General features: G+C 25.4%; 4 protein-coding genes across 12 annotated transcripts in view; 2 read left to right on the top strand and 2 right to left on the bottom strand.

Moving 5' to 3' along the window:
- Positions 1 to 43,766, top strand: part of LOC122504837 (serine/arginine repetitive matrix protein 1-like) — a 51,276-nt gene extending 7,510 nt beyond the window's left edge. Inside the window, exons 2-8 of one of the 2 annotated variants that reach the window (XM_043616115.1) lie at positions 10,753 to 10,989; positions 11,783 to 11,906; positions 19,921 to 21,952; positions 39,735 to 39,793; positions 40,187 to 40,255; positions 42,873 to 42,991; positions 43,352 to 43,766. In XM_043616115.1, coding sequence (XP_043472050.1) covers positions 10,753 to 10,989; positions 11,783 to 11,906; positions 19,921 to 21,952; positions 39,735 to 39,793; positions 40,187 to 40,255; positions 42,873 to 42,991; positions 43,352 to 43,372 — 2,661 coding nt within the window. In that variant the 3' untranslated portion in view covers positions 43,373 to 43,766. Of the gene's footprint in view, positions 1 to 10,752; positions 10,990 to 11,782; positions 11,907 to 19,920; positions 21,953 to 39,734; positions 39,794 to 40,186; positions 40,256 to 42,872; positions 43,205 to 43,351 lie in introns of those variants that run through there. The other variant, XM_043616114.1, reaches the window with a different exon arrangement.
- Positions 43,767 to 59,263: 15,497 nt separating this feature from the next.
- Positions 59,264 to 81,092, bottom strand: LOC122504807 (RNA-splicing ligase RtcB homolog). 2 transcript variants are annotated; one of them, XM_043616066.1, is made up of 11 exons: positions 80,895 to 81,092; positions 75,737 to 75,837; positions 75,431 to 75,626; positions 75,139 to 75,269; positions 74,936 to 75,062; positions 68,746 to 68,852; positions 67,352 to 67,511; positions 64,378 to 64,553; positions 62,734 to 62,868; positions 59,923 to 60,087; positions 59,264 to 59,506 (listed from the first exon to the last, which is right to left on the bottom strand). In XM_043616066.1, the coding sequence occupies exons 2-11, from the start codon at positions 75,830 to 75,832 to the stop codon at positions 59,279 to 59,281; spliced, it is 1,521 nt and encodes a 506-aa protein (XP_043472001.1). In that variant the 5' UTR covers positions 75,833 to 75,837; positions 80,895 to 81,092; the 3' UTR covers positions 59,264 to 59,278. The 2 variants fall into 2 exon arrangements, with proteins under 2 accessions (XP_043472001.1, XP_043472000.1); XM_043616065.1 differs by lacking the exon at positions 80,895 to 81,092 and adding an exon at positions 79,546 to 79,702.
- A 122-nt stretch (positions 81,093 to 81,214) lies between these two features.
- Positions 81,215 to 89,046, top strand: LOC122504808 (replication factor C subunit 2). Its single transcript, XM_043616067.1, has 6 exons — positions 81,215 to 81,412; positions 83,769 to 84,036; positions 88,019 to 88,267; positions 88,360 to 88,569; positions 88,649 to 88,762; positions 88,869 to 89,046. The coding sequence occupies exons 1-6, from the start codon at positions 81,303 to 81,305 to the stop codon at positions 88,968 to 88,970; spliced, it is 1,053 nt and encodes a 350-aa protein (XP_043472002.1). The 5' UTR covers positions 81,215 to 81,302; the 3' UTR covers positions 88,971 to 89,046.
- Positions 89,047 to 97,307: 8,261 nt separating this feature from the next.
- Positions 97,308 to 143,765, bottom strand: LOC122504815. 7 transcript variants are annotated; one of them, XM_043616078.1, is made up of 11 exons: positions 143,734 to 143,765; positions 122,813 to 122,939; positions 120,330 to 120,423; positions 118,952 to 119,032; positions 118,653 to 118,816; positions 118,013 to 118,198; positions 113,444 to 113,599; positions 111,667 to 111,819; positions 98,354 to 98,615; positions 97,892 to 98,290; positions 97,308 to 97,813 (listed from the first exon to the last, which is right to left on the bottom strand). In XM_043616078.1, the coding sequence occupies exons 2-11, from the start codon at positions 122,890 to 122,892 to the stop codon at positions 97,415 to 97,417; spliced, it is 1,974 nt and encodes a 657-aa protein (XP_043472013.1). In that variant the 5' UTR covers positions 122,893 to 122,939; positions 143,734 to 143,765; the 3' UTR covers positions 97,308 to 97,414. The 7 variants fall into 7 exon arrangements, with proteins under 7 accessions (XP_043472013.1, XP_043472012.1, XP_043472011.1 ...); XM_043616077.1 differs by lacking the exon at positions 143,734 to 143,765 and adding an exon at positions 134,943 to 135,421; XM_043616076.1 differs by lacking the exon at positions 143,734 to 143,765 and adding an exon at positions 134,959 to 135,421.
- Positions 143,766 to 144,179: the final 414 nt, after the last annotated feature.

Below are 144,179 nucleotides of genomic sequence, written 5' to 3'. Positions count from 1 at the left end.
TATGCTTTAGCGCCATTTTTTCTACAGAACGTCACAAAAAATGAATTCCACCCCCCCCCCTCTAAGGCGGCAGGGCTCGAACTAGGTCCGTAAATCCCGTAAAAGTCCGTAACTTGGCTTGAAGTCCGTAAAAGTCCGTTTTTTTGAAAAAAGGTCCGTAAAGTCCGTAATTTAATTGAAAAAGATCCGTAAAGTACGTAAATTATACGATATAATTTGGATAATTTTAGAGAAATTACAAATGATTGAAGGAATTCAATTATTTTCAAAAGTAATAAAATTCTTCGCAAAAATTCAATTATGTTCAAAATTTTTTAAAAATTCTCGTCAAAATTTCAATTATCTTTAGAAGTAATTAAATTCTTCTCCAAAATATCAATTATTTTCAAAAATTTTAATAAAATTCTTGGAAAAATTTCAACTATTTTCAAAATTTTTCCTCAATTCAATGATTTTCAATATCGACTATTTTCATAAAATTTTCCAAAAGAATTCAATTGTTTAAAAAAAATTAATAAAATTCTACACAAACTTTTAATTATTTTCAAAAAATAATAAAAATTTTACAGGAAATTCATTATTTACAAATTTTTTTATAAATTTTTTCGCAATATTCAATTATTTTCATAAATAATAAAATTTTTACAGGTATTTTATTTTTTTGGCAAATAATAAAATTCTTATTAGGAATTCAATTATTTTGATAAATAATAAAGCTACATACTTGCAGAATTTCAATTATTTTTAATACAATTTTAATCGAATTCCTCGAAAAATGTAATTATTCTTAAAAATTTTATTAAAATTTATCAAAGAAATTTAATTATTTTAATAACCTCTGCTACAATTTACTTATTAGAATTTAAATATTATTTTTAATAAATTTTTAATTAAATTTCTTTAAAGAATAAAATTATTGCATTCAAAATTTTTAATGCAATTCTTTGCGTAAATTATGAATTATCTTTATAAATAATAAAATTCTTCTCTAAAATTGAATTATTTTTAAAAAATTTAATAAATTTCTTGGCAAAATTTCAATTATTTTCAAAAATTTTCCCTAATTTAATTATTTTTAATATCTATTTTAATAAAATTTTGCAAAAGAATTCAAATTATTTTAAAATTGATTGATACAATTCTTTAAAAGAATTCAATTTTAAGAAACATATGTAATTATTCAATAAATTTTCAATAAATTGTTTTTTTTTGTATTTAAATAATGAAATTCTCGTAGAATTTTCTCATAAAAATTGATTTAAAAATGGATTTCAGTTAAAATTTTAGATTATAATTGAATATTAAAAGTATTAGAGCGTAAAGTTTTAGAAATAATTAAATTTTGAAAAGGTTTCAGATTCAAATCTTTGAAAATTTGAATTTTTCATATTTTTAACTAAGTAACAATTCTGTGGAATTAATTTTTTTGAGAAATTTTAATTGCGAATTTTTTTTTATATTATTTGAAGTTTTTATTTTCTAATAAATATTTAATTGAAGAATTTACAAATAATTGAAATTTCGTAAAATTGAATATTGTAAAGAAATGGATTTGAAAATTGTCAAATAACTTTTTCGAAAATTTTTAAAAAATAATCGATTTTAAGAAGAATTTTAGTTAAAAATTCTTGAAAATAATAATTGAATTGATAATAATTTTATCACTCTATCTTTAATTATTATAAAACATGAAGTAATTGATCGCTTATCGATATCTTCATGTTTTTTAGTTATGAAAAAATCTAATTTATAGTTTTAAGTAAAATGTTTTCTTATATATTTTTGCCAGTAAATGGTCCGTAATTTTTCATTTTTGGTCCGTAAAGTCCGTATTTTTAAATACTTTCACTGGTTCGAGCCCTGAAGGCGTGACGTAGTTTATGGACGGCCCCTTGATAAAAAAATGAAATTTTATTTTTTTATTGCATTTTTCAAGGTCAAAAAAATTTTCTTTTTAATTGTTTATACCATTAGAAAGTGCATAAAAACAATTAAAAAATGCAAAATAGAAACCATCTTTTCCTTTTGTTTTAAAGAAACTATAGATTTTTCAAATATTATCCATATAAAGTAAAGATTTCCTTCTTTCTTGTGGCCACAAGAAAGAAGGAAATTTTTACTTTATACTTGGCTTAAAATGAAAAAGGAGTTATATACACTCCATATACTTATTATCCATATAAGACAAAAAGTTTAAACTTTGACTTTAGTTTTTACATTTGTTTAAATAAATTGACAATATTTGGTATTTTTAATTGTATTTATTTTGTACAAGCACATACATACATATCACATATTTGTGCAAACTTTAAATCGATTGTAAGCATTTCAAATTTGTACTTATTGTAATTTAAAATCACTGTTTGCTAAATATTTTAGTTGAAATGAAGACTTAAAGATCAATGATTTATATTGACAACTATCAATGTAAACCTCTTTTTGGTTTTTATTTCTAAAATTGCAAACATAACATATAATTTTTTGCTTCTAAGGTCCCTTTCTTCAGGTCGCGTCACACCTTTATTTTTTTCGGGATCTTGTCAATTCGGTAAAAATGCATTCGGTACAATGGTTTTCGGGAAAACGAGCTTGCGGTAAAATGGTTGAGGCGGTCTTTTCTTTTTGGATAACAGGAGAAATTTAAATTAAATAATTCACGTTGATCTCCTTCTATATAATTATGTACGTTGGGAAGATATTATTTAGGGACGTCTCATGTGATCGTCGAGTTGGTGGGGAAGACGTTGGTTTTTGGGAAGACGGCCGTCGATTCTGGAGAATTTGCGTATGACCAATTACTTGGTGATCGTAACTCCAGATCGACGTACGGATCCGCGCCACGCTTCTGAGTGCCGGCCGAGGACACTGAGAGGTAGGAATTTTGTTGATTATTTCTTTTTTTTAAATTAACGGTCGTTGTTTCTTTTTGAATTTAATTTGGTTTTTATAATTGTGATCTTTTTTATAATAAGTAAAATCGTTGTTTAGTATGGCGATTTGAAGTGGACGGGTTTTAAAACAAAATAAGGACGGAAGTCTCATTCTGGGAATTGGAATTTCATTAATTGATTTAAAGGAGGAGATCAACGTTAATGTGATTGATAATCAATTGATAGTTAAGGAGGAATCGGGAGTTACATTTCATCCGAGTTTCTCATCGAGGATCAATCAGCCTCACAATTTCTTACCATATTGATCTCCCGCCAAATTGAAGAGACCGACGCCTCAATTTTTCCCAGATAAGTATGGTGAACAAATTGAATGATCTGGAGTGAAAATGCCAAGCCTTACATAATTTTGTTACTTTTGTATGTCGATATCAAATTTAATTAATCAAGTAACGTTTCTTTTTAATAGAGATTATATGACAATTATGATTTTATTGTAATTAAATGATTCGATCCTGATTTATATTTTAATTTGTAAATTTGTTTGACATTATAATTGACGCTTTTGTTGTATCGCAGTTTTTCTTTATGTTACATTTTTATTTGTTTGTATGAATGTGTTGATTTTGTGTGTATGTGATTCATATTGTATTTTTAAGTGGTACCACTAATCTAGGAATTATTAATTATTAAAATAAATCTCGAGAAATTATATTCACACTAGCCAAACTATCCGCGCGCAAGCGCGCGGGAATGTTGTATGGGGCTGCTTATTTTAAACAATTTAAAAAAATTTAAAGAAATAATTATTATAACCTAACAAAGAGATTTAACTAACTAAAATTCAAATAATTTCACTCAATGGTCTCAATTTAAATAGAATTTACATTACTAGACTTAAACTATGGCTAGAACAATTACAATTAGTATCTGGGTCATCTTTTGCATTGCTTATTTTATAAAGCCATTTTAAATTAAATACTTTTTAAAGAAATAATAATTATTACACACTGAAAAAAGTTTTACTTGAAATAGCGATAAGTTTCTCTAGAATAACGAAAGTATTAATTGAAGCACTGAATAATTTCGCTACTAAAGTGAAATCTGTAGTTCATCCAGCTAAATATTTTTTGCCGTGCATAACGAAAAAAAAATTAAATTAACATCAGATTTTCTACATTCAAAAAAACGAATTCAAATAGAAATTAATCATTTTAAAACTTAACCAAATTACCCCCAGAAATCACAGAATTCGATAATTTAGAAGAAAGTCAGACAAAAGCAGGGTTCCTACAGAATCTGGAAATCATGGAAATAATATGGAATTTTTAAAAGTTTTTAAATTTTTTCAGTTTTCCATTTTTTCTCTTGAATAAAAATTCAAATAATAATAAAGCTAAATAGTAAAAAAGAGAAAAAAAATGTTGAATTTTAAGAAATTCAATTTTTCGGATTTTTGATAATTTTTTATTTTTTTCCAAAGAGTCGAGACAATTTAATAAGTAAAGTATTTTCCAAAAGCACAAAAATAATGAAGCTAAATCCCGTAAAAAAGAAGAAAAAATGTTGAATTTTAAGAAAAACGGATTTTTGAAATTTTTCGAATTTTTGATAATTTTAGATTTTTTACCAAAGAGTCGAGACTATTAAATATGTAAAGTATTTTCCAAAAGCACAAAAATAATGAAGCTAAATCCCATAAAAGAGAAGAAAAAATGTTCAATTTTAAGAAAATCGGATTTTTGAATTTTTTCGAATTTTTGATAATTTTAGATTTGTTACTAAAGAGTCGAGACAATTTAATGAGTAAAGTATTTTCCAAAAGCACAAAAATAATGAAGCTAAATCCCATAAAAAAGAAGAAAAAATGTTGAATTTTAAGAAAAACGGATTTTTGAAATTTTTCGAATTTTTGATAATTTTAGATTTTTTACCAAAGAGTCGAGACAATTTAATAAGTAAAGTTTTTTTCAAAAGCACAAAAATAATGAAGCTAAATCCCATAAAAGAGAAGAAAAAATGTTGAATTATAAGAAAAACGGATTTTTGAAATTTTTCGAATTTTTGATAATTTTAGATTTTTTACCAAAGAGTCGAGACAATTTAATAAGTAAAGTATTTTCCAAAAGCACAAAAATAATGAAGCTAAATCCCATAAAAAAGAAGAAAAAATGTTGAATTTTAAGAAAAACAAATTTTTGAATTTTTTCGAATTTTTGATAATTTTAGATTTTTTACCAAAGAGTCGATACTATTAAATATGTAAAGTATTTTTCAAAAGCACAAAAATAATGAAGCTAAATCCCATAAAAGAGAAGAAAAAATGTTTAATTTTAAGAAAATCAAATTTTTGAATTTTTTCGAATTTTTAATAATTTTAGATTTTTTACCAAAGAGTCGATACTATTAAATATGTAAAGTATTTTCTAAAAGCACAAAAATAATGAAGCTAAATCCCATAAAAGAGAAGAAAAAATGTTGAATTTTAAGAAAAACGGATTTTTGAAATTTTTCGAATTTTTGATAATTTTAGATTTTTTACCAAAGAGTCGAGACAATTTAATAAGTAAAGTATTTTCCAAAAGCACAAAAATAATGAAGCTAAATCCCGTAAAAAAGAAGAAAAAATGTTGAATTTTAAGAAAAACGGATTTTTGAAATTTTTCGAATTTTTGATAATTTTAGATTTTTTACCAAAGAGTCGAGACAATTTAATGAGTAAAGTATTTTCCAAAAGCACAAAAATAATGAAGCTATATCCAATAAAAGAGAAGAAAAAATGTTGAATTTTAAGAAAATCGGATTTTTGAATTTTTTCGAATTTTTGATAATTTTAGATTTTTTACCAAAGAGTCGAGACTATTAAATATGTAAAGTATTTTTCAAAAGCACAAAAATAATGAAGCTAAATCCCATAAAAGAGAAGAAAAAATGTTGAATTATAAGAAAAACGGATTTTTGAAATTTTTCGAATTTTTGATAATTTTAGATTTTTTACCAAAGAGTCGAGACTATTAAATATGTAAAGTATTTTTCAAAAGCACAAAAATAATGAAGCTAAATCCCATAAAAGAGAAGAAAAAATGTTGAATTATAAGAAAAACGGATTTTTGAATTTTTTCGAATTTTTGATAATTTTAGATTTTTTACCAAAGAGTCGATACTATTAAATATGTAAAGTATTTTTCAAAAGCACAAAAATAATGAAGCTAAATCCCATAAAAGAGAAGAAAAAATGTTTAATTTTAAGAAAATCAAATTTTTGAATTTTTTCGAATTTTTAATAATTTTAGATTTTTTACCAAAGAGTCGATACTATTAAATATGTAAAGTATTTTCTAAAAGCACAAAAATAATGAAGCTAAATCCCATAAAAGAGAAGAAAAAATGTTGAATTTTAAGAAAAACGGATTTTTGAAATTTTTCGAATTTTTGATAATTTTAGATTTTTTACCAAAGAGTCGAGACAATTTAATAAGTAAAGTATTTTCCAAAAGCACAAAAATAATGAAGCTAAATCCCGTAAAAAAGAAGAAAAAATGTTGAATTTTAAGAAAAACGGATTTTTGAAATTTTTCGAATTTTTGATAATTTTAGATTTTTTACCAAAGAGTCGAGACAATTTAATGAGTAAAGTATTTTCCAAAAGCACAAAAATAATGAAGCTATATCCAATAAAAGAGAAGAAAAAATGTTGAATTTTAAGAAAATCGGATTTTTGAATTTTTTCGAATTTTTGATAATTTTAGATTTTTTACCAAAGAGTCGAGACTATTAAATATGTAAAGTATTTTTCAAAAGCACAAAAATAATGAAGCTAAATCCCATAAAAGAGAAGAAAAAATGTTGAATTATAAGAAAAACGGATTTTTGAAATTTTTCGAATTTTTGATAATTTTAGATTTTTTACCAAAGAGTCGATACTATTAAATATGTAAAGTATTTTTCAAAAGCACAAAAATAATGAAGCTAAATCCCATAAAAGAGAAGAAAAAATGTTTAATTTTAAGAAAATCAAATTTTTGAATTTTTTCGAATTTTTAATAATTTTAGATTTTTTACCAAAGAGTCGAGACAATTTAATAAGTAAAGTATTTTCCAAAAGCACAAAAATAATGAAGCTAAATCCCATAAAAGAGAAGAAAATAGTATATTGTGCAACAAGTACAGAAAGAAGCTGTTTTCCGACGAGTGCAAAGTTTGCTGTCCCGAGCGAAGCGAGGGCAGCAATTTGCACGAAGTTGGAAAATCTTCTTTCGTACGTGTTGCACACAGTACTTTGTGCAACACCTTTTGGTTTTGATAAAAAAGCTGTTTGGAAACGCTAGTTGACGCCAACATACGTACTGTTTAGCAGGGTTTGGAACGTATGTTACCGCACGTAATATTCGTGGTTTTTTACGCGTATATTACTGTAAAAAACAGGTATTCTACAAATAGAAAACAAATACCTATGTATATCACCAAAAAAACCCAAAAGTTTAAGAACTTTGCCGCACTAGTGCAGCAAAAAAGCACTTTGCCGCACTAGTGCAGCAAAATAAGCACTTTGCCGCACTAGTGCAGCAAAGTACTGTTTTGCGCCTACTTTACAGGCATGCAAAGTATTACTTTCCTTACAGGTGTTGCACAAAATGTTTAATTTTAAGAAAATCAAATTTTTGAATTTTTTCGAATTTTTAATAATTTTAGATTTTTTACCAAAGAGTCGATACTATTAAATATGTAAAGTATTTTCTAAAAGCACAAAAATAATGAAGCTAAATCCCATAAAAGAGAAGAAAAAATGTTGAATTTTAAGAAAAACGGATTTTTGAAATTTTTCGAATTTTTGATAATTTTAGATTTTTTACCAAAGAGTCGAGACAAGTTAATAAGTAAAGTATTTTCCAAAAGCAAGAAAATTATGAAGCTAAATCCCATAAAAAAGAAGAAAAAATGTTGAATTTTAAGAAAAACGGATTTTTGAAATTTTTCGAATTTTTGATAATTTTAGATTTTTTACCAAAGAGTCGAGACAATTTAATAAGTAAAGTATTTTCCAAAAGCACAAAAATAATGAAGCGAAATCCCATAAAAGAGAAGAAAAAATGTTTAATTTTAAGAAAATCAAATTTTTGAATTTTTTCGAATTTTTAATAATTTTAGATTTTTTACCAAAGAGTCGAGACAATTTAATAAGTAAAGTATTTTCCAAAAGCACAAAAATAATGAAGCTAAATCCCGTAAAAAAGAAGAAAAAATGTTAAATTTTAAGAAAATCGGATTTTTGAATATTTTCGAATTTTTGATAATTTTAGATTTTTTACCAAAGAGTCGAGACTATTAAATATGTAAAGTATTTTCCAAAAGCACAAAAATAATGAAGCTAAATCCCGTAAAAAAGAAGAAAAAATGTTAAATTTTAAGAAAATCGGATTTTTGAATTTTTTCGAATTTTTGATAATTTTAGATTTTTTACCAAAGAGTCGAGACTATTAAATATGTAAAGTATTTTCCAAAAGCACAAAAATAATGAAGCTAAATCCCGTAAAAAAGAAGAAAAAATGTTAAATTTTAAGAAAATCGGATTTTTGAATATTTTCGAATTTTTGATAATTTTAGATTTTTTACCAAAGAGTCGAGACTATTAAATATGTAAAGTATTTTCCAAAAGCACAAAAATAATGAAGCTAAATCCCGTAAAAAAGAAGAAAAAATGTTAAATTTTAAGAAAATCGGATTTTTGAATTTTTTCGAATTTTTGATAATTTTAGATTTTTTACCAAAGAATCGAGACTATTAAATATGTAAAGTATTTTCCAAAAGCACAAAAATAATGAAGCTAAATCCCATAAAAGAGAAGAAAAAATGTTTAATTTTAAGAAAATCAAATTTTTGAATTTTTTCGAATTTTCGATAATTTTAGATTTGTTACCAAAGAGTCGAAACAATTTAATAAGTAAAGTATTTTCCAAAAGCACAAAAATAATGAAGCTATATCCAATAAAAGAGAAGAAAAAATGTTGAATTTTAAGAAAATCGGATTTTTGAATTTTTTCGAATTTTTGATAATTTTAGATTTTTTACCAAAGAGTCGAGACTATTAAATATGTAAAGTATTTTCCAAAAGCACAAAAATAATGAAGCTAAATCCCGTAAAAAAGAAGAAAAAATGTTAAATTTTAAGAAAATCGGATTTTTGAATTTTTGATAATTTTCGATAATTTTAGATTTGTTACCAAAGAGTCGAAACAATTTAATAAGTAAAGTATTTTCCAAAAGCACAAAAATAATGAAGCTATATCCAATAAAAGAGAAGAAAAAATGTTGAATTTTAAGAAAATCGGATTTTTGAATTTTTTTGAATTTTTGATAATTTTAGATTTTTTACCAAAGAGTCGAGACAATTTAATAAGTAAAGTATTTTCCACATTAAAAAGTTTGACATTAAAAAATATATAAAAAATGCCAATACTTAACCCACAAAATTAAATTTTCAAAACAAACAAATGAATGCAGATAATTTGCTAACGGAAAGGAAACTTACGATTATTATAATGTATGTATATGTATATGTATATGTATATTTCTATTTTTTATCAAAACGTATAAAAAACAAAAGAATAACTATAACTAACTTCAAGTGTGGACAGAGATCCGGAAATCTGGAATCACGACGATTATTATATATAATTATTTGGCATATGATTTTTGTTTGACCTCAAATTATTTTTATTGTGTAGTTTATTTTTTGGAATCGTTTTATTTTTATTTATTTATTGAATATTAAATTTTTTGATCAAGTAAATTGAAAATTATTGAAAATAAAAAACTAAATTTAATTTATGATTTTCTCTTTTAATAAAATAAAAGAGAAAATCATTACATGGTCATTCGGTAAAATGGTCGGCTCTTATATGGAGCCCTTAGACTACCAGAAACCACTGAGACTTTGCTGTTTGTATTTAAGTTCTGTAATATAACTAATGCACTTCCATAACAGTCTATATAATTACACTGCAAGCCCGATCAGCGGTCACCCGATCAGTGGTCGCTTGTTTACGTCGTTTGTAGATGGGGCGGGCGAGGGGCCATGAGGGAGTCGAAAAGTTGTGACAGTTTAGCGTATCTGACAATCCAGTTCGGAGATATAAAAGTTTAAAAAAAGTGTTAGATTGAAACTAAATTGTTTACAAAAAAATAAAGAAATGAATATTTTTAAATAAAGCTTGTTGACTGTTTGTCTTTCTATTAGTACATACTTTATTTTTATAAAGTTTATTATAGAAATTGAAAACCTTGGAAAATCCGATGCCCACTTCACGAATTTTCACCCAACTGCAATTTATTTTAAAATTATGATATGTACAAACCAGAAAAAGTCATAATTTGTTTAATAAAGTTTTATCGTGTAATAAGATTTTATGTCAGATAGACATTTGTCAAAACATTTGAAATAGTGGGAAATGGAATAGCGGTAAATGAAGTTAAAGAGTAAACAGAAAAAAAGAAAAATATGTAAAAGTGAATGACAGAGCAACAACACCGTAAATTTGAGATCTGAATGAGATAAAGAGTTTATATAACCAAAATAAATCGAAACACGTATAATATTTGAAAATCTATAAATTTTGAAAATCTATTTAATAAAAAACTGTTTGTATCTGGAATTTAAGACAATAATATAATATTCATAAAAAAGAAAATATTCATTAAGAAGCATAGACTTCATGAACTAAACTCAAAAAATTTTGTTTTAACTTTTCAGCGGTTCTTTATCTATTTATGAATATTTCATCTAATTTGAAGAATACATCATTTACCATAAAACAAATATCTTATTTATAAAATTGAAATTTAAAAACTTGAAAAAAAATTACAGACAGTATCGGCACCATCCCACAAATGTAAAAATGAAGATGATGAAGATGACTTGGAGGCTCTGAGACTTGCTGCTTTACAAACATTACGCGTTAAAGATACATTGCAGAAGAAACGTCACTCTCCTCATCAAAGTCATGGTGGAGCTTTTCAAGGGACACAGTCACTGCGTTCTTATTATAAACAGGCAAGAGATCATTTTCATCACAGACAACAGAGGCAGAATGGAGTCAGACATGTAAGAGAATATATTTCTTAGTTTTCCTTTTTATACTGATTAAGTAAGATACTGTTTGCTGTAGTTAAGTCTTTATTGAGATTTAAAAAAATATGATCAAAATTATAAATAAAAACAAACGTGTATTAACCCTTTCGTGCTTCCGGGATACATGAATGTCCCACTTAGAAAAATTTATGTTATTCTTACAAAAGTCAACCAATTAATTTGCGGTAAATTTCTTTCTATTCCGAATGACCGCTGCTACAATTAAAAAAATAAGAAATTATGTAGTAAGATTATAATTATTATAAACAATAGGTAAAATATTTATAAAAATAGCGAAATCTAATTTTTCAAAGTTTCATTAAATTTGCTTACGAATCTAAAGTCAGATTTTCAAAATTCAAAATGATATTTTTTTTCAAACCTGCTCCATTTTGAATTTTTAAAATCTGACTTCAGATTCGTTATCAGCGACCCCGAAAACCCCCGAGTAACAAGTTTTATGTAAATTTGAGAAATTTTGAAAAAATGTCCGCCATATTTGATCCGCCATTTTGAATTTTCAAAATTTTGAAAATCTGACTTCAGATTCGTAATAAGTGACCCTAAAAACTCCTTAGTAGCACGTTTCAATAAAATCCAGCAGCTGTGTTTCTCGGCTGCACGAAAGGGTTAAAAAAATGTCAATTTCTTGCATTCTTAAATTTTTTTCAATGAAGAGATCTCAAGAATTCATTGGTAGTTGAATATTTTTTTGTGAAAGGTTTTTCTTTTATAAATGTATAATTTAATTTACATTGAATTTCAGAATTACTTCCCTAAAAATACTTACCGCAATCCGAATTTGATAGAAATTGTTCCACAAGGAGAAGTAAATGCGACATCTGTTTCAAAGGAAAATATTGACACAGGAGTTAATCAAACTTCTTCAGGTAAATTAATATTTTTATATACTTTGTAAACACATTGTTTAACCTGAACCTAAATAAATAGTTGTATTCAATATCAAAGTAAAAATGAAATAGTCCAAATTAATTTTAACAAAATTATAAATTTATTTGCTGCAAAATTGAAAAATGATAAAACTGTAGGTGGGTTAAAATCCTCACACGATTATTGAACAAAGAAACAATTATTATTTTTAAATCTTCTACATTTAAATTCTTTACTTTTAAACTCTACACACTAATTTAATGATGGAAAATTATATTTTTTAAATTCTACACAATTAAATTGCAGTATTTTACGATAATATGCCAGAAAACTGGATTTCAAAATCTTCAATTTTTTCTATTTCTGACAAAAATTTCTTTTTAAACAACTTAAATCTTGAACAACTATCATAAAAAAATTAATTATTTAATGAATAATTTTACTTAAATATTTCAAAGTTAATTCAATTTCAAAAAAGGGTTGCGTTTACAATTTTCATAAACAGTTGAACTTCAAAAGATTTTAATTTGAAATTTGATGAAATTTCAATTTTGAATGAATTTAATAAAACAATTTAAAGAACTTAGATTTTTGAAAAATTTTAATAATTCAAAATCTTCTAAAATTAGTTAAATTTGTCGATATATATTTAATTAATTATTAAAAATCATGGATTTATAGAAGAATTTTAGTTAAAAACACTAAAAAAATGGAATTTTAGAGAAGTTACAAATTTTTCCAGAAATTCAATTATGTTTAAAACTTTTTAAAAATTTTCGTAAATTTGAATTATCTTTAAAAATAATAAAATTCTTCTCCAAAATTCAATACTTTTCAAAAAGATTTTAAATTCTCATCAAAATTTCAATTATTTTTAAAAATAATAAAATTCTTCTCAAAAATTCAATTCTCTTCTAAACATTTTATAAAATTCTAAGCCAAGATTAAATTATTTTCAATAATAATAAAAATTTCACAGGAATTTAACTATTTACCTACAAATTTTTTTATAAATTTCTTTGCAATAATTCAATTATTTTCAGAAATAAAAATTTATTTTACAAAGATTCAATTACTTTTATAAATAATAAAACTCATTATAGAATTTCAATTATTTTTAATACAATTTTAAACCAAATTCCTCAAAAAATGTAATTATTCTTAAAAATTTGATTAAAATACGTCGAAAAAGTTAAATTTTTTCAAAATTTGTTTATAAAATTCTTTATGAGAATTTAATTTTGAGAAACATTTATTCATTCAATAAATTATTTATTTTCGTATTTAAATAATTGAATTCTCGTGAAATTTTCTAATAAAAAAATAGTTGAAATCCTGTGAAGAATTTTATTGTTTATGAAAATAATTATTAAATAAAAAATATTTATTAAAATAAATAATTTATTTATTATTAAAATAAAAAAAATAAAAATAAAATAAAAAAACTTTTGCAACTAATTTTATTACTTTAATTTTAAAAAAATAACTGAAATCCTGTGAAGAATATTATTATTTATGAAAATAATTGAATTCTTGCAACGAATTTTATTAAATTTCTTTTAAATAATTGAATTCTTTTAATAAAGGAGGATGTTAAAAAAGGGTCGATTTTTGCCCCGAACCGAGAAGTAAATTTCAAGTGAATCCTTATACATTTTGAGCCCAGGAATCGAGTAGTAACCTTCATTTCCCCCCATACCCTCGGGAAAGTGGTGAAAATGAGGAAAAACCATGAAAAGTCCAAAAATAAGAATTAAGTTGGAATAAGAGCAAAAGGGATAAAAACATATCATAAAATATTTTTAAATATTTTCTGGTCTACAAATGCTTGGTTACTGTCGGAAAAGTCGGAAAATTTATGAAAATCCCTTGAAAAATGTAACAAATTCTTTTTAAGTGGTCAGAATCGGTTTAGAGTAGAGTAAAGTTAATTTAGATTAATTCCAAAACAATTTTATATCTACAATGATATCTAGTCTTTTCCCTGATGTCTGAAGAATGTGTGAAAATATCGGAAAACTCAGGAAAATTCAAAATAATAAAAATAATCTATTTACGTTGTTTCAGAACTGGCAGAAGTAATTCAAATTCATTTCTAAATTATTTTTTGGACTAGAAATAACTGTTGTAAGTTTTAATATTGACGAAAAAGTCGGAAAATATATGGAAAAATTATGAAAATTGTAACAAATTGAGCTTTAGCAGTCAGAATCAACTTAGAGTTGAATAAAGTTTTCTATTTCAGTTTTTTCTTCAAATTTTTTTCGAAATCATTTCGTGGACTAGAAATAACTGTTGTTGGTTTTTTTACTGACGGGAAAGTCGGAAAATCTCTTGATAAATTAAAACAAAAAAAATTGTTATCAAAAATTGGGCTTTGGTAGTCAAAAACAGTTTAGAGTTGAACAAAGTTAACAGAATTTAGTTCTAAAAAGATTTTAGATCTACCATCACACCTAGATTTTTCTTTAATATCGGAAAATGTGTGAAAATCGCGGAAAACTCAGGAAAAATAAAAATTTTGGATTGAATTGAAACCTACAACAGTTCCGGGACAAAAAATAATTTGGAAATGAATTTGAATAAAATTTGTCATTTCTGAAATAACATCAATACATAATCCGCGATTTTCACACATTTTCCGATATTAAAGAAAAATCTAGATATGATGGTAGATCTAAAATCATTTTAGAACTAAATTCAGTTAACTTTGTTCAACCCTAAACTGTTTTTGACTACCAAAGCCCAATTTTTGATAACAATTTTTTTTGTTTTAATTTATCAAGAGATTTTCCGACTTTCCCGTCAGTAAAAAAACCAACAACAGTTATTTCTAGTCCAAGAAATGATTTCGAAAAAAATTTGAAGAGAAAACTGAAATAGAAAACTTTATTCAACTCTAAGTTGATTCTGACTGCTAAAGCTCAATTTGTTACAATTTTCATAATTTTTCCGACTTTTTCGTCAATATTAAAACTCACAACAGTTATTTCTAGTCCAAAAAATAATTTAGAAATGAATTTGAATTACTTCTGTCAGTTCTGAAACAACGTAAATAGATTATTTTTATTATTTTGAATTTTCCTGAGTTTTCCGATATTTTCACACATTCTTCAGACATCAGGGAAAAGTATAGATAGTGTAAGTGTGGGTATTTCTGCGAATTTTTAGTGTAGGTTAAATTTGCGAAGCTCGTCTAAGTTTACGAAATTTCGTTAATTATTTGTATTTAAAAAAGTTAATTAAAAACTAATTGTCAACACATGTATTATTGTTAACGCGCGAGTATTATTGTGTGACATTTATGAAGGAAATACCAATTATTGTGCGAGTATTATTGCAGAAAATCAGATGTCGTATACCGCGCTGGTTGTCAAAAAAGAGGTTATGTTTAGTATGCGTTGCGCAGTAAACGTATTTAAAAATCGCAATAATACTAACATGCAGGAAAAATTCTGCTACTAATATAGTTTTAAGTATTATTAATTGAAAATCAATGAAAGATAAGTAAATTAATATATTTTTCAAATAATAAAGTATACTTCTTCCATTAGTAACACTGAAACATGTATACTATAGTGAATATTGGAAATATCAACGGTTTTTAATATGCATTCATGACTGACATATTTGATAATTTCACAGAATTCTGTCATAATATATTTCAAATTTAAATAAATAAATTAATAATTGTCGGAATGTACATTTTTATGAGCTATTCTATCAAGTAAGATTCACAATAATTTTTGTAATTATTTTGAAAAAATTAGGCGTATATTTCAAAATGAAAATAATAATTTTTTAAAAATCGCAATAATTGTGTCACTCGCAGGAATACCCACACTTACCCTATCATTGTAGATATAAAATTGTTTTGGAATTAATCTAAATTAACTTTACTCTACTCTAAACCGATTCTGACCACTTAAAAAGAATTTGTTACATTTTTCAAGGGATTTTCATAAATTTTCCGACTTTTTCGACAGTAACGAAGCATGTGGCAGTTATTTGTAGACCAGAAAATATTTAAAAATATTTTATGATATGTTTTTATCCCTTTTGCTCTTATTCCAACTTAATTCTTATTTTTGGACTTTTCATGGTTTTTCCTCATTTTCACCACTTTCCCGAGGGTATGGGGGGAAATGAAGGTTACTACTCGATCCCCGGGCTCAAAATGTATAAGGATTCACTTGAAATTTACTTCTCGGTTCAAGGCAAAAATCGACCTTTTTTTAACATCCCAGTAAAAAAAAAAGTATTCAGAATAGAGAAAAAGTATTGGTGGAGACGTTCGGTGAATGCGTTTTCGCGACAAAACCGTATTGGTGGGTTACGGTGAATACATTTTGCTTACCGTGAATACATTTTTTTTAAACTCTCGTTTTAAAGATTCATAAGCAAAGTTGAGAATATTTATAAAGAGCGTAAGTGACCTGAAGTATAAAAATGACGATTGCGAGAAGAAAATAAGAAATTTTGAGAAAAAATGAAAAATTAAATGTGACAAACCTACAACGTATGATGATGAAAAGGAACATTGACGATACCGACAGAAACTTGAGAAATCCAAGTAAATGTATGTGAAACAGTAAGTTCCGCCGGTAACGTCAAAGTTCCTTTTAATCATCGTACGTTGTAGGCACAGAAAAGCATATGGTAATTGATCAACATTTGACAATCTGTTTGTCACATTTAATTTTTCGTTTTTTCTCAAAATTTCTTATTTCCTTCTCGCAATAGTCATTTTTATACTTCAGGTCACTTACGCTCTTTATAAATATTCTCAACTTTGCTTAGGAATCTTTAAATCGAAAGTTTTAAAAAAAAAGTATTCACGGTAAGCAAAATGTATTCACCGTAACCCTCCAATACGGTTTTGTCGCGAAAACGCATTCACCGAACGTCTCCACCAATACTTTTTCTCTATTCTGAATACTTTTTTTTTACTGGGAACCTCCTTTATTAAAATAGTAGATTTTGAAAATATTTGAATTTCAGCAAAGAATTTCATTATTTGTGAAATGTAATTGAATTCTTACAACGAATTTTATTACATTTTTTATATAATTGAATTGATGTCTAAAATTGTATTACTTGTAAAAATAAGTGAATTCTTGCAGAGGATTTTTTAAAAAATTTTGTAAATAATTTAATTTTGTTTTGAAAAATTTTATATAAATTTAAATTATTACCAGTTTGAATTTTAAAAAGATTTGAATTTGAAAGTCTTATTTTCTGTGAAAAAATAATACTAATTAATTAACTACACGGAAAGAAAAAGTCCGTCAATCATTAATAGACTAGTATATTACTTTGAGACGGGACACAAAATCATTGAATGGATAACATTCTTTGAGTCATCAATGACGAGTTGCTTGCTAAAATTTAGGAAACTGTCATCAATATATATAAAACTCGTTCACTAAAATTTAGAAAACTGTCTATTAAATTTCCTATGACTATCAAAAGCATTCAAAAAATTCAACTTCTTTCAGAATTATCCCTAATTTTAGACACTATTTGGTACAGAATGAACACATTTTTTTCGTTGCACAGTTCCGACATTTTATTTACACTCTTAGACGCTTTAGACCAACACATTTTCGCATTTTAACGCAAGTAACCTACAACCCGAGACTTACATATATATTCGCATACTTAATAACTACACGTAGAAACGCACACTTATAACACTTTACGTTTAGAAGCGAACTGTTCTTATATACCAAATAACAAAATTTTTCACAACTTGTGAGAAATGATTTTGCACTAATAACTACTTTTTAATTAGCGAGAAATATAAAAGAGTGATCGATTTCTTCATGTTTTCTAATAAATTAAAGATGACCGAGAGATAAAATCATTATTTTACATTATAAATTACATTATACATTATAAAATTTTTTATAATTGAATTCCTTTGAAAAATTTTAGTAGATATTATAAAAATCATTGAATTGAGGAAAATTTTTCAAAATTATTGAAATTTTTGCCGAGAATTTTTTCAAAATTTTTTAAAATAATTGAATTAATTCGAAGAATTTTATCAAACTTTTTTAAAATAATTGAATTTCTGCAACGAATTTTATTAAAATTTTCAAAAATAATTGAATTCTTATGAAGAACTTTTATTAATTTTTTTGTTAAATAATTTTTTGAATTATTGCGAAAAAATTTATAAAACATTTGCAAATGATTGAATTCTTGCAAAGAATTTTATCAAAAAATTTGATAATAATTGAATTTCTTCGAAGAATTTTATTGTTTATGAAAATAATTGAATTTAGGAAGAATTTTATTAAAATTTTACATAATCTTAATTAAATTCGTTTGAAGAATTTCTTTGAGTTTCTTTAAAATAATGGACTTTCTTTAATCATTTTAATTACAAGTTTTCAAAGTAATTGAATTCTATATGAATAATTTATTTCAAGTTTTTATAATAATCCTCTTTCTTATTAATTGAAATTAAGCATTTAATTCTTCAATTTTATTAAAAAATTTTGGAAAATAATTGAATTTTTTTGAAAAATTTCTTTAATTTATTGAATACAATCGAATTTTTTAATAATTGTATTGAAAATAATTGAATACCTGAGAAGAATTTTATTATTTATGAAAAATACTTTAATTCTTGCGATGAATTTTAATAATATATTTCTTTTTAAATAATTGAATTCTTTTGTGAATTTTTATTGAAATAGTAGATATTAAAAATAATTTAATTTTGATATTATTGAAATTAATTTAATTCTACAAAGAATTTAATTGAAATTATTTTGAAAAAAAATTCTAATTCTTAAAAATTATTTCATTAAAATCTTTGAAAATTAATTTTAATAAAAATTTTAAGAATAATTACATTTTTCGAGAAATTCCATTAACATTGTACCAAAAATAATTGAAATTCTGTGATGATTTTTATTATTTATGAAAATAATTGAATTCCTGGTTAAAAAAATGTTATTCTTCATGAAAATAATTGAATTATTGCGAAGAAATTTATAAAAAATTTGTAAATAATAGAATTCCTCTGAAATTTTTATTATTTAATTCATTCATTCAAAATTGTCATTTTCTAAAATTTCAAATTGGAATTTTTTTTTAAATAATTGAATTCGTTTTAGGAAATATTTTATTAAAATCGTAGATATTGATAATCATTAAAATTAGAAAAATTTTTGAAAATAATTGAACTTTGGAGAAGAATTTTGTTATTTATAAAGATAATTGGGATTTTTACGAGAATTTTTTTCAAGTTTTGAACATAGTTGAATTTAATAAGAAGAATTTAATTTTTTTTAAAGAATTTTTGCAATTATTTTGAAATTTTACAAAATTGAATTTTTTTTTTAGTATTTTCAACAAAAATTCAAATTTTCAAATTTTATTATTTTTAAAATTGCTAATTTTATTTAAAAAAGGTAGTAAGAAATTAACCGCTCGATTTTTTGCTAGTTAAATATTTATTCAAAAAAGAAGTTATTGATGTTTCGGATTAATTTTACTATTAAAGAAATTCGTAAATAAATGTAATAGAACATTTCTTTTAGCATCTAATAATTTTTAGAGGAATCAAAATATTCTTTAGGGTCTGGAAAAAAGTTAAAATTAAACCGGAAAAACCGTACTTTCGGCTAGGGAATACAGAAAAATAGTTTTGTCAAATTTTCAAATGGAAATTGCACTCTGTTGAACCGTATATAATCTTATTTAAAAAAAATGAAAATTATTTTAAATCTCAACACAGTTACATTTTGGTGCAAAATTTTAATATATAAAAAGGTGTGCAGAGTCTAATGGTGTCCTATTTAACTGTAAAATTTAACAAAATTAATTTTTTATTAATAACATGTGCTGAACGTTTTTTCTATTCGTTTTTCTTTTGTAATTTTAATTTCTTCTGTATTTTTTTCATACTAGATAAAACTTAATTTTTCTAACTCTTAATTTCATAATTATCCCTCATTCGAATTTGCCACTGATTTTCATTAACAAAATTATTTGCAGATGGATCAAAATTTCAAAGATATGACGATAATGCAAGTGGCTCAGAGGATGACGAAGTGAAGGATATTGATGTTAAAGTAGAAGTGAAAGCAGAAGAAATAGAATCCACTGAAGTTGATGAGAATGTAGCGGATAGGGAAAGTGAAAGTGGTCTTAACGAATGTTTGTCAGAAAGAACTGCCGAGGAAGCAGATGAAGATCGACTTCTCAACGACGATGATGACGATGTTCTTCTTATGGCCGATTTAGAAGAAGAAGACAGTCTCGAGCGTCTAATGGATGAAATGGAGAGGGAAATAAAGGACGACAAAATAGAAATAACGGAGAAGAAAGTGACGAAGAAAGAAAAAGTTGCACTGAAAAAAGTACGAGATGATTCTCGTAAACTTGAAACTAAAGTAAAGTTGAAAGTTGAAGTACCTAAAGTTAAAGAGGAAGTTGTCAAGGAAAAGGTGGACATTCCTGTTGCTCCCAAAGCTGCTAAACCTGAAGTAAAAGAAGTTGTTGCTAAACCCGAACCAAGACCTCTTTCTCCTCGAACAACAAATATTAGGAGACGATCTGTTTCTCCTAAGCCTCGACCTTGGAGAAAAGTATCGCCTCGCAGATCACCGAGAAGATCACCTTTACGATTATTAAAAAAGCCGTTGAGAGAAATTTCCAGGTATAGATCACCGAGAAAATCTCCAACAAGATATTCACCTCGATCTCCAAAAATTTCCCCTCGTCAAAAGTCTCCTAGAAATTCACCTCAGAGATCTCCTGATAGAAGATCTCCGCTAATGTCTAGAGCGATGTCTCCTAGGAATAGGTCTCCAAGACCCACTCGATCACTCTCTCGATCACCGAGAATGTGGTCCAGATCTTCAAGGTCGCGATCAAGAACGCCAAGACGATTATCGCCTAGAAGATTACGATCTCCCAGGTATTCACCTCACAGATACTCTCCGAGACCGAAAATTAGAGTTTCACGATCCAGAAGTCCCCGATCGCCACGAAGAAGAATTTCACGGTCCAGGAGTCCTCGATCTCCCAGGAGAGGATCTCCTCGACTCAGATCACCGAGAATGTCTCCAAGAAGGCTCTCCCCACGTTATCGTTCACCAAGAGGATCTCCACGACGATCTCCTTGGTCCTCCCCGAGAAGATCGCCTCGTTTGTCACCCAAAAGGCTTAAATCCCCTCGATGGTCACCCAAAGACTGCACTCGAAAGTCTAGAGTTAAATCTGCCTCTCCGGAAAAACGTGGCAATTCCCCCCTGAAGAAAAATCTCACCGATGAGAAGAAGACATCCGAACTTGATAAACCGAAACCCAAAAAAGAAACTCTTCCCCAAAAATCTCAACCCGAGGTAAAAGAAGAGCAAATCCTAGATCCTATTCTAGAAGCTCGGAAACGGAAATTCGAGTCCATTACTCCAATTGATCCGATTAATGCCAATAAAACAATTAAATTAAGCAACAAGAAGGAAGAAAGTAAAAAATTAACTCTCAAACAGCCGGAAGTAAAGGAAGTAGATGTTAAGAAAATTATTGTTAAGCGAACGGAACCCACCGAACCTATGGAGGAGTCTGTTGAGAAAAGAAGGAGAAAAGTAATAACTTTAGAACCTAAGGATGAAGAGGAAGATTTATTACCTGAGGAAATATATGATAGTGAAAGTATAGAGGAAGAAACTAATGAAGAGGTGGAGGAGAAAATTCAAAATGTAGAGGAAGTTTGTTTGGAAGTGCATCCGATAAATCAGGAGAAGAAGAAGAAGAAGGATAAAGAAATCTATCAGGTTGGAAAATTGAAAGATCTATCGATTGCAGAACGCATTTCAAAGGAGAAGAAATTGAAGAAGCGAAAAGTTGAGACTGTTATAAGTGGGACAAGTGAAATTGAAACGGATTTAGAAGATGTTACTATTGATGAAGAGGGTGATTTACGTACGGAACTTAGTAGGAGGCGAGCAGAACGGTTAAATAGAGCTGTTCCTATTCAGTCGGCAAGACTCTTGCAATCAGCCTTTAAAGGAGTTGTTAACGAGTGAGTATTTTTATATACTTTTATATTATTTATTTAATTAGCAGGCTTCACAGTCTCTCCCCTATTTCCCTAAAAGTCCCATTTTTTTCATTTTGGCCCCCAAACGTACCCTATTTTCAAAATTTCCCCTATTTTTTTCTTTTAACTTTTAATCATGAATTCACACCAAATTTAGCTTCGTAACTAAACTATGAAACTGACACTAATTCTAATACAAAAGCATCAAAAAATTTTTCTATTTCTGACAAGAATGAATTTTTTAATATTATTTAATTATTACAAAAGTTTTAATGCAATCATCTTGATAAATAACAAAATTCTTCACAGAAATTCAATAATTTTTAGGAATTTTAATAAAATTCTTTACAAAATTCAATTATTTTCATAAATTACAATATTCATCACAAGAATTCAATTATTTTCGAAAGTAATAAAATTCTTCGAAGAAATACAATTATTTTTAAATTTACACGAATATCTCGTCAAGAATTCAATTATCTTTATAAATAGCAAAATTTTTCGCCAAAAATTCAATTATTTTCAAAAATTTATAAAAATCTTTGCAAAAGTTCAATTACTTTCAAAAGTTTATCGCAATTCAACGAATTTCAATATTTACTATTTTCATAAAATTTATCAACAGATTTAATTATAGAAAAAATTTTTTGATACAATTCTACGAAAAGATTCAATTATTATTTTCATAAATAATAAAATTTCATTTACGAATTCAATTATTTTCATCGCAGAATTTCAAATATTTTTAATAAAATGTTTTAAAAATTCCTAGAAAAATGCAGTTATTATTAAAAATTTTATTAAAACGTGAGGAAAGAATTCAATTTTAAAAAACAATGAATTATTCAATAAAACAATAAAATTCGTTGCAATAATTCAAATATTTTCATAAATACCGACAGATTAGCTCAGTCGGATAGATGCCTCGCTTGGCGGTCGTTTAAGGACCAAGGGTATAAGTACCCCTGGTTCGCGCCCATTTGGCTTGGTATTTTTCCGGCACGTGAGACAATCTGAGCGGGAGGTTTGACGTCGAGGTATAATGGTGTGCACCGTCGATTATTGTCCGGTACACACAATTAGAACTCGACTGTCGATAAACCGGTTGTACTCAGGAGAGGTTTTCTACAGTTTCCCTCTTCTCTGGCGAGAAAACCCTTTGACGGGTAGTCCAGGCGAATGCGAGTACTCCTAATTTTCAAGTCGCTCTGCAGGCGCAAAAATTAGGTTAATATATAGAATTTTCATATGTAGAATGGTTATGCTTAATCCAAAAAAGTATTTCTCGGGGACTCTTGTCGAAGTGCGTAAGGCCAATAGGGCAGGAGTATAAACAATAAAAAAAAAAAAAAAATATTTTCATAAATAACATTTCATTCGACGCAGAAAATTAATTATTTTCAAAAATTTTTAAGTAATTTTGCAAAAGAATTCAATAAGTTTGATAAACAAGAAATCGCATAAATTCTTCCCATAAAATCAATTATTCTAAGGAATTTTAATAAAATTCTTTTCCAAAATTCAATTATTTTGATAAATATCAAAATTTATCACAAGAATTCAATTCTTTTGAAAAGTAATTAAATACTTTGCAAAAATTAAATTATTTTCATAATTTTTTAAAAATTCTCGTCAAGAATTAAATTATCTTTATAAATAGATAGGGAAATTCTTCTCAAGAATTAAATTATTGTCAAAATTTTTTTAAAAATTCTTCTCAAGAAGTCAATTATTTTCAAAAATTTTAATAAAATTCTTCTTATGAATTCAATTGTTTTCAAAAATTATTATTTAAATTCTTCTCAGGAATTCAATTATTTTTAAAAAATTTAATAAAATTCTTCAAAAACTTTTCAATTTTTGAAGAATTGATTGCATTGATTTTTTCGACTCAAATGAGAACAAATTTATCAGTGATCTTAGAAATGCCATTTTGTCATTTGATTAAATTTATTTCTTTTACTTCGGCCAGTATTATGATTTATTTCTTTTGTAATTTTCTTTAGATTATAAGATCTCTTTTGTTAAGGACTTTTTTGTCCGTCCAAACTTTAAATAAATAAATAAATAAATTTTTTCAAAAATTTTTTTGAAAAAGTTTAATTGAATAATAATTGATGTTATTAATTTAAAGTAGAATTTTAGTTAAAAATTCTAGAAGTTAATAATTTAATTAAAATGATACAAATAATTTTGAAGAAATTACAGAAACAATTTTCTTATAATAATAAAATAATAATTTTGTCAGTCGGTCATCTTTAATTATTATAAGAAATGGATCACTCCGAGTCGAAGACTTGGAGTAATCCATTTCTTCATGTTTTTTAATAATATTCATTATGAGTTGTTCAATTTGAAAAGGTTTAAATTTGAAATTTTTGAACACCTTAAGGGGTTACACTACTTTGAAATTTTCAGAAAATTGAAAAAATTTTTTTTTGCTTAAAATACTCCTTATGGTCACCAAAATGATATGTCATTAGTTATATATCGATATCTCAAGTAAAAAGACAATTTTCGAACTGTTCAAGCAGGGTCGCGCGCTAACGTTTACATTGTAATGAAAACTTTAAACGCGTTTTTCTCAAAACTGTATTTTAAAAATCGGTGGACACTCTAGCTGCCACAAATTTCAATCGATCCTCTTAGTTCTTTTTTTATTTTATTTGTGATATAATTATCTAACGAAATGCGTACGGATTTTTCTAAATATTAATATTTAAATTTTCTAGACAACTTTAAATAATGAAATTTAGGCAAAAATACGGACTTTTTCCTTCAAATCGATGCCATTTTGCGAAAAATAAATTTTTTTTAAACGGATACGTATTTCGCTAGATTTTGAGCTACAGAAACTAAAGCATTTTTACTTTTTGGTCTAGCTTAATTCTGGACTGAGTTATAGTGTCCACCGTATGGCGATACATTTTTAAAGCACTTTAACATATCATCTGTCGAACCGACAATTTAAAAAAAAAGAAATTTATATATATTTTTTTGTAGTTCAAGAGTAGTACAATACCTTACTGTAATTTAATTTTCCTAAAAAAATTTCTATTCTACAATAAAAATTGTTGAAAAAGCTTATGTTTTGAACGGGTCAAAGTGGTGTAACCCCTTAATTCCAATGAAAAAAAAATGATTACATATTTATTTAAATAAAAACTATTGCTGTTTTCGAATAATTTTACTTTTGAAAAAATTAGTAAATAAATTTAATAGAACATTTTTTTGAGTATCTAATAATTTTTAGAGTGAATCCAGAATATTCTTTAGGGTGAGGCAAAAAGTGAAAGTTGTGTTTGGAAATCAGGGAAAAATGAAGTTAAATTTTTGTGGCTGCTCTGTATAAATAAATGATATTTTTATCTTTATTTAACCAATTTTTATGGTCCCCTAAAAGTCCCCTATTTTTTAATTTTCAGTCCCCTATTTCCCCTAAAATACTTTTTAGAGGCACTGTGAAGCCTAAATTAGCAACAATTCAAATTTTTTTTTTTCACAAAAATAAAATATGAATTGAAATATAGTTTTAATATTATTATAAGTTCTATAATAATGTATTATGACACAGGCAATTCAGAGAAAAGTCCAGGATTTTTACTTAAAGTGATGGAAAAAATTAAATTTTTGAAATTGATAAGAAACTTCTGAATTTTTAGTGTCTTTTTTGTTTGACTCATAAACTATTAAACTACCATGAATTCCTAATACAGAACCTTCAATTTTTTCTATTTTTGACAATAATTTCTTTTTAAATACCTTAAGTTTTCAAAAACTATCATAAAATTATGAAATTATAAATTATAAATAAATTATTATAAATTATTTAATGAATAATTTTTACAATTTTCATAAATACTCGATTGATAGAAGAATTTTAGTTAAAAATACTAAAAATGATTAAATTTTAAAAAAGTTACAAATAATTTCAGAAATTCAATTATTTTCAAAAGTTATACAAATTCTTCGCTGAATTTCAATTATGTTCAAAATTTTTTTAAAAATTCTCGCCAAAATTTCAATTATCTACATAAATAATAAAATTCTTAACATCAAAATTCAATTATTTTTAAAAATTTTAATAAAATTCTTGCCAAAATTTCATAGGAATTCAATTATTTACAAATTTTTTAAATAAATTTCTTCAAAATAATTCAATTATTTTCATAAGTAATAAAATTTTCACAGGAATTCAATTATTCAAAATACAAAATTTCATAAAATTTTTCGAATAATATCAATTATTTAAAAAGATTTTTATAAAATTCGACGCAAGAATTCAATTATTTAAAAAAAATTAACAAAGTTCTTTTCAAGAATTGAATTATTTTTTTTATAAATAATAAAATTCTTCACCGAAATTCAATTATTTTTATAAACTTGGATAAAATTCATTGCAAGAATTCAATTATTTATATAAATAAATAAAATTCTTCACAGAAATTCAGTTATTTTTATAAACTTGAATAAAATTTGTTTGAAGAATTAAATTATTTTTAAAAGTAATAAAATTCTTTGCAGAAATTCAATTATGTTCAAAAATTTTTAAAAAAAATTCTTGTCAAAATTTCAAGTATCTTTATAAATAATAAAATTCTTGAGAAAATTTTAATTATTTTCATAAACAATAAAACTCATCGCAGAATTTTAATTAATTTTGATCGAATTTCTCAAAAATGTAATTATTCTTAAAAATGTTTATTAAAATTCGTCGAAAAAATCCAATTATATTTGAAAATTTGTTGATAAAATTCTTTATAAGAATTCAGTTTTAACAAATATTTCTTTATTCAATAAATTTTTTATTTTTGTATTTAAATAATTGAATTCTTCTAGAATTCTCTAATAAACAATTGATTTAAAAATGAATTACCGAATAATCGATTTATTATTTATGAAAATAATAATTAAATTTTTGCAATGAATTTGATTACATTTTTTTTAAATAATTGAATTTTTTGGAGAAATTTTACTACTTGTAAAAATAATTGAATTCTTACGAATGATTTTATTAGGATTTTAGTAAATAATTAACTTTTTTTTGAAAAATTTTATAGTATTCTTTACAAAGATTCAATTATTTTTTGAAATTAAAAAAAAAACTTTGCAAAATTCAATTATTTTTATAAGTAACAATATTCATTACAAGAATTCTTTTATTTTAAAAAGTAATACAATTTTTCGAAAAAGTTCAATTATTTTTACAAATTTTAACGAGTATCTCGTCAAGAATTCAATTATCTTTATAAGAAACAACATTTTTCGCCAAACATTTATAAATAAAATTCTTTGCAAAATTTTAATTATTTTCAAAAGTTTTTCATAATTCAATGATTTTCAATATTTACTATTTTCATAAAATTTATCAAAAAAATTTAAATATTGAAAACAATTTTTAATAAAATTCTATGAAAACATTAAATTATTTTCATAAATAATAAAATTTCATTTCAGAATTCAATTATTTTCACGAAAAAATTTTAAATATCTTGTTAAACAACAAAATTCTCCCCATAAAATCAATTGATTTTATGGGAATTTTTTGTTATTTATCAATATAATTGCATTAAAACTTTTAACGAATTTTAATAAAAATCCTTTTCCAAAATTCAATTATTTTCATAAAATATCAAAATTTATCACAAGAATTCAATTCTTTTGAATAATAATAAAATACTTTGCAGAAATTAAATTATTTAAAATTTTTTTTAAAAATTCTCGTCAGTAATGAAATTATTTTTATAAATAGGCAGCGATATTCTTCTCAAGAATTAAATTATTGGCAAAAATGCTAATAAACTTCTTGTCAAACTTTCAATTATTTAAACAAACTTTAATAAAATTCATCGCATGAATTCAATTTTTTTCATAAATTATTATTTAAATTTTCCTCAGGAATTCAATTATTTTAAAAAATTTTAATAAAATTCTCCAAAAAGTTTTCAATTATTTTCAAAAGTTGTTAATAAAATTCTTCGTAAAAATTAAATTTTAATAAACATTCAATTATTGAATAAATTATTTACTTTTGTATTTAAATAATTGAATTCTCGTAGAATTTTCGAATAAAAATTGATTTAAATGAAATGAAAATGAATTACGATTAAAATTTTAGATAATAATTGAATATTAAAAGCAATATAGCATGAATTTTTAGAAATAATTGAATTTTGAAAAGGTTTCAAATTATGAGGCTGAAGTCCGCAACGTTTTAAAAAACGAAAAATTAAAAGTTAAAAAAGTCAAAATTTTTCAACGCAGTCTTGTTCAAAATGATGCCAAACATGGTCCTACAAAGTTTCGCCCCCCTAACTCATTCGGAAACCTTCGTTTATGGGGTACAGTGCCCCAAAAAAAAAAATATTTTTTTAAAAATTCAGAAACTCGAAAGGTCACCAGTTTTTTGTGCAAAGTAGTTGTACTCAATGCCCCCAAGATGTAAAAAAAGTTTCATTGCCCTAGCCCTTTCGAAACCCTTCGTTTATGGGGCAAATTGCCCAAAAAAAGTCAAAAATATTTTTTTAAAAATTCAGAAACTCGAAAGGTCACCCGTTTTTTGTGCGAAGTAGTTGCACTCGATGCCCCGAAGGCGTAAAAAAAGTTTCATCGCCCTAGCCCTTTCGGAACCCTTCGTTTATGGGGCAAATTGCCCCAAAAAAATCGAAAATATTTTTTTAAAAATTCAGAAACTCGAAAGGTCACCCGTTTTTTGTGCGAAGTTGCTGTAGTCGATGCCCCGAATTCGCAAAAAAAGTTTAGTTTAGTTCATCGCCCTAGCCCTTTCGCGACCCTTCGTTTATTAGTCAAAATGTACGAAAAAAACCAAAAATATTTTTTTAAAAATTGGTTTTTTCGAAAGGTCACCCTTTTTTGTGCGAAGTTGCTGTAGTCGATGCCCCGAATTCGCAAAAAAAGTTTCATCGCCCTAGCCCTTTCGCGACCCTTCGTTTATTAGTCAAAATGTCAGAAAAAATCGAAAAATTTTTTTTTAAAAATTGGTTTTTTCGAAAGGTCACCCGTTTTTTGTGCAAAGTTGCTGTAGTCGATGCCCCGAATTCGCAAAAAAAGTTTCATTGCCCTAGCCCTTTCGCGACCCTTCGTTTATTAGTCAAAATGTACGAAAAAATCCAAAAATATTTTTTTAAAAATTGGTTTTTTCGAAAGGTCACCCGTTTTTTGTGCGAAGTTGCTGTAGTCGATGCCCTGAATTCGTAAAAAAAGTTTCATCGCCCTAGCCCTTTCGCGACCCTTCGTTTATTAGTCAAATGTCAAATGTCGCCTGTTCTTCTCCCCGCCCATCATCGCCAAAAATTCTCTCCGCTTTTCACAACAAAATCACTCGTCTTCCGTCAGATTCGGTCAGATTCATAGCAAAAGGAGGCGTCGGATATTATGACTCTTTCGACTTTTATAGACTATTTTTAAAAAATGCAACTTCTTTGTCATATTTTCAAAATATTTTCTTCCAAATATTGCAACTAAATACTACATTTTTAGTAGAAATTGTAAATTATTTCGATTTTTCTAGTCTGAAAAATAGATATAGACAAATCTTTAAAAATTATTCAAGAAAAATTTTTCTACTTTAAATTTCGAAATATACAATTAAAAAGATTTGAAATAATTAAAAAATAAAAATGATAGATTTTTTTGCTTAATGTTTATAAAACATATTAGAAAATTGTAAATTGTTAAAAAATTATGATTATTGTATTTTTATATTTTTGTAGAAAATTCTCAATTTTTATAAGAAAATAATTTGCATCATTTCTATTTCTTAATTGCAATTGCTTTAATAAAATTCAAATTTTTTTAAAAATAAAGAGAAAAAAGGTTCATTAATAATTATATATATCTGTGAATTTCAAATTTTATTTGAAAACGAAAATTAAATTTTTAAAATTTTCAGAAAATAAAGGAAAAATTTTAATCAAAAAATGATCTGTTACATTCATTTATAAATTTCTTTAATCATAAAATTATTCGAAAACTTCAATAACTTCTTTGTTTTGAATATTTAATTATTATTTTTCCACGGGAATTAAGATTTTTAAAAATGTTAAATTCAAACCTTTTTGAAAAAAAAAACAATTTATAAAAGTATTATAATTATTTTATGTTAAGAATATTGCTACTGTTATTTCTTAAAAATTATTTTCATCTTTTCAATTCAATTATTATTTTATAGAATTTTCAACTAAAATTCTTCTCTAAATCAACTATTTTTAAAAAATGTTTGAAAAAGTTCTTTGAGAATTTTCAAATACATTTGTTTAAAATTCAATTTCACGAAATTTCGATTATTTAAATATTTTTCAATTGACTACAGAATAAGAAATTGTTTTGAAACTTTTCCAAAAAAATTTAGGAAGCAAATTCCAGTATTAATTATTTAGAAAAATTTACTATAACATAGATAATGGAATTTTTCTAAAAAATTATCGAAAACTTCCTAAGAATTTATTCTCATGAAATATTTGGAAAATTTTCCATGTACTTACCATGTAACTTCAAATTATATAAAGAAAATATTTATATTAAATTTCTTCAAAAAAATTAATTCTTCATAAAATTGTCATTAAAAAGTTTAGAAAACTGAAATCTTCAAATTCAAAAATATTATTTGTTTGAATAATTATATTTAATTCAAACATATTTTCTGTTTTTGTTAAAACAAAAAATATGTTTAAAAATTTTATGTTTGATTCAAACGTAAAAGTTGACTATAAAAAATTTAAAAACAACCATAACTTATGTTTGGATTAAATATATTATTTCTTTAAATAAAACAAAAAATATGTTTCAATTAAACTTAAATAAGTTTGCCTGTATAGCAAAGATATTGTAAGTTTGATTTAAACGAAATTTGTTTGGATCAAATAAATCGTTTTCTCAGTGTAAATAATATAATACATTATAATAATCGTAAGTTTCCTTTCCGTTAGCAAATTATCTGTATTCATTTGTTTTTTTTTTTGAAAATTCATTTTTGTGGGTTATTGTCATTTTTTTAATGTCAAAAAGAAACAAAAAAACTCGTCTTATTCACTTCACAAAATTGACAAAAATTCCATTCCATATTTTTTATTTTCCTGACTTTTTCCTAATTTTCATCAAAAATATTTACTTTTTTCTTATCCTGCTAATAAATTGAATTTATGCTACGAATTTTATTATTCATGAGAGAATTTAAAATAATTTAATTCTTGCGAAGAATTTAAAAAAATATTTGAAAATAATTGAATTTTCAATGAAAAATGTTATATTATTTATAAAAATAATTGAAATTTTCAGAAGAATTTTATTATTTACAAAAATAATTGATTTCTTTAGGCAAATTTTGATATTTATGAAAATAATTAAATTTTCTTGAAATATTTTATTATTTATTAAAATAATTGAATTCTAGCTAAGAATTTTTAAAAAAAATTTTAAAATAATTAAAATTTTCTGAAGAATTTTATAAATTTTAAGAAAAATTTACTTTTTTTTTGAAGAATTTCATAATTTATGAAAATAGTTAAATTTTTTTGGAATATTTTTCTATTTTTATAAAAATAATTTAATTCTTGCGAAAAATTTTTTTTAAAATTTGGAAAATAATTGAATTTTTGGGAATAATTTTTAAAACAATTTGGAAAGTCAATTTTAAGAAAAATTGACTTTTTTTGAAGAATTTCATAATTTAAGAAAATAGTTAAATTTTTTTGGAATATTTTTCTATTTTTATATAAAAATAATTGAATTCTTAGGAAAAATTTTAAAAAAAATTTGGAAAATAATTGAATTTTTCTGAAAAATTTTATAAATTTTGAGAAAAATTGAATTTTTTGAAGAATTACATTTTTTCTAAGGATTTTGCAAAAGGGCTAGAGCGATAAAACTTTTTTTACGTATTCGGGGCATCGAGTACACTGAAAAAAATTCTTAGTAGATTTGACTACTTTTTAACTACTTTCCTTAGTTCAATAAGTCCCCAAAGATAATTTTGAACTTACATTAATTATCAGATATGTAGTTGAATGAAGTGATAATACAGTTGCATTAACTACTTTTCTTAGTTAAATAGGAACCAATGACAGTTTTGCAGTAGAATTAACTGCTGATATGTAGTTAAAGTTACTAAGATAACTCAGTAATAAAGTAACTACTGAAAATGGTAAAATAAAATTATTTATAATTTATTATAAATATTATCGAGTTGTATTTTTTTATATTTCCCCCTACCCACTTTTGTTTACCTATACCTTATTTATTTAATGTCTATATACCTAACGGAGAAAAATCTCTAAACGTCGGGAGTTGAACGCTCGACCCTAACATTCGTAAACCGATAACCTAACCACCTAACCACGCTCGCCCGCTTCGATGAGTTGCTTAATACTTATAGGCATTCCAGACACAGTTCAACTGATAACTGTAGTTAATTTTACTACTTAAAGTAGTTGCATTTACAACTTTTCACAGTTGATAATCTTCTATAAAAATCTATAACATAAATTACATGGAAAATTATTCAACTCCTAGAAGAAGTAAAAACTACTACAAAATTAGTCTATCGAACTACTTTAAGTAGTAGAATCTACTACTTTCTGTAGTGATTTCTGTAACATACCTGCAGTTACAAAGTTAACTATAAAATTACATTAATTTAATTAATAATTTTTAACTACATAAAACAGTTAAAATAAGTATCAAAAGTAGCCAGACCAACTAAAAAAGTAGTTGGTTTTATTACTTTTTACTCTACTAAGGGGATGTAGTTGAAAATGTCTCATGTATTTTTTTCAGTGTACAACTACTTCGCACAAAAAACGGGTGACCTTTCGAAAAACTCAATTAAAAAAAAATTATTTTTGAATTTTTTCAGACATTTTGAGTAATAAACGAAGGGTTGCGAAAGGGCTAGGGCGATGAAACTTTTTTTACGAATTCAGGGCATCGACTACAGCAACTTCGCACAAAAAACGGGTGACCTTTCGAAAAAACCAATTTTTAAAAAAATATTTTTCAATTTTTTCAGAAATTTTAACTAATAAACGAAGAGTCGCGAAAGGGCTAGGGCGATGAAACTTTTTTTACGAATTCAGGGCATCGACTACAGCAACTTCGCACAAAAAACGGGTGACCTTTCGAAGAAACCAATTTTTAAAAAAATATTTTTGAATTTTTTCAGAAATTTTGACTAATAAACGAAGGGTTGCGAAAGGGCTAGGGCGATGAAACTTTTTTTACGAATTCAGGGCATCGACTACAGCAACTTCGCACAAAAAACGGGTGACCTTTCGAAAAAACCAATTTTTAAAAAAATATTTTTCGATTTTTTCTGACATTTTGACTAATAAACGAAGGGTCGCGAAAGGGCTAGGGCGATGAAACTTTTTTTACATATTCGGGGCATCAAGTGCATGTACTTTGCACAAAAAACGGGTGACCTTTGGAGTTTCTGAATTTTTAAAAAAATATTTTCGATTTTTTTGGGGCAATTTGCCCCATAAACGAAGGGTTCCGAAAGGGCTAGGGCGATGAAACTTTTTTTACGCCTTCGGGGCATCGAGTGCAACTACTTCGCACAAAAAACGGGTGACCTTTCGAGTTTCTGAATTATTAAAAAAATATTTTTTTTTGGGGGGGCACTGTACCCCATAAACGAAGGTTTCCGAATGAGTTAGGGGGGCGAAACTTTGTAGGACCATGTTTGGCATCATTTTGAACAAAACTGCGTTGAAAAATTTTGACTTTTTTAATTTTTAATTTTTCGTTTTTTAAAACGTTGCGGACTTCAGCCTCATTTCAAATTAAAATCTTTGAAAAGAGTAAGAATTTTTGAAACGTGCCACCTAAAATTCAAAAAATTTATTTTTGGCCAAAATGTTGTTTTTTCTATAGTGCTTTACATTAAAAAACACTATGTCAAAGGATTTGTCAAAAAAAAATTTTTTGTTATTGTTATAAACAATTAAAGTTTTCAGACACTTTTTTTAAAAAAATTAATTAAAAAGAAACTTGTTAACCGATTTTAATGATTCAAGAGGCATTCTTTTTTATTTGAGTCAAAGTTTTGAATAAAATTTTTTTCGTAAAAAAATATTGAGATTTAATAAATAAACAAATTATTTATTTATAACAAATTAGCAAAAAACAATGTTCTCAATCGAATTTCAAAATGAAAAAAATAGTACTTATTCTCAGATTACCACTGAGTAATATTCCGTTGAGAAAAAAAATGGCACGGCTTGGACAACTGACTTATTTAAACATTGTTTATCCTGAGCAGAACGGGATTTGTATGTGACGTCACGCGCAGCGGTCCTTTGACGCGGGAATCTAAGAGAATATCAGAGGAATATCAAAAATAATATTAAAATAATGTTTAAGTATTTCTTATGGACGAAAAAAACTAACAATTTAATTAATTGTTTAAACAATTAATTTTTGTTATTTTTTCATAAACAGTAGTTAGGGCTAGAAATTTCTAGTCTTCTCTCAATTTCTCAATTTTTCAATGAGTAAAACATCTACTAATGGTAAAATATAAATTAATTAAACATTGTTTAAACAATAATTAATTGTTGTTATTTTTTTCATAAACGGTACAATCGTGCAATTTTTTATGGAAAAAAATCTACTGATAAAAAATAAAAAATTATTTATTTAAAAATAAATATAAATTAAATATATATATATATATATATATATATATATATATATATATATAGTTTTTTTACTATAAAAAGTTGCATTATTGGCAAAAATGCAGGAATTTATAATTGATTATAAATTATAGATGCCCTAAATTTATAATCAATTGAAAAATTATAAATGCTCTAAATTTGTAATCAATTGAAAAATTATAAATGCCCTAAATGTATAATCAATTGAAAAATTATTAATTGTTTATCAATGGTTAAATAACATTCTTTTAGTTTTACTATTATAATTAAGTGTTTAAATTATAAAAAAAAATTTAAAATTTAGAAAAACTAAGGAATTTCTAGTTAAGTACAGTTAATTGAAAAATTAACAAAATAAATTGTTTAAATAATGTTTAAATAATTAGATAATTTTTAGTTTTGTTATACTTAAGTGTTTTCGTTACAAAAAATGCATAATATAGAAAAAGAACAAGTAATTTCTAACTCTAATTGCAGTTATGAAAAAAATAACAACAATTAATTGTTTCAACAATTTAATAAATAAGTAATTTTTAGTTTTAATTATTAATATATGTTTACGCCTGAAAAATTGCATAATTGAGAAAAAACTTTAAATTTCTAGCCCTAAGTACCGTTTATGAAAAAAATAACAACAATTAATTATTGTTTAAACAATGTTTAATTAATTTATATTTTACCATTGAGTCATTCCATTATATTTCGACTAAAGTCGTTGCTGACTAATTTTAAAAAATTATAATATTTTGCAGGAATGATGTTAAAGATATTAGGATCACCGAACAAAAAGAATTTTTTAAATATTTTTTATATTTATTGTAAAATAAGCATCTAAAGTATATGAAGTCGTAAAAACTGTCACATTTTCATCTATTAGAAAATATTAAAGAAAACACATAATTTACTATAAAAATGTAAAAAAGTTATAAGAATTTATTAAGAATGAATTGTTTTATTATTATAAATTGATAGAAACAATTATTAATAAGAAATATTAAATAAAAAAGGATTTTAAAGTTCACCTGCCAAATAACCTAATTTTGCAAATTTCATTCACTAAATGTGAGAAAGAGAAATCATTAAATTGAATAAAACCTTATGAAATATAAAGAACCTGTGATTAACTTTTAGTTTTTCTTATCACTTTCTTCCTTTTTTCTTCATAAATGTTAAAAAATAAGCAATTAAAACTGGCACTTTGCTTATTTTCACGATTTTAAAATGCAAATAACTTCTGCCCAGAAAAATGAAAAATTACGAAAATTGGGCAATAATTATTTGATCACTAGATACACTCACTGGAAAAAGATTTTCTTTGGTCCCGAAGCTATTTTCCGAAATAATTAATTTTAAACTTTTCACTATTTCTATCAGGTTAATACATGTGATTTTTTTAAAACTGAAGTTGGTTCAAAACGATTAAACAAGAAGAGCTAACTTCGTCCTTTAAAAAACACATGTATTAACCTGATAAAAATAGTAAAAAGTTTAAAGTTAATAAATTCGGAAAATAGCTTCGGGACCAAAGAAAATCTTTTTCCAGTGAGTGTATCTAGTGATCAAATAATTATTGCCCAATTTTCGTAATTTTTCATTTTTCTGGGCAGAAGTTATTTGCATTTTAAAATCGTGAAAATAAGCAAAGTGCCAGTTTTAATTGCTTATTTTTTAACATTTATGAAGAAAAAAGGAAGAAAGTGATAAGAAAAACTAAAAGTTAATCACAGGTTCTTTATATTTCATAAGGTTTTATTCAATTTAATGATTTCTCTTTCTCACATTTAGTGAATGAAATTTGCAAAATTAGGTTATTTGGCAGGTGAACTTTAAAATCCTTTTTTATTTAATATTTCTTATTAATAATTGTTTCTATCAATTTATAATAATAAAACAATTCTTTCTTAATAAATTCTTATAACTTTTTTACATTTTTATAGTAAATTATGTGTTTTCTTTAATATTTTCTAATAGATGAAAATGTGACAGTTTTTACGACTTCATATACTTTAGATGCTTATTTTACAATAAATATAAAAAATATTTAAAAAATTCTTTTTGTTCGGTGATCCTAATATCTTTAACATCATTCCTGCAAAATATTATAATTTTTTAAAATTAGTCAGCAACGACTTTAGTCGAAATATAATGGAATGACTCCATTAGTAGATGTTTTACTCATTGAAAAATTGAGAAATTGAGAGAAGACTAGAAATTTCTAGCCCTAAAAAACTGTTTATGAAAAAATAACAAAAATTAATTGTTTAAACAATTAATTAAATTGTTATAGTTTTTTTCGTCCATAAGAAATACTTAAACATTATTTTAATATTATTTTTGATATTCCTCTGATATTCTCTTAGATTCCCGCGTCAAAGGACCGCTGCGCGTGACGTCACATACAAATCCCGTTCTGCTCAGGATAAACAATGTTTAAATAAGTCAGTTGTCCAAGCCGTGCCATTTTTTTTCTCAACGGAATATTACTCAGTGGTAATCAGAGAATAAGTACTATTTTTTTCATTTTGAAATTCGATTGAGAACATGGTTTTTTGCTAATTTGTTATAAATAAATAATTTGTTTATTTATTAAATTTCAATATTTTTTTACGAAAAAAATTTTATTCAAAACTTTGACTCAAATAAAAAAGAATGCCTCTTGAATCATTAAAATCGGTTAACAAGTTTCTTTTTAATTAATTTTTTAAAAAAAAGTGTCTGAAAACTTTAATTGTTTATAACAATAACAAAAATTTTTTTTTTGGCAAATCCTTTGACATAGTGTTTTTTTATGTAAAGCACTATAGAAAAAACAACATTTTGGCCAAAAATAAATTTTTTGAATTTTAGGTGGCACGTTTCAAAAATTCTTACTCAAAATCTAAATTTTTCGTTCTTTTAAATAATAATTGATTTAAAGAAGAATTGTAGTTAAATATTCTAGAAAATAATAATTGAATTGAAATGATGAAAATAATTTTGAACAAGTACAATATTCTTATATAAAATAATAATTTTATCCCTTGGTTATTGTTAATTTATTATAAAAACAAGAAGAAATCGATTACTCCGAGTCGAAGACTCGGAGCTATTGACTTCTTCATGTTTATAATAATATTCTTATAAGTTATTAAATTTCAAAAGATTAGAATTTGAAATTTTTAAAAATTTTAATTTCAATGGAAAAATAATAATACTTAAATATTTATTCGAAAAAGAAGTTATTAATGTCTTCGAATAATTTTACAATTGAATAAATTCGTAAATAAATGTAATAATAACAGAACATTTTTTTGAGTAAAATTTTTTTCTTTATTTTCTAAAAATTCAAAAATTTTCATTATCATTAGGGTTCCGTACACCTACGGTGTATCGGCGGAACCCTATTGGTGAGACTCTGTTGTCCGTAGCCAAATCGTGTCCCCCCCCTAGCGGCTAAACTATTTGACCTAAAGAGCTCAAATTTGGTACAGATATGTATTTTCACACGTAGATTACAGGAAAAATATAGCGAATGTGATTGGACGTGATGGTCATAGCGTTGTCAAGGAAATAACAATATTTTTGGCCAAAAATGCAGAAAAAGTGACCATTCCCCCCCCCTTAACTTCTAAACTATTCGACATGGAGAGCTGAAATTTTGCATGCTGGTGTATTTGTACTCGAATATTACAGGAAAAATATAGAGAACTTGATATGTAATGATGGCCATAGCGTTGTCAAGGAAAAACTAAAAAATTTAAAAAAAAAAATTTTTTTTCCCTAACTTTTACATTATTTGACCTAATGAGCTGAAAATTGGTATCCTAGTGTATTATTACAGTCTGACGACAAAAAATTTATTTAAGAAACTTTTTTTAAAAAAAATTTTTTTTTAATTTTTTTTTTCAAAAAAAAAAAATTTTTTTTAATTTTTTTTAGTTTAAACACGTGGCATTAAATATTTTAAGGAAGAGAGTGAAATTTTAAGAAAATAAATGAGAGATTGTTATCTGAATTTAATTTCTTAACTAAAAATAAAAAAAATTGGACAAGTGCGAGTTGTACTCGCACTGCAATGGCGGGTTCCGCACACAAATATTAAAACAATACTTGCAACATTGATCGGTAATTGGTAGAATTAAAATAAACAATTATAAAAATATATTAAAATCATTTGATAAAAAAAATAACTAAAAAAAATTAAAGTATTGTATATCTAATATTGTAAACAATAATAAGCAGAGGAACTATAATAAATTTTGAAAATTTTGTTCCTCTGCTTATTATTGTTTACAATATTAGATATATACAATACTTTAATTTTTTTAGTTATTTTTTTTTTATCAAATGATTTTAATATATTTTTATAATTGTTTATTTTAATTCTACCAATTACCGATCAATGTTGCAAGTATTGTTTTAATATTTGTGTGCGGAACCCGCCATTGCAGTGCGAGTACAACTCGCACTTGTCCAATTTTTTTAAATTAAAATTTGTAATATAATAATAATAATTTTTTAATAATCAAATTATTTATTATTATTAATTATTATTAATTAATTTAATTTTATTTTTTTTATTTATTTTTTTTTATATTATATTATATATTATTATTATATTATTGAGAAATAGAAACATTTTTTTCCTTTATTTTTAGAAAACTTTGAATTTTATTAAAACTATTATTGTAATTAAGAAATAGAAATGATGCAAATTATTTCCTTATGAAAATTGAGAATTTTCTACCAAAATATTAAGAAACTGGAATATGTAATGTTTTTTTTCCAAAATAAAATAAGTTTGTGAACAATATTGTTATTGAGAAATAAAACTTATGCATAAAATGGGTATATTTGCTATTTCTTAATCATAATTTTTAGCTGCATATTTTCGATTTGTGTAACAATATTTTTTTAAAGAGAAAAAAACAAAAGTATGTACACAGAAACTATCTTCAAAGTGTCGACAGACTGAAAAAATAAAAGAATGAATACGAAGATTATTATAGTTAATATTTAAAATAATGTATGCTATTAAACAAAATGAAGAAAGCTGGTTTAAAGGCACTTTATACATTGTTTCTAATGCAAAGAAATTTCTTTTACAGGGTTGCTAAAAATAATGCAAAAGTGAATCAGAGGTTCGCTTTGAAAGGAACTGAGAAACGTGAGTAAACTTTTTCATTGATCTAATCTAAATCTAATCTAATCTAATAAATAATATGTCTGCTTAGATGTTATTAAAAGTAAATTTAAGGAGATTATTGGAATAGGTCCCGGATAATCTTTGACGATAAAAATTTTTTTCAAAAAGAGTTTTTTTTTCATAGAAAAACTATGATGTCGAAGTTCCGCCGTTAGAGTGCATTTTTTATTAAAACAGTTTTTGTAAAAAATGTTATGATTTAAATATAAACTTAGAAACTGACTTTTCAATTCCTCGCTTCATATCGGGTTACATTGGGACCAAACCGTTCGTTACATTTGTGCGTTCACGACAATGGGTGTTCATTAATTTTTTTAAATTACAAAACTTACATTAAATATTTTATATTTATAGCAACTCAAAAAGAAGTGAGGCGAGTAACTGTGTTGCATCGAACGCTCAGTGATCTCCATGACTCTGAAGGTACATTAAATTCATATTTCCTAAACACAAATTAATGTATATTAGTGTCTACTAACCTAAAGCTTATACTTAAATTATTAATTTAATATTGTAACACAGGCCGACACTGATTTTGGTGCGGCAAATGTCGAAGCTGTTTCTGATAGGTTTTTTCACGCTAATTAAAAATCCGTAAATGAAAATTACCCTTCAGCAAAGTTTGAGCACTTCTAGCGACGAAACGAAAGGTCGTAGAAACTTCTTGTTAGGTCCAAATTGAAGCTTAATCTTTCGTCTACAATCCCTGAAAATCCCATTCCTGCACCATTACCTCAAAGTCAATGGTAGTTAATTTTTTAATAGCGAAAACTAATTCTGGCAAATTTTGTTTGCCCTTTGCTTTGAAACTGAAGATTATTAGCATTATTAGAAATTTTAATTTTTTCGAAATTCAAAATGGCGGCTAAAATATATAAAATTTTGAATAGTCAGAAAGACAAATTGCAGACACTTTTTCTCATCACAAATTACTAAAATTAGTATAAAACTGACATCTACGATAAAATTTTATCACTATGACCAATTTAACAATATTTTAAACAATTTTTATAAACAAATTGTTTTTTGAAAGACACAAATATTGAGAAAAATAATTTCGTTTCCATATTGCTCTTATTTTTATAGTTCCAATGAATGTTAAGGATGAAAATTGTTCAACATTGTTATTTAACAATGTTATAAACAATTTTATAGACAAATTAAGAATTGACAACAATTGAAGCTGAAAACTTTTTTGCTGTTCTCTTAATAAATCTTTGAGATAAAAATTATTTACCACAATTATTTAACAACTTTATAAACAATTGTTATAAACAAATTTCAACTTAGTTACAAGTAAATATGTAAAAATTTTGTTTTTTCTTTTACTATTTGTTTTTACAAGATTAATGAATCTTGAAACTTTAATTTAATTCTTAACGCCGAATTTAACAAGCAACGATATTTACCCTTATAGGTGACCCCACAATCTATGTCGTTTAACATTGTCTAAATTTATCTTCAGTTATTGTAAATACACAAGTTGTTTACAAGAATTGTTTATTACTTTTTTGAGAAATATTAAGAATTTTATATTCAATGATTGTTAATTACATTGAATTAAAGTTTCTAGATTTATTAATCCACTGGAAAAAAATAGTAAAAAAACACGAAATATTTACACTTTTACTTGTTGCTAATTTGAAATTTGTTTATAATAATTGCTTATAAAGTTGTTAAATAATTGTAGTAAATAATTTTTATCTCAAAGATTTATTAAGAGAACAGTAAAAAATTCTGTGGAAGAAGACACTATTTTTCAACTTCAATTGTTGTCAATTCTTAATTTGTTTATAACATTGTTAATAATTGTTAACATTGTTAAATGTTAAACCATTTTTATTCTCAACATTCATTGCAACTAAAAAAATAAGAGCCGTTTAAATTAGTCATAGTGCTAAAATTTTATCATATATGTCAGTTTTATATTAATTTTAGTCATTTTTGATCAGAAAATTTGTCTGCAATTTGTTTTTCAGACTATTCAAAATTTTAGATATTTTGGCCTCCATTTTAAATTTCTAATAATGTCTAAATGAAAGGTTAAAGGTTTTTATAACAGTTAAAGGTTTTAAAGGCTTAAAAGTTAAAAGGTTTTAACTTAAAAAGTTAAAAAAAAAAGTTTTTAAAGTTTTAAGTTTTTTTAAGTTAACTTTTTAGGTTTTATGAATGTTAAATGTTAAAGATCCTCCATAAACATTAACCTTTTTAAAGATGTAAAGGTTTTAAAGGTTTTTTAAGTTTTTTTTAAATTAAAAAAAAATGAAGTTAAAATTTTTTTTTAACTTTTAAAAACTTATAAAGTTTTTTAACCGTAAAGGTTGAAAACACACATTATGAACGTGATATTTTGTTATTAAAAATTTTTCTGAAGCGATTTCCAATGGAAAATATAGAGGCGCATGATTATTCCCCAAATGTCATTTGACCGAACTGTCATTTTCCCGAATTACTTTTATCCGAACTGTTGTTTTAACGAAATGTCACTTTTGCAAATCGCTATTTTTACGAATTGCCACATTTGCGAAATATCATTTTTACGAATTGTCATTTTTACGAATTGTTATTGTTCCGAAACGTCATTTTTTCGAATTGTCACTTTTGCGAAGTATAATTTTTACGAATTGTCATTTATGCGAACTGTCATTTTTTCGAATTGTCATTTTTATGAAATGTCACTGTTGCGAATTGTCATTTTTGCGAAAATTGCTATAGTAAATCTATATGTCACAAAAGTGACATTTCGGAACAATAACGATTCGTAAAAATGACAATTCGTAAAAATGATATTTCGCAAATGTGGCAATTCGTAAAAATGTCGATTCGCAAAAGTGACATTTCGTTAAAATAACAGTTCGGATAAATGCAATTCGGGAAAATGACAGTTCGGTTAATTTCATAATGTCGCATAAAAATGAGGATTCCTGAAGTCCAAGTTGGCTTGCCGGCAAGACCCTTGGATGTTCTATCATTAATGTGTTAAAAGTTGTTGAAAATATTTTTTAAAAAAATATATTAATTGTTCTACTTTAATTTACAGAAGAAGTCCCCCTCGAGGCTAAAGTTCCTGTACGTCTGAGACTAGGCGTTAACAAAGTTTTACAAGAAACTAGAGAGACGAAGATCTCTAGAAAGGCATCTAAGAAGCAAGGTCGCAAGGTAAAACATAAAAATAGTTTGCCCTTAGATTCGAAGAATTCATTGTAGCACAAATTGTACTTTTAATGAGCGTAATAATCATTATACATAATTGTGAATGCAGACGTGATATGTTACCTAAATTAATGAAGTTGTTTTCTAATAATAGCGATTTACAATTAGTAATCTAAGCGCTTTAAAAAATTTCGAGATTTTTTCAATATACAAACATAATGCGCTTTTTTTATTAATTTGTCAACCTCCATACAAGCAACGCTTTTTAAAAACAATTTTATTTATATAATTTTCATTCATAATTTTACATTATATATTTATTCGTAATCTTTTTGCTTAGTTTTTCAAATCTTATTTTTCTTATAGCCAAAACTTTTTTATCAATGAGGGCAACGCGGTCAGTTCTGAGAACTGAATTTGGATATTCGTGGTTTGAAACTTAAATTATACTCAAAAGTACAGTTTCATCTGTAACAAAAAATATTTACTCTCATTGAAGAATTATTATCATTGTATATATTTAAAAATAATTCCTCCATAATTATTTACTTTTGATTAAAAAAAAAATTGTTTCTTTTGTGTTGAATATTTACTATTATTAATTATTAATTATTAATTCATTATTGTATAAATGAAAAAATGGTCTTTTTGTAAGAAAAAACATATTAGAAATACTTGAAATTTGAGAGTCTTTGAAATATTATTTTCATTTAAATTACCCAGTGTATGATAAGACTTATAAAACTTTTCATTTTTGAAAAAGAAAACATTTTTCACCACATTTAATTTCAACATCTTGTTTTGAATAATGTGGAAGCATTTAAAACTCTTTCAATTATTTTCAAAGCAAGTCAAAATTATTTTACATCCCTTTTGTACCTTTGATCCCAAAATATTTTTAAGGTGCTTTGAAGCACCTCTCAAACAATAAAATCTAGTCGTTTTTAGAGTGAAACGAAACTTAAAAATAATTTCTTGTAAAGTTCTGCATTCCCTTCTTCATTTTTTTTTTTTTTTTGAGTTTTTTTCATCTTCTCTCTTTTACCAGGGGGCTTTGTCAGTGTGCACATAGTTTTGTCTTGAATCTTACGAGCGTCAAGAACTATCCATTTAAATAAAAGTTATTTATTAAAGTAAATATTTATCTGATAATAATGAATGATTTTTTCATTTATTTTTTTCTTATCAGTCTCTAGTTATTTTTTTGAAATAAAAAAACTAGTAATTTTTAATGTTTTTTAATTGATTGACATCAATTTTTTAATATCCTTTTTCATGCATCCTTTTTCTTAATATATTTAATGATAGGTGACATTTTAGATACATTTTCATTTTAATATATGACCTTATTTAAAAATTTATTACCGTCGGGAATTATCAGTACAACTAGTGTGAACTGTAAAAATATACATTTGTCTTTAAATCATGTTAGAACTTTAATTTTTTAAATAATTTAATTTACATTAGATCTTACCCGGCTATCTTGAAAAGGGAATCAATTTTCATATGTGGGGCAAAATTCCTCAACTGTTTTCACCTAAAAAAAGTTTTGGGATCGGGTTGATACTAGGGTCAATTTTTTAAAATTCAAAATGGCGGATCCAATATGGCGGATATGTAAATTAAAAATCGACTGAATTTGCATGAAAATAGTTATTCGGGGTTTTTTGGGGTCGCTGAATACGAATCTGCGGTTATTTTTTAGAAATTCAAAATGGCGGATCCAATATGGCGGATATAAAAAATTAAAAATCGACTGAATTTACTTGAAACTAGTTACTTGGGTTTTAAAATAAATTCAGTCGATTTTTAATTTTTTATATCCGCCATATTGGATCCGCCATTTTGAATTTCTAAAAAATAACCGCAGATTCGTATTCAGCGACCCCAAAAAACCCCGAATAACTATTTTCATGCAAATTCAGCCGATTTTTAATTTTTATGTCCAACATTTTAAATTTTCGAAAACTGACCTTAGATTTGTATTTATCAACCCTAAAAACCCCCAGGTAACTGTTTTTAAAAAAATATGGTATAATTTTTTCGAAAAATAGTTTTATTTAAGAAAATATTACATAATAAAGTAATTTATTGTTAAAAATTATAGTAAAAATTTACAAAAAAGGTATAAAAGAATAGTTAGGATATAATAAGTAAAGGGAAAAATTTACATGTCAATAATTGGAAAGGATTAGTAGAAAATGATATTTTTCTATAAAAGGGACATTTTTTTGTTATCTATTTGTTTATAATGGTTTTATTATTAACAAATTATGGTTTAGCAATTCACACTTTAAAATTAAGTAAAAAGAAATTCGTTTAAAATTTCTTCAATTTATTTTAAATTACTTAAAATTTTATACAATGCTCAGTCAACTTTTGCGTCAAAAGTTAACAGGGTTGCCACAGGTCAGGGAAGTCAGGGAAAAGTCAGGGATTTTTAGTAAAAGTACTGGAAAAAATTGAATTTTTAGAATTCATGAGAAAACTGAATTTTTATGTTTTTTTGTTTGCCTCGTAAACTATGAAATTGCCACGAACTTTAATACAAAACCTTCAATTTTTTCTTTTCAAATATCTTAAATTTTCAAGAACTATCATAAAATTATGATTTATAAATTACTTAATGAATAATTTTTACAATTTTTATAAATACTAAATTTATAGAAAAATTTTAAATAAAAATACTAAAAAAAAACATTAAATTTTGGAAAAGTTACAAATAATTCCAGAAATTAAATTATTTTCAAAAGTTATAAAAATTCATCGCAAAATTTCAATTATGTTAAAAAATTGAACAAAAATTCTCGTCAAAATTTAAATTATCTTTATAAATAATAAAATTCTTCTTTAAAATTCAAAAAAAAAAAATTTTTTTTCTTAAATTTTCAAAAATAATTATTTTTGAAAATTTTAATAAAATTCTTGGCAAAATTTCACAAGAATTCAATTATTTACAAAATTTTAATAAATTTCTTCGAAATAATTGAATTATTTTCATAAGTAATAAAATTTTCACAGGAATTCAATTATTTAAAATACAAAATTTCATAAAATTTTTCGAAAAATATCAATTATTTAAAAAAAGTTTAACAAAGTTCTTTTCAAGAATTCAATTATTCTTATAAACTTGGATAAAATTCAAAGCAAAATTTTAATTAGGTATTTTTAACATTTTTTTTAAAATTCTCTTTAAAATGTAAAATATTTTTATAAATAATAAAATTCTTCACCGAAATTCAATTATTTTTATAAACTTGGATAAAATTCATTGCAAAAATTTAATTATTTACATAAATAATAAAATTCTTCACAGAAATTCAGTTATTTTTATAAACTTCAATAAAATTCGTTTCAAGAATTGAATTATTTTCAAAAGTAATAAAATTCTTCACAGAAATTCAATTATTTTATAAAAATTTTAATTATTTTTATAAATAATAAAACTCATCGCAGGATTTTAATTATTTTGGATACAATATTTTAATCAAATTCCTCGAAAAATGTAATTATTTTAAAAAATTTTATTAAAATTCGTCGAAAAAATCCAATTATTTGAAAATTTGTTGATAAAATTCTTTATGATAATTCAATTTTAACAAAAATTCAATTATTCAATAAATTATTTATTCTTTAATTTAAATAATTGAATTCTCCTAGAATTTTCTAATAAAAATTGATTTAAAAATGAATTACTAAATAATCGACTTATTATTTATAAAAATAATTGAATTTTTGTGATGAATATTATTATTTATCTTTAATAATTGAATTCTTTCAAATAATTATTTATGTAAATAATTGAATTCTTGGGAAAAATTTTATTAAAATCTAAAATGAATAATTAAATTATTTCAAAAAAATTTAATTTATATTGTATTTAAAATAATTGATTTCATTCGAAGAATTTTATTAAAATATTTGAAAATAATTGAATTTTTGTGAAAAATTCTAATATTTTTGTAAATATTATAATATAATATATTATTATTAATATATAAATATAATGTAATAATTTAATAATAATATAAAAATCCAAAGAATTAAAAAAAACATTTTTTTAAATAATTGATTTTTTCGAGGAATTGAAATTTAATTTTTAAGAATGATTACATTTTTCGAGCAATTCCTGTAATATTGTATTAAAAATAATAATTGAAATCCGGCGATGAATTTTATTACTTATAAAAATAATTGAATAGTTGCAAAGAATTTTATTAAAATTTTCAAAAATTGAATTCTTTCTTGAAATTTTATTGAAAATAATGAATTTTTGCAAAGATTTGACTATTTAAAGAAATAATTGATTTTTTTTTTGAGAAATTTTACTAGTTTTCAAAATAATTGAATTGTTGCGAAGGATTTTATTAGGATTTTTGTGAATAATTAACTTTTTTTTGAAAAATTCTATGGTACTTTAAATTATTACAAAACATGAAGAAAGCGATCAATCCGAGTCTTCGACTCGAAGTGATCGCCTTCTTCATGTTTTGTAATAATTTTCTTATAAGTTGTTGAATTTTAAAACGGTTAAAATTTGAATGTTTTGAAGAATTTTATTTCCTACGGAAAAATAATAATGATTAAATATTTATTTAGAAAAGAAGTTATTGATGTTTTCGAATAATTTTACTTTTGAAGAAATTTGTAAATAAATGTATTAAGAATATTTTTTTTTGAGTAACTAATAATTTTTAGAGTGAATCAGAATATTCTTTAGGGTCAGGGAAAAAGTCAAAATCAGTCAGGAAATAGTCTGGAAATCAGCGAAAAGTCAGGGAAAAATAAAATTAATTTTTTGTGTCAACCCTGGTTGAAAAACAGTAGAAATTTAAAGAATTTTCTTGTAAATTTCAAGAGCTTCGCGACTAAATATTCCGAAGGTGGCAGTGAAGGAAATTTTAATTTTTAGAAAAATTTCGAAGTTATAGAAAAAATAAAAAGACAATTTTCTTCTTAATGTTTTATTATGTCTAATCGTATCCGTCACTATCTAGACTTTCCCTTCGTAGTAGAGATTTTTTAAAAACGTTTCTGAATTTAGGAAAAGATTGATACTAATTAATTTCGCTTTGTCTTCTTTTTTACAAAGTTACCATTATTTAAAGACAAATGTATTTTTTCTACTGTTTCGTCCATCCATACAATTTTAAAGTTTTACGCAAAGTTTCGTTTTATTTATAAAAATGAAATTAAATAAAAAAAAGTGTACAAAAATCAAAATCCCAAAACTCTTTATCGTTTTGATACACTAAACGGGAATTTTATGAATGAACAAAATAAAAAAAAATTTGTAACATAGATTTTTGAAATAAATTCAAAAGATTATTTGTTTATTGACTGTTAATCAAGTAAGAAATTTTCTGTTAAGGAATTATCTTGTAAATTAATGTCTAAAGAAATATTGTTTGAGAATGTGTAGTTAAATGTTTTTAAGACTTTAGATTTTTATTTTACTCATAAAGAAGCAGCGCTAATTTTCTAATTAATAAAAATTACTGAACTGATATATCGTTAATTAGACTGTGCTTTAAATTTAAAAAGAAAACAATTATTATTATTGTAATATGTTATAAAAATGTGTATAGCATAATTTTAGTTCGAAGAATTAATTAACCCTACAGAAACTTACCAAGAATTTCTCTTACATTTATTTTCTTTAATATAATTTTTTTCTAGCATACTTTTACTTAGGTTTCTCGATGCTGCAAAATAAATTCACGAATTTTGAAGGGTTAATAAAATTATGTCTATGTAACAAAACTTTCGTTAAAATAAATCTTAGTAAAATTTGTAAAATTATTTGTTTACTGTGAAGGAAATAATTGATGCATTGTTGACTGTAATAAAGGCGTTAGGGATAAAAGTGTGTTTTAGAACTTTTTAACTTTTTAACATTTTTTATGTATTTAAATAAGTTTAAAAATTTTTATTTTTCTTTCATTGTAAATTGTTTCAGGGCAATTAATTAAATTTCATTGTTAGTAACAACATTCATTTGTTAGTAACAATTTCATTCTTAGCTACATAAGTTGAGAAATATAATAATAATAATAATTTAATAATTTTTTTTTTTTTTTTTTTATATATAAATAATTTTATTGGCCTTTTTTATTTTTATTTTTAAATAGTGTCGTATAGAAATGAGGAGGATTAAAATTATTCTTAGAAGAAATAAAAAATAGTTGATTCTATTTTTTTTCTATTTTTTTCATATAAGAGTTGAATTCCTAATGCCTTTAATTACTTGCAATGCATTAATTTGAATGTACTTCGAAGTAAGTGAATAAAACTCTTTCTGGGAAAGGGTACTTCTTCTTGTCAATAAAGTTTTAATTATTTTGTAATAGATCCATTCTCAGAGAGGTAAAAATGTCACTAACAATTGTAAATAAAAAGGTTTGAGAAATAATATTTTGTTTATGTTTGACTCGTAATATTTCCAGCAAATGAAATATAAAACAAATTTTTATTACGTTAAGTCTCTTTACTTTAGTAATGTAATATAATTATTAATTATTTGTTTAGTTGTGTTGGTTACATTTTAATTTAATTTGTATATAAATTAATTTTATGTTCTTTAAATACTCTGTTTATCTTTATAATATTCTCTAAATCTGAAGAAGTAATAATCCATTTAGGAAGAGCGGTAGAATTAGAACCATGTAACTTTATGTTTAAATTTTTTTTTAATTTTTAAATTTTTAAATTTTTTTAAAATTAAAAAAAATTTTTTAATTTTTTAAAAACTTCATCTTATTTATAATGAATGACCCCAAAAATCTAGAGTACCAAGATTCAAGGATAACTAGACAGTTTTTAAACTTTTGGATACCATTTTTTAATTCAGGGTTTAATAGGAAATTTTTAGATTTTTGAAATATTTTAATAATCTAAATTCTTCTGAAATTAGTTTTATTTGATTTTTGAATACATATTTAATAAATTATTAAAAATCATGGATTTATAGAAGAATTTTAGTTAAAATCACTCAAAAAAATTAAATTTTAGAAAAGTTACAAATGTTTCAAGAAATTCAATTATGTTTAAAATTTTTTTTAAATTCTCGTCAAAATTTGAATTATCTTTAAAAATAATAAAATTCTTCTCCAAAATTTAATACTTTTCAAGAAATTTTTTTAATTCTAATCAAAATTTCAATTATTTTTAAAAATAATAAAATTCTTCTCAAAAATTCAATTCTTTTCTAAAAATTTTATAAAATTCTAAACCAAGATTAAATTGTTTTCATAAATAATAAAAATTTCACAAGAATTTAACTATTTCAAATTTTTTTTATAAATTTCTTTGCAATAATTCAATTATATTCAGAAATAAAAATTGATTTTACAGAGATTCAATTACTTTTATGAATAATAAACCTCATTATAGAATTTCAATTATTTTTAATACAATTTTAAACCAAATTCCTCGAAAAATGTAATTATTTTAAAAAATTTTATTAAAATTCGTCGAAAAAATCCAATTATTTGAAAATTTGTTGATAAAATTCTTTATGAGAATTTAATTTTGAGAAACATTTATATATTCAATAAAATATTTATTTTTCTATTTAAATAATTGAATTCTCGTGGAATTTTCTAATAAAAATTGATTCAAAAATGAATGTTAGTTAAAATTTAAGATAATTGAATATTAAAAGCATTATAACATGAATTTTTAGAAATAATTGAATTTTGAAAAAGTTTAATTGAACTTCTTTTGAATTTCAAGTTTTTTATTTTTGAAATATTTAATTCAGAATTTCCGAATAATCAAAATTTCATAAAATTGAATTGTAAACAAATGGATTTGAACATTCTCTAGGAACTTTTGCAAGAATTATTAAAAATAATTGATAATTGTTAATTTATTTCTTTCGATGAATTTTAATCAAAATTTTTTAAATTAATTACATTTTTCGAAGAATTTACTTAAAATTGTACCTATATTAAAATAATTGAAATCTTATAAAGAATTTTGTTAATTAGGAAAATAATTGAATTTTTATTATGTATGAAAATAATTGAATTCTTGCAACGAATTTTATTACATTTCTTTTAAATAATTAAAATCCTGTGAAGAATTTTATTATTTTTGAAAATAATTGTATTCTTGCAACGAATTTTATTACATTTTTTTTAAATAATTGAATTTATTTGATAAATTTTTTTAAAATAGTAAATTTTGAAAATATTTGAATTTCAACGAAGAATTTCGTTATACTTGTGAAATGTAATTGAATTCTAGCAAAAAATTTTTGAAAATAATTACATTTTTTGAGGAATTCATTTAAAATTGTATTATTTATAAATTATTGAAATCCTATGAAAAATTTTATTTTTTATGAAAATAATTGAATTCTTACAACAAATTTTATTATATCTTTTTTAATAATCGAATTGATGTGAAAAATTGTATTACTTTTAAAAATAGTTGAATTCTTGGGAAGAATTTTTAAAACATCTTTTTAAATAATTTTTTTTTCCAAAAAATTTTATAATAATATTCTTAAAGGTTGTTGAATTTCAAGAAGGTTTGAATTTGAATGTTTTGAAGAATTTTAAATCCTATGGAAAAATAATAATTAAATACTTATTTAAAAATGAAGTTATTGATGTTTGCAAATAATTTTACAATTAAATGTAATAGAACATTTTGTTGGGTATTTAATCATTTTTAGAGTGAACCAAAATATTCTTTAGGGTCAGGGAAAAAGTCAAAATCAGTCAGGAAAAAGTCTGGAAATCAGGGAAAAATAAAATAAATTTTTTGTGGCAACCCTCTTGATCTACTATTCTGTATTTCTTAAATTTGACATCAAATTCAGACCAAAAATCTGTAGAATACCTAAATTCACAAAAAGGTTCCCTTTTGCAAGATTTTTTATTTTTCTTTTAAAATTACCGTGCTCTAAATTGTAAAATTTCTTAATTTAAAATCATGATACATTGACGTTTATATTAACATTTTATGATAAAAAGAAACGTTTTCTGCAATCTTACAGGTTATTTGAGTATATAAAATTCAAATTTCTCTCTATGTGAATTTTCACTTATTCAGATTTAGAAATAAAAAAGGGTGTTGTTTCTTCAAGGAAAAGGTCCCATATTTCTTCATTATCATAGCTGAAACCATTTGCAAATGTTATTGTTGTAACCAAATAGACGTAAAGAATATTATTCCCTTCTTCCTTTTTTGACCATATGGCTCAGTTGGTTAATAAAGTAACTATTATTGTTCTAGGGTAATAATGGTCACTTTATTGACCATATTGGTTAGTTGGTTAATAAAGTGATCATTATTTCCCTAGGGTAGTAATAGTCACTTTATTGATCATATTGGTCAGTTTGTAAATAAAGAGATCATTATTCCCCTAGGGTAATAATAGTCACTTTATTGATCATATTGGTCAGTTGGTTAATAAAGTTATCATTATTGCCCTAGGGTAATAAAGGTCACTTTCTTCTGCCCTAAGTTTTTTCCTTGTTCTGAAGCAACATGTGAGCCGCCGAAAAGTATAATTACAAAAAAAAAATACTGATCCCTATTCTATTAGAACGGTGTGGTTAGAATTTTATATACAGTTTTACTTTTCGGCGACTCCTGTTTTTTTTTCTTTTAAATATGTAATAGTTGTAGATACTATTAACAATTATATTTTTTAGTTAAAGTTTGTTATCTGATGCATTAATAAAAAGCAATTGTTCACAGATTGCTTGAATGAGAACTGCCATAAAGTATTATTGATTCTGCATCAATACTATATATGTCAAATAATGTCTATAATTATACGTTTTAAAAAAATTGTATGAGAGAAACACTAATGAATGTCTGTTTCAGAAATACGACAGAAAATAAATGCTAATTTTTTATTCAATTCATACTAAAGTCTCAATCTTATTTTATTTTAGAGAATTATTTTAGAAAATATTAGAAATATTGTATAATGAGTTTTGAAGTTACGGAACCAAAATTGATATTAAAAACATGGTAAACATTTTAAGTGTAAATAATTATCATTAATTTAAATCGATGATATTTGTTACGCTTTTCGTGTATATGTGTGTAAATTCTGTAAATGAACTAACAGTTGTTATTTTCAAAAGTACATGGTATCGATTTTAATCCTGATTGCGATCTTTTATAAATTCACGTAGGCTTGACTGCGACATTTAATATTAATAAAATAAAATTGTAAATAGTGAATAATATTAATGTATTTCAGAATACAAATAAAATTTATATTTTGTACATTATGATCGTAAAAGGCGCAGATATGTAGAGATTATCAACGAATAGACTGAATTAATTATTTATAAGTATTTATTATGTTTCGCACTGAAATTGTTGTAAAGGAGGAATGAATCAACAATCGAAATTCAATGTTAGAATGCTCAGAATGTAAAGCTAATTTATTTTATGTATCAATTCCTAATTTAATTATTAGAAGAATTGGTTCGTATATTTTTAATTTACATATAATTTATTTACATTTTTAGTGCTCATGTAAAATTAACACAATTTTCAACCAAATTTTCTAATGATTAATTTAGCAGAGTTGCCACGCAACCTGAAAACCTGGAAAACCTGGAAAAGTCAGGAAATTTTGATTGGAATCCTGGAAAATTATTGTTTTCTAAAGTTATTGTGCTTATTCTTGAAATCTAATTTTTCTTTAATTCAATTTTCTTAGTTCAATTTTAAAAGAGTTGCCTTTACAATTTTTCTTCGCAATAATTCAATTATTCTCATAAATAATCAAAAAATTTATAGATTTACAATTATTTTCATAAATAATAAAACTCATCGCAAAATTTCAATTATTTTTAATACAATTTTAATGGAATTTCTCAAAAAATGTATAATTATTTTTAAAAATTTTATTCAAATTCATCAAAGAAATTCAATTATTTTCAAAATTAATAAAATTCTTCGCAGAAATTCAATTATGGTCAAAAGTTTAAAAAATGTATCGTCAAAATTTCAATTATCTTTATAAATATTAAAATTTTTCTCCAAAATTCAATTATTTTCCAAAATTTTAATGAAATTCTTTTTAACAAATTCAATTTTTTTTCAAAAATTCTCCTCCAGTCAATGATTTTCAATATCTACTATTTTAATAAAATTTTCCAAAAGAAATGAATTATTTTAAACATATTTTATAAATTTCTTCGCAATAAATCTGTTATTTTCAAAAATATTCAATTTATGTTTACAGAGATTCAATTATTTTTATAAATATGTGATTTACAGGGATTCAATTATTATTTTCATAGATAATAAAACTCATTGCAGAATTTCAATTATTTTTTATACAATTTTAATCGAATTCTTCGAAAAATGTAATTATATTTAAAATTTTATTAAAATTCGTCAATAGAATTCAATTATTTAAAAATTTGTTAATAAAATTCTTTACGAGAATTGAATTTTGAGAAACATTCAATTATTCAATAAATTATTTATTTTTGTATTAAAAATAATTAGGTATTTAAAAAGAAATATTATTAAAAAATTCGTCTCAAGAATTCAATTATTTTCAAAAGTAATAAAATTCTTAGCAGAAATTCAATTATGGTCAAAAGTTTAAAAAAAGTTATAATCAAAATTTCAATTATTTTTATAAATATTAAAATTTTTCTCTAAAATTCAATTATTTAAAAAAATTTTAATAAAATTCTTGACAAAATTTCAATTATTTTCAAAAACTTTTCCCAATTCAATGGAATTTTTTTTACAGAGATTCAATTATTTTTGATACATTTTTAATCTAATTTCTCGAAAAATGAAATTATTCTTAAAAATTTTATTGAAATTCGTGAAAAGAATTTTAATTAGGTACCTATTTAAAAATTTGTTGATAAAATTCTGTAAATGAGAGTTGAATTTTAAAAAACATTGAATTCTTCAATAAATTATTTTTTTTTGTATTTAAATAATTGAATTGTCGTAGAATTTTCTAATAATAATTGATTCAAATATGAATTTCAGTTAAAACTTTAGATAATAATTGTAAAAAAAAATAAATAAAAAATAAAAATAATAATAATAATAAATAATAATAATAATATATAATAATAAATTGTGTAGATTTAATTTTTTTGTAAAAGTTGAATTGAATTTTTTTGAAGTTATTTGAAGGTTTTATTTTCTAATATATATTTGATTGAAGAATTTCCGAGTACTTGAATAATAGATGAAGTTTCGTAAAATTGAATTGTAAACAAAAGGATTTGAAAATGTTGAAAGAAATTTTTCAGAAATTATTAATAATAATTAATTTACACTTTGTAAAGAAGAATTTTAGTTAAAAATTGTGGAAAACAATAATTGAATTAAAATAATGAAAGTAATTTTGAATAAGTTACAGTAACAATATTCTTGTAATAGGTATAAAATGATGATTTTATCAGTCCAACATTTTTAAGTATTATAAAACATGAAGATATCGATTGCATTGGAGTGATCGATATTTTCATGTTTTATAACAATTTTTTATAAGATGTTTAATTTCAAAAAGGTTTGAATTAAAAATTTTGTAAAATATAAATGTAGTTTTAAAAACCTGGAAAAATTCCGCTTTTTAACCTGGAAAACCTGGAAAAGTCAAGGAATTTGAAATCAGTAAAAGCGTGGCAACCCTGTTTAGGAATTAATCTGATTGTAATTTTAATATGTTTTGCACATGTGAGCTTTTAATTTTAATCTCATTTTATTGTGATATTTGGAAAATGAAACAAACCGGAAAAATAATTATTAGCGGATATTTCTACAGTTTAATGAGATAATTTAAAAACTATTTTTGAAAAACTTTTTTAATATTTTTTCATTTTCTTATTTTGAGTTATTTTAAACATTTTCTATTTTAAAATGAAGTTTTTACAGTGTTTTTCATATTTTAATCAAATATTTTTATTAAGTTTACATTTTTATATTGTAAAAGAGTTTGAATTTAGTCTACAAAATTTGTGTACTGAATTGTTTTTGAATCAGGAAAGTTTTGCTTAAATCAAATAATATAATAAGAGTAATATATTTATTGATTTTATGAAAGCAAATAAGTGATTGTAGATCATATTTTTAGAAGTGTAGATTTTCATGTTCATTATTTCATTTCCATAATTACTGAGTGTGGGTGAAAAGTATCTTATTTCATTGTTTCATGATAAATGACACTGGAAAAATTTTGGTAGAGCTATTTTTTTTAAAGGAGAGTGCTCCATGAAAGTTTTTATATTAGGAATGACAGAAAAAATTAAAGTAGTCACCTTCACAGATTCACGTAATTACAATTGCGATGTTATGTAAAATTATATTTTCTACCACTTTGCAAAGTAGAAATCTGTGAAGTATTCAAAAACAGGACAATAATTAAATGATTTTCAGTAATTTATTTCTTCTTTATTACGTTATTTCTATTTTCTTCTTTTTTTTTAGAACTCATTTTTATATTTTTCTTCCTCATTAAAAAGTGGGTTTACATGTCACTCAATGTCAAATAAAACTTATTGGAAATAATAACATTTAACGAATTATGAAAATTTATGAATTTATCCGATAAGAGAAAGGCATTTTGCTTTCGTATTGTATTTAGCAAATCGAATTTTTAAAATAAAAGACTTCTATAGATGGATATATTTTAAAAAATTTTTTAATTTTCATAATCTTTCATAACGTCTTTTATTTCTTTAGTTTTCACTGAATTTTTATTTTCATATAGACTGGTAATTAATGCTATTAATTAATATACTTTTTAATATGGCGTACTTTAAAAAATTATTTTAGAAAAACGTAAAAAAGAAGAAGAAATTGTTGAAATATCACATATGCTTTTCGACTTTTAAAAGAGGTGAATCATTATCAACCCATTTTATAAATTTATTTAAAAGAATATTTCATCAGAGTGTCATTTATACTTTACGATATCTTCAGTGCATACAGTGTATTATGAGTTGATTGTGTATGTTATTAAAAAATCACTCCATTAGAAACATAAAAATAAAATGGAGCAACAATGAACATTATCACACATCAATCTTTTAAAAAATGTGTGTGAGAACATTTTTTTTAAATTTAATACTTTATTTACAACATTTTAAAACAATTAAATCTCTTATTTCAGAAAAAAAACAATAAACTATTTTTGATATTTATATATTCGTGTATTTTTATTTCACCTGTTATTTAATTCTTTACAGGAAAGTAGACATCATTGAACCACTTCATTTTTCTGAAAAATTACTACCGTCAACCGGGGCAAATTTTTCTCCTTTTTATTTATAAAAAATATTAGAAAATTGTTAATTTTATTTTTTACTTCTCAATAACAATATTGTTCACAAACTCATTCTTTTCTTTTGGAAAAAAAAACTTTACATATTTCCGTTTCTTAATTTTTAAATCCATTTGTTTACAATTTAATTTTACGAAATTTCATCGATTACTTGAAAATTCTTCATTTGTATGTTAGAAAATAAAAACTTGAAATAATGTTTAAAAAATTCAATTAAACTTTCTCAAAACAATGAATTAATTAATTAATTAACAAACCTTAATTTAAGAATACAACAATAAGCAAGATTTTTTCGTCACTAAAATCAATAATTTTCATTTAATTAAAATATATAATTTCATTTCATTAATATAATATTTTATATTATAATTAAACTGATTTGTACCCTTAAAAATTATCAACAAACTAGGGTAAGTGTACTAATTCCTGCGGTATTTTGGTCAAGACGTCTTTTAACTATAAAATATAATTTTTATATTGATCAAATTGAACTTATGTCTTATTAAATTTGTAGTTTGTGTTATTAAGATATGTTTACAATAAATAACATCTCTAAAATATAATTTATTTTAATAAATTTAATGAATTAAAAATAATATTCAATGCGTTTAATTCTGCGCGTTTGAGTCAGTTGCTGCGCATCAGTTGCTGCGCGAATTTAATTCCTGTGGGTCAGTTTCTGCGCATAATTTCGTGTTTATGTGTATAATACCGCAAACTACTATGAAATCAAAATGGGACAATGATTTTAATCAATGCTTAATTGAATAGAATATGAATTTATTAAAAATAAATATATATCATATATTAACAAAAGTAACAAATAATTTTTGAATTATCACATTTTTGAAACATTTAGTTAAAACTTAATAACAGAATTCTTCCTTAATTAATTTATGTATTTATTAAATTTTCTTTAGTTTTTCCTCCATAATCTTCATTTTTTCTTTCATTTTCATAATTTTTTCTTGCTCTTTTTCAAAATAGATAGTCTATTGTAACCAGTCTTAGTTGATTTTCTGAGGGCGCAGAAATTAAATCAAGCCCAAATTCTGTGTTAATTACTACTCTTAAAAATAAAATATAATAACAGACAAAAATAAAGTAAAGTTTAATTTTTCTTTTAAAACAAGGTTTTCTTTATCTAAAATCATCATAATAATAACCACTTTAAGTCTAAAAACAATAATAAAGCCTTTTTTATGTAGGTATTTTTGCACCGCCAGCAAAGTTAGCAATGAAAATAAATAAAACCTTGAACACGTCAACTTTTAATTAAAATAAAATACATAAATATTAAGTTTTGGTATATACTTCCTATATCTATTTTAAAACTTACATCGTTAAGTAATTTTTAAAAAAAATTTCAAAATTATTTGTGCCCTGAACAAATGTATTCACTTAAATTATTAAAATGCCGCAGAAACTGAAGCACCCACAGCAATTGACGCACTTACCCTATAATACGTTTAAAATTTTAAATTATCATGTTAAAAGTAGTTTATTGGATTTTCCCCGGCAAAATAGTATTTACATATCATTATTGAATAGTTTATGCATCATTTAATCGAATAAAAAAAAATTGAAAAAAAAATTTTTGCTGAGTAGTATAACCCCTTAAGAGCAGTAAATAATTTTTTTTAATTTAAAAAGATTTCTGAAATTTTGCCTGTTAAAGATTTTTAAGAAAATTTTGAATTAAAATTAAAAAAAGTTTTTCTCATTTGCCATATAAAAATATCAAAGCAAGAAAAATGTTTGGTTTGTAATTCTTATTAAGTTTTTGGTATTTGAAAGTTTAAACAAATTTTTAGAGCTGAACATGTGTTATTGGGCCAGAAATTCTTTAAATTTTTGACTGGAATTTCATAAGTATTGACCTACATTCCTACATTCCTTTACAGGAAGGCGTTCTTCTGTAAACATAATCTTTGGAACTTTGATTTGGGTAGGATTCTTTATTTTAATTACAAAAACCATTTCCAATTGCAAAGTTAACCTTTAATAACAGCTATTGGCCTTAATTTGATACATTTTTCGGAAATACCAGCAGCATGACATGTATTCACAACATCTGTTACATTCTTATAAGATTCTGGAGCTTCTTCCATTACCAATTTTGGAGAAGCCACTCTGATTGATATTCCTTTAGCTTCCAATTGTCGTAATACATCTGTGTAATCCAAATTTCGCCGAGATTTTGCCCTTGAAAGTGCTCTTCCCTAAATAAGAAAACAAACATTTTATTAAAATCAGATTTGTTGATACATCGCAATTTTAATATTCTACACAAAAAAACCTTTCGAAACCACTTATTTAGGGGACATTCTTTTACAGAATTAGTAAACACACACTTTTCTAATTTTCACACAGACACTATTTTTAAAGTTAAAGTAAGATTTCTTAATATAGGTACATTTAGTAAGGTTTTTATCATTTCCTCACATCTAATTTTAATTTTTCATTAGTAACTGACAACACATTACAGTACAAACTTTTGCGGCTGCAGGCCAACTTGAATTAAAATAATGACTTATTATTTTTTAAGGTTTCTTTCTTTAACTATTATTTATAAATAAGGTAAGTTATTTTATTACGAGATATTATTATATTATAAGAAGATAATGATTAAACTTACAGCTCCGTGGCAAGTTGAACCAAACGTCTCCAACATTCCTCGTTCTGTACCCGTCAAAACATAACTGCACGTTCCCATCGTACCACCAATTAAAACAGGTTGCCCTGTTAACTGATAATCCACAGGAATAAGCGGATGATGTGGAGGAAATGCTCTTGTTGAACCCTAAGCAATAAAAAATTTATCATTTTTACTCTTAAGAAACATTTAAGAAACCAAGACTTAGTGTAGTTTATGGGTCTTCCATATACCACATGGACAGTTTATTGTGGAGGGGGTTAATCCATGTGAGCGCAAACAAATTTAATTTTATCTCTGCTATTTTGTTTATCCAACTTTCAAATTTTGCGCAAATGTATTATAACAGTGTTTGCCTCCAAAATCAGACAATTATATACAACTTTTGATGGTAATCCGTCACAACCCCTCATTACTGTGTCTAAGTTGAAAGAACTTTTTATTTCAAATGAAAAGTCAGGATTTAAAGAAATTAAGCAAAAAATTCAAAACGTGATAAATATGGAATAAAATAGATTTTAATGATTTTGTGAATGCAGTTGACCATGATTATGAAATACCCGAAATAATTAATTGCACTCTCTTCTATACTACAGCTTGTAACTGTAAGTGGCTGATTCTATCTCAATTCATGCAGGGCGAATAGGTTAAAAATTCTAAATCAAGTTAAAGGTAATTTTTCTTGTTCTTTAGGACAAATAAAGAGACACGTATTTTTTTATTTAGCGAAAAATAATTTTTTGGCTGAGTTATGAGTGTTTGAAAATGTGTGTGTTTTTAAGACATATCGTGATTTTATAGCTAAACAGCTGACAAATTATTTTCAAATCTTTCTAATTTTTGCAAAAATAAATGTTTTTCAATTTTTTTTCTTGATTTTAGTAGTGTTTTTGATACTTTTTCTTTGCAAACTTGAAAATTTGAAAAATTTTGAAAATTAACCAAATGGCGGCCATTTTCCGAAAAATCAAAAAAGTCAATTTTCTCAAAAACATCATTTTTTATTTTTCTTAAAATTTTTGTGTTTTTTGTGTCTCTTTATTTGTCCTAAAGAACAAGGAAAATGACCTTTAACTTGATTTAGAATTTTTAACCTATTCGCCCTGCATGAATTGAGATAGAATCAGCCACTTACAGTTACAAGCTGTAGTATAGAAGAGAGTGCAATTAATTATTTCGGGTATTTCATAATCATGGTCAACTGCATTCACAAAATCATTAAAATCTATTTTTACAGTTTAAAATGTTTATTTTTGCAAAAATTAGAAAGATTTGAAAATAATTAGTCAGCTGTTTACCTGTTTAGCTCTAAAATCACAATATGTCCTAAAATTTTCAAACACTCATAACTCAGCTAAAAAAAATTTTTCGCTAAATAAAAAAATACATGTCTCTTTATTTGTCCTAAAGAACAAGAAAAATTACCTTTAACTTGATTTAGAATTTTAAAACCTATGCGCCCTACATGAATTGAAATAGAATCAGCCAAGTATATAGAAAAACGGGTTAAATGTCAAGACTGCTTAAAAGCTTTTGTTTCTGTATCGAAAATTTACAGAGATTATTTATCTTTTGCAGGCGAGGACCTACCTCATAACTTTGCAAAATTTTTAAACAATAATAAAAAATTAATACATCCGAAAGTGATGCTTTATAAATTACTTGGAGAAGTAGAATCTTTATTTCAACAAATGTTTCAATGCTACTTATTTTTGTCGTATATGTAAAGCTTCTTCTATAGTTTGTGCAACGATGACAGTCGAAGACAAATCTGTTTTACAAACGCGTGAAAATTACGATTCGGATGTTTAAAAAAATCTTTCAAAAATTAGTTTTTGTTGAGAATTTTTTCTCATTAGAATATTTGAATGCTCAAATTACAAGTTTTGAATTTGTTTCTGTGGAAAACTGTAACATTCTTTATGATAAGTGACAAAAATGTATCTATGAAGAAAGTAAAGTTAAGAATGTCAGCATCAGAAATGCTTTTCTTTGTTTGGTACTTTGGCCCACTGATTGGTGATAAGGTTCCTGAAGAAAATAAAAATTGGATACTTTGTAAATATTAAGGACCAATTATCGATATTGTAACATTTCCTCATGTAATTTGATCAGATGTAAAAGTTTTAGAGAAATTAATTCAGAAACATTATATTGAACTCTTTGGCAACCTGAAACTGAAAATCCATAACATTCCATTACATTATTCGCGAATGTTATTACTCAACGGTCCGTTAATCCATTTTTGGTGCATCATCTAGTTCACAAGTAAATTTAACTGTTACTGTTGCGACTAAACAAATATTAAAAGTTTGAGAGACAATTGATGCTTTAGAATGTGAAAGTATTTACAAATTTACTAATCGCTCTAATGCTAATTTAGAAACAAAAGTTTACTTTTCTAAAATGAATAATTTTTAACCCCTTAACTGCCATAGCAAAGATTTGACGACTAAAATCTTTACCATGGCAGTTAAGGGGTTAAGATGTCGAATGTTATAACCAAGTTAAAATTTATAATAATGTCTTCAGAAGTGGAACATTTCTTATTTTAAGCATTGAAGATTCAGAGAAAATTTTTGGTAAAGTACTAAGAGTAATTAAAGTTGAAAATGTATCCAATTTGTATTACTTCAAAGTGGCCCATTTCCCAGGACAACAGTATAGAATAGAACTCGTTAAACAAGTATTTCGGTCATGTTATTCAGTGGGATGTATTCCAACAGTAAAGTATATTGAGCAAGTAACCATTCAATAACATGACCTTAAATAGTAAAAAATTAAAAAACTTACCTTTCGATGAACAAGAAGTGTTTTCTGTTTTCCATTCACTATATGTTCTTCAATTTTTGCAATATTATGAGAAACATCGTAAATAACGTGCATATCAAGATCATCTGGGGACATGTTGAACTGCTTTGCAAATGCCTATAAAATAATTGAATATATTAATTAGTTTTGTGATGGGTAAATTTACTCATGACGTTAGTTCGTGAATTAATTGATAGAATATCTCAATAAATGTAAGGGTTGAGTAGTTAGTGATCTCCCCCCCGGACGAGATGTTCTAGACATGGTCAAAAAAGTTTACAGAGTTGAGTGAACAATCCAACCACGCAACTTTAAAAAAAAAAATTATTCGCATACTGAATTTTAAGGAGGAATATATTTCTCGTTATTTTAATTCAGGAACAAATTGCTTGATTGAACGAGAAATACCACGATTCAAACAAAATGCAAAAACAACAATTTTTCCACAGTGGTTTTCTGAGGATATTTCTACAGAACGAGATTCTGAAAGAAAAGCTGTTAATAACAATTTGCCGTTAAAAGAAGAAAGATTTGTAAAGAATTGCATAATATAGGCCCTTTAACGAGTGATAGTCAAAGTGATAGTCAGGAGTATAAAGTATTACAGCATGCATACTATATACCATTGATTGCAATAAGAATAAAGAGAGTTTCGTTTCTTTAAAGAACGGAAGATTCGGTAAAGTGTTAAATATTATTCGAAGTGATAATGTTATCCGATTAATTGTCACGAAACGGAGTAAATGTGATGAATTATAGTGTTACGATCTTTTTTTAGGGTTCCGTACACCTACGGTGTATCGGCGGAACCCTATTGGTGAGACTCTGTTGTCCGTAGCCAAATCGTGTCCCCCCCCCTAGCGGCTAAACTATTTGACCTAAAGAGCTCAAATTTGGTCCAGATATGTATTTTCACTCGTAGATTACAGGAAAAATATAGCGAATGTGATTGGACGTGATGGGCATAGCGTTGTCAAGGAAATAACAATATTTTTGGCCAAAAATGCATAAAAAGTGACCATTCCCCCCCCCTTAACTTCTAAACTATTCGACATGGAGAGCTGAAATTTTGCATGCTGGTGTATTTTTACTCGAATATTACAGGAAAAATATAGAGAACTTGATATGTAATGATGGCCATAGCGTTGTCAAGGAAAAACTAAAAAATTTCAAAAAAAAATTTTTTTTCCTAATTTTTACATTATTTGACCTAATGAGCTGGAAATTGGTATCCTGGTGTATTATTACAGTCTGACGACAAAAAATTTATTTAAGAAACTTTTTAAAAAAAAATTTTTTTTTAATTTTTTTTTTCAAAAAAAAAAATTTTTTTAATTTTTTTTAGTTTAAACACGTGGCATTAAATATTTTAAGGAAGAGTGAAATTTTAAGAGAATAAATGAGAGATTGTTTTCTGACTTTAATTTCTTAACTAAAAATAAAAAAAAATTGGACAAGTGCGAGTTGTACTCGCACTGCAATGGCGGGTTCCGTACAAATGTTGCAAGTATTGTTTTAATATTTGTGTACGGAACCCGCCATTGCAGTGCGAGTACAACTCACACTTGTCCAATTTTTTTTTTTACATATTATCCACCTTAATAGAATAGAATGTAATTAAAATACCTGTCGACAAAGGAACGTCATGGAACTGCGATTGACCCAAGCAAAATTAGCAGCAGCAGCCATTGATTTCAAATAATCTTGTCCTTCCTGAGAATGAATGTGTGCACAAGCGAGTTGGCGATCATTCGTCTCAATATTATCTCGTTTCATAGCTTTTTCCATTTGGACAAGGGCATCTTTAAAAACATATCTTAATGAGAAAGATCAAAACATTTAATTACGATAGTAAAGAATTATTAAAATTATCTTAAACATTCAAAAATTTTTATTGTTTTAATAAGGTGGATAAAATATAAAACATATAAACTGGTGATTTTTTACGAACTGGCATATACATAAGTGTTACAGAGGAAAGAAATAAATATTAAATTTTATGAAAGTATTTTATAATTTGCGAAGAACCAAGATTACTGAAATTAATCAACTCAAAAAATTGGTCTAATGTCTCCATAGCTGATTGTTTCCAAAATTATGGAAGACCGCAAAAATATTACCTGTGTACAAATCTGGGGAAAAATCAAATTGCGAAAACTACAGACCTATTGCCCTTATACCTAACTTTGCTAAAGTTTATCAAATCTCTATCTTACCTTATTTAAATACATAATTTCATTAAGTCTATACTCTCTGAAAAGCAACATGGTTCCTTACGTCACAAATTTACAGTAACAAATCTTGCTTGCTTTAAACATTACCTGATACGTTCTTTGCAAAAGGGAAAACAAGTTGATGTAGTTTATCTTCACTTTTTTAAAGCCTTTGACACCAATTATCACCAAATATTAAAGCAAAAAATTAAATCTTTAAACTTAACAAGCCTTTTACTAAATTACGTATCAGTCAGATCACACTCAGAAGCTATTGGTAATGATCTTTCTCGCCCTATAACCCCTCTCGCAGTATACCACAGGGTTAATACATATATATCTATCCCTATTAATATAAAATCATATCGCCGCCGCCGCTGTTTCAGAAAGTTTTAAGGGACCCTTATAGTAGGGGGAACATAGTCAAGGTTGGCCCACTGTCAAGGTAGGTCCATCGTCAGAAACAAGTTATATTTGACCTAAATTCAGGTCAATTTAAGGGCAGTTTTAACCTACAGGCCAAAATTACTCAAAATTTAGGTCAATTTTAAGGGCAGATTCAACCTACAGGTAAAAAACTAACAAACTAACCCCTCTGCCCTCAAAATTTAAGTCAATTTTAAGAGTAGTTATGACTTAAAGTTAAAAATTGACAAACTTATCGCTCTGCTTTCAAAATTTAGTTCAATTTTAAGGGCAGTTTTGACCTAAGCATTAAAAATTGCGTTTTACTCTGCCCGTAAAATTTATGTCAATTTTAAGGGCAGATTTAACCTACAGGTAAAAAATTGACAAACAATTCCCTCTGCCCTCAAAATGTAGGTCAATTTTAAGGGCAGTTTTGACCTAAACGTCAAAAATTCACAAATAATTCCCTCTGACCTCAAAATGTAGGTCAATTTTAAGGGCAGTTTTAACCTACAGGTAAAAAATTGACAAACAATTCCCTTTACCTTCAAAATGTAGGTCAATTTTAAGGGCAGTTTTGACCTTAACGGAAAAAATTGACGAACAATTCTCTTTGCCCTCAAAAATTAGGTCAATTTTAAGGTCAGTTTTCATCTCCACCGCAAAAATTGTCGAAAAAACTTCCTCTGACCTGACCTTTCCTTAAAATTTAGGTCAAATTTGACATATTTTTTAGCCTATACATGAAAAAAGCAAATTAATTAGGATTTTTTAAAAAGTTGTACCCTTATATTAAAGTTTGACGGAATTTTCGACCTATTGGTTAAAAGAAGTTTGACCTAAATTTCAATATTAAGTTTCAATCAATAAAAGATGTTATAAATTGACATATTTTTTTTAAAATTCTATTAAAATTATTTTTCTGTCCTCAAAATGTACTTTAATTTTAATGGCAGTTTTTTCCTACAAGTTAAAATTTGACCAGAAATCTCCCTCTGATCTGATATTTTCTTAAAATTTAGGTCAATTTTAAGGTCAGTTTTGACCTACACGTCAAAAATTGACAAGAAAATTCCTTCTGACCTACTGTTTCCTCAAAATTTAGGTCAATTTTAAGGTCAGTTTTGACCTACGGGTAAAAATGAAGCCCACAAACGTCTATTATTTTACGTCGAAATCTTTAGTCCGTCCATAAATTACATAAGACATTTAGGGGGGAAGGGGGTCAACAAGATCTTGCGAACAATAGGAAAAATGGCGCTAATGTATGTAAAATATCTTACGAGGGAGGAAGGGGGTCAAATTTACCCAAAAAATGACTTACGTAATTTATGGACAGCCCCTAATGGCCCTTACATTACGTCAACATTTATGCCAACTGCAGGTAAAAAGGGGCCAATAATACTTTTGACACTGAGAAAAAAGAATTATCAAATTTACTATGAGGAGTGTCAAACTTGAAAAAGTTGACACTATAATCACTTCCGTAAAGTAGAATTCTCTATTAGTTATCTTTTTTAATATCTCCTGTTATAATTTACTCTAACTCATTACTATGCCATCATATTAAGATAACATGATTTTAAAAATTAAAATAAATATTAAAAATAGTTAGGGGGTTGGCGCGCGAAGCGCGCAGGGGGGCGAAGCCCCCCTAGTATATATATATATATAAATGATATTACAGACGTCATTGAATCGGAATCATTATTATTTGCAAATAACCTTAAAATTCTTTGTGAAATTAATTGTGGCCAAGATTTTATCAATCTGAAAAATGACCTCAATCACATATCAAAATGGTGAAAAATCAACAAAATTCAGCCTCAACTACAATGATCCACTTTGCTCATAAAAATAATAATCACGTGTTAAGAAATTGTAATTATTAGGTACTATTAATTAAGCACCGTATTTTCTATTTACAGGATTATTAAATAAAATTCCTAAAATAACTTAATAAAATATAAAAATTATACCTGTGGCTACCTGATGACCAAAACCTCGACTTCCGGAGTGAATCATTACACAAACTTGTCCTATTTCCTCAATTCCCATTTTGCTGGCAGCCCATTTATTATAGATTTCATCAACAACCTGAATTTCGGCATAATGATTTCCAGCTCCCAGCGTTCCGAGCTGTAAATAGTACATTTATTAATTTTCTTGAATATACAAAGAAAGGATATAACACTACTGCGTATATGGGAAAATCTACTGAAAAAAAAAATTAATGAAATTTTTAAAGTCGCTGCAGTGAAAGATAAAAAGTAAAGGCGATATTCTGATGAATGGATGAAAATTTCCCTGCGAGTTCACCAGTCACCTATAGATTTTAAAATGAAAATAAATTGTTAGCCATATCAAGCATTCGGAAAATACGTAGGTAATATTTATATTAATTATCTTCTAATAGTTTTAGTAAAAATTAAAATCTTTATTTTCAAGTTTTTTTATTTTTCAGATACCTATCCCGCTAAAGAATGTCCTTGTCACTTTGATCCACGATTTTTGAAATTTTAAAAGACCACTTGTTTGAAAAATCGGATGTGGAACGCCATGGAATTCTTTTATTAGATGAAATGGGAACGAGAAAAAATTTACTTTTAGACCGAAAAACGAATGGATTCGTTTTCATGTTTCAGCCATTATATGATACGTATTCACAGCCGATTGCAGTCTTTGCGTCTAGTGGACCAACTCCTGGTAAAAAACCAGCAAAATTAGTTGTTGAAGCAATTGTTTTGCTTGAACAAGCAGAAGCTAAGATTCATGGAATCGTTGCGGATGGCGGATCTCCAAATAGACTATGTGGGGCGAGTTGGGATGTAATGGCAAAAAAGCAAGAGGAATATATAATTTTTTTTAATATGAGGTGGATAAATTGCAACAGTCAAGGCAAAGATTCTAATGCTGCCGCAGATTTTTATGAGAGGATGAACCACATATTTGAAGCCTTAAATAGGACTTCAATAAGAAATACACAAAGGAATTTCTAACGAGGGAAACTTCAGAAGTATGGCGAATGACCCTGAATTCCTTTTTAGATTTAGCAGAATATTTGCCTAACGTTTTAACGTTCTAAATGGACGAATTAATAAAGATCAAAATAAATCTTTTTCACCACTATTTTTACAATATACTATTTTTCTTCTATATGTAATTAAGTGTATTATTTACTAAAATGAAATTAAAAAAACTAAATATTTAACTTGTTGTTAAAAGACTTTAAAAATCACAACAAGTATATTAACTTTAATGCATTTTACAACAAATATGATAAATGGAATAAAGATATGTTGAGTCACATAGATTTTTAAATCAAGGCAATTGAAAGATTTCTCCCATGCATGAAAATAATAACTGTACTTACCTGAGGAAGACCACGCTTTTTAGCTCTCATAGATACTTTAGACGGATCTGCATTCAACATTCTACCATACTCTTCACAATGCTCTTTATCTTCCGCCCAAATATATCCTAAAATTTCATTTAAATCAAGTTTAATACAATTAATTCCTGTAATAAACAATGTTTTAATTAATTATATTTCGGTAAACGACCTTATTTACAGATTTTTTAAAAATAAGAATATTCATACCATAAAAGAATAGTTTTTTAAAGTAGAACATAAAAATTATTATGGTCTATGATTCCGACTGAAATGTTATAAGTAGGGTTTCCCATATACATAATTATGAAAAGAATTTAACTGTATTTGACAGAAATTTATTAAATGCTCCGTTTATTCAAATGCAAATTAAATATAATAAAAATTATTTTAAAAACAATTTATGTTAATACCTTTCAAAACCAATTAAAAAGAAGGGATCTGTCATTGAGTACACCGGAAGAGATAAAGAAAAAGAGGAATAGTGAAAAAATGCCTTAGCACTTGATTGAAGTGTTAACGAAAACTGAAGTTGAAGATGTAAAAAGCTTAAAATAATTAATTTTTTACAGGCCTAAAAATGAAATCATATGCAAAGTTATCAAAGAAGTCAACACTTTTGATTATAAACTATTCCAGTCTATGTCCCGCTTTAGGAATTTGTCGACTTTTTTAATCATTTGTTTAGACACACGAACAGTTTAAAAATTCCAATTTCATGGAATCGCAGACAAAAGGTGAAGGGAGATTTTTCAGCAATAGAATTAACTGAAACGGTAACTAAAAAATTAAAAGATAGAATACTTTTCGTTTCGTCAAAAATACTTTGACTGTTGAAGATGCTAGAAGCACAAGTTTATTGAAGCACAAGTTGTGGACATACCTACAAATTTAAGTGATCTTCGTTTTTCTGAAACTCATGTTTCATCAGTTAAAGAAATAGAAGAATTAATTGAAACCTTTCATAAGATTAAAGTTTCCTCTAAATGTGCGTCACCCACGTCAGTAGCAAATGTCGAAAGATCTCATACAATGCGTGATTCAGAAGGAAGGTTGCGGCATATAAAATGCAAGATAACATGACAGAAAAAGAGTCTGAAAAACGCTCAAAATGAACTTGTTGCATTCTTTGCGGTAACGGAAGGAAAGTGCTATCGAGAAAAATTATAAAACAGCAAAAAAATTACTAAAGACATTAAGACAAAAGTTAACACAGGAGAAACAAAAAAGTACTCGATTTCAACGACTCCAGCAGCTTACCGCCTCTTAAGAGAAAAAAGTGCATCCATTGCATTGTGTGTTCCTCTTCAAGTGAGCCACCCCTCTTCTCAAAATAGGTTTTGATAGAAAAATTTTTCTGTAGATGAAAAAATGTTGAAAAAATACTTTTCAAATGCTCTATGTCCAAAATTGAAAAAAATGGCGAAAATCGCAATGATTTCTTCCTTGGACATGGTCTCATTTTCGTCAGAAGATGATCTGAAGTAAGAAGTAATCTATTAATCACGCCTAAATTGCAGGCAGTTCTAGAGAATTTTCATGGAAAATTATTACCAAATTTTTTTAAAGTCATCTTGAATCTGTTGTTTACTTTGCTTTATAAGTTCTTTTCACCTTGAAGAAAGTACTGCGCCACATGTAATAAGTGCTCAAACACTTATTTCATGTAAATTCGATAACCAAAATGCCAAATGCAAAGAAACTGATTTAGGCTGTTTTGCTACATTCCAGTTATTAAAATTTTTCGAAGTGGCACCACAAATATAGCAACGCGCGGTAGAAGCTGTTTCTGAAGTAGCATTACAGACCTTTCCATCAATCACAGTTAGCATCAGCATGTGTTTCACCGAAAAATCTTGATCAATTAATCTAATTGTTGTTTCTTCTAATAACGCTGAAGAATTCTGAACATGAGATATTTCGGCGTTTATAATATCAACACTTTCTTCTTTAACGAATCTTATTGTTATAGGACGGCAGTAACGAGGTGAGGAAGGAGTTGAATTTTGACATATTATTTCATTGTTATGGTCACAAATTAATTGTAGTGCCACAAAGGAACTTTGAAATATATTTGCATCAGAATCTTCATCGGTAACGAATGTTTGTTTATATTTATTTTGTTGTGAGCCGTCACAAACCCACTTACAAATCAATCTCAACGTGTTGCACTCCTGTTGTTTCATACCTTGTACAACGTCTTTTAAATAAATTAGGAAGCGCTTTTCCGTGAGGTCCATTAACTATTGTAATTTAATTTTTGCACACGTTTCAGTCACCAGATAAAATGATTCGTCAGGGTAAACTTTCTTTTTTTCATCTTTATGGTACAGAGTAACATAGATAGTAAGGGTTATTACTTCTCCTGAGGACTTCATAAATCTACTTTAGACGCATTCCTTTTATGTTCTGCGTATAATTTCATTTTTGTAGCATAACTCAAAACGTCAAGTTCAGTGTTTTTCCTCAAATCTTCTATTTTTGTCCGTTTACTTCTGTCACTTAATTCTCTAAAACTTATAGTAGGTCGACCTGAACGCTTTTTACAATTAGCAATTGGTAATGTGATTGATCCCAAAAGCTAATCTTCATTTTTCTTAAGGAGTTATACTGCTCAGCAAATTAAAAAAAAATTCTATTGGTTGATGATGAAATTATTTATAAAAGGATCAAATAACGTTAACCCGAAATATGTGACGGGAAGATCATACTGACATGTAATTATATTGAATTACATGCTCGCAGTTCATAATTTCGTAATTCGCCCAGTTCGAGGTTCTTTGCAGTCAGTCGTGAAGATAATTATTGTATTCTTCATTCTTGTCGGTCAGTTTGTTGATAATAAACAATTAGAAAGCAAAGTAGCAGAAAAATGTTCAAAAAATCTTGGGCTAACGGCACTGATAGAACTTAAAGAAGGATTATATAAAATGAACAGATGTTTGAAATCCCTAATCGATGTCAGGCGATTGGGGAATGAGTTAGAAGACGCTAAACACACTGGTGAAGTGGACCAAATTATATCAAAATACTCTCACAAATCCGAACATCTTAAGCAATGTATTCGCTATATAACCAACGCTCTAGAGCCGTGTATGGATCCTGCAGACAAGGAATTTCTTCAAATACTTGTAAATATCGCAAATACTCTTGTAGATTTTATTTGCGTCACGGAGAGCAAATGAATCGCCTCTCTCTTCTCCACTGATGGAACTGATTGTTTTGAAAATAGTTTCAGAAATGAATTCATCTTTTTTTGTCATTGATCAAAAAGTGTGCAGCAACGTAACTAAAGTTCGAGACTGTGTAATGAATGAGCTGAAGACATGTTAAAATCCGACGCCAGCGAGTGTTACAAAAACTGTTCAAAAAACACTGATTTTCGAACAACATTATTTAAACTGCTCCCATTTTCTTATTTCGGCATACAAATTTATAACTCTAGTTTGGATGATAACTGCAATTTTACTGAACTTAAACACATACACAGCTAGCATCGGTATTTCCAGCAGGAATAAAAGTATTTTAAAATGTTTAATAAACAAATATTTTTTTAAAACGACGTTTTTTTATATAGTTAAAGAGTGTCTTTGTTAAACTAAAAAAGATCTAAATCAATAAAATCTCAGGGCTCGAAGTAGGTCCGTAAATCCTGAAAAAGTCCGTAACTTTGCTTCAAGTCCGTAAAAGTCCGTTTTTTTGAAAAATGGTCCGTAAAGTCCGTAATTTCATTCAAAAAGGATGAAAAGTTCGTAAATTGTACGATATAATTTTGAGAATTTTAGAGAAATTACAAATGTTTGCAGAAAGACAATTATTTTAAAAACTAATAAAATTCTTCGCAAAAATTAAATATTGTTCAATATCTACTATTTTCATAAAATTTACTAAAAGAATTTAATTATCTAAAAAAAAATTTAATAAAATTCTACAAAATCTTTTAATTATTTTCAAAGAATAATAAAAATTTCACACGAATTTCATTAATAACAATTTTTTTTTATAAATTTCTTCGCAATCATTCAACTATTTTCATAAATAATAACATTTTTACGGGGATTCAATTATTTTCGTAAATAATACAATTCTTTTTAGGAATTCAATTATTTTCAATAGAATTTTAATCGAATTCCTGGAAAAAATTCTTAAAAATTTTATTAAAATTCGTCCAAAGAATTTAATTATTCAAAAATTTGTTGAAAAAATTTTTAATAGGAATTGAATTCCAAGAAACATTTAATTATTCAATAAATTATTTATTTTTGTATTTAAATAATTGATATTCTCGTAGAATTTTCTCATAAACATTGATTTAAAAATAGATTTCAGTTAAAATCTTAGATTATAATAATTGAATTCTTTCAAAGAATTTCATTGAAATTTTAAAAAATAATTGAATTTTATCGAGACATTTTTTTTAAATTGTCCTAAAAATAATTGAATTTCTACCAAAAAAAGTTTTATCAAAACTTTTTAAAATGTTTGAATTTCTGATGAAATTCTGATATTTTTGAAAATAATTGAATTCTTGCGAAGAATTTTATTAAGACTTTTGAAAATAATTGACTCTCTGCAAAGATTTTTGATTAGGGTAAGTGTGTCAATTGTGGCGGGTGCTCCAATTATGGCGACTTTGTAAAAAATAGAATTATTTACTATTTTAGAATAATATAGTTATTTGAAAATGATAGAAAAAGTTATTTTCGACCTTACTCGATATAATTGTACGAAAAAAAACACATTTGAACTATTATTGGTTTAATTATTTAAGTACAAAAATTGTGCCCCGCCATAATTGGCACATTTTCATTGAATGTGCGTGCTCCAGTTATGGCGCGCAACACAACCTCTAAATACACGTTATTTTCCCCGCCGTAATTGGCGCGCCGAAATTGACTCAACCGCGCCATAATTGACGTTTCTAATCCTAATTCTTATTGCTTTAATTTTGTTTAAATAATTAATTTCTATAAAGTTTTTATAAAAGTTTTATTATCTATATGACACGGGCTTTTAGTTTAATAAGCCATAAATTTACTTCTTTCATTATAATTTTTGAATTTTCTATTTCAAAGACGGCTAAACCAGAACCGCGCCATAATTGGCACACTTACCCTATTTTACGAAAATATTTAAATTCTTGCGAAGAATTTTATTAATAAAATTTCTGAAAGTAATTGAATATCTGCTAAGAATTTTTTTATTTCTAATTTATGCCAAGAATTTTATTAAAAATTTTAAAAAATAATTGAATTCCTGTGAATTTTTTTGCAAGAATTTAATTATTTTTGAAAACTTTAATAAAATTCTTCGCAAGAATTCAATTATTTGTCATAAATAATAAAATTCAATGCAGAATTTTAATTATTGTATTTATTTTTAATACAATTTTAATCAAATTTCTCGAAAAATGTAATTATTCTTAAAAATTTTATTAAAATTCATTGATAGAATTCAATTATTTGAAAATTTGTTGATAACGATTTTTTATAGGAATTGAATTTTAAGAAACGTTCAATTATTCAATAAATTATTTATTTGCATTTTTACATTTAAATTTGTTTTTAAATAATTGAATTCTAGTAGAATTTTCTAATTAAAATTCATTTTCATTTCATAAAAATGAATTTCAGTTAAAATTTTAGATAATAATTGAATATTAAATGAAATAGAGCGTGAATTTTAAAAAATAATTTAATTTTGTATTTAATTTTTTTGAAAATGTTTAATTGAGTTTTTTTAATATTATTTTTAGTTTTTATTTTCTAATATTTATTTTATTAAAGAATTTACGAATAATTAAAATTTCGTAAAATTGAATATTGTAAAGAAACGAATTTGAAAATTGTTAAATAATTATTTCGAAAATTATTAAAAATAATCGATATAAAGAAGAATTTTAGATAAAAATTCTTAAAAATAATAATTGAATTGATAATGATCATTCAATGATCATTCAATTTTTGTCAGTTGGTCCATAAATGGTCCGTAATTTTTAATCTTTGGTCCGTAAAGTCCGTATTTTTAAATACTTTCACTGCTTCGAGCCTTGAAATTTACATGGATCGTGAAAATCAATTCTACAATAAAGCTAAATTTTGAGGCGTGTAAAGTGGTATGAACCCATTCCTAATACATCATAATGTTTTGAAAAATATATAAATTTGAATACCTTCTCTCAGGGACCAATCCATTCCCATTTCTAATGCTTCTTCTAAATCCCGAGCATTCATAGGAATAATTCCTTTGGATCCAACACCAACTGGAATGTGATCAAACATACTTTGTGCCAATTGTTCCTGTAACATAATGTTAAATCAATTTACGTTATTATAATGCTATCTTGTAATTCAAGTAATTCATAGGATTACCTACCTTTACAGGTAAAACGTCTTTTTCAAATAAATTTGTTCGCAGGAGACGAACGCCACAATTTATATCGAAACCTACACCACCTGGTGATACTACTGATTGCGGATCGTTCATATCAAAAGCTGCCATATTTCCTATAACAAAATATTATAGTTAATATATTTTAAACATTTTACACTTTGTTAATGAAATTTTGTTTATTATTAATTTGTTATTAATTAATTAATTTGTTATTAGTAATTTAAACAAAAAATAATAATTGAATGAAATATCTATATTAAAAGAATAAAAATACCTATAGCAAAGCCATAACCAGAATGAACATCGGGTAGTCCAACCGATTTTCCAACGATTCCAGGTAAGGCGGCAACATTAGCTATTTGTTTGACGCCTGGTAAAAATCCACCAACAGCTCCTGGTCTACAAGAGTTACGCAATTCATCGAGCATTAACTTCTCTAATGTATTATTCACGTAAAATATGCCTTCTACCTATTAATGAAAGCAAAAGTGTCAAATTAAGGATCGTTGTTAATGAATGAAACTTAAATTTAGAAAAGTAACAGTTTAAAGTTTAGCAATTTAGAAAAATAATTTCTCACCTTCATCTTCGGCTGAAAACCAATTTTAATTCTCCAACAGTAATCATTAATTTTTTCCAAATACTCCAGTTCCTCATTATACTTCCTAACAACCATTTTCTCTATAAAAAGGAAACATTTAAGATTAATTTATTTTAATAGAAGGTGGAAAACATGACAAATTGATTTTGAATTTAAAATTAAACAAATTATGCGATAAAATTCAAAAAGTCTCTACGAAACATTGATACACGGAGAGAAAAAGTACAATAAAATTCTTCGGAGAAATTCAATTAGGTTCAAAAATTTTTTTTAATTCTGATCAAAATTTCAATTAGCTTTATAAATGATAAAATTCTTCTCTGAAATTCAATTATTTATAAAAACTTTAATAAAATTCTTGACAAAATTTCAACTATTTTCAACAATTTTCCTCAATTCAATGATTTTAAATATCTATACTATTCTAATAAAATTTTCCAATAATTTAAAAAAAATTTCTGATAAAATTTAGGAATTTAATTATTTAGAAATTTTTTTATAAATTTCTACCCAATAAATAATTTATATTCATAAATAATAAAATTGTTTACAGGGATTCAATTATTCTCATAAATATATAATATAGGTACAACTAGCAACTAGCAAACTTCTTATTACCTTTTTTAAGTAAAATTAGCAATTTTAAAAATAGAATTTGAAAATTTTTTAATTCAAATTTTTGTTGAAAACACTAAAAAAATTCAATTTTGTAGAAATTACAAATCATTGCAGAAATTCAATTATTTAAAAAAAAATAATAATAAAATTCAACTATGTTCAAAATTTGAAAAAAATTCTCGTACAAATCCCAATTATCTTTATAAATAACAAAATTCTTCTCTAAAGTTCAATTATATTCATAAATTTCAAAAAAATTCTTGTCCTAATTTCAATTTATTATTTTCAAAAATAAAATGCATTTTTCTAATTTCAATGATTTTCCATATCTCTACTATTTTAATAAAATTTCCCAAAAAGAATTCAATTATTTAAAAAAATTTTAATAAAATTGTATGCAAATGCAAACATTTAATTATTTTCATAAATAATAAAAATTTCACAGAAATTCAATTATTATTTTCATAAAAAATAATTTAAAATTCTAGAAGTTAATAATTTAATTAAAATGATGAAAATAATTTTGATGAAGCTACAGTAACAATATTCTTATAGGTATAAAATGATGATTTTATCTCTCGGTCATCTTTAATTTATTAGAAAACATGAAGAAATCGATCACTGAGCAATTGATATCTTCATGTTTTATAAACAATACTTTTATAAGTTGTTTAATTTAAAAAAGGTTTGAATTTTGAATTTTTGAATGTCTTAATTCCTGTGGAAAATCCTGTTCCAAAGGTAAGATTAAAATATAAATTGTGCAAATATTTTTCTTCTTTTTCTAAAACAGAATAATAATTTTCATAAAAAAATTGTGATTGAAAAAGAAAATAATGGAAAATAAATAAATTTTCTATTTCTTAATCACAGTTGTTTAACAATTTTCTAATTTTGCTTAGAAGTAAAGAACAAAAATCTGCATAATTTCAATTTGACAAAACATAATATTTAACAAAATTTTAGTCTTTTAATGAAAAGAAGTAAAAAAATTCTGATGATTTCTATTTGTCATTACAATTTTGAATTAATTATAAAATAAAAATAATTAATTAATTAATAATAATGAAGTACAAGTTCCTGTAATCTGTTCGTAGTTTGAAGTTAGATGTTGTTTGCTTTTTGTTTCTGAACTTTTTTTATAATTTTTCTTTTCAAATATTTTCAATTTTAAAATTAATGTATTGAAAATCATCAAATTTTTGCAAAAAATTTTATCAAAAAATTTTCTTCAAAGAATTTTATTATTTAGGAAAATAACTGAATTCTTGCAAAATATTTTATTAAAATTTTTAAAAATCCAAATTAAATTCTTTTGAAGAATTTCTTTGAATTTTTTTCAACTAATGGAGTTACTTTAACACAATTTTAATTGAAAATTTTAAAAGCAATTGAATTTTATGAAGAAGAATTTTATTAAAAGTGAATTGAAAATAATTGAATTCTTGCGAAGAATTTTACTATTTATAAAAATAGTTGAATTGTTTCGAAGAATTTATTAAAATTTTAGGAAATAATTGAAATTTATGGAAATATTTAAAAATATTTGAATTCATCCTAGAAATTCAATTTAAATTGTTTTGAAAATAATTGAATTCCTTGCGAAGAAATTTACTATTTAAAAAAATAATTAAATTGTTTCGAAGAATCTATTAAAATTTTAAGAAATAATTAAATTTTTATGAAGAATTTTATAGAAATAATTGAAAATAATTAAATTTTTTCGAGAAATTCAAATAAAGTTGTTTCGAAAATAATGGAATTTCTTTATAGAATTTTATTAAAATTATGTATATTCAAAATGATTGAATTCATCACAAGAATTTAATTATTTTTTGAAAATAATTGAATTCTTTCAATTTTTTTGACGAATATATTTAAAAAATTGCATTGAAAATAATTTAATTTTGATATACTTAGAATTTTTTAAAAATATGTTGAGAATAATTGAATTATTTTTAGAGAATTTTAAATTCTTGTTGAAATTGCATTTTATGGAAATTTTTGAAAATAATTAAATTCTTTTATGTAATTTTATTTAAATTTGATTAAAAATAATTTAATTCCTGTAAAGAATTTTTGTATTTATAAAAATAGTTGAATTGTTTCGAAGAATTTATTAAAATTTTAGGAAGTAATTGAAATTTATGGAAATAGGTATTTAAAAATATTTAAATTCATCCGAGGAATTCAATTAAAACTAACTGTTTTGAAAATCATTGAATTTTTGTAAAGATTGTACTATTTAAAAAAATAATTGAATTGTTTACAAGGATTTATTAACATTTTAGAAAATAATTGAATTCTTTCGTGAAATTAAAAAAAAATTTTTGAAAATATGAACAGTAATAATTAATTTTGTACTTAATAAGTAAATTTTTTAAATTTTGATTATGAAATTATTTAAAAAATTTATATTTGAAAATAAAAAGTTTTGTAATTTGTATAACAATAATAAATTGAATATCTCGTTCCGCGCGTAACATTTTCTGCTAATAATATAATATACAATTTATCTAAAGTTAACAAAAAACAAAAGTATAAACAAAAGACAACTTTAGAGTGTGAGGGACAGAAAAAGTGAATGGAAAATGATTTACATGAAAAATTACAATTTTCAAATTTATTCTTAACATAATTGTCTATAAATAAAATGTGTGCTTGTAATTTAAAAATCTTTACATTTACGACGTTAAATCATGTAGTTCCGTAAATTTGCCCTTATATCTTTTGTTTGACGAGAATCTATAACTACAAAAAGAAATAATGTCGCCTTGTATTTGAAGATTTCAAAATTAAATATGTTTTACTACTGAATTTTTAATATGAGAAAATATCATTTTCACCCAAGATAAGTATTATTTAATAAAATTAAGGCGGAAATATAAATAAAATATCGAGGAAAATGAATGTGATAACATAACCTTGTATAATAGGAAATATAAGCAAATTTTAGATCGAATATTTAGACTAATTTATTTTTATACATTGCAATCATTGCATTGGAAAGAACTTAGCAAGATATTCTTTTCCAACTTCGCAGGACGAGAGATTCATTTTTTTTTTATTCTGACATTAAATCATTACCGGCTGATATTTTAGTACAAGAAGACAAGATATAAATTATATCTATAATTATAAAAAAAACATCTTAAAAGAAAAATTCTTACCTTGTTGCTAAATTGGAAAATTTATTTAATAACACTGCTTTGTTATTCTAAATATTATGCACTTCCTTTATATTTTAACCGGTATAATTATTCTAATTCCAAATGCAAAACAATAACAAATGGTATAAGCACATAAGTTAGAGAAAAGTTGAGATACAAGCAAGGTTGTGCAGTTACGCGTAATTCACAGTTTTCAAAAGGATGCAGGATTATGGGTGACCCACACTTGGATATATAAACGGCATCAGGTCGAGTACACTGTTTGTCACGGAAGCGTCACAGAGAATGAGTACGTTCACACGAATTTTGGAAAAACCATTCTTGTCTTTCTCTCTTCTATGACAGAGGCATAAGTTTGTCTCAAGTCCAACGCACAATAGGTTCGCGAACGAGACGCATGAGATAGACAAGGACACAAATATATCTCTGTCCTTTTCTAACTCATGCTTTGCGTTCGCGAACGACTTTCGCGAACCTATTGTGCTTAGGCCTTTACTCTGCATTTTCTGTTTTTGGAAAAGTAAGAAAATGTAGAGTGAGACAAACTTATGCCCCTTTTATAGAAGAGAGAAAGACAAGAATGGTTTTTCTTTGAAAGTCGTGTGACCTCACCCTTACGGTCAGACAGGCACAGGGATGGGTACGTATTATACATGATGTATTATACCTGGTTTTCTACACGTATAATACGTGGTATTATACATCTTTAGTTTTCTACGTATGTCATGTATTTTACATACATTGCGTGACGCGCGGGATTTTTAAATTTTAGACAAGAAACATGTGATTTTAATAGTATATTAAATAAATTTTAAACATAATTTCAATTTAAAAATTTATTAATTAACATTGAAAAGTTTTTTTAAAATTTATGTTTTAAAGAAATAGCACACAAACAAAGTTCTAACTGTTCGTGGTCAGGTCAGGTTGTCTGCTGCCGCCAGACCCATTTATAGGTTATACATCTCCATGTGCCAGGCCATGTGTCAGTGATTGTTGTACAATATTGCTTTTTTTAAAATAAAAAAAAATTAACAAAAGAGGTGGAAGGCCGAAACACAATTCCTGGGAGGAATTGTGTTTTATTCCCAAAAATAATAAAGGGAAAAATGTTGCCCTGTGTCCTATTTGCAACAAAACATTGCAAAATACAGCTATAATAATAATTTAGTACTTTTGTATGAAAAAGTTTATTTGAAACCCGTTTATTTTCAAATAAATAATAAATTAACGTGTCTTTTTAAAATTGTTCTATATAAATATATAATACAAGTTATGAAAAAATGTGTGTAAAAAACCATATGAAAAATCAATAAATATATATTATACGCATTTTTTTGTAAACTTACCTTATATGTAACCTTTTTTGGTTTTTTCTTGGTATTTTTAGCAACAATTTAGTAATGAAAACCAGGAAACAAATAAAAAATAATCAAACATATGATTTTTATTATTATTGTGAGGTTTGTACGCATGCGCAGAACTGGACATGTATAATACCAGGTTTTCTACAATTTTCTACGTATTATACGTCATTTATGTATTATACGTAGAAAACTCCGAAAAAAACACTTTTACCCATCCCTGGCACAGGCAGGTATTAGAGCTGTGAGAATACCTTTACATTTCCAAGTTTATTTTTAAGATGAGATTCCCCTCTTACACACGACATATTTATTCGTAATCTTCCCGCCTGATGCTTTTTGTTTTCAACACAAGGTGCATATTGAATGTAAATAACTTTAAAAACTTTTAAAATGACTGGAGAAAATAATATTGAAGAACCGATGGAAGTAGACAGCACTCCATCAACCAGCAAGAGTAATAAAGAAACTTTAATTTCATCAGATAAATCAACTACTCCGTGGTGCGTAAAATTTTCTTTTCTTTGTTAACATTATCAAATGAATCTTTTTTAGGTTATGTTATGTTATTAAATTTATGATATTTGTTTTTAATTCACCTTAATTTTCTTTTGAATAACAAATTCCGATCTTCAATTATTCAGAAAAATATATGAATTGTTTTTGATTAAGAATAATTAATGTTAATTTAAATCTTGTTTTATGACAGTGAACGTCACACATTTTATAAGAAACAATTCCGGTAATCTGTTCGTCTGTTCGCAGTTTGAAGTTAATTGTTTGCAATTTTTTATCCTAACATTTTTTAAATAATTTTTCTTTTTAAATATTTTCAATTTTAAAATTAATATATTGAATTCTTGCAAAGAATTTTATCACAAAATTTGAGAATAATTAAATTCTATCCAAGAATTTTATTATTGATGAAAATAATTTTATTCTTTTGAAGAATTTCTTTCAAATTTCTTTAAATAATAAATTTTCTTTAATAATTTTAATTGAAAATTTTAAAAATACTTGAATTTTATGTACAATTTTATTCAAGGTTTTAAAATAATCGTGTTTCTCAATAATTGAAATTAAACATTCAATTTTATTGAATTTTATTAAAATTTTTTAGAGAATAATTAAATTCTTCTCAGAAATTTAATTACAATTTTCTAAAATAATTTAATTCATTCAAGGAATTTTATTAAAATATAAAAAAGAATTAAATTCTTTCGAAGAATAGACACTATTAAAGGTTTTTTTATAATAATGGAATTCTTTCAAAAAATTACTTAATTCATTGAGTATATAATCGATTTTTTTAATATTTGAAAATAAATAATTTTACTATTAAAATTTTATTCAAATTATTGATAGAAAATTCTCTTTTAAACAATTTTATTATAGTTTTTCTAAGTAATTAATTTCTTTCGAAGAATTTCTTTAAGTTTTTTCGAAAATATTGTAGTTTTTTGAATAATTTTATTTGAAAATTTTGAAAATCATTGAATTAAACAAAAAATTTTTTTCAACTTTTAAAAATGATCTTGTTGATAATAATTATAATTAAATATTTGATTATTGAAGTTTATTGAAATTGTATTAAAAATAATAATTTAATTCCTGAAAAGAATTTTATTATTTATGAAAAATAAATAATAAAATTTTTGCGATGACTTTTACTACTTTTAAAAATAATTGAATTGTTTGTAAAGATTTATTAAAACTTTAGAAAATAATTGTATTTTTTCGAAAAAAATATTCTTAAATATTTTTTTTTAAATTTAATTATTTCATGAAATTTTATTATAATTTTTTTTTAAATTAATTTAATTTTTGAAAAGAATTTGACTATTTATAAAAATAATTGAATTGTTTCGAAGGATTTATTTAAATTTTTTAAATTAATTAAATTCTTTTGAAAATTTTTATAACGATTTAAGAACAAAAATTGAATTCTTTTGGAAAATTTTATTGAAAAGAATTGAATTTTTGCAACCATTTTTAATCCATTCCAAAGAAACATTTTTTTTTATCATTTTATATCTTTTAATTTCTATCAATGAAATTTCTATGTTGAAATTCTTTCTTATCCATTTCTACCCAAAAAAAGTTTTCTTATTTTATCAAAGTAAAAAAATAAAGTTACTAGATTATCACTATAGACCGCCATTTCAATACCTGCACATATCCTATAAAGCAAATCAAAGTTAAATTTTTTGCATTTTTTATTTATTTATTTGTAATATTCATTGGCGTTTCTTGCTATGCATGACAGTAATTCACTTTTAAAACTGAATAAGCAGAACTGGGACATTTGAGGTTCTTTTATTTTACTTGACTATTTTGAACCCCGTTTTTTTATTTTGCCCCACTGTGCGGCATATTCATCAAGCTGGTAAATGAATCAAATACTTTAGAAAAAATTTGCAAAAATTAAAATTTGCACCTCTTATCATGTACTAGAAGAACCCAAAGTTTAGGAATTTTAAAAAAATTTGAATAAGCTTGAAAAAATTTTGAGTTATTTTCAGGAAATACTACATGTAATTCCTATGTAAAATTTCAGTCGACTAGAGGCACGTGTTAATTTTGTTCGATTTGCTTCAAACTTTCAGGAAAATTTTTCTTTTATACCTTGATTAATTTTTTGGTGTGAGACCAAAAATTTGGAAACATCGCCCAATTAAGAACCACCCTAAAGTCCATGTAAAAGAATTCCGTCAGACCTACCATTTAAAGAAAAAAACTTATACGTTTTTGATGAAAAATAGATATTCTGTTCACATTTACCCCAAAATAACTTTTACCTAGATAAATTTTGTTGTTGCCACATAGTTGTAAACTTTTACCAAGAATTCTATTTATTAGGATCGAAAAATATCGTCCGCAAGTATTTTCCGACATCGTTGGAAATGACGACACTGTATCGAGATTAGCTGTTTTTGCGCAACATGGAAATGCTCCAAACATAATAATTGCTGGTCCACCAGGTGTAGGAAAAACTACAACAATTCTTTGCTTGGCGCGCATTTTGTTGGGTCCAGCTTTTAAGGAAGCTGTTCTTGAATTAAATGCTTCAAATGACAGGGGCATCGATGTCGTCAGAAATAAAATTAAAATGTTCGCACAAAAAAAGGTATGTAATATTATTCAAAAGATTTAGACATCTTATTTAATATATATCGCTTAGAAAATAATTTTTATTAAACATATTTATTTTCATAAATATCATTATGAAACATATTTATTAAGTTCAATTTAAAAATAGACAAATTTTACAATAAATATAATATTCAACTTCTCATAAATACATCTTTTCACTTTCCTGGATAATAAATATGATAATTATCCAGTGTGTAGCAAGCATTTTAACAAAGGATAAAATTACATTTTTTCCCCTAAAATGCTAGAAAATACTCTTAGAAACAATATAGAATTAGTCCCGAAGGTCCGCACGACCGAAAAGTAGGTCATTTATAAATACTGGGCTCGGATTGTGCGACTTTTTCGACTTTTTTGTGAAAAAATGCGACTAATCGACTTTTTCGAGATTTTTTTAGTAAAATACGACTAATAATCGACTTTTTCAAATTTTTCAATTACTTTTCGACTTAAATTTATTGTAAATGGCAGAAATCTTTTTTTGTAAACAATATTTTTCAAAAAATCATTCTTCTCTTTAGGGAAAAAAAACAACATATTATTATGAGCAAGAGTAAATCGCAGGTCATGATTAATTAATTTAAAAGGAATTAAACTGGTAAAACGTATTTATTAGAACGAGTTAATTAAAAGTTATACACGATTTGTGTGCTGCTTATGAAAGACAGAAAAGATCTGATTGAGAAATAAAAGACGATAGAATATATTCACACGAATATATAAACAGATCAGAACAAAAGTTTAGAAAGTGAACCCGCGTATTGTAAAACATTTTTGATTTCCAACAATTATCTCGTTTCTTAATATTTTTGTAGGAAATTCTCAATTTTCATAAGGAAACAATTTGCATCATTTCTATTTCTTAATTACAATTGCTTTAATAAAATTTAAAGTTTTTTAAAAATTAATGAAAAAAAAATTCTATTTGTCAATTAGAAAGTGAAACTTTTAACATTTTTAGAAAATGTCTTCATGTTTTATTACAATTAAAGATGACCGAGTGATAAAATCATTATTTTATATTATAAGACTTTAAAAAAAAATTTTTTTTAAATTATTTTTTATGAAAATAATTGAATTATTGAGAAGAAATTTATAAAACATTAGTAAGTAATTGAATTTTGCAGATTAATTTTGATATTTACAAAGATAATTGAAATTTTGGGGAGAATTTTAAAAAAATTTCGAAAACCATTGAATTTCTGCGAAGAATTTTCTTACTTTTGAAGATAATTGAATTTTGCAAAGAATTTTATCAGAACTTTTGAAAATAATAAAATTTCCAGGATGAATTTTATTATTTATGAAGATAAATAAAATTTTGACGAGGAATTTAAAAAAAAAATTGAAAATATAATTTCTAGAATGAATCTTTTTATTTATAAAGATAATTGAAATTTCGACAAGAATTTTATTATTATTTTTACAGGGTGGTCACATGTCAGTAAAGTCAGGGAAATGTCAGGAAAAATTTTTTTGTCAGGGCAATTAAAGAAATTAAGACGGTCATGCAATACGTTTTTTGCTATAAACAAAAAAATTTTTGTCAGGGAAATTCGTTGTTATGTCAGTAAAATGTCAGGGAAATTGATAAAGTCAATCTTGCGGCCACCCTGTTTTACAAATAATTAAATTTCAGAGAAAAATTTTATAATTTATGAAGATAATTGAAATCTTGAACAGATTTTATTAAAAATATTTAAAATTAATTGAATTTTGCAAAAGAATTTTCTTACTTTTCAAGATAATTGAATTTTGTAAAGAATTTTATCGAAAAAATTTGAATTTGAAAAAAAAATTTGAATATAATTGAATTTCTGCGAAGAATTTTATTACTTATGAAAATAATTGAATTTTGGAGAAGAATTTTATTATTTATAAAGATAATTGAAATTTTGACAAGAATTTTATTATAATTTTTACAAATAATTAAATTTCAGAGAAGAATTTTATTATTTATAAAAATAATTGAAATTTTGAACAGATTTCTTTAAAAATGTTTAAAAGTAATTGAATTTTGCAGAATAATTTTGATATTTACAAAGATAATTACAGGGTGTCTACTAACCGGGAATTTTATTTGACCGGGAAAACCCGGGAATTAGCCGGGAATTTTATACCAAACCGGGAATTTTTTTACCAAAATTAAAAAAGTTTTATTATTTTAATTTGTTTTTAAAAAATCACTTTTTATATCAATTTTTATAGGTATTTATACTGTTCTCTAAATTTAAGTTAGTTAAAAATAATTAATTTGATAGTAAAAAATCAATTCGACTGAAAATATGTAATTAAATTTGTTAAAGAATTTCATTAGAAACTTTTTAACAAATAGAATTTTCAAAGTATTTTAATTTAATAATTGATTAATAATTGAATATTATAAAGAGTTCAATTCTAATGTATTCATGTTTCTTACTGCGAAGATTAATAATTAAAATCTTTATTAGTTAATTTAAAAAAATATACATACTTAAAATTGTTTAATAAAATTGAACTTTCGCAAATTTTTTTTTAATTCTGAAAAATAAGATTGTTGTAATTTTTTAATTCTATTGTTTCAAGATAATTGAATTTTTCTAAACAAATAATTGAAATTTTTTTAAATAATTGAAATTTGTTTACATTTTTTGAAAAATAATTGAATTCTTTTAAAGAATTTTATTTAAATTTTTCGAAAATAATCAAGGGAAGTTAGTGACCGTAATTATAATTTAATTTTTAAAACTTAAAGTCCCTCTTACAGTTTTAAATCAATTTTTTGCTTCTAAAAATATTATTAAACTTCTCTTAAATTTTTATAAATTTAAATTTCTGATTAAATGTTTATTACTTATTAAGTAAATAATTAATTATTAATGATTATTATTTTTAAAAATTTTAATAAAATTCTTCACAAGAATTAAATTATTTTCATAAATAATAGCATTCTTTGGAAGGATTCAATTGTTTTTATAAATAGTAAAATTTTTTTGCAGAAATTCAATTATTATCAATATAATTTTAATAAAATTAAAAAATCAAATTTTCAATTATAATTATAAAAAGACAAGATTATTTTTGAAAAATTAAAAAAATTTAAAGATTTATTTATTTTCGAAATCAAATTTACATTTAAATTTGGTGAGAAAAGAAAACCGGGAAAAAATTTGGACATAACCGGGAATTTTGTTGAACGAAAATACTAGACACCCTGAATTTAATAATTGATATTGTGAGGAGAATTTAAAATAATTTTTTGAAAATAATTGAATTTCAGCGAAGAATTTTCGTACTTTTGAAGGTAATTGAATTTTGTATTAGAATTTTATCAGAACTTTTGAAAATAATTAAATTTCCATAATGAATTTTATTATTTATAAAATTTTGACGAGAATTTAAAAAAAATTTTTGACTATAATTGAATTTCTGCGAAGAATTTTATTACTTATGAAAATAATTGAATTTTAGAGAAGGATTTTATTATTTTTAAAGATAATTGAAATTTTGACAAGAATTTTATTAAATTTTTTTTTAAATAATTGAATTTAGGAGAAGAATTTTATTATTTATAAAAATATTTTACATTTTAAAGAGAATTTTTAAAAAAATGTTAAAAATACCTAATTAAAATTTTGCTTGGAGTTTTATTAAATTTTATTAAATTTTATTCCGAATTGTTTGATATTAAAGTATGTGTTGTCGAGAAATGTGATTTTTTTACAATTTTGACAATTTCGTGTTTCCTTTTTGTCGTTTTTTCTAAAATTCCATGCGACTTTTTTTCGACTTTTTTGCAAATTTTATGCGACTTTTCGTGACTTTTGTTGTGAATTTATGCGACTAAAGCGACTTTTTTTTGAGTCTTAAAGTCGATCCGAGCCCTGTAAATATTTTTAATATTATGAATAAAATTTGTTTGAAAAAAACACGTTGTTTTGAGGAACCTGGCCCTAATGAATTCACTTCCATTAAAGGTGAATCTTGCTAAAGGAAAGCATAAAATAATTATTCTGGATGAAGCCGACAGTATGACTGATGGTGCACAACAAGCTTTACGCAGAACAATGGAAATTTATTCGCATACTACGAGATTTGCCTTAGCTTGCAACAATAGTGAAAAAATTATTGAACCCATTCAGTCAAGATGTGCTATGCTGCGATATGGAAAATTAACAGATGCACAAGTTTTAGCAAAAGTCATCCAAGTATGCAATAAAGAGAATGTGAGTTCAATTTCTACTAAATGCATAATCCATAATTTATAATTTATAACATTTTATAAATAGAAATTCAATGGGAAATACTATTTTTATAGATATCACACACTGATGATGGTTTGGAAGCCATAATTTTTACTGCTCAAGGTGATATGAGACAAGCACTCAATAATTTACAATCTACTTTTAATGGCTTTGGCCACGTTAACTGTGAAAATGTTTTCAAAGTATGCGATGAACCGCATCCAGTTTTGGTTAAGGGAATGCTCGAACTCTGTACAAAAGGAGACATCTCCAATGCATATAAAGTTCGTACTTTTTATTCTTTTTATTGATAGAGCTAATTTTATTTCTAATAAGAATTTAATTTTTAAATATTGATAACAGGGAATGGATCAATTATGGAAAATGGGATATTCGGCAGAAGATATTATAAGCAATGTATTTAGAGTTGCTAAGAATCTTGACATTGATGAACCTTTGAAATTAGATTTTATTAAGGTATGATGTTCTACTAATTTACACAATTTTAGATTTAAATGAAATTCATTACATTCATTACATTCATTACATTCATTACATAAATTTAAAAGTAACATTTTTTTAGGAAATTGGTGAAACGCATTTAGGAATTGTAGATGGGATAAGCAGTCTTCTGCAAATGAATAGTCTTTTAGGTCGTCTGTGTCGTAGATCACTAAAGACGTGAATTCTTTGAGAATATCTATTTATATTTTTGTAATTAAATTTGTTATAATTTTCTAATAAAAACAATTATTTCGTCAGAGTTGGTTTTTGAATTACAAATTTCTGCAGAAGACAACACAATACACTTTAACATTTTTGTTTCTTGGTAAGATGGTGCTCTAAAATTTCTAAAAAAAAACACTTTTTTAAATATAAAATAGGATAGAATATGAAAGATTTATTCTGGGATTCTTTTATACATTTTATTTGTAAATTTTAACATACTTTCATTTGTGCTAATATTTACATTAATAAATAATTTATTGCAATGTTTAAATTAGACTAAACAACAATTAGATTTTTCTAATGTCCATTTTATTAATGTTTCATTATTTTTATATTTGATTCTTTAATTATTATTCAGTTTCATTTTTAAGAATCCATGATTCTTATTAGAGATAACTTTTAAATACTAGGTATTTATATACAGAATAAAAAAAATATCTTTTTAAATAATTAAAAAAGTTTTACGAAATTAAAATACATAATTTTTTAAATATCCTAATAATTATTACACATCGTTAAACATTATAAAGATAATTACAGTTTTCTGAGATCACTTATTCTACTTACATATTTTACTTTCGTTTATATTTTTACAAATAGACTAAAATCATCACTTAAAGACTTGTTTTCGATTTCAAAATTTTTCTGCGTATCTTTACAGAAATATTATTATGAATCCACTTATAGAATGTTTAATATTTTTTTTCTAAATTACTAATTTTATAATTAATAAATATTCAAATTGGCAATCACGGGGCAAAATTTTTCAAGTGTACCGACCTCAAATAGTCGAATTAAAAAGCATTTCAGTACCGGTCAAAATTATCAGTCTATTTTTATTTCATTATTGCAAGAAATTATTTATTTTCTAAACTATATTAACTTGAATTTTATTCTCTTGAAGACATTACTTTTAATGTCTAGCACTCAAAATTAAAAGTAGGAGAAAATAATTTCCAATCAGAAAAAATAATTACAAATGTACAGTCATCACAAATTACAATGCACACTAATAGCTTCTTAACGTTTAGTAAAAGTATGGATGTTCCAGGAATATCCGGATACTATCAGGGAGGCTTCGTACTCGATAATTAAATTTAAAAAATGGAATAATTTTTTTTTAAAATAAATATTTAAATACCTATTAATCTTTCCATAGGAATTTAAATATTTTTAATGATTTCAATGTGAAGCCTTTTTGAAATATTTCTAAAACGAACAACTGTAATTCTTCCAAAATTCAGGCACTTTTTTGTTGAAATTTTTTAATAAAATTCTCCAAAACTTTAATTATTTTATTTCAAAATAAAAAAATAAATAATATTGAATAAATATTGATAAATAATAAATAACATTTAAATAAAAATTTGAATATTACCTAGGTACAGTTTTACAACAATTAAAATTTTCAAAGATTTCAATTAAGAAATCTTTTGAAATTCAATTATTTCTAAACATTCACACTGTAACGCTTCTTAATATTTAATTATGACTATTTTTGTATTTATTTATCTATCTATTATTTATTATTATTAATCATTATTATTTATATTTATCTAAAATTTTAAATGAAATTAATTTTAAAACAATTCTTATTAGGAAGTTCTACGACATTTTAATTATTTAAATACGAAAATAAACAATTTATTGAATATTTGAATATTTCTTAAAATTTAATTCTTATAAAGAGTTTAGCAAATTTTTTTTAAATAATTGCATTTTTTCGAAAAATTTTCAAGAATAATTGCATTTTTCGAAGAATTTGTTTAAAATTGAATTAAAAATAATTGAAATTAAATTAAGTTAATTAAATAATTGAATTTATGTTAAATTTTTATTATTTATGAAAATAATAGGTACCTACATTAAAAATAATTAAAAAAAACTAAAATTTGTAAAAATTCAAATTCAATTGTTTCGAAGAAAATTTCAGTTCTTACAAGAAATTTAGTTAAAATTGTACTGAAAATACATAATTGGACTCTTAAAAATAATTAAAGTTTCATCAATAAATTTTATTCAAATTGTACATTAAAAATAATTGAAATTTTGAATAATTTTCGAAATTAATTAAATTTTTCCGAAGAAATTTTATTAAACCTTTTTGAAAATAATTGAATTGTTAGGAAGAATTGATATTAAAAATTTTTGAAAATAATTAAATTCTTTCAAGAAATTTAATTGAAAATGTATTGAATATAATTATTAAATTCCAATAAATAAATTGTATCAAATTTTTAAAAAATAATTTAACTCCTTTGAAGAATTTTATTAAAAACTCTTTAAAGTAATTCAATTTGTACAACATTTTTTTTTATTGGAATTTAATAATTGATTCAAAAATTTTTTATTAAATTTCTTGAAAGAATTTAATTATTTTCAAAAATTTTTAATCCAACTCTTCCAAACAATTCAATTTTATTTTCCAAATATTTTAATACAATTCTTCGTAAAAATTTAATTAATTTCGAAAATTATTCAAAATTTAATTATTTTTTCTAAAAAACTGTTTCAATAAAATTTGCCGAATAAAAAAAAATTTTAAAATTAAAAATTTAAAAAAAATTCAATAAAATTCGTTGCAAGAATTCAATTATTTTCATAAGGTATAAAATTCTTTGGAAAAATTCAATTATTTTTAATACAATTTGAATAAAATCTTTTTTTTAAATAATTAAAATTAAAATTTTGAGGAGAATTTAAAAAAAATTGGAAAATAATTTAATTTCTGCTAAGAAATTTCTTACTTTTTGAAGATAATTGAATTTTGCAAAGAATTTTATCAGAACTTTTGAAAATAAATAAATTTCCATAATGAATTTTATTATTTATGAAGATAAATAAAATTTTGATGAGGAATTTAAAAAAAAGTAAAAATAATTGAATTTCTAGGATGAATTTTATTACTTTTGAACATAATTGAATTTCTAGAATGAATTTTATTATTTATAAAGATTATTTAACTTTTAATAAGAATATTATTTAAAATTTTTGCAAATAATTGAATTTCAGAGAAGAATTTTATTACTCTCAAAGATAATTGAAATTTTGAACAGATTGTATTAAAAATGTTTAAAAGTAATTGAATTTTGATATTTATAAAAATAATCGAAATTTTGAAAATAATTTAATTTCTGCCAAGAATTTTATTACTTTTGAAAATAATTGAATTTCTAGGATGAATTTTATTAAAATTCTTTGCAAATAATTGAATTTCAGAGAAGAATTTTATTATTCACAAAGATAATTAAAATTTTGAACAGATTTTTTTTTAAAATGTTTAAAAGAAATTGAATTTTGCAGAAGAATTTTGATATTTATAAACATAATTGAAATTTTGAGGAGAATTTAAAAAAAAATTTTTGAAAATAATTGTATTTCTGTAAAGAATTTTTTGACTTTTTAAGATAATTGAATTTTGCAAAGAATTCTATCAGAACTTTTGAAAATAATTAATTTTTTATGATGAATTTTATTATTTATAAAATTTTGAATATAATTGAATTTCTGCGAAGAATTTTATTACTTTTGAAAATAATTGAATTTCGTAGAAGAATTTTATTATTTATAAAAATAATTGACATTTTAAAGAGAATTTTTAAAAAAATGTTAATAATACATAATTAAAATTTTGCTATGAATTTTATTAAATTTTTAAAAATTTTATTCCGGATTGTTTGATATTAATGTATCTGTTGTCAAAAAATGTGATTTTTTTTACAATTTTGTGTTTTCTTTTTGTCGTTTTTTTGATTTTTTCTATGATTTCATGCGACTTTTTTCGACTTTTTCGGAAATTTTATGCGACTTTTCGTGACTTTTGTTGTAAATTTATGCGACTAAAGCGACTTTTTTTGAGTCTTAAAGACGATCCGAGCCCTGGTAAAGTTATAAGCAAACAATTATTGTAAATAAAGTACATTTTAACAGCAATTGAGTATAAAAAAATAGTTTTTTCTTTTAATATCCTTTTTCTATATCGTTTTGTTTTAACTCTATAACTTTAAACTAAACTTTAATTCTTAAAATTTTTCACTAAAGTTATAAACAATTCTTGTAAACAAATTATTTATTTACAATAAGTGAAGGTGAATTTTATAAAATAAAAATATTGTCAGATGAAATTCAAATTCCTAGATATTAAAAGAAAAAAACGATTTTTTATACTCAATTGTTGTTAAAATGTACTTTTGTTTTATCATAGATGTCAGTTTTATTTTAATTTTAGTCATTTATTGTGATAAGAAAATGTGTTTGTAATTTGTTTTTCTGGATATTCAAAATTTTAGATATTTAGGCCGCCATTTTGAATTTCGAAAAAATAAAAACTTCTCATGCCTTTGTGAAAGGTCATACATTTTGAACGCGATATTTTGTCATTCCAAATGTTTCCTGAAGTGATTTCCAATCAAAAATATATAGTTTCAATGAAACAAGAACCAAGAAATTTTCCCAGATAACAAACGTGCCTGGCACGTCACAGGCACGATGGGCGGCGGACCGCGTGCCGGCTATTACGCACTGTTCTTGCCGTTCATTATTTTCAAGACCAAGTGTGCCTGCAATATGCCGGAATGTTTTCAACACTCTATAATTTCCTATTTATTAATTATTTTTTTTGTTATTTAGTAATTACATTTAATATATTTTAATTATTATAACTTAAAATAATTATTAACAGAATTAATAGTTACATTGTTCCTTTTGAATTAATGTTGAATTATTATATTATCTGCTCTCGTATAATATATTAATTAAAAAAATGAATGTCATTCTTCTTAAAAAGTTATATTTATATATAATATATAAAATTATATAATATAAAAAATTATTATAGATTATTAAAATAATAATAATAATAATTTTGTATTATTACGAATAATAAAAATATTTTTTTTATAAAAATTGAATCCTTATAATTAATATATGTACTAGTAAATGGTACGCGCGAAATATTTTGTTGAATTTATTATTATGCAAATTACAAAACATTTTATTTTCACATATGAATTTTTGAAAAGTTTCAGATTCAAACTTTCAAAAAATTAAATTTTTAACTAATTTACTAATCAATTATTCTTGTTTATTAATTCCCAAATTTTCAATAAAATTCTTTCCGCAAAAATTCAATTATTTTCATAAAGAACAATATTATTCTTTGTATGAATTAAATTATTTTTATAAATAAAATATTTCAAAAATTAAATTCACTTATTTTTAGAAATAATAAAATTTTGCGCAAAAATTCAATTATTTTCATAAAGAACAATATTATTCTTTGTATGAATTAAATTATTTTTATAAATAAAATATTTCAAAAATTAAATTCACTTATTTTTAGAAATAATAAAATTTTGCGCAAAAATTACCAATAATTTTCAATAAAATGAATTTGATTTTAATAAAATTTCACGAAAGAATTCATTTTTTTTAATTTTTAAAAAATTTTTCGATAGAATTAAATTATTTTCTAAAATTTTAATAAGTCCTTGGAAGCAATTCCATTATTTTTAAGTGTTGCAGTTAAATTAATTGCTAAATTAAATTATTTTTGTAAATAATAAAATTGTTCTGAAGAAATTTTATTTTCAAATTGAATTTTGAAAATAATTGAATAACTCTGAAGAAATCTATTATTTATGGACAATATTCTATTATTAAGGAGAAACACAAATCAATAATTATTTCTTTAAAGAATTTTATTAATATTTGAAAATAATTGAACTCCTGTGAAGAATTTTATTAATTTTAGAAAATAATTGCATTTTTGTGAGGAACTTTATTAATTGTTGAAAATAATTGCATTCTTTCCAGGAAATTTATTATATTTGTGAAAATGTAATTGAATTCTTAAATAAAAAAAATTAGTAAAATCTTCACAGAAATTCAATTAATTTCAAAAATAAAAAATTATTCCAATTTTTCGAAAGACTTTGATTATTTTCTAAAATTAGTAAAATTATTCGTAGGAATTCAAATATTTGCTTAAATCATAAAAATTCTTCACAGAAATTCAATTATTTTTCTAAAATCTGTAAAATTCTTCTCAGGAATTCAATTATTTATAAAAATTAGTTAATGTTTTCACAGGAATTGAATTATTTAAAAAAAAATTGAAAATAATTCTTAAAAAAAATTTAATTAGGGTTTTGAAATATTTTTTAATAATTCTTAGCGAGAATTTAATTATTTTCATAAATAATAAAATTCTTTGAAGGAATTCAATTATTCTAAATTTTTTTGCAAGAATTCAATGATTTTCAATACATTAATTTTAAAATTAAAAATATTGAAAAAGAAAAATTAATTATTTTGCGTTTTAAGGAGGAATGGTATACCTAATCGGGCCAAAAGTTTGTGACACTTAGGGGAATTTGTAATTTTGTTATTTAAGCTACATACAGCAGTTTTTCTTATTGAAATCATAAAAGTAGACATCAATGAATATTAAAAAGTATATATTAAATAAGGAAAAGATAACAAAAAAAAATGAAATTAATTTTTTTTATAAAAGCAGAAAATAATTTTTGTTACTGTCTGTACGAATTTAAAACCTAAGAAAATAAAAGTTACTGAAATTCTTTAAAAATTATTTTCGGATTTATCGAGTATTCCATTGCAAACTTTGAAAAAATGCTATTATTACGTATATATGTGTCTTATTATGCTGTAATATTAATGTTATTAATTATAAACATTGTCAAATAACAATTTGTAATGAGCGTTTAATCGTGACAACCTCGCAATGCAAATAGTTTGTTTTTTGATCGTTGGTAACAGTGTCAAGTGTTATGATTTGCATTTGTGTAGTTAAAAATAATGAAAATTTGTCATTTTTGGTACCTTTGGCGCCATCTCTTGGTTCTATGTACCACTAAACAGCTGTCACATGTGAGACTTTATATACAGTGTTGCCACGTTTTCTCTGTTTGTCTGTCATAAAATTAGTTTTCTTCCAGAAACTAATTAATTACTTTTAAACTAATTAGTGAATAAAAAAGAACCTTCGTGATTAATAAAGCTTAAATCTTGACCTTCAAGATACAATTTTTGCAAAAAAATCTGAATGTTTTAAGTATTAAATTTTTAATGATAAACATGCAAATTCGTACTTTCCCCATAAGAGGTAATGTTAAATTAAATAATTTTTAACTTGTAAACTATTTAGTGAAAAATTCTGAAATTTGGTGGGTAACTTTATTATATAAAAGCAAATCATTTCCCAAAATATCAAAAGATTCTGAATGTTTTGAATTTCTATACCATTCCTCCTTAATAAAATTTTTCGAAATAATCAAATTTTTTTCTCAAATTTTAATAAATTTCAATTATTTCTATAAATAATAAAATTGTTTGCAAAAGTTCGCAATACTTTTTAATGAAATTTCTTGAAAGAATTCAAGTTTTTTAAAAACTTTTATAATATTTTTCGAAAAAAGTAGAATTTGTTTTTAAAATTTCAATAAATCCTTTGAAACAATTCAACCTTTTTAAATTTTTAATAAAATTCATTGACAATTTTAAAAAGCTGAAAAGAATTTTTTGTTTAATTCAATTATTTGAAAATTTTCATTTTAAATTATTTTAGAAAAATTACATTTTTTTATAAAAGAATATATAGATATACTTCAAAAAAATTTAATTAATAGAAAAATTTTAATAGAATTTTATAAAAGAATTTAATTTTCAATGAATAATTTTTAATAAAAGTTTAATAGTAAAATTATTTATGAAAATTATTAAGAAAATCGATTATATTCAATAAATTAAAGAGATTTTTTGAAGGAATTCAATTATTCTCAAATTTTTTGCAAGAATTCAATGATTTTCAATATATTAATTTTAATGAAAATTAAAAATATTGAAAAAGAAAATTATGAAAAATGTTAGTTATGTAGTTAATTAATTCCTTATAATTAATAAAATAATAATTAAAATTAATAAAAATATAATTTTATCGGTTTACAAATAGCAGGCACGTTCGTGCCGGACCATTTCTGGCACGACTGTGCCAGACTGACGGGCTGGCAATATCGCTAGCTATGGCGCGCACATTCAGCTGCTTATGTGCCGGCATTTCGGTCCGATTAATCGGCCCAAGGTCCGGCAAATACGCACCCTATTAGCGGACATTTTGTTATCTGGGTTTGTGTTTTTTTGTTTAAACAATTATAACTTTTAATCCTTAAGCCAAAAGTTAAAATTTCTTGTAGATTCTGAAAGAGGATGAAAAAATTCATAAGAAACACTATGTATGAACTGGGGTAAAAATGAGGTTTTAGTAGATGAGTACGAAGCCTGCGTATATAAATAATTAGGGTAAGTTGATCAACGTTAACCTAACAATAACTATAGTTTCATTTTCAATTAAATATTAAAATATTAATTTCTCGTCATTCATCAGCACCATTTTTCTACTGGCATGGAAGAAAGTTGGCCTCTAGGTTTAGGCGACGGCCATCTTAAAGCGCTTTGGCAAGATTCTGCTCTAGATGGTGTTCTCAGAGGTGGTTGAGGGACACTTGAATTCAAATTGCATTCCCCTTGAAATAGTTCACCGTTAATTTCAGATCGCGAGCCCCTTTCAGTTGGTGGGTCGCCACGATAATTTCTTTTTGTCGGTTTTCTAAGAATTTCATGTGTGCCAGATGGCGGTGCACTTTCAACAGATTGAAGACTGGTCGCTCTATGCAGTGATAATCTCAATGGCTTCTTTGGTGGAGCTGGACGCGTTTTCATTGTTTCCTGGGAAAAAATATTCAGAACTTCAAAATTATCTGAATAACGTGACTGAGAATCCTATAGAAGAGAATGTTAGTTATATTCCTTTCTATTTTTTTGGGGAAAAATAAATATTAAATTTTTGAAGAATATTACCTGCAGACGATAATATGTTGGTTCCGAATCGAATTCAAGAGATTGATAATTAGTTTTACGATTTTTTTGCAGCTGCTCCATTGCTGATTCAACTCGTGTTTTTCTACGAGGAGAATGAAGTTGTATTTGAGATTGTTTGAAGACCAAATTTGCAGTTGATCTGGTGAGTGGTGCAGTTGGTGATTTATGTTTATTTCTTAGCTTTTGATGTCCATTCGTTGCTCCGTCAGATGAAAAATCTAATTCCTTAGAATTTCGCGACTCCGTCCAACGTTTTAAATTTTCGCTTTGTTTACATTTTCCTATAGAGAGACTTTGACGGCCCTCTGCAGGACTTCGCATATTTAAACCGGGAACATTTGCAATCAAAGTGGTCACTTGAGGGCCCTTTTGAAATACCTATGATTATAGAAGATTTTTGTTTTAAAATAAAACGAAATGAAATTAATTAAAATTTTATACCTGGACATTTTTCTGTTGAGTTACTGCGGGCTCTACAGACACTTCAGTTCTTGTTGGAACAAGAAGATCTCTAACCTGCTCCTCCAGATAACCGATTCTATGAGTGAGTCTGAGGTTATCGGAGCGTAGGGTACGCAAAGCTGTCAATGATTCGCCTTTTCGTAGGACAACGATTTGCGCCAGGTCCGGAGCAACAGCTAGTAATCTGGCCAAGTCGCTTCTTCCAGCTCCCACAACAAGCTTTCCATTTACTTCCAAGATCCTGAAAACAATATTCGATAGATAAAGTTACATGCCCACAATTTCCAGGCATAAACAATAGATTTTCTAGCTCACATCAGATACTCTAATTATGAGAATCGTTAGCATTTACTTTAATAATTTCATTATTACTCATATAAAGTACAATTTTATGAATAATAACAGGGTTACCACGCTTTTCCTCATTTCAAATTCCCTGACTCTTCCAGGTTTTCCAGGTTTTTAAAACTACATTTATATTTTACCAAATTTTAATTTTAATTTTTAATTTTACCAAACTCCCTGATTTTCAGACAAAACGACTTTTTTCCTGTTCTATAACATTTATTTACGAATTTCTTTAATTTTAAAATTACTCGAAAACATCAATAACTTCGTTTTTAAATGAATTTTTAATCATTATTATTTTTTTACAGAAATTAAGATTTTCAAAAATCTTAAATTTAATAAAATATAATAATATTATTATAAAACATGAAGATATCGATCGGAGTAATCGCTTTCTTCATGTTTTATAATCATTAAAACTTGATACTATCATTATTTTATATTATAAAAATATTGTTACTGTAATTTCTTCAAAATTATTTTCATTTCAATTCAATTCTTCATTTCTAGAATTTTTAACTAAAATTGTTCTTGAACTCAATTTTTTTTTAATTTTTGAAAAAGTTCTTCTTTGGGAATTTTTAAATCCGTTTGTTTACAATTCAAATTTAACTAAAATTATTCGATTATTCTGACATTCTTTAATGAAAAAAATTAGAAATTAAAAACTTCAAATAATTAAAAAAAAATTCCATTTAATTTTTTGAGAAAAATTAATACTAAATTTCCTTAAAAATCTTATCAAGAATTTAATTATTTTTATAGATAATAAAATTATTCGCAGGAATTCAATTATTCTCAAAAATTTGAATAACATTCTTCGAAATAATTCAATTATTTTTAAAATTCACAAAATTCTTCGTATAAATATTCAATTTTTTTCAATATTAATTTTTACGTAATTTCGATTATTCTGACATTCTTCAATTAAATATATATTAGAAAAAAAACTTGAAGAATTAAAGAAAAATTCAACTAAACTTTTTTAAAAAAATTAATTCTACAGAATTGTTAGTTAAAAGTATGAAAAGTTCAAATTTTCCAAGATTTTAATTTGAAACTTTTTCAAAATTCAATTATTTCTAAAAATTTACGCTATATTGCTTTCAGCATTCAATAATAATCTAAAATTTTAATTGAAATTTATTTTTAAATCAATATTTACTAGAAAAATCCACGAGAATTCAATGATTTAAATACAAAAATAAATATTTTATTGAATAATATTGAATGTTTGTTTAAATTGAATTTTCATAAAGAATTTTATAAACAAATTTTTAAATAATTGAATTCTCTTGACAAATTCTTAAGAATAAGTTCATTTTTCGGAAATTTGATTAAAATTTTAATGAAAAATAATTGAATTTCTCCAAAGAATTTTTTAAGAGTTTTTAAAAATGATTGAAATTTTGCCAAGAATTTTATGAAAATTTTAGAAAATAATTAAATTTTTGAGACAAGTTTATAAGGATTATTGAAATTTTGACGAGAATTTTTTTAAATTATTGAACAGAATTAAATTTCTGCGTAGAATTATATTAATTTTTGAAAATAACTGAATTCTTGAGACGAATTTTATTAAAATGTCTTTTTAAATAATTGAATTCTATTATGAAATTTTATTGAAATAGTAGACATTGAAAATAATTTAATTTTGACAAATTTATGAAATTATTAAAATTTCAACAAAGAATTTTATTAAAATTATTTTGAAAAAATTGAATTATTACAAAGAATTTCATTAAAATTTTTGAAAATAATTTAATTTTTTGAATAAATTTAATTAAAACTTTATAGAAAATAATACTTAAATTCTAATAAATAAATTGTAGCAAAAGTTTTTAAAATAATTGAATTTCTTTGAGGATTTTTAATAAAATTTTTAAGAATAATTTCATTTTTCGAGGAATTCCATTAAAATTGTATTAAAAATAATTGAAAGTCGGCGATGAGTTTTATTATTTATGAAAATAATGAAATGTTAACGAAAAATTTTATTAAATTTTTTTTAAATAATTAAATTCTTTTGGAAAATTTTATTAAAGTAGTAGATTTATTAAAAATCATTGAATTGATCAAAGTTTTGAAAATAATTGAAATTTTGCCATGAATTTTATTCATATTTTTGGAAATAATTGAATTTCTCAGAAGAATTTTACTACTTTTGAAAATAGTTATAGTTGGAATTCTGCAATCATTTGTAATTGCTTCAAAATTCACTTTCTTTTAGTGTTCTAAATTAAAATTCTTCTATAAATCCATTATTTTTAATTGATTAAATTAAAAATATATATTAAAAAATTTAATTAATTTCAGAAGAATTGGAATAATTAAAATTTCTCAAAAATCGACGTTCTTTAAGACGATTTCTAATTAAATTCATTCAAAATTTCAAATTAAAATCTTTTGAAATTCATCTGTACTTATGTAAATTGTAAACGCAACTTTTTTTAAAATTGAATTAATTTTGAAATATTTATGTAAGATTAGATTTCAAGAATAAACTTTAGAAAATAACAATTTTCCAGGATTTCGATCAAAATTGCCTGACTTTTCCAGGTTTTTTCAAGGTTTATAAAAATTCCCTGACATTTCCAGGTTTTCCAGGTTTTCCAGATTGCGTGGCAACCCTGAATAATTAAATACACCAAATTTTCTATAATTCAGAATTTTACAGACAGTTTCACACAATTGGAAGCAATTATCATCGATCTCGAAAAACCCCGTGTAACAAGTTTCATGTAAAATGGTGAAACTTTTCAAAATTCTTCCGCCATATTGGATCCGCCATTTTGAATCCTTAAAAAATGATATCAAATTCGTAATCAGCGACTCCGAAAACCCCCGAGTATCATTTTAAAATTTCAACCGTCATATTGAATCCGGCATTTTGAATTTTCAAAAACGGACATCATATTCGAAATGTTCAAAGCGTCCCTGAAAACCCCTATATAGAAAGTTTTATTGAAATCCAATCTCTTAATACTTCATGGGTAAAGTGCTCTCCCATAGTACTAAAGGTTAAGCAAAAATTAGCCAGTTTAAAAAGTTTCGAATTTTAAGTAAAATCTCCACGGTGAAAGGGACCTTAGCTGGAAAAATTTATGTTATGTTTATAGTAGTTTTCGCTTTAATGAATATACATATGGGCAATTCCACGTGAGATTTAAGTCGACCTCTTAAAATCGGCCAAAAATATTTTTTTTCTATTCTGTATCGAAAAAAAAACAGATACGTATTTTTTTATTTTTGTTTAATTGTCCAAATTTTCGAGTTATGAATTTTCGAAATTTTGGACTTTTATTTGTAGACCTATATTCAGTAGCTTATAAGTCTGAAAATATTGAGTTTAGGAAAAAGTTGTCAAAGAATGAAAGTTTTAGTTTTCTTTCGACTTTTAAGAAATGTAAACAAAAGAATTTTTTTTTAAATTTTTTATTTAAAAAATTTTTTTTTTATAAACAAATTTATTTTTTTTAACATTGGGCCAAATTTTTTTTCATTTTTTTTAAATTTATTTATACCTTATAATATAGAGAAGATTTTCCGAAAAAAAATGTGATGTGTTAAATGAGTTTTAAAACATTTTCAAAAATCACTTGCAAGCATCATAGTGGAATTTTTTACAATTAACTTTTTAAAACTGTCTACAGCGTATATCCTTCGATTTAAAACAAAAAACACTCAAATACATTAAAAATTATACGCTGTAGATAGTTTTAAAAAGTTAATTGTAAAAAATCACACTGTGATGCTTGCAAGTGATTTTTGAAAATGTTTTAAAACTTTGGCCGATTTTAAGAGGTCGACTTAAATCTCACGTGGAATTGCCCACATATATTCGTTTAAATATTAAATTATTTGTATTTGCATATTAAATACGTTTTAAAATATATTTAATATTCATATTCTTTTTATTTTTCTACAATTTGAATATAATGTACCCGGACGTTATGTAGATTGATTTAATAAAATTTTGTAGAAATATTGAATTAACTTGCAGGGTTTTAAAAATTTTATTAAAATGTAACCATGAGAAAATTATATAATAACAATACCTATCTAAACCTATTATAAAATAAATACTTAAAAAAATGTTGATTTTTAAAATTATTCTAAGAATTAAATAATTTCCAGCTCTAATGAATAGTTTTTACTTTAGACATTTTAGATTTGAAATAAAAATTTTACAATGCAAGTACTTGCAGTTGTTGAATCAATGTTTAGCTGTAAAGAAAATCGTAGTGCTTCGTAACCCTTCTCTGGCTCTGTAAAGAAGAACAATGAGCAATCTTGATGTTCCGTTCCCAAGGGCATTTATAGCGTGAAACAGTACCGGAAGTCCGCCTTGTGCCCTCGCTAATAGCAACTGTATTTTCACATGACCCTGTCTCCGACGAATTGAGTTTAACTCTCTTCACGTTGCTTTGACAAAGTCAGCTGTGAAAATCTATATAGAATTTTGCACTATAGAAAATTTACAACTAAATCAATTTTAGAGCAAATTTCACAATTTTAATTCTATTTAAACATCGCTGCTAAATTGAAATTTACATTTTATTATTTTCAAATTGTTCGAACGCTTTTTATTTCTAATTTATAAAAATGGTTTATTTTATAAAATAGATAAATGAATTATCTAATATTGTACAAAAAATAAGGGTTAATATTAACTCGATTGGGTTAATGTTTGAATAAGATATAAGAAATGACAATTTAAAATATATTTTACACTACCTTCCATTGATCAAGTTTACATTACATTGAAAAAATATCAAAAATTGTTATAATATCATTAAGTATCCAATTAGATTATTCGTTTCAGTCGTGTATTAATGATTTTTTTAATACTAAATAAAATAATTTCCAAAAATAAAAATATATAATTTAAACATAAAATAAAGTTGAAAAGCAGTACTTCTAGAAAAGTATCACCCAAATATAACGCAATCGACTCAAGTTTTAAATACATACTGTGAAAGTAAATAATTGTGTTGGTAAAACGTGTTTTACAAGTATCTTAAGAATAGAATCTCAACTTCTTTCATTTGTTGAACCAAGACCACTTCCGGTGAAGTGTTTGCCTGAATTCCAATTTAAAAGGTCAAAAAAATATTTCTTACAAATTACTTTGAATAAAACTATGTACAAATTTATATAATGTAGGAAAATAATTTATGTTAAATTAAGATTTTAGAGGATTATTTTTGAGAGTCGAACAAAGTACATATAGTTATTGTAATTGTTCAATGCAAATTTTATATTAGAATATGTCTGATAGGTATAAGCAATTTTCCTAAAAAATTTAATTATTTTAATAAATAAAAATTGTTTAAACAATTCGTTATATGTCGTATTTTGTAAATTAAAAAAAGATTCTTAACAAATACTACGTTGAGGCTATTTTTCTTCAAATGTCGATTTTCCATTTAGGGGTTGTCTTTTTACGCTTCATAGATAGGGGTTAATTTGAAATAATTTCGTTTTTTTTGTACTTTCTTAAATTTTGACTATACCCTTTGAGGTCTCCTTAACCCTTTCGTGCCCCCTAGAAACCCAGCGATTGGATTTTCTTGAATCTTGTTACTCAGAGGTTTTTGGGGTCGCTGATTTCGAATCTGAAGTCAGATTTTCAAAATTCAAAATGGCGGATCCAATATGGTGGATATTTTTTTCAAAATTGCTCAAATTTACATAAAACTTGTTACTCGGGGGTTTTCGGGGTCGCTGATTACGAATCTGAAGTCAGATTGAAAAAATTCAAAATTGTGACCTCGAAAACCCCCTAATAACAAGTTTCAAGTGAATTTGAGCAGATTTGAAAAAAACGTCCACCATTTTGAATTTTGAAAATCTGACTTTAGATTCGTAATCAGTGACCCAGAAAAACCCTGAGTGAAAAGTTTTTAACGAATTTGAGGTTTTAAAAAATTAGATTTCACTATATTTTTATAAATATTTTACCTTTTTTGAACGACCCTGATGTAGACATATATAAGTTAGATAGGGTTCGATACAGTATATATGTCGTAGGCAAATAGAAGAATGAGGCATATAGCTTAATTTGTAGGGTTTAAGCTAAACATAGGCAAATATTTATTTATTTAGTATATAATAGATATATAAATATAGAAGAATAAATATGTGGAGAGCGCGCCTAAATTCAGTTAGTTATTAAGCTTATTGACTAGAAAATAAGCTAACTACCGAAAGTGCTCGCGGCAAATAGAAGAAAAAGAATATTTTATGACGTTGTATAAACACAGATATATAAACAAAATTATCAAAATACAGTCGTATTCCAAAAATTTGCATTCCTTTTAAGGGGCCGTTCATAAACTACGTCACGCTTTAGAGGGGGGGGGGGGGTAGAATTAATTTTTTGTGACGTTCAATAGGAAAAATAGTGCCAAAGCATGTAAAATTTGTGATGAAGGGGGGGGGGATGGGAAAAATTATGCAAAATAGTGTGGCGTAGTTTATGAACGGCCCCTTTAATGACAATTACTCACAATTGTCAAAGATCTTTAAAGATTAATAATAATTTATTGTCAATTCCAATGGTTAATAAGTATTTTACTTCTGTTGTCAAACTAGGAAAGGATGCAACTAACAAATGGAACGAAACTGGTATCGTTTGCAAACTTAATTGTAATAATTGTTCTGCCACTTACATCGGTGAATCAAAACGTAATTTAGAAAAAAGAATTAAGGAACATAAAAACAAAAAAAAATTGAATCTGTGGTCAATGAACATGAAACTACGCTTAATCATTCTTTCAACTATGATGAAGTCAAATGCGTAGATTTGAAATCAAATTACAAAAAATGGTTAATTTCTGAAATGTTATTTATTAAATTTAACGATCATACGACCAATAAGGAAAAAGATATATACAATTTCTAAGTAATACTTATTTTCCTGTATTAAGAAAACTGAAAGAATGATTTTATTTCGATTGTTTTGATTTGACTTCATCGACTCCACACGTGCTGTTTATATGAAGTGCAAAATTGTCTCCTTTAAATTTTTGTCTTGTTTATTGTCACTCGTACGAGATGTCAGTGTTTTGTCTTAACTTATTTCTTTTAAATTTCGGACGTTTTTATTTTATTCGAGACGCGTTACAAATGTAACAAATTATTTATTTAAATAATTTATATTTTTGAAAATGACCTAGTAGATATTAATTTTATTTGTGTAATAATCTTAATTTTATTTTATTTGTAAATTAATAATTGTTTATAAAAAATTTTCATTGTTTAATAAAGTGACCTGATGATGGTGTCAAACCAAGACACCAAAACGTTGGACATCTAATGAAATAGTGTAAAAGAATATCAATATAATTAAAAATAATGTTGAATTAAAAATTGACTGATCAACAATATTTATATCTTTTAAATGTTTTATGTTCTCAGGTCCTAATCACTGAACCATATTTCTTATATAAATTGTAAGATTATAAATAAATGGATAGGCCTTCGGGCATAATTGGGAAAAGCAATTATGAGACGAGCGTCTTTCGTTAAAACATTAAAACAGTTTATTTAACTCGAGTCACATTTTACATATAAAAGACTAACAGACGGACGGATGGATCAAGACCAGGTACAACGACGACGACTCTACGACTGATTACTTCCCGCTATTTTACAAAATCACCCCCCTTCGTTATCAATCTTTACCTGCCAAATCCCAAATTATATACCGCCAAATCATTGCCAATATAATAAACGACAATACTCTATTTTACATTTCTTACAGCTTCGGCCATTCTGACATTTTGTACGTCCCGAACAAATTCAAAACGTTAATACGGCACTCGTCTTTCCGAAATATATCTCTTTATCTGATCAACAGCCACGACTCCCGTATAAGGCATCTGCGTGACCTGTAAACCGGGTATATCTTTGACAACATAGCGATCATTGTCTAAAACTCGAACGACCTCATAAGGTCCCTTGAATTTAGGAATAAGTTTCTTATTCACGCCAACGGAGGTATCGATATTTCGTATCATGACGAGATCATTCACGAAATATTTCACTGCAACTTTATGTTTTTTATTATAATATTCTTCATTTGCTTTTTGACTCTTATTTATTTTATCAGAAGCTTGCTCCCCTCACGTTTTCGAAATCTCGATCCTCTGCCGACGATTCAAGTATGTCTCGAAGTGAATCATTTATTTCTCCTTTCTGAGAAATACCGAACAATAACTTGCTGGGAGTTGTGCCTGTTGATTTACATACAGTATTATTTAACGCAAACTCCACCTTTCCAACGACACGATCCCATTTATCCACTGACTCACACGATTTTGCTAACATTGGTGTTATTGCACGATTAAATCGTTCTATTTGCCCATTTGCTCGCGGAGTACTCACAGCCACCAACACATGCTCGACATTCTCATCACTCATAAAACTCTTAAATTCGGATGACGTGAAGGCAGTCCCTCGGTCAGAAATAATTCGCTTTGGTCTACCGTATGATCGGAAATAATCGTTTAAACATTTAATCACTTCTTTCGATGAGGTTGATTTACATGGGTACAGGCGGATGTATTTGGTAAATGCATCAATCACACAAAACAATTGTTTTACACTGTAAGCCGCTTTTTCGAAGGGACCCAAATGGTCAACATGCAATGTGTGAAAAGGTAGATTACCTTTAGGCAAACTATGCAAATAACCCTCCTTTTTCACACCATTCGTCGAAAACTCCACACATTTCAAACAGTTTGAAATATAATCTCTTACTTTACTTCTCATCTGCAGAAACCAATACACTTGCACGATACTTTCAACCATCTTGACCACACCAACATGACACATGTCGTCATGACACGTTCGTATCACATTCGCTTCCATTGACCGTGGGACGTAAAACAATAATTTTCCTTTTGCATCTTTGCGATAAACGAGACCATCACACAATGCGAAAAACTTATCCTCCTCTTTCTCTAACCTATCACGGACCTTACATATTTCGTCGTCGCGATTCTGTCTGACAGCTAGTGTACGCTCCAAAGTATTTCCCTCAACTACCAATACATTATTATAGCAACGGCTTAAAGCGTCAACATGCCTCATGCCTTTATTCGACCGATGACGAATCTCGTAGTTATACTGTTGCAGGAACATTGCCCAACGTGCTATTCTCGGGTTAATGTCCTGCTTCGACAAAGTTAAACGAAAACTGTCGCAATCCGTAACAATAACAAACTCGATACCATACAGGTATGTTCTAAATCTCTTAATCGCTCTTACCGCTGCCAAACACTCTAATTCAAAACTGTGGTAACGCGACTCGGGAGGGGAAGTGCGCTGGCTGAAGTACGAGATTGGTCTCATCTTCCCACTTGGCTGCTTTTGCAAAAGCACCGCCCCGAACCCACTGGCACTGGCATCACAGTGCAATTCCGTTTTTAAATCGGGCGAATAAATGGCAAGCACTGGTTGTGTCGACAAAAAACTCTTTAATTTTTGAACGACCTCGAGCTCTCTTTGACCGAAATTAAACTCTGCGTTTTTTTTATAAGATCATAAACTGGTTTCGCCAAAACCGAAAATCCCGGGATAAATCTGCGAAAATAACTAGCGAGACAAATAAATCGGTGTAATTCCTTAACATTTCTGGGTATCGGATAATCCAGGACAGCGGCTATATTTTCATGACTAGGACGAATTCCTTCTACGTTTACTCGATACCCGAGATAAGTCACCTCACTACAAGCAAAATGACACTTGTCAAGGCGAAATTCTAATCCGTACTTTTTTGCAGTAGCGAATACTTCCCGTAAAATTTGCAAGTGTTCATCTATTGTGTACGTGGCTATCACAATATCATCGAGATACAACAGTACCTTATTTTCTCGCAACAATCTGTCAAAAATCTCGTGAATATAACGTTGAAAAACACGCGGTGCATTCGTCAGACCAAGTGGCATGCGCAAAAATTCGAACTGGCCAAGAGGTGTGACGAATGACGTGTACTTGACCGAAGACTCCTCCACCTCTACGTGGAGAAATCCATCCTTCAAATCCAAAGTGGTATAAAACCTTTTATTTCTTAACCGATCCAAATTATCATCTATTAATTGAGTGGGAAAGTTATCTTTAATCGTTATCTTATTTAATGCCCGGTAATCTATGCAAAGCCGTATTTCCCCATTTTTTTCGTATCAACACTATCGGACTTGCATATTGAGCTTTACTCGATCTAATTATCCCTCTCCGCACCCAATCATCAAGAATAACTCGCAACTTCTCTTTCTCCACGAATGCTAATCTTCGGGGTCGAAAACTTATCAGTTGATCGCTAGTCAAACTAATAGTCAACTTTACTAGAGAATCTTTATCTATCAACTCCGTTCCATCAACGTACTCTATTTGAAATAATCGTTCTATTTCTTCCTGTAAAGAAAAGTCAAGATCAGGCGAGATCTGTAATCGAGATTTTGTCGACAAAACATCCGACTCAATTTGTAAAAGTTGTTTCTCGAAATCATCCGAATGAGACTCAACCTCGGCCCTCGCCAGCCCCACTATTCGATCCAACGACAATCCTACGGAAGGGTGACAAATAAAATCTCTACCGAGAATAGCTTCGTAACTCATAGTATCGTCCGGCACGACACAAAATTCCATATTCGCTACAAATTCAGAAACCGTTATCTCGACATTAAAAGTACCTATTACATCAAGTTTTGACATATTGATACCGCAATAATTCCGATCATTTGATTTTGGCAACGTCAGCGGGACGTGCTCGACATTACAAGCCTTTATCATACTAATCGGAGAACCTGTATCAATAATAGCACTCAAAGGATACTCACGCCCATCTACTCGAAATCTTACCCCCACCAAGTATGCAGGCGGCACCGTTGCTGGTTGAACTACGTTGACCGTCGACTCCTGGATTACTCTCGCTGTACAATCCTTTATTAAGTGATCAGCTGATCCACACCGGTAACAAGCACTCGTCACTGCTGCTTTTGTACACTTCGTTGACACATGACCCAACTCTCGACAGCGATAACATCTGACACTTCGACGCTGCTCCGATGTTCCTCCCCCTTCTGGTTGACGATCTGGGGGTTTTCTCCCATCTCTTCGCACCTTGACATCACGATCCACCCCACTCTTATTTGATTCCAGAGTAATTTTCCGAAATGCCAAAAGCAAAGCATTAGGCGTAGTGAGGTTTAGCATTCTTGCTTGATTCTTTAAATTTGAATCACTAATTCCATCGATTATATAGTCGACCATTTCATCTTCTGGTATCGGTACCTTACCACCAAGTATTATCTTCTCGTGGAAATAATTAGGAAAAGACTCTCCTACTTTCCACTTTCTGGATTCGAATTCTCTGCGTAATTCGAGTTTTGTTTCTCGTTGATCGAACATGTCTCTCATCCGCTCGATAAGTGTCCTAAATGATGCGCTGACATGTTCCGGCTTTGACTGGAATCAATTTTGAGCTTTTCCTCTCATCTTCGACATCATCAACAATTTTGTGCTATTATCATCCAGATCATATGTTTCACGAATCAGGCGTAATTGTTGCTCCCACTTCCAGAACTCGCCGGTTCCATCGAATTCATAAAGCATTTCCCCTATCGTTCTAATACTAGTAGTATGAGAGTGGGAGCTTTGCGTTCTTGTCGACGCTTGTGACGTCCCTCTCTCGTTTCGCAAAAGTTCCGTCTCCCTCTGCGCAAGATCCCTTTCTCTCCTTAGCAGTTCGATTTCTCTGCGCATTAAGTCGACGTCCAATGACTCTCTTGAATTAGTTGATCTTCGTTCCAAATTTTCATGCTCAGCGCTGGCTCCATCTTCACTTGGACGAGTATTGTCGTCACCATGGACATCCAGTCTCAAGATCAAATCGGCCTTGTTCCCGGAAGTCGGGAGTCCTCTTGACTGTAACGCGTGTTTCAACTGTACCACAGTGAAATTAGTTCCAGGATTGGTCTCCATTTTCCGAATCCTCACGCGCACACAGCAGCACGAATTCACAAAAGAACACGATTCGACTACAGTAAATGTGTCGTTCCAACACACTTTATTCCACAGAAATGGCTTTCTTCGTTCGCGCACTCAGATGAAAAACCAACCACTTCTTTTGCACACAGCAAATTTTCTATAAAATCACTATAGAAATGGCTTTCCTCGTTCGCGCACACAGCAGCAAACTACTCGCTATCTTGCACTCAGCCAGCGACCTCAGGAACATCACCATAGGAACAACTTCCTCGTTCGCGCACACAGCTGCGAAACCGTTTAAATGCACTCAGCAATTTTGTCGTCTTTTGTGCACACAGCAACAAAACTAATTGTACCGAAACGGTCTCTCTGATCCACGCGGTAATAACGTCTTTTACTCCGAACCGTTCCCGCTCTTTTTTCAGTGAACTTTTATCTCCGAATCCCACTTCTGATAGTTGTAAGATTATGAATAAATGGATAGGCCTTCGGGCAAAATTGGAAAAAGCAATTATGAGACGAGCGTCTTTCGTTAAAACATTAAAACAGTTTATTTAACTCGAGTCACATTTTACATATAAAAGACTAACAGACGGACGGATGGATCAAGACCAGGTACAACGACGACGACTCTACGACTGATTACTTCCCGCTATTTTACAAAATCACCCCCCTTAGTTATCAATCTTTGCCCGCCAAATCCGAAATTATGTACCGCCAAATCATTGCCAATATAATAAACGACAATACTCTATTTTACATTTCTTACAAAATTAATATCAAAATTATTTAAAAATATAAGTTATAAATTTTCTAACAATTTATGACAAGTTAATGCGGTATTTAAGTAAAAAACTTATAAACAATTGTTAATAAGTATTTAGCTTTGAAATTAAAATAGACATATTGTAATGTTTCATGTGCTTCTAATTTTATTATGTACTAACCTATCTCCTTTACATAGTCCAGTATCTTCTACTGCCCAATCGACATAAAGCCCTGGTTCCTCCTCTCTTGGACCAGCTCCAAATCGTGGACTCTTCGGATCAGCACTTACTTCCACTGCGTGAATCGTTTCCTGATTAGCTCCAGATACGCAACTGAAATATTCTTTACTTTTCTAAATAATTTCAGACCATAATTTTTATATATTAAAAAATTAAATGTAAAAAAAAACCGCTGCCAAGTTGTACATTTTTATAATTTTGGTGTTCATTTCATGAACACTTTGCTTCCTCATAGAAATAATAATAATTTAAATATGATAATTACTTTTAATAAAAGGGTTAAAAATCATTAAATCTTGGTCCAATAAATGTGTTTCTATATATTCCATAAGATGGTTATAATAGTTTAATAATTACACATAAGTTAATAAACAAGAATGTTGAAAAAATGATATTTTCCACAATTTTTGATTTTTCAAATACCAATAATTTCATAATTTCTGACCGAATCAGGTTCAAAAATAGGTCAATCGATGCGTTTTTTAATGCTCTTCAAGTTCGTGATAATATTTCTAAAGTTACTTCTACAGTAGAATTCCAATTATCCGGATTCCAATTATCCGGACGTCCGATTAACCGGATTGTCGATTTAAAGAAAAACAGTTCTGCGGTTTTGAAATTTGCTTCTGATTTGGAATGTACGGATAGAAACCTGTCCAGAAAAGTTATGGAAACCTCTCAAAATAAAGAACTTGAGGCGTCAATGTTTAAATGGTTTTTTCAGCAGCGTTTTAAATAGCAGATTGAAATCTTATTACTTAAAATATATAAATCTTATGCTCATTTCGATTATCCGGATTTTCGCTTACCCGGATCGGGTCTGGTCCCAATTGATCCGGATAATTGGAATTCTACTGTACATCATTTAAAAAAATGTTCATAAAAGTGTTATTTTTCGAATTTTTAGATTTTTAAAATTTTCATATCTCCGGCTAATATGGACGAAAAATTTTCAATGAAGGCTCAAAAGATGCGTCTGAAAGACTCTACAAAACTAAAGAAAAACATTTATAGGTCCTAACATTTTTTTAAGTTATGGCCAAAAAACGTTTTTTTACAAAATGAAAAATGCAAAAAAAATATAGTAAAACTTTATGAATCGGGCTGAAAATACTCTCATTTTATGTCCCCCGGGGAGACCTACAATTTAAAAAAAAATTGAAACCTTTAGCTCTTTCTCGTTCTGAGATATTGAGGCAAATGTAATGTTAGTACACACACACATCGGGACATTTTTTTAAAACCCGTTTTTTGGACTTCTGAGGTCAAATTACATATAAATTTTTATATATATTTATTTATAACGTTTATACGGGCAGTGCCCATTCGTACATAAAGTACTAAAAGATTAGCTATAATGAAAATAAATTTATAAATATGTCAAAAAATCACAATCGAAAATTTTGCTAATACAATCCTTCCTCTATGAGGAAGCGATTAGGATAAAATTAAGATCGAAATTATTGTCAACATTGTCATTAATTGTCAATTTTTCACTGAGAAACATATTGAGGTGGTAAGAAGTGAGATGTTTTGGACATTCGTTGTATTGATGATTCTATTAATCTTAATAGGTTATTCAAAAGTATAAAATTTTAATTTTCAATAATAAGGATATTAGGAGAAGATTAGGTATATTGAAGAATAGAACAAAGAGAACATTTATTCAAAGAAAATAGAAACACATTTGTATTAAAAAAAAGTAATTATACTGCACCTGAAAATTGTGTCACTCTTTTGCTTCTCTTGGGTTTCCGCTAATTCGAGCGCTGCTTGAAGTGCTCTGCTTTCTTCTCTGAGAGTCAAGAGTTCCAACTCTTCTCTTCCTAGTCTGTACTCTAATTCCGCTTGTTGAATTCTTACATCTATATTGCTATAAAACGTACAAATAAAAATTTCTTATGAAATTGCAAGTGATGCTCATTTATAATAAATAATATTTGTAAAGAAGCTAAAATTCCAATATACTTAGGTTCCTGATTATTATGTAGGGGAGACTGGGGTAAACCCGCTCACTTTTTTTCAGATCGGTAAAAATCTAGGAAATTATTCTCTAAATCCAAGTTAATTTATATCATTTGAAAGCTTATGATTTCTACTAAAAAAATAAAAAAGAGTTTTTGATTTATCTTTTTTAGTTTTACTTAGAGAAACTTTTTAATAAACATATACCAAATTTCGAAATCACAATTTTCCAGGGTAAACCCGCTCACTTTATCTTTTCAAGACGGAACAGTTTTATTTTTTAAATATTAAAATTCGTCTTATTACCGTCTTAAGTATGATTTATTATTGATAATTTATGAGTTATATAAACAATTCTATAAACAACAAATTGGTTTAATAAATAATGAACATAGATTTCATGAATTACAACTATGGATTTAAATATAGTAAATATTTTATTAAGAGAAAGTGAAATGTAGTTACAATTTTGGTTTTAATAAGTCATAAATTGTGTTATTGTTGAAATATAATACGTGAAATTATTTTATTCTAAATTTTAAATTTAAAACTAAGTGAGCGGCTTTACCTCGACTTCACGTGAGCGATTTTACCCCGAGTGTATTCCTCACATTTCAGAATAAATTTAATTAAAACTATATATGTACTTCGATGAAGGACATCCAATAGTAACAAAAAAAATTTGCCAGATAAATTAAGACTCAAAAATAATGATCGAAAAACTTAAAAATCCAAAATACGTTTTTTTTTCTGACACCTCTAAAAACATTTGATCGTCTCTGATTCTATGTTGAATTAATGAAACTAAACGAAAGTTCGTTAATATAAGTTGAATGTTAAGTACTATTCACAGTACCAATATTTCCATCTTAAGTTGAGTTCATAGCGTCAAATCGCTAGTGAGCGGGTTTACCCTGTGCGCGGGTTTACCCCAGTCTCCCCTATATTAAGAACAAATCATTTAAATTCAAATATAGAAATAAGAGAAGGAGCAAGTTTCCAAAACCTGATAAATCCATATTTTATTCTAAAAAATTGAAACTAATGATCTTCTTTACATAAACACTATACAGTTAATTTTATGATAGAAATTTAAAAAAAAGTATTAAAACGATAATATATCCAGTAAGATGAGGTTGATTAAAATAAATTAAAATGATTACAAGCATGACTCATTTTTCCACCATTACGTATTTTAACTATAATAATTTTTTATATTTCTAACTAATATTGAACACATTTTAGACTAATTGCATTTTCCAGGGTTGCCACGCAACCTGGAAACCTGGAAAAGTCAGGGAATTTTGATTGGAATCCGGGAAAATTATTGTTTTCTAAAGTTATTGTGCTTATTCTTCAAATCTAATTTTTCTTTAATTCAATTTTAAAAGAGTTGCCTTTACAATTTTTCTTCGCGATAATTCAATTATTTTCATAAATAATCAAAAAATTTGTAGATTTACAATTATTTTCATAAATAATAAAACTCATCGCAAAATTTCAATTATTTTCAATACAATTTTAATGGAATTTCTCGAAAAATGTATAATTATTCTTAAAAATTTTATTCAAATTCATCAAAGAAATTCAATTATGGTCAAAAGTTTAAAAAATGTATCGTCAAAATTTCAATTATCTTTATAAATATTAAAATTTTTCTCCAAAATTCAATTATTTTCAAAAATTTTAATGAAATTCTTTTTAACCAATTCAATTTTTTTTAAATTCTCCTCCAGTCAATGATTTTTAATATCTACTATTTTAATAAAATTTTCCAAAAGAAATGAATTATTTTAAACATTTTTTATAAATTTCTTCGCAATAAATCTGTTATTTTCAAAAATATTCAATTTATGTTTACAGAGATTCAATTATTTCTATAAATATGTGATTTACAGGGATTCAATTATTATTTTCATAGATAATGAAACTCATTGCAGAATTTCAATTATTTTTGATACAATTTTAATCGAATTCTTCGAAAAATGTAATTATATATATTTAAAATTTTATTAAAATTCGTCAATAGAATTCAATTATTTAAAAATTTGTTAATAAAATTCTTTATGAGAATTGAATTTTGAGAAACATTCAATTATTCAATAAATTATTTATTTTTTTATTAAAAATAATTAGGTATTTAAAAAAAATATTATTAAAAAATTCGTCTCAAGAATTCAATTATTTTCAAAAGTAATAAAATTCTTAGCAGAAATTCAATTATGGTCAAAAGTTTTAAAAAAGTTATAGTCAAAATTTCAATTATTTTTATAAATATTAAAATTTTTCTCTAAAATTCAATTATTTTCAAAAATTTTAATAAAACTCTTTGCAATATTTCAATTATTTAAAAAAATTTTAATAAAATTCTTGACAAAATTTCAATTATTTTTAAAAACTTTTCTCAATTCAATGAAATTTTTTTTCAGAGATTCAATTATTTTGAATACATTTTTAATCTAATTTCTCGAAACATGAAATTATATTCTTTAAAATGTTATTGAAATTCGTGAAAAGAATTTTAATTACCTATTTAAAAATTTGTTGATAATATTCTTTAAATGAGAGTTGAATTTTAAAAAACATTGAGTTCTTCAATAAATTATTTTTTTTGTATTTAAATAATTGAATTGTTGTAGAATTTTCTAATAATAATTGATGCAAATATGAATTTCAGTTAAAACTTTAGAAAATAATTGAGTTTTGAAAAGCAGGTCACAAATTATAATCTTTGAATGTTTGAATTTTTCATACTTTTAACTTAAAATTGTGTAGATTTAATTTTTTTTGTAAAAGTTGAATTGAATTTTTTTGAAGTTATTTGAAGTTTTTATTTTCTAATATATATTTGATTTAAGAATTTCCGAATACCTTAATAATCGATGAAATTTCGTAAAATTGAATTGTAAACAAAAGGATTTGAAAATGTTGAAAGTAATTTTTCAGAAATTATTAATAATAATTAATTTAAACTTTATAAAGAAGAATTTTAGTTAAAAATTGTGGAAAACAATAATTGAATTAAAATAATGAAAGTAATTTTGAATAAGTTACAGCAACAATATTCTTATAATAATAATAGCCCAGATAGCACAAAAACTTCCAAGAAGTTTCCAGGAAGCTTCCCGTGGTAACTTCGGAAGTTACCTTCGGTAATCGCTTGGAGTGATCGATATTTTTATGTTTTATAACAATTTTTTATAAGATGTTTAATTTCAAAAAGGTTTGATTTAAAAATTTTGTAAAATATAAATGTAGTTTTAAAAACCTGGAAAACCTGGAAAATTTAGGGAATTTGAAATCAGTAAAAGCGTGACAACCCTGAGTTTCTATTCAAGGTAAATGTTGAAATAGGGGAAACCAAGATGAATTCCAACAAAAAGATAGTTAGTATTAGTTGCATTAGTAAAATTAATGTGATTACGTCACATTGTCAATATTGTAAATTGAAAAGAGAAACACCAAAAGTACCAATAATGGGGAAATTGCCTTCAGCGAGGTTAGTGTATAAAAATCGTCCGGGATGGAAGATTATTGACGGGAATGGAGATTATTCTGAATAGAGCAAACTTAGATGCGGGCTTCATCACTGTCCTCATAGTTCTCTTCAATCTATTTAAAACAGATCTTGGTGATGGAGTTAAGTTTCGTAAATATCATAAGTATGCTGATGACTTTAAACTACTCATCGGATCCATTGTCATCGTTATCAGATTTAATGAAAATGGTTCAGCATTGCATTGACTATGTGGTAGATTGGTCAAATAGCAATTGTTGTACGGTATATGACGATATTACTGATGAACTAAATGCTAAGTTGGAAAGATCTTTAAATGCGTTTTGTAATTTTATTTTTAACTTGTCTAAGTTTGAACATGTTACACAATATAGAATTAAATCTGGGTTGTTGACAGCTGCAGAAAGAAGGCAATCTATTATATTCAATTTTTGATAGTAAGACTCCATCATATTAGTACAATTTTTTAATTTAAAAATATTGACGAATAAAAATAGGCTATGAGAAGGAAGAGATACTATGAAAATACCCTCACATAGAACTTGTAAAATGTAAAATATTCTTAATTTATGTAAAATTGGCACTTATTGTCTAAGATTGGGATTATTAGAACATTGTAAGTATATATTACAATTGTTTTGAAGTAATTTATGAATATTTAAGAGAATTTTTTTTCACAATTGGTTTGGAAGTTTGCGTCAAGTTAATAGTAATTTATATTCAAACTATTAATACCGAGTTAGAAATTTTTTGTAATCATTTTAATTTATTATAATCAACTTCTTACCGATCAGTGTGACTCACTCGGTATTATCTGAGCGTTCAAGCGCTAACTTCAGACTTTTAATGGCAAGTTTCTTATTGTCAGCATCTCGATGCAATCTTTGAAGACGTTCTTCAGTTGTTTTTCTATCTGTATCCTTCAGAGGAGGTGCTCCATTGCGCAAAGCTAACCTGTTACTCAGCGTATTGCAGAGTTGTCCCTTCAGTCTGTAACAAAAACAATTAATTGAATGGTTGCTAAATCCCTTACAAATTCGTTGTAGCATAATGAGACTCCTAAATCATGATGCAATTTATAGTCATATTCAGGAAAGGTTTATTGGGTGGGACAGAATCATTTTACTAAAAGTGATAACGTTAGATCTAAGGTCAATTCTACCAACACCAATTTAAAGTTAATCGTTGATTAAAGCCAGTGTCACTGCTTACAATTGGTTAGTTATTGGCGTCATGAAGGGTGTGGTGTGCTTTGAGTAATTTACCGAATTGTCGGTAAAAACTTTAAAAATCACCAGTAGTAAATTATGAAGAGGGTTTTTATTGATTTACCGGTAAACGGGTAACGGATATGATGGGTATTTCAATCCCTAATTTAAATCTACATAGGGATCTTAAGTATTGACCTTAGACACAAAATAAATAATAGTATGATTTCTCTTACGTTTGTATGATATTTTCTTTATCTCGTAATGCAATGCGAAGGGAATCAAGTTCCTTACAGTGATCTCGATTGCGATGACTTGCAGGTGAGGTGATACCACCAGATATACTATTTCCCTTCTTCCGCCTTGGGGTTGTTGAAAGTGATACCTCAATACTTGCCATCTGTAAAAAGATAAAACATAATTTTATCATTTTGATCAGTTTTAGTAATTGGTGTTTAACGCTTTTTTCCTTTTCACTATTTCTGAGCACTTACACAGCCGATTAAATTTTATTTAGTCACATTTTAGCACTTACTTTTGCTTCTAGTGTTTCTAGTTGAGCCATTCTTGGTTCGAAAATTGGTTGTTGTAGTCCAGATCCAGTATGCAGAGCAGTCTGAAAATAAAAGTGTACAATTATTGATGGTCCAAAAATACGAAAGTTAATGAATATGGAAAAAATGTTTGGATTTTATTATAAAACACTGATACGGTAACATTTAACAGTGCAAAAATTAATATTTCTTCATTACGAAGAAGGAATATGAAAACGAAGACAAACGGCGCGGCGTATACACATTCACGAGGTATTAACATTAATGGGAGTAATGTAGGAGAGGTATGGCGAACAGCTGGTCGAAATTAGTGTAATGGGAAATGCGCGTAATGGTCAAGAGTGTCAATCCGTAAAGATCTTACCAGGATTTCAAGACATCGAGGTTACTGTATGAAACAATTCAGTGAGAGTGACAATTTCCCTATAGAATGATGGATCCCTGATCTTGAAGACGTCGCGTTACGGTTTAAATGGACTGATTTACAAAGACTAGTATTTGCTAAGAAAACGTGAAAAAAGTATTGTTGATATGATTTTGGAAGCTGTTTTATTAAACAAACCATCGTCATGCTTTTATGTAGATGGTCCTGGTGGATCACACATCACAAAACTTTTGGAATGCCAGTACCTTTGTTTTCAGACTCAGTTACAAATTTCAAAATCAAACTAAAGATGCTGAATACTTACTTGAAGCAAGTTGATGTCTTTATCTGGGATGAAGGACCAATGTCATCACCTTAGGCTTTAGAACTAATTGATAGAACTTTGCGTGATTTTATGAGCGTAGAAGTAGATTTACTTGGTGGAGGTTTCAGGTAACTTTTACCTGTAAAAATTCATGCTACTCGAAGTGAAATGGTCTAATTTGTCAATTAAATTTAATTCTCTTTGGATAACGTCTCATTACATACACCGACTAATAACATGCGAACTTTATCAGGAGACAGAATTTGCAAAATTCCTATTATCTGTTGGTGATGGAATCTTAAATGATAAATATAATAATTTATTACTACCAGAGAAATGTGTAGCCCCAAAATCTAATGATAGGGGTGAGTGGGTCAAGACGGGGTACCGGCCTTATTTAATAAACGAATTAACCAATCGCGATTATATTTTACATAATACTGCACCGAGACGATAGTTTCTTGTTTATAAAACCTAAAAGCCATGAGAACAAATCTTTTATCTGTTATTCTGTTTTACTAAAAAAACTGTTTTCGACGATTTTCTTGTGATTTTTTCACTTTTTTTAGGAGGTTTTTATTATTTAATAATAACAGTTAATAAACTATATAAAATTTTTTATAACTGGCAAGGGTTACAGAAGAAGGGAAGCATATGTTATAATACTTACCATAGATATACTCCGTTGCTGTGTTTGCAATCCTGGGTCATCTTTTTTACTACTGCAGTCTGTTGTAGAGAAAAGAATACTCCTGTTAGACTCTCTGAAAAGTTAAAGAAAGGGTTTTGTTAGTAATATTAATATTAGTTATATTTATGTATTAGTTTAAAAGGTATACGCTATGTATAAGCGTTTTTTTTATTAATTTTCTCAAAACAAGGATTCAGACGCTTGTCAAATTATCGCTACATTTTTAATATTTACGCTTTCTTTCATGTATATTTATAAAAATACTAGATTACCGTTTATTAGAAAATTTGCACTATATACAACTGTTGCGTTTAATGTATCTGGTATAATTCACATTTTTGTGGAATCTACTTTTGTGAAAATAGGATTATTTATATCTTTTTGTGTGTGTATTGATCCACATAGCACCTAGATATTCAGAATTTCCTACGGACATCCTAAGGCACGGTTTGCCGGTAAAGTGTTTTATCAAAATTGTTGGGTATCTTTGACTTTCTTTTTGTAAATAATAGTTCTAGCTGCACATCAAGTTTTATCAAAATCTGTTGGCTGATTCTATCTCAATTTTTTTATTTAGCAAAAAAAAAAAATTTTTAGCTGAATTATGAGTGTTGAAAATTTTAAGACATATCGTGATTTTATAGCTAAACAGCTGACAAATTATTTTCAAATCTTTCTAGTTTTTGCAAAAATAAATATTTTTCAATTTTTTTTCTTGATTTTAGTAGTGTTTTTGATACTTTTTCTTTGCAAACTTGAAAATTTAAAAAATTTTGAAAATTAACAAAATGGCGACCATTTTCCGAAAAATCAAAAAAGTCAATTTTCTCAAAAACATCATTTTTTATTTTTCTTAAAATTTTTGTGTGATTACTAGATGAAAAAAGGAATTAATTTTAAAAGGTTTCATGTCCGCTAAAACTGTTTGGAAGTCGCAATAATTTTTTTTCAGAAAATAACAAATCTCATTATTTTGAATAATGTATCGGCATATATATATTTTGCATGTTTATGTTTTTCGATGATTAGTAGTGTTTTTGGTACCTACTTTTTATTTGCAAACTTGAAAATTTTGAAAATTAACAAAATGGCGGCCATTTTTCAAAAAATCGAAAACTAAAAATACTAAAAATAATTGAATAAAAATATTCATTTGGAGGTTTTTGTAGTCGCTGAGTTAGAATATTTGGTTAAAATTTTATAATTCAAAATGGCGACCAAAAAAATTTAATGGTCGCCATTTTGTTAATTTTTAAAATTTTTAAGTTTGCAAATAAAAAGTACCAAAAACACTACTAATCATCGAAAAACATAAACATGCAATAAATATATATATGCCGATACATTTATACTCGTATCAACTCTCTAAAACTGAATCAGTGAAATTTGATTGAGAATCACTGACTCTATTGTCTATTCTCGCAATTTGAATCAGTGAAATTTCACTGAAGATCAGTTAAAAATGATTGAAATTTCTGTCATTTTTCACTGATTGGCCAATTAAAGAATAGCTGAAATCTTCAATATGTGTGACAGAAATTTTCAGTAGTTTATTAATTGGCGAATCAGTTAAAAATAACTGAAATTTCAGTTATTTTTAACTGATTTTCAGTGAAATTCCACTGATTCAAATCGCAAGAACAGAGTCACTGATTCTCAGTCAAATTTCACTGCTTTTCAGTGGAATTTCACTGATTCAGATTTAGAGAGAAAATAATGAGATTTGTTATTTTCTGAAAAAAATTATTGCGACTTCCAAACAGTTTTAGCGGACATGAAACCTTTTAAAATTAGTTCCTTTTTTCATCTAGTAATCACACAAAAATTTTAAGAAAAATAAAAAATGATGTTTTTGAGAAAATTGACTTTTTTGATTTTTCGGAAAATGGTCGCCATTTTGTTAATTTTCAAAATTTTTCAAATTTTCAAGTTTGCAAAGAAAAAGTATCAAGAACATTACTAAAATCAAGAAAAAAAATTGAAAAATATTTATTTTTGCAAAAACTAGAAAGATTTGAAAATAATTTGTCAGCTGCTCTGTTTAGCTCTAAAATCATGATATGTCCTAAAATTTTCAAACACTCATAACTCAGCTAAAAAATTTTTTTTCGCTAAATAAAAAAATACGTGTCTCTTTAATTGTCCTAAAGAACAAGAAAAATTACCTTTAACTTGATTTAGAATTTTTAACCTATTCGCTCTACATGAATTGAAATAGAATCAGCCTGTTCGTTAATTCAATTATCGATAGAACCTCCTTAAGATATATTTTGGCCTCAGTTCTTATAACGCCCCGAGTTATACCATTTGTAAAGTAATTAAAGATACCAGTCAATATAGATAAGTAACAGGTTGTTATTCTTTCCGTAAAAACTACTGAACTGATTGCCTGGCACTTTCAACTATCATTTACAATAAGAAAATCGGAGATACCGGACAATTTTTAAATTAAGACCATATACCTGAGCGTTTGTCCATTTCGATTAAATGCATGAGTATCAATGAGCACGGGCGAATCTGTATAGCACCGGCTCTTGTTCATTGCGGGATTCGCATGTCTTGTCCAAAAAGCACTTCTCAGAATTGCATCTGAAAAAAAATTGTTTTTCTCAATTACATGCATATGCAATCATTTCTTTTAATTATTAATGCATTCTGGTATTTACTAAGATTACATATTTTAACTCATTCCGTACGCGATAAAATTTAAATTTTCATAACTTTTACTCAAATTTTGATCAATTTTAGTTTCAAATGAGTGCTTTAAAAAGCATTTTTCGTCAGCTTTTCCAAAAAATATTGATTTAAAAAAAAATAAAAGAATAAATTTAAAAAAATTAAAACAATAAATTTAAAAAAATTAAAAGAATAAATTTAAAAAAAATAAAAGAATAAATTAAAAAAAAAAATAAAAATGGAGAAAGGAATAAAATAAAAAACATAAGTTTGACATGATTGAATTAAGAATTATAAGCAATTATTTTGCAGTCTCATGGTGTAAACAAATAAAAGTGAATAATCTACATGCATTGTTTGCATAAGTCAATTTCCAATTAAATAATTAAAATAATGTAAAAGTTCAGTTTAAACCATTAGGTTTATTAAAATAAACCGAAAATTTCTTAATTATCCTGCACCACCTGTCGACAGGTGTTGGGGGCGTATTAAGCCGCCCTCTGAAATAAAAACCCTCTGTTTGTCGTCTGCATTCCCATGAAGCAGTGTAAGCCGTGACTTTGACTTTAAAAATATTCATGAAAATTGCAAAAAAATTTTTTTTTTTATTTTTGTACTAAAAGTTCATCAATATTGTGTAAGATATTGCTTCTAAAGACACTCCAATTGAAAACAATCACCTATATTTGATCGTATCAATTTTGTACATGTATAATTCTCGTGCTAAATGTAAATTTAAGAATTTTAATTTTTCCTAAAAAAATATGAATTCGACAATGTCACTGTTTTCCAAAGTAAGCATTTACAGATACTTTTGTTACAGAAAAACTTTATATTAGTCTTTATTATTAGTGCGGAAGAAAAATTTACATATTTGAATAATTGTTGAATAAAATAAATAAAAAAAACACCTCAATAATTGAAAGTGGAAAGAAAAAAAATCAAATTTTTTTGAAAACTTTTCAAAATTCAATTATTTGTAAACATTCAAGCTATATTGCTTTTAATATTCAATTATTATGTAATATTTAAACTAAAATTCATTTTAAAAATCAATTTTTTTAAAATTCTATGAGAATTCAATTATTTAAATACAAAATAAAGAATTTATTGAATAATTAAATGTTTCTTAACATTTAATTTTTATAAAGAATTTTATCATCAAATATTTAAATAATTGAATTATTTCGATGAATTTTAATAAAATTTTCAAGATTAGAAAATAAAATTATATTTTTCAAAGAATTTGGTTAATATTGTATTAAAAAAGATTGAAATTCTGCGATGAGTTTTATTATTTATAAAAATAATTAAATTGCTTCAAAAAATTTTATTATTTAAGAAAATAATTGAATTATTGCAAAGAAATTTAAAAAAAATTTATTAATTGAATTCCTGTGAAATTTTTATTATTTATGAAAATAATAAAAATAATACTTTAATACTATTACGAAAAGATTTTAAAGATAATTAAATTTTACAAAGAATTCTATTAAAAAATTTGACAATAATTGAACGTCTGTAGGAAATTTTATTCAATTTTTTTTTTAAATAATTGAATTCCTAAAAAGAATTTTATTATTTATGAAAATAATTGATTTTCTTGCGAACGATTTATTAGAATTTTTAAAGTAATGAAATTTCAAAAAAAAATTTATTACTTTTAAAAATAATTGAATTATTGTCATGAATATTGTTATTTATGAAAATAATTGAAATTTGAACAAAATTTTATTAAAATACCTCAAAATAATTGAATTTTCTTGTTTATCGACATAATTGAATTCTTTCGAAAAATTATTTGTGTAAATAATTGCATTTTTAGAAAAAATTTTATTAAAATTTTAATTTAATTTAAATCCTTCTATGAATTTTATTATTTATGAAAATAATTGAATAGTTGCTAGGAATTTTATTATAATTCTCAAAAATAATTGCATTACAGAGAAGAATTTTATTATTTTTGAAAGTAATTGAATTCTTCATAAGAATTTAATTATCTCGTTTCTTAATATTTTTGTAGGAAATTCCCAATTTTCATAAGGAAACAATTTGCATCATTTCTATTTCTTAATTACAATTGCTTTAATAAAAATTAAAGTTTTTTAAAAATTAATGAAAAAAATGTTTATAAATTCTATTTGTCGATTAGAAAGTGAAACTTTTAAAATTTTTAGAAAATTGAAGGAAAAAGTTTTAGTCAAAAAAATGATCTGTTACATTTATTTACAAATTTCTTTCAAATTTTTCGAAAACATCAATAACTTCTTTTTTAAATAAATATTTAATTATTATTTTTCCATAGGAAATAAAATTCTTCAAAAGATTCAAATTCAAACAAAATTTTTGTAATTATTTTTTATGAAAATAATTGAATTATTGAGAAAAAATTTATAAAACATTAGTAAGTAATTGAATTTTGCAGAATAATTTTGATATTTACAAAGATAATTGAAATTTTGAGGAGAATTTTAAAAAAATTTCGAAAATAATTGATTTTCTGGAAAGAATTTTCTTACTTTTGAAGATAATTGAATTTTGCAAAGAATTTTATCAGAACTTTTGAAAATAATTAAATTTCCTGGATTAATTTTATTATTTATGAAGATTAATAAAATTTTGACAAGAAATTTAAAAAAAAATTTGAAAATAATAGAATTTCTAGGATGAATATTTTTATTTATAAAGATAATTGAAATTTTGACAAGAATTTTATTATTATTTTTACAAATAATTAAATTTCAGAGAAGAATTTTATTATTTATGAAGATAATTGAAATATTGAACAGATTTTTTTTAAATATTTAAAAGTAATTGAATTTTGCAGAAGAATTTTCTTACTTTTGAAGATAATTGAATTTTGTAAAGAATTTTATCGAGAAAATTTGAATTTGAAAAAAAAATTTGAATATAATTGAATTTCTGCGAAGAATTTTATTATTTATAAAGATAATTGAAATTTTGACAAGAATTTTATTAAATTTTTGTTTAAATAATTGAATTTAGGAGAAGAATTTTATTATTTATAAAAATATTTTACATTTTAAAGAAAATTTTTTAAAAATGTTAAAAATACCTAATTAAAATTTTGCTTGGAGTTTTATTAAATTTTATTCCGAATTGTTTGATATTAAAGTATGTGTTGTCGAGAAATGTGATTTTTTTACAATTTGACAATTTCGTGTTTTCTTTTTGTCGTTTTTTCTAAAATTCCATGCGACTTTTTTTCGACTTTTTCGGAAATTTTATGTGACTTTTCGTGACTTTTGTTATAAACTTTTGCGACTAAAGCGACTTTTTTTGAGTCTTAAAGTCGATCCGAGCCCTGTTATTTCTATAAACAGTGCAATTTTTTGGAAAAATTCAATTATTTAGAACAAAAAATAATTTCTCTATTTTTAAACCAAATTTTAATAAAATTTCACGTACCAATATACAATTATTTTCTAAAATTTTAATAAATCTTTTAAAGAAATTCAATTCTTTATTTAATATAGTAAAATCTTTGCAAAAATTCAATGATTTTTAATACATTTTTAATAAAATCTCATGAAATAATTCAATTTAAAAAAAATTTTTATAATATTTCTCTAAAAAATTCAATTATATTTATAAATAGTAAAATTCTTTAGAAAAATTCTATTTTTTTATTAATTCGTTATAAAATATTTCAAAAGAATTTCATTATTTTCTAAAATTATATAATAAATATGTTAATAATTAAATGTTTAATTTCAATTATTAACAGACACGATTATTTTAAAATCTTGAATAAAATTGTACATAAAATTCAAGTATTTTAAAAATTTTTAATTCAAATTATTAAAAAAAACTCTATTATTTAAAAAAAAATTTTAAGAAATTATTCAAAAAGAATTTAATTAGAATTTTCAAAAATTTTAACAAAATTCTTTGTGAGAATTCAATTATTTACCAAAATAATAAAATTCTTTGAAGGAAAATTAAATTATTATTAAAGTTTTTGATAAAATTTTTTTGCAACAATTCGGTGATTTTCAATAGAGGTACATTAATTTTAAAATTGAAAATATTTAAAAAGAAAAATGATTAAAAATATTAAGGTACAAAAAAGCAAACAAAACTAACTTTAAACTGCGAAAAGATTACAGGAATACAATGATTATTAATATAGATAATATAGTTTGTCACGAAATATTTAAATAAATTCTTTCTTTTTTGTGTTTTATTTTTTAAATTATCTTAAAAATATTTATCCTTTACATAAAGAAAGAAATTTCAAAAGTTTCATGCCTTAAAACAAAGTTTTGATTTTATACAATTTACTGTATGTAAAAAACAATTTTTAATTTATTTCTTTTAAAAATATTATGAACACTTTAATTTGATTTAGTTTCTACATAATGTAATAATAGTCTAATTTTCTAAAATATACCATAAAAATCAGAGAAATACGAATATCCTATTTAGTAAAGAATTGAAATTATAACTTATAATTTGTATTCCTTTACTCCGAGAGCAACAATAGACCATCTGCTAGGATATATAGAGGCGGATGGAGCGAACCCTTCTAACAATAGGGCCCACGTCAATGGGGGTCAGCTTGACTGTGTGACTCACATACCTAGACTAAGTAAAAATAGAGATTTTAGATAAATATTTCTCTCTCTCTCTCTCTCTATCGAAGAAGAGTAATAAAAATAATATGTTAGAATCTCTTCATATACCTAATTTACATATAATTGGTAAATCTACGAAACTGCATAATTTAACGAAGTAAATATAAAGATTTTCAAATTACAAGCAGTCTAACTTCTTATTCATTTTTTTAAATAAAAATTAGCACTTAAAAATAATAGAATTTAAAAATTTTTTAATCAAATTTTTTTTGTTAAAAATAAAATGTAAATTGGAATATAGTTTAAATATTATTATAATTATAGAATAATCATATATTCTGACACAGGGAATTCAGAAAATAATTTAATTTTTACAATTCATAAGAAAATTCTCAATTTTTGTGTCTTTTTCGTTTGCCTCATAAACTATGAAATTATCACGAATTTTAATACAAAACCTTCAATTTTTTCTATTTCTGACAATAGTAGAATAATTAAATTAAATTTTCAAATTATATTATATTTTTAAACTTTAAAGTATATAAAAAAACTTTTAACAAATTTTGATACTATAATAATAATAATACTAATAATTGATACCAACTAATTTTGACATCAGATTTTCAAAATTGAAAATAATTAAACTTTCTTATTGTACGAGGAAAATTGAATTTCGCAAAAATTGTTATTTGTTAATAATCTTCATTACGAAAATTTTAATTATTCTGAAGAATAGAGAAGGTAAAAAAATTATTATATATATATTCAACTTTCTGAACAAAGAATATAAATAATATTTTTTTAAAGAATTGACACTACTTTTAATTCGCTAATTTTAAAAAAATTTCGAAAAAATCAATTACTTAAGAAAATTTTATGCAATTTATTTTTCACAATAATTCAATTATAAACACTTATAATAAAATTTTTCATGAAAATTCAATTTAAAAAAAAAAATTGATTAAATTTCTAAGCATGAATTTAATTATTTTCATAAATAATAAAACTAATCGAAGAATTTCAATTATTTTTATTACTAATTTCAATTAATAATCGAAAAATTCAATTATTTTTACAAATAAAGTTTTCCATAAGAATTCAATTATTTAAACTAATAAAATTTTCATAATATTTATTATATTTCGAAAAAATTAATTATTTAAAACAATGTTCCTAAATTTATGTTTTTTTCCCTAAAGAGAAGAATGATTTTGTGAACAATATTGTTTACAAAAAAAGATTTCTGCCATTTACAATTTAAGTCGAAAAGTAATTAAAAAATTTGAAAAAAGTCGATTAGTCGCATTTTTTCACAAAAAAGTCGAAAAAGTTGCCGCACAATCTGAGCCCTGAAATAATTTAATTCTTACGAAGAATGTTATCATTTATGAAAATAATTGAATTTTTTCGAGAAATATTATTAAAATTTTTTTAAAAATTAAATTTTTTCATGAGATTTTATTAAAATTGTATAAAAAATAATTAAATTTTTGCAAAGACTTAACTATTAAAAAAATAATTGAATTGTTTTGAAGGATTTGTTAAAATTTTAGAAAATAATTGTATATTGGTTCGTGAAATTATATTAAAATTTTGTTTAAAAATAGAGAAATATGATTTTTTTCTAAATACAGTGGAACCTCGATTATCCGAACCTCTGTTATCCGAACCCTCTATTATCCGAACCGAAAATCATTTTATCCGAACTTCTATTATCCGAACTTTTTTTGACCTCCCGAATCTTTCAAAGGAAAATAACGATATTTATGCCAGAAAAATCTTAAAAAATTCTGAATTCTATGTTTTATTAATATATTATAAAATTAATATATATATTTACGTATATATACTGATGTATATTTAAAAAATGGATTAAATGAAATATATATAATTCAACTGTCGATTTTTTTACTTTAATTATATAAAAAAAAATTAAAATCTCTATTATCCGAACTTTCGATTATCCGAACCCGGCTTTGCCTAGGTTAGTTCGGATAATCGAGGTTCCACTGTAATTGAATTTTTGCAAAACATTGTACTGTTTATAAAAATAATTGAATTCTTACGAAGAATGTTATTAAATTTTTTTGAAATTAATAAACAAGAATACTTGAGGAGTAAGTTTTCAAAACCTGATAAATAAAAATTTTGTCATTTCGAGAAATTTGAACAAATGACAATTCTCACATAACCATTAAAATTAACTTTAATGCTCGCTTTAATGTAGAAAAATTGTAATAAATTATTCGTTTTTGAATATTTTGCTATTTAAAACGCGCTGTTTGTAATTAAAGTCTATTGTAATAAGGGAATTTAAAGGTTTTGGTAATTTTTTCTAATAAAATTCTAAAAAAAAGTATACTTCATTCCTATTTTTAGATTGGTTTTAGCTTGCAGGCATACATGAAAAACTACTTTAAAGTGAATATTAGGAACTTTTTTATTAAGCAAGGAAAATTTAACACATCATCTTCAGATAATAATAGTCATAGATGCTAACTTAATAAACTTCGTATTTAAAATTTGTAACCAATATAATTTTACATCAAAGATCAGAGCACAGAATATTGGGTGTTTAATTTATAATTTAAAAATGTTTAGGTCTGTTTCTTCAAGTATGATGCAAGAATTTTCTGTTCTTCTGTAGTTAATCCACTGCTATTAATGAACTCAGCCACACTTTCCATGTGTTTCTCTAATAAAGAAATTCTCTCATCTCTGATACTTTCTATCATCATTGTTTCACGTAGATGTTCTGATTCGAGTTCCTCTTGAATTCGACTAATTTGTTTATCTCTCAGCAACTTTTTCTCTTCTATAAGATTTTCTATGTCATCTCGATATTTTAATGATTTTCGTTTTCTAGCTTCAAGTGTTAATCTTTCCAACCTTTCATCTTCGAGGATTCGTTTCATAACAGCATCTGCAAAATCTCTATCCCTTTCCAAAAAGCGTCTCTTGCACTCCTCATTAAACAAAATCTGCTTATTTAAACAATTCGTTAATTCATTTTTCTCTCTTGTTCTTTTTAAAAATTCTTCTTTTTCAAGTATCATTTCTTGGTGTTGAATTTCTTCGGCTACAAGATCCATTATAAGTGCCTCTCTCTTCTGTTTACTAGACTCGACGGCAATTATGATTTCAGCTACTAAACTTATCGATTCCTCTTTCTTTCTTAATTTCTCTTCTTCTTGTTCTTCAATCAACAGGTTTCTTTGCTCCAGCATTTCCATGTACTTTCTCATTTTTTCATCTTCTTCTTTCACTAAATCTTCGTTGCGCCGTTTTTTAATTTCATTAAGCTCCATTTGTAACAAATAACTTTTCTCAACGCTTTCTCTTAATTCATATTTATCTATTAATTTCTTAAACTCTTCGTTTTCATCCTGAATTCTATTTAATTCCTGCAGAATTATTCTTTCTTTTCGTTCATTCTCTATAACCTTTTTCTTTTCTTCTTCTTTCAATTTTATTTGCTGTTTCAATTCATTTTTGTATTTTTCACATATTTCCAAATAATTATTCTTTCGATTTTTCGATTCCTTTTGTAGTTCAAATTCGATATTACTGTTAGTCGTCTTTTCGTCAAATTTTCTTCTTATTTCTTCAATTAGAAGATTTGCCTTTTTTTCAGCTATTTGATTTTTCAATACTTTTTGGGTATAAGCGTTGCGCAATTTTGCCTCAAGTTTTATAATTTCGTCGTAATATTCCCTAGGGTAATTTCGATAATCTGAGCTTCCTGTTAATTCTCGCTCCGCCATCAGAATATTCTCAATTGATCTGTCTGAAACAGAAAATTATTCAATCCTGGTTGGAGTCTTGAGAAATCAACAAATTTTCTTTATAATCATTAATTTATTAATTAATTAATTCTATCGATCCCGGCATTTTACAGTTAGTTATTTTTATCTTTTGATTTGTTAAATATTATTGCCATCTTTTTCTTTTAATATTAATTTCTTGAAATTGCAGTTTTGATGCCTTGTTATTTAAGGTAAATAAATATTTATTCGACTTAATTAAACATCTGGTTCAGTTTAAAAAATTTTGCCTTCGAAAAAACAGTTTGATTACATGCAGCAAATTTTTGCTTGAACCACACAAATATTTGGTTAACTGTATATTGCAATGCACTTATTTAGTTGATTCTTCCTAAATTTGGTTATCGAGGTTACACTGTGATAACTCTTAGTTATAGTATCCGTATAAACTGTTAAAGTTGTTTAAATTTTCGGAGTAATGTTGACCAAAGACAACCGGATAATATTTTATATTTAAATCAAATTAAAATAAAATATTGTAACTCATATTATAATAAATAATTATTTTTTATTTTTAAGTAATATAACAATTTAGAAACAAGTAAAATTTATGAAAAAATTAAAAAATGATTTTTTAAAATTTAACTCACATTTGGTGTATAAGGGTTATTTTTGGGGTCGCTGAATCGAATTTGACCTTTATTTTTAAAAATTCAAAATGGCGGATCCAAAATGGCGGACATAATTATTAAAATTCATTCGGATTTTTATCAATTATCTGTATCAAGGGGTATTTTGGGTCGCAATATTTAATTAAATTTTCCAGCCAAGTTTACGAAAATTAAAACAAGATCTGGTTATAAATTAAAATTTATTAGTAGAATTTATCCTTTATTATCCAAAAGATTCATTTCATAAAAAATTTTTAGGAATCATAAGAAAATTCTGAATTTTGTCATCTTTTTTGTTTGCCTTATAAACTATATGAAATTAATGACCACGAATTCTAATACAAAACCTTTAATTTTTTCTATTGCTGCGAACTTCAAAAGGTTTGAATTTGAAATTTTAGAAAATTTCAATTTCGAATGAATTGAATAAAAAAAAACTAAAAAAAACTTAGATTTTTGAAATATTTTAATAATCCAAATTCTTCTGAAATTAGTTTTATTTTATTCTCTAATAGGTATATATTTAACTAATTATTAAAAATCATGGATTTATAGAAAAATTTTAGTTAAAAAAACTAAAAAAAAATTGAATCTTAGAGAAGTTACAAATGTTTGCAGAATTTCAATTATATTCAAAAATTGAAAAAAATTCTCGTCAAAATTTCAATTATCTTTTGAAAATATGTAATAAAATTTTTCTCTAAAATTAAATTATTTTCATAATTTTTTATAAAATTCTAAGCAAACATTAAATTATTTTTCATAAATAATAAAAATTTCACAGGCATTTAACTATTTAGAAATTTTTTATAAATTTCTTCGCAAAAATTCAAGTATTTTCAAAAATAATTAATAAAAATTTCACATAGGAATTAAAATAATTTGTTTTTACATTTCTTCGTAATAATTCAATTTTCTTAAATAATAAATTTTTTTTTAGGAATTTAATTATTTTTATAAATAATAAAACTCATCGCAAAATTTCAATTATTTTTAATACAATTTTTATCGAATTTCTCGAAAAATGGATCTAATTAGTCTTAGAAATTATATTTAAGGGGATTTGAACCTTGATGACGTCACAGTTTGTGCAAAGCATTAGTTTTAAATCTGTGACGTCATCATGGTTCAAATGCCCTTAAATTCGTCAAAAGAATTCAATTATCAGAAAATTTGATGATAAAATTCTATATATAAGAATTAAATTTTCAGAAACATTGAATTATTAAATAAATTTTTTACTTTTGTATTTAAATAATGGAATTCTCGAAGGATTTTTTTTAATAAAAATTAATTAAAAACTAAATTTCAATTAAAATTTTAGATAATAATTGAATATTAAATGTAATATAACATGAATTTTCAGAAATAATTAAATTTTAAAAAAGTTTAATTAAATTATTTTTTTTTAATTATTTCAAGTTTTTATTTTTTAAATATTGGAGAACTTCCTAGTAATCAAAATTTAGTAAATTTGAATTTAAATAAAATTTTTGAAATTAATTATATTTTTCGAAGAATTTACTTCAAAATTATATTAAAAATAATTGAAATTCTATGAAAATAATTGAATTCTTGCAACAAATTTTATTACATTATTTATTAAATAATTGAATTCTTTTGAAATTTTATTAAAATAGTAAATTTTGAAAATATTTGAATTTCAGCAATTAATTTCATTATTTGTGAATTGTGAAATGTAATTTCTAATTCTTGCAAAAAATTTCGGAAATAATTGGAATTCATTTAAAATAATTGTATTAAACATAATTGAAATCCTATATGAAAAATTTTATTATTAATGAAAATAATTGAATATTTTTGCGAAGGATTTAATTAAAATTTTTGTAAATAATTTAATTTTTTTTGTAAATTTAAATTATTATAAAACATCAAGATATCGAACATTTTTTTTAATAAAAAATAAATTTGTTAACTGGAAAGTAGTCGACAGTGGAGTTGACAGAGGCGCTTGTATTATAATGTTTTCATTTTCTTTAGGACACTAAATTAATTAATTTTAATTAGTGCTTATTAATTTAAAAGAATGACTTGTCAATAGACACTTCCCTTACAGCATTTCGACATTCATGATTTAATTAAAATTTAGGAATAACTAAATATAATACTAATTGACTTAAATGACTTTTAACTGTCAAAAATTAACTGTTTAAACTGTTTAAACTGTTAATTAACTGTTTTAACTGTCACTTTCAAGAAGTAAAGAAAACATTAAATATTTTAAAAATCTTTTTAAAAAAATTTTTTAATGACTTTTTTTTATAATAACTTTTTAGGAATAATTATTGATCAATGGAAATTAATAAATATTCCTTTAATAACGGTTTTTTTCACACTTCAAGCAAAATGTTCCTAAAGTTTTTAATAATATTATTCCAACGAGAATAGTTGATTTCATTCAAATATTTTAATAAATGAGTTTAATAAGCAATGAAAAAAATGTATTTTCTTTTATTAGTACCTAATAAAATTTTAATATTTATCAAATTTTTTAAGTTACATTTGAAGTTAAAAAGGATTAAATTAGAATTTTTTTTTTGAATTCACAGTAAAAAAAAAATTGTCTTTTAAGTTAATTTTTTTAAACTTTACTAATTTTAACGGTACAAGATTTTGAAAGTAAGAATTTGGTAAACATTATGACTTCTTGACAGTTATGAAAAATGTTGGACTAACTATAGTTTGCAATGATATGAAAAAATTTTTTTTTGAAATCATTATTTGAGTCAATAATTATTTCGAAATCTGCATTTTTTTATGTACGTAAAAAAGCAGATATTTATAAAAACGGAGTGCTTAAGAGACATAAAGTAAATTGACTTTATGTTAATATATGTCAAAGTAAATGAACAAGTAATTTACATTGGCTAAACCTTACTGTTAAAATTCACAGCTGATGTTTAATCCGTATTTGCACTATAGGATGCACGCACAGTTGAATATTACACACAAAAACAAAAAACTCCGATTTTTGACATCTTGCGCATTTTCAAAGACATTATTATTTTTAAAAAAACACAGCACCGAGCTATAAAGTTTATTATTCAGTATCTAGCGCAGAAGTTTAATAAATCCAATCAGAAATTTCGAAATCTCGGTATTAGTTCATCAATGCACATGCGCTTTAAGTTGGAAATAATTTAAAACTTTCAAGAAGTAAAGAAAACATTAAAGATTTTAAAAATCGTTTTAAAAAAATTTTTTAAAAACTTTTAGCGCTTTGGGGCATTTTGAATTTTTTTTTCAACACAGGAAGAATCACCACACTGAACTGTACACACGGCGGAGCATAAAAAGCGACTAACCGGCTCTACGCGTCGCGGTACAACACAGTACCCTTTTACCATCAGTTCTTTAAACCCATATTTCTAACAGGCTTGCCAGAAACCAACCAGAAAAATTACGTTGGGTCCGTTTGGGCTCATTCTCTATAGAAAGCGAAAGACAAGAGTCAGACAAGTTGGGTTTCAAGTGTTCTGAGGGAAAATATTTTGCGGTTTCATTTTTTGGTTCCTCGTCTTTTGCTCCTTATAATTCTTAAGGTGCCAAAAGGATCATAAGAATATATGATTAAAAATATTTTAAAGTCTAAGCAACTATGTGATCAGAAAAATTGCTTTTTAAATAAAATAAAAAAATATAATTTTTCAATACATTTTTTTTATTTTTCTTATACATACTACAACCCTTAATTATGTAGATTTGCCTATATTCCATATATTTGCCTAACTCACTTTTTTTTAAATACAATTATCAATTTTAAAAATAATAGAACGTAAGAATTTTTTATTCAAATTTCTTTTTTATAAAAATAAAATATATAAATTGGAATATATAGTTTTAATATTATTATAATTATAATAATCATAAAATCTGACAAAGGAAATTCAGGGAAAAGTCGGGAATTTTTATTAAAAGTTCTGAAAAAATTAAACTTTTAGAATTTATAAGAAAATTCTGAATTTTTGTGTCCTTTTTGTTTGACTTATAAACTATAAAATAACCACGAATTCTAATAGAAAACCTTCAATTTTTTCAACTTCTGACAAAAATTTCTTTTTAAATAACTTAAATATGAAACAACTATTATAAAATAAATAAATTAAAATGAATTATTTTAATTAAGTATTTCAAATTTAATTCAATTTTAAAAGATTTGCGTTTACAATTTTTATAAATAAATGAACTTCAAAGGGTTTTAATTTGAAATTTTATAAAATTTTAATGTTGAATGAATTTAATTAGAAATTTTAACTTATAGATGATCTTTATAAATAAAAAAATTCAATTATTTTCAAAGCTTTTAATAAAATTCTTGTCAAAAATTTTCCTTATTTCAATGATTTTCAATATCTATTTTAATAAAACTATACCCAAAAGAATTCAATTATTTAAAAAAAAATTTCAGAAAATTGTACGCAAACATTTAATTATTTTCATAAATAATAAAATTTTTTACATGTATTCAATTTTTTTAACAATAATAAAATTCTTTTTAGGAATTAAATTATTTTCAAGAATTTTTCTTAATTCAATACAATTTTATTAAAATTTTTCGAAAAATGTAATTATTCTTAAATATTTATTAAAATTTTTTGAAACAATTCAATTATTTAAATTTTTTTTTATAAAATTCTTTTCAGTAATTAAATTATTTCAATTAGGTATTTAAAATTTTTTTATAAAATTCTTCGCAATAATTCAATTATTTTCATAAATACTAACATTCTTTTTAGAGATTTAAATATATTATCTTTTATACTAATTTTTGTAAATTTTCTAATTTTTAATTTGTAAACACCTACTTTACTTTTTTGCATAGAATTTTATTATAATTTTTCAAAATAATTTAATTGTGTTGAAGTTAAATGTTTTTAAAATTTGAATCTGAAATTATTCAAAAATTGAAGTTGAGACTTTTAAAGAAAATTATTCATAAAATAATTTTTAATTTATGAATAATAATTTTTCGACTGATTTTTAAGAATGAAATCATTTAAAATATTGTCACTTTCTAATCCGTAAAATTCAGTTTCTGTTAGAAATATAAGATTTAAAAATTAAATTAAATCTTTTCAATAATTTTAAAATGCTACTGACAACAAAATTCAGAACTTTTTTAAAAATTCTGGACATTGAATATTTTTCCAGTTTTACACTTACGTAAAATTTACTCCCGAATCTAAATATAAAGTCAGATATTAAGAAAGTAGAACAGTTTTCGATATAGCTAAATTTCAATTTTTTAAGTTTTGATAAAAAGAGGATTCAATAATGTACCATTATTATTTCCGAATGTATCGATTTCAATTTTCTTTGAAGCAAATTGAAGGCAATTAAATTTCCGATAAAAAGTATTTACCACATTTTTTAATTGGACTGACGGTTTAGGAGCTATTTATGAATTTGTTTGGAATTTGTCATTATTTTTAACAAAATTTTAGAAAATGATTGACTTTTTGGACGTTAAAGTACAATTTTTTGGGATGAAAATAAGCCATTGTCGATCATAATTAAACTGCTAATATAGAAGAGATATAAGTACTTAAGTAAAAATACAGAAAATTAGCTTTTACACAATATTACGATTTATTAAAGACATATCGCATGGTTTAAGGTTTTAAGGGGAAATTCCAGTTCAAAACAGGAAAAAATAAGTCTTTTTTAGTCTATATATTATTAAAATATTATGGCATTTATTAATAAAATTTCTTTTACATGTGACAAATAATTTATTTAAGAATATGCAAAAAAAAATTTTTTTCTTTTTTACTTCAAAATGGCGGCGATATACACCATTTTCAAAAATGTCCATTTCTTATATGGTAAGATCGATTCCAAACTTTCTAAAACAGATAAAACCAAAAACGAAGTGACATTCTCTTCGTTAGATATTTCTTTAGGCGTGGAACCTCAAAAAAGTGGAATTTTCTTCCCCACCTTTTTTTAGAGTACTTTTTCCCCAAAACATGAAAAAAACACATGTTTTTATTCAAAATTTCTCTTATAAATAAGAAGGGAGTTGGAAATTTTCCAGTTTTTCCAGAAAACCTACGAGTAACGATTTTCAAGCAAATCCGATGATTTTTTAAAAAAATCGGCCTCCATATTGGATCCGACATTTTAAATTTCAAAAATCTGATATAATATTCGTAAGCAGCGACCCCAAAAACTTCCGAGCAACGATTTTCAAGCAGATCCAGTTGATTTTTAATAAAAGAATAAGTACCCAGTGGGCACACTTGTTCAAAAGACGTCCAAAGGATGTCTTTTTGCGGACGTCTTTTGGACTTGTACAAAAAGACGTCTTTAAGACGTCTTAAAGACGTCCTATTCATGTTCTATGTCTTGGCCATTAGATGTCTTTAAGGTATCTAAAAGACGTCTTTTTCATTCAACATTTTAAAATAGAAAAATTTTCATAAATAGAAAATATTATTTTCTAAGTTCAACTTGGACTTAGAAATTTTTGAATGTGAAATTCATTGGAATTTTTCTAAGTTAAATTCATTTCATTGACAAGTGAGATCGTTAACTTTGTAGAGGTTCATATCTGTCTTGAACGGCTGAGGTGCTTAAGGCGCAGTGTTTCAAGCCCAAGGTATCCGAGTTCGATCCCAGCTTCGTCGGAATTTTTTCATTATTTCTCCACATTTTAGAAAAAATAAAATTAAACTTAAAATAAATTTAATACAATATTACTGAATTTCAACTTAGAAAATGTTATAAAAGAAATGTTTATTTAAGATCTGAAGGAATGTAAAAAGGACGTCCAAAATACGTCTTAAAGACGTCTTTTAGACGTCCCTTTTATGTCTTTTAGACGTCCAAAAGACGTCTTTTAGAAGTACTTTAGACGTCCTTTTTTATGTCTTTTAGACGTCTTTTGGACGTCTTTTGGACCAGACATAGAACGTCTTTTAGACGTCTTTTAGTTGTCTTTTTGATGACTCAGAGACATTGCCATCATTGTCCCCGAATCGTCCGCGGACAAAAAAAGACGTCTTTAAGACGTCTTTTAGACGTCCCTGTGCCCACTGGGTATGTATAACTTTTGTTTTACTTTGAATTTTGCAATAAAATTTTAGAAGAGTATTCTTGACACTACACGGAAAAAAAGTTCACGAATCTCTCGTGAACTAGTATATCACTTTTGGATGGGACACAAAATTCTTGAAAATCAACAAACACAGTTCGTCAAAATTTCATCAACTCCTTCACTAGAAACATAGTACGGTTTCCGAACTTTTCGTCAAAGTTAACGAAAAATTCGTGAACTTTTAAAAAATGCTAAAAACAAGAAAAAATAATTTCCAGACACTACTTTTTTATAGTATTTCACTTTGTTTGATAACTTGACGCCTATTACGCATCCAACTACACAGAATACACAATTTTATCGCCATTAAAATTCGTAATTCGCTTCACGGGATTCGAACCTAGTACCTATACCCTATAACATAATATTTCTAACAACTAACCGCCACGGCTAAATCTAGATACACTGTCCTTCGACAAACGAAACGATTAGCTTTGTCTGCTGTAAAACTCAGGACCGTGCAAAGTAGAAAAAGTCCCTTATCGTAACTTTTAATTCATTTTATGAATTATTTGTTTCACAAAGGAAATTAGCAAACAAAAATATTCAATAAGTAATAAAAAACACTGATTCTAAATAATAACTTTCATCAAAGAATTTTCCCGAATGTAAACACCGATGACACCGACTGAATGATGAATGCTTGATCAGCCATATTTGATGCGCATTACGAACTGCGCATACTACTGACACTCGCGAGTTCACGATTTTTTCGTGAACTTGTACCTCTACTTTTGACGAACTACTCTTCATTAACAGTTCATCAAAAATTCATTAACTTTGTTTCAGTTTTTCGTTGACGTTCGACATTTCTAATCAAAAGTGAATGAAAATTTTGAAATTTTGTGTCCCATCCAAAAGTGATATACTAGTTCACGAGAGATTCGTGAACTTTTTTTTTCGGTGTATAAGAAATCCGAAAATAAAAAAAATCAATTTTTTCACATTTTGAACTGGAATGTCGCCTAAAAACTTTTCAAACATTAAAAGTGTCTGAAATTCGATTTGCACTGTTTTTTATGAATATTAACTGTTTCTCAAATCAAAAGCCAACAACACCAGGCCAATTAAACAATATGGTAAATGGGTGATTCTTCACAAAGTGGTAACTTTCGAAAATGTTAAATTTTTTTTTTAAATTAATTTTTTAGACAATTTTTTATGTAAATCTTTTTAATAAAGCTTGAGAATGATTATTTTATAGATATTTGAGCTTAATTCTTTCTTTAGTTTTATATACAAACAATTTAAAAATTTGTAATTTAAAGGTTAAATAATTTATTTGAAAAAGTTAATTTTCGACTGTTAATAATTATAAATAGTGTAAATAAACAAATAAAAAGTACTCTGATCAAGTTTATTAAATTAAAAATAAGTAACATTCAAATCTAAAATTTTTATTTTTATTTAGATATAAAAAAAATAAATTTAAAATAAACAAACACTTTTATACAAAACATCCAATAATTTTCGAAACTCATGCCAAAATTCAAATTAAATAAACATGTTTTAATAGAAAAAAATTCTTAATATTCTTTTTTTTACTTTAAACTACTTTAATTAATAAATAAATAATATTTTTACTCACACTTGTTATTGAAATTACATGTTTTGATACAGGTTAATCGAGGTTAATAATATTTATTCAAAAAAACAAAACACTTCCATTACGCGAAACGAAATTAGGAACTGGAGTTTACAGGAACTGCAGTTTACAGGAACTGGAGTTTACAAATCAAAGAAAAAAATTCATTAAAACCGTAAAAATTCATAAAAATAAACAATTTTTGCAGATTATTAAAGAGATTTGCTTACTCTAAATCATTATTATTTTTATTTTTTTTATACATTTAGAATTCGGTAATTTTGGCGGAACTGGAGTTTACATACCATTGAAATACGTTATAAAATAATAGTAACTTTTGTAGTTTTAAGTCTAAAATTATATTTCTTTTTGCAAATTTAACATAAAAACAACTTATTAACTTAATAATATTCTGCCGTTTGAAATAAAAACTTTGTTAACTGACATTTATATCGAAACGAGAAAATAAGGAAAAACTGTTTGCTTTCAGAACCCTAACAAAAATTAAAAAATTGTTCAATTCAACTTCACATACTGGGTATAATGATGGTGCTCTATTTAATTATGAAATAAAAAATTAATTATTTAAACAAATTATATGAAAAAGAACACTTGCGTGTTTTTCCGAATGCAAATATGAAGTAAAAAGTTAGGTAAAGTCCTTTGCGTAGTTGCTCAACAAAAATGTACGCGAGCTCGGTCCTCCGATTTGATGGAAAAACTTACCTAACTTAGGTAATTGCAAGCGTTGCAGATGCAAAGTTTTTATTTCAAATCCAACGCTCAGACTCGACTACTTATTTGATACAAAAAACACACAAATGCCTTTAACTAATAAGTTTTTTCTTCAAATCTTACATTCGAGCTCGTAGCCTCGTTTGTTTTTTGGACTACGCAAAGTCCTTTCCTTAACTTTTTATCAAATATTCCTTTATTTTCTGCAATTTCTTAGATTTTTAATATTAATTTTTTACAAACAATAATTTGCAAAAAAAATTTAAACTATAACTATTAGACGCAGTTTTTTCTTACGAGTTCATTGATACCAAAAACTCATTTTTCACCAAAATGTCAGTTAACTAAGTTTTTATATCACACGGCAGTATTAATAGCAAATAAAATCGAACTAAAAAAGGGAACAAAATTAATGAAAATCAATGAAATTGTAAACTCCAGTTCAAAATAAAAAAAGAGTGGGGGAAATATTAAAAAAATATTTTTACACAGATTTATTAATGGAAATTAGAAAACGAAACACAAAAACTTAGTTTTTGAGATGAACTTTCGAATAAAATAAATAAAAAAACGTTTAAAATAAAGTTTGTGCAAAATAAAACATATTAAACTTCATGATTCATGTGTGGAGAAACGATAAATGTGCATTTTTTGAACATTTGCAATTGAATTACAACTTTTGTTTTAAAATGAAAATTTTTTTCGATCATGATATTACTAAAAAACATATCCCACATAACAATTTGAGATTGATATGCGTCTCATATCGCTCGCATGTATGAGGTTTCTTTGCGCACTCGTGCCTTCACTGATGCAGACAGATGCGTCCTCATATGAGACACATTACGCTCGCATGTCATAAAGGTGCATGAGAGTAAAATGCGAGTCTCATGCGTTTTTAAGCATTATTTATGATAAATATATTGTAAAAAATTAAATACAAAATACTAAGGTTAAATTTAAAAATGTTTCTTTAAAATTTTTTATTTCAATAATATAAACATGGCATTAATAACACAGGCACACAAAAAAATAAAAAAGTCAAAACCCAGAGGTTACACCCCCCTATCCCCATGTTTTTGGGGTCGCTGACACCGAATATGACCATGAAAAATTTTTTTCATCGGCCATTTTCCCGCTTCCACCCCCTTGCACCTGCTCCCGGGGGTTGGAATTTCAGTTTAAAAAAAAGTGGAGTAGGGTGTCTATTCCTATGTTTTTTGGGTCGCTTAAACCAAAAAAGACTACCAAAAACAAATTTTTCCCTCCCTTAACCCCCTACAACCCCCTTAACACCCGAAAGGTGGGGGGTCGAAATTCGAATTTTCACGAAAAGTCGATTACGGTGTATAAACCTACGTTTTTTGGGTCGCTGAAACCAAAAAAGACTACCAAATTCAAATCCTTTCCACCCTCGACCCCCTACAACCCCCTGCAATAATGTTTTTCAAATAAAACGAACCGATTTTTGGGAAATTGAAAATTAAATATTAATCATCAAAAATTATTGCAGGGGGTTGTAGGGGGTCGAGGATGGAAAGGATTTGATTTTGGTAGTCGTTTTTGGTTTCAGCGACCCAAAAAACGTAGGTTTAGACACCGTAATCGACTTTTCGTGAAAATTCGAATTTCGACCCCTCACCCCGGGGTTGTTAAGGGGGTTGTAGGGGGTTAAGGGAGGGAAGAATTTGTTTTTGGTAGTCTTTTTTGGTTTTAGCGACCCAAAAAACATAGGAATAGACACCCTACTCCACTTTTTTTTAAACTAAAATTCCAACCCCCGGGAGCAGGTGTAAGGGGGTGGTAGCGGGAAAATGGCCGATGAAAAAAATTTGTCATGGTCATATTCGGTTTCAACGACCCCAAAAACATGGGGATAGGGGGGTGTGACCTCTGGGTTTTGACTTTTTTATTTTTTTGTGTGCCTGTGTAATGAACATTTTTCTCTTTAGTCTTGAACATACATAATCTCCTAAATAACCTATAATAAACATTAGCTGAGATCATAATTTTGTAATAAATGTAAACTTTTCAACACGAATTCAACTGTATAATATAATAAATTAACAACTTGGACTGCGTCTAAGAGCCTTTCTATCTAAAGCAAATCAACTTTAAATGCCCTTATGCGATATGACCATTATATTATTTAATTTTTCAATTAAAAAACGAGTTTAAACAAGCACACTATTTATAAAACATAAAAGAAACAAAACTGTGATTCGCACACTCACTTTTTATAAATAACAAACAATCACGACATTCACCAAACGATAAAACTGGACGTCATGTGATTCGAGACGGACAGCAAGAAGTACATTTTCAGCCATATTGGGAAAATTGGCTGCGCACCCTGCGCACATGCGCATCGGTGAGACCGCGAATAGTAAAAAATTATAAAGTCAAATATTTTTCTGCCTTTATTTTCAACTTTAGATAAATAAATAAAAATAACTTTCTACAGTAAAATTTTATTTTTCTTAAGTAAACATTTTTTTGTATTAATTTCAAAACATTTAGTAATTTATTATTATTTAAATTAAATTATAAATTAAAATCTATAATAAATATTATATATATGAGTCATTCCATTCTATTTCGACTAAAGATGTTGCCGACTAATTTTAAAAAATTATAATTTTTTGCAGGAATGATTTTAAAGATATTAGGATCATCGAAA

This window comes from Leptopilina heterotoma, unplaced genomic scaffold (genome assembly GCF_015476425.1).
Source record: "Leptopilina heterotoma isolate Lh14 unplaced genomic scaffold, ASM1547642v1 Lhet_32, whole genome shotgun sequence".
In the NCBI taxonomy this organism is placed as follows: domain Eukaryota; kingdom Metazoa; phylum Arthropoda; class Insecta; order Hymenoptera; family Figitidae; genus Leptopilina; species Leptopilina heterotoma.
The sequence above is the reverse complement of the archived record's forward strand: the minus strand, read 5'-3'. Positions and strand labels throughout refer to the sequence as shown.

What these genes read in the sequence shown, in the direction of transcription:
- LOC122504807 (XM_043616066.1), bottom strand. Translation starts at nt 75,832, where the DNA reads ATGGTTGTTAGGAAGTATAATGAGGAACTGGAGTATTTGGAAAAAATT. An exon ending in GTTTTCAGCCGAAGATGAAG is followed by an intron (nt 75,627 to 75,736) that starts GTGAGAAATTAT and finishes TTTCATTAATAG; the next exon opens with GTAGAAGGCATATTTTACGT. An exon ending in GTTCAACTTGCCACGGAGCT is followed by an intron (nt 59,507 to 59,922) that starts GTAAGTTTAATC and finishes TTTCTTATTTAG; the next exon opens with GGAAGAGCACTTTCAAGGGC.
- LOC122504808 (XM_043616067.1), top strand. Translation starts at nt 81,303, where the DNA reads ATGACTGGAGAAAATAATATTGAAGAACCGATGGAAGTAGACAGCACT. An exon ending in AAATGTTCGCACAAAAAAAG is followed by an intron (nt 84,037 to 88,018) that starts GTATGTAATATT and finishes CTTCCATTAAAG; the next exon opens with GTGAATCTTGCTAAAGGAAA. An exon ending in AAGTATGCAATAAAGAGAAT is followed by an intron (nt 88,268 to 88,359) that starts GTGAGTTCAATT and finishes CTATTTTTATAG; the next exon opens with ATATCACACACTGATGATGG.
- LOC122504815 (XM_043616078.1), bottom strand. Translation starts at nt 122,892, where the DNA reads ATGAACAAGAGCCGGTGCTATACAGATTCGCCCGTGCTCATTGATACT. An exon ending in CGAAATGGACAAACGCTCAG is followed by an intron (nt 120,424 to 122,812) that starts GTATATGGTCTT and finishes TTAACTTTTCAG; the next exon opens with AGAGTCTAACAGGAGTATTC. An exon ending in CTCAACAGAAAAATGTCCAG is followed by an intron (nt 98,291 to 98,353) that starts GTATAAAATTTT and finishes CTATAATCATAG; the next exon opens with GTATTTCAAAAGGGCCCTCA.